This window comes from Castor canadensis, chromosome 9 (assembly GCF_047511655.1).
Source record: "Castor canadensis chromosome 9, mCasCan1.hap1v2, whole genome shotgun sequence".
NCBI classification, from domain to species: domain Eukaryota; kingdom Metazoa; phylum Chordata; class Mammalia; order Rodentia; family Castoridae; genus Castor; species Castor canadensis.
Window position 1 is genome coordinate 80363658 of NC_133394.1, and position 136259 is coordinate 80499916.

General features: G+C 39.5%; 1 protein-coding gene and 1 pseudogene across 2 annotated transcripts; one reads left to right on the top strand and one right to left on the bottom strand.

Annotated features, from left to right (window-relative positions):
* Positions 1-60353: 60353 nt before the first annotated feature.
* Herc6 (HECT and RLD domain containing E3 ubiquitin protein ligase family member 6) lies at positions 60354-115645 on the bottom strand. 2 transcript variants are annotated; one of them, XR_012435738.1, is made up of 24 exons: positions 115308-115645; positions 112900-113059; positions 109863-109939; positions 108612-108839; positions 106784-106878; positions 105407-105534; positions 104663-104799; positions 104138-104205; positions 101494-101615; positions 100792-100851; positions 95981-96074; positions 92445-92634; positions 88412-88566; positions 84192-84305; positions 75564-75668; positions 73613-73753; positions 70503-70646; positions 67822-67988; positions 66760-66823; positions 66104-66174; positions 63577-63760; positions 63388-63490; positions 61317-61620; positions 60354-60573 (listed from the first exon to the last, which is right to left on the bottom strand). XR_012435738.1 is itself a non-coding variant. In XM_020154239.2 (23 exons), exons 1-23 carry the CDS (start codon positions 115576-115578, stop codon positions 61397-61399), a joined length of 3102 nt encoding a protein of 1033 aa, XP_020009828.2. In that variant the 5' UTR covers positions 115579-115645; the 3' UTR covers positions 60354-61396. The 2 variants fall into 2 exon arrangements, 1 of the variants encoding a protein (XP_020009828.2); XM_020154239.2 differs by having other exon boundaries at positions 60354-61620.
* Positions 115646-119031: 3386 nt separating this feature from the next.
* Positions 119032-120685, top strand: LOC141410809 (zinc finger Y-chromosomal protein-like; annotated as a pseudogene).
* Positions 120686-136259: the final 15574 nt, after the last annotated feature.

The following is a 136259-nucleotide window of genomic DNA, read 5'->3' on the forward strand; positions in this document are numbered from 1 at the left end:
ATATATACGTGTCAATGTCACAATGAAACACTATAGATATCTTAAACAAACAAAAATGTCAGTGTTTTAGAAAAACAGAGAACAGGAAGGCAAAACAGGTCCTATCTTGGAAGCGGGTACCAGTGGAAGGAGAAAGGGTATAAGGATAGGAGGTAGCAGGGCAAATACGTTGGAAATATTCTATATACATGTATATAAGTGGAAAAATGAGATCTGTTGAAACTATTCCAGGAATGGAAGGAAGGAGGATAAAGGAGAATGATTGAGGGGGTGAATTCAGCTATGATATATTGTATTAAATTTTGTAAATGTCACAATGTGCCCCAGTACAATAATTTTAAAAAATAGGGTTGGGGACTTAGCTCAGTGGTAGAGCACTTGCCTGGAATGTGCAAAGCCGGAGGTTGTACCCAACACCACAAAATAAAACAAAACAAAAAAAGTTCAGGTTTTGCACCCTGGTGAAAGTTGGTCATTGGGTGTTGTCTGCAACAGAGGGGAAAATGCAGACCACCTGGTTGAGGATACTCCCAGGGGGCAAGGTAACTGTCTGAAGAAGGGGGCAGCTGGCATGCAGCTGTGCTGAGCACTATGGTCTGGTAAAGTGCAATGCACCAAAAAGATGGCATGCGATGCTCTGTGTATAAAATTAGCATTGATTTCCATCCACAATAAAAATAGATTAGGCAAATCAAAGAAGAAGTAACCGAACACAAAAATATGTGTCCACTGATTTCAATTAGGTATGGATATGTTTATGAATATATACATAAAATATGTCTTTCAGATAAGAGTTCCTGCCTTTTTATTAGGTTATCTTTCATGGAAAATAACTCATTGCCACACCAATCAAGTAGATTCTCCTGAAAGTCCTTGGCCACAGCCTCCCCTGACTGAGGATAAGACAGTCTTCAGGCATTCAGCTTGGCAACAAGGACCGCGCCTAAGGAGAAACCTGTTTCTCCTTCTGAATTAAACCCTCTTTTCCTAATGTATTTTCAGACCTGACTGAAAAACAATACTGCATTATTATGACTGGATTTATTTTAAAGAAACTCAAACACCTGATCTCACATCTGCATTTATTCAGTCCCAGAGCAATGTTAACAAGAGAATAGAGAATGAACACACACAGTAGCAGGTGCATTGCTCCTGCAATCCTTATTTAGAAGCAGTGTTTGCAGCCTTCCTTATGTGTTATATTGAGTAAAGCTGTGCACCTTGATAAGGAAGGTACCCAAACCCATCCAGGCTTGAGCCTAAACCACCCTGGGAAAAAGCGACAGCCTTGAAGGGAGTTAGAAAGGCCCAGGTTGATGTCCACATTTTTAGAGATCCCAAGCAACTTCGACCTGCTGGTGCAAAATTAATCAAGATGATCACAGTTTCAAACCATGCATAGCCTCTCTTCTACCTTTCCTAATAGTCAGCTGTTTTCACAAGTATTAGTCTCTTCACACAGTAACAGAAAGTGGGCTGCCTCTGACTGTTCCTGAGCCTGATAAAGGACTGTGGCTGTGAGGCCCAGTCTCCAGCAGCCTCCTCTTGGTCCAGTGGCATCTGGCCTCATGAAGAATCTGGTCTCCAGAGTCCACATTTTTGCCTGTGAATACGAAGCCTCACCATTTTAAAATTCCCTTTCCTTTTCTGAGCCAAGTAAGCCTAAGGCTGGTAACCTTTTCAGATATTATACAGCTACCTTCAATATTCTTTAATATTTTTTATTCTAGCCAAATAACATTTACATGTTTTTTCTAAACAAACAAAACCCAATCAACTAAAATCTTTAAAAATATAAAGTCAAAAAGAAAGACTTCTATTTTAATTCCAACACTTCAGAGAAAAATCATTGCTAATTTTCTATTATATATTTTCCTATGCTTTTTTCTTAATAAATCAGTATCTGTGTTATGGACACTAATACATTTAATGCTATTTGCGACCTAATTGGTTTTTTTGTGCTTTTCCTATATCAACCTTCAACAGCCTGAGTCTTAGTGACTTGCTGGCATCATTGTATGTATGTTCTATCATCTGTTTAACAGATGTCTGTGTGCGTGCTTCTCACTCATATATCCACCTTCTCCCTCCCTTTCCCTCCAGAGGTGGAGGATAAGAGGGAAGAGGGCAGAAGGTCCTGGGGGTCATGAGGGAAGCAGAAGTGGCTTCAGGTTGGCCTTGGTAATAAGATAGCAGTTTGCTTAGCTCAGTTGTTTACACTTCATACTATCCCTGCAGCATCTTTGGGACAATCTTTTTGCTGGGATGGAACCCAGCCCCTCAGCACAATGTTGATTGAATCAAAGAAATCTAAGCACTTTTTCAACCTTGACTAAATTAGAGTGCCTTTCCTTAATATTTAGTTCCTGTTACAAGGTCTAAATTTCAATTTTAAAAAAATAAATTTCATTTCAACTTCCATTTCTATTATTTTCCTTTGGAAAATATATTATATGTGGCCAGTGATATAAGAAGAATTATTGTTGGCTTCTCTTTTCTATATTAAGTCTGAAAGTAAGCGTGAAAACTACATTTTGTAACTCTGACATTTTCCTTTCCTGACTTTTGTTCTCATTAAGACCTGATCTTTTGCTATTTGCAGAATAAAGTTAGTTATCTTTGGTACAAAGTGAACTCAAGCTCAGAGTGTTAGGTTAACAATGGCTTGTCTACTTTCCTAAATATAAAACACAGAAACCAGGCTTACAATCAATATGGGAACATAGACAAATGTGTATCCCTTATCGTATGACCAAGGCAATTGATGGCATCCATGCCTAAAGCAACAAGTGAGGGAGTTTAAAACTAAAACAAGACTGATAAAAATATTATTAATTTTACCTATGGTAATTATTTCTTGCCAGCTCTAATTTGGAATTAGAAGCAGCACTACCCCTACTTATTCACAGACTAGACTTATTTTTGCTAAATAAATTCAAAAGTATGTACAAGGAAATTTTTCCTTTTTGTTTCTAACCCAAATGTTTATATAAAAAAAGAAAAAACCCTGTCTTTGGCCAGTCAACTTGAACAATTCACACTCCATGGAGAGAGAGCTCATCATTCCTCTGTCACTTTAAGCTTTCAAAGGGGTGGAGTCATGGATTCAAATCAACCTCTGGCTCTGAGCTTCCAATTTAATTTATGGATCACTTTAACCTTATTCTTTGTCATGTGAACCCTGATCTAAAAGTCAAAATTGTTTCCTTTTTACCACAAAACTCAGCTTGCATAAGACTTATGTGTTTAAATATTGTATTGAAGGCTTTGGTGAGAAAGGGAGGGTTCCAATTTAAAACTTCAAAGCCAGATATTAAATAACTTCTTTTTCTCCCAAATTGTTTTATTCTAAATGCTTTTTTGGCTTTAGTATGTTACCAAAAACTCAATTTCTTTCCTCAGCTTCTGAACTGCCTGCCAGTCTCCTAAGAGTGAGATTTTTGTTTACCTGCAGCCTCATCAATCCTGTGCACCATGAACTTTTGTACATTGTCCTTTATGGTCACCTTACATTAGTCCAGACCAGCACCTTACACACACTGAGAAATTCCTGAAATCTGGTATACACAGACACATGCTCATTGTATCTACTAAGACATTTATGATTGCAAATGAGAATAAATGTCACACTATAAAGGAATTTATTAGCACATTTTATTGGACAGTTTAGGAACAAGTGAGCTTCAGAGTTAGCTTGTACACTGACAGAGTATTCTTCAAGATCAGGCCCATTCTAAGGCTGGCTCCCCATAGCTGTAGGAAAGCTATTGACATTTCCCCACCCCAACAGTAAGAGACAATGTAACAGGAACAGACACCTAGATATGCTTACAGCTACAATTTTAGCTCAATAACTAATTTACTTTAAGTGACCAGCCTGCTTTCAGTTACACAAGTTTTAAAGAGACATTTATTTCTTTTCTTTTTCATTGTCCGTTGTCCCTCCCTCCATTCCCCCAAGGGACGAAACACAAGAATATCTTTACAGCTCCAGGGAAGGTCATCATGCTCCTCTCCTGACCTGACTAACCAGGGAATGAAAGAAGGTTCAGCACATCAGAAAATGAAGAAATATCCAATTCATGAAGGGATGCGGCCCCAGGCTCTTTAGCACAACAGGAACTAAGCAGACTCAAGGCACCATCCAGCCGAAAGTCCTGTCGCAGTATGTACGTCCAGAAACCCATGTTCCTGAACCCTGCTTAAAAAAACCATACCTCCTCCTTCCCCACCTCCACCCCAGAATGTGGCTATAGTTATTTTGTTTGAGATAGTAGCTCATAGAGTCCTCATTTTGCCTGGCAAAATTAATAATCCTTTACTCCAAAAACCCTGCTCTCATTATTTGTGAATTGGCATTGAGTTCAGGAAACCACATTTCCTGTATCAATAAGGCTTGATTTCTACAACAAGCAAACAGAATTGCTCAGCTAAGGGGATATCATTCAGTAACTGGCATAAATCACAGGAGCTGTGGCAAGCTTATCCCCACTGGCTTCTATCAAACCAGGGTAGACAGGAGATCAATCCCAACAGAACTACCTGGGTGCTATAAACTAGGGGAATGGTAATGATTACCGGGGAGAACTTCACCCTGTTCACTACAAGAGGAAGTTCTTACCTGCAAGACCAGCACACCCTATGAGGATTGTCTACTAAAGAGACTTGGAACTTTCAACGTGCCTATCATGTACTGCACAATCTCAACCATTTGCATCTATCCCCACCAGGTGATAAACATGACATAAAATGGTAAATCCACTGGTCCACTATAAGCTGTTTGTATTATTATTTATGCTTTCCCTTGCCTCTTGGACTTTACATATAGCTCCACTTCCTCATGACTCTGAAAAACACTCATTATGGTCTGGTTCTGCCAAGAAGAACTCCCCAGTCTCATGGCCTTCCACCTTTTGTTTCTTCTCATCTTTCTGGATTCTTACAGTCCTGAGAGGTGCTCTTTCCTCCATGGTGCCATGCAGTGTGATGTTGGACTCTTACAAATACACAGAAATCACACTTCTATGTAATAAACCTACATACAGCCAAATCTTCATCTTCCCATCCAGTGGAATGCTAGTCATTTATAAATGTACCATACTTCCATATAATGAATCTAATTATAGTGCAAATTGTTTTAACCAAGAATATGATTAATTTATTACTTGTTTCCATAATTATAGCTACCCTTGACTTGGCATAAGTTCTGTGACTGTCACTGTATTAAAGTTTTGGGTTTTGCCTTTGTTTTAGCAGTATTGAAGATTAAACCCAGAACTTCACCTATGCTAAGCACTGAACTACACCCTCAGCTATACCAGAAATGTTTTTAATCCTAAGAAATCCTCACAACAAAATCACATTTTTTAGCCAGTTTAAAGATTGGGAAATCAACGCTCAGGTGAAATAAATGTTTAAATCATATACTACAGTCACAGTGAATCCAGCCTATCCCATTCTTTATTTTATCCCTGGGGAAGATATACTTTAACACATAAAGGTGGAAAAGACTACAATGTACTTTATTATTTAGCTGAAGTTTTAGACCCAAAACCCATTTCAGAAGCCTAATCACAAAGATTCATCTTGAATCTTAAGTCTCCAATTAAATGAAAAACCACATCCCCCCTAAGGCAAGGGAATTTGGGGATGCAAACAAGTAGAAAGGGGTGCATTTCACTCCATATCCATATTAGAGTTGTCCCAGGCCACCGAGCTACATTTTTTCAGACTGATGTAGCAATAGACTTGATTGCATATGGAAAAAAGTGAATGTGAAACCTGGCTACCTTTAAGTCTAGACTCACAGAAGAAGAGAGAGTACATCAATGTAACCTACATAGCAAATACCAGCTGTAGAAAAAAAATATGCCCCCATAATATTCTAGCATTTGCACAACACTTCTCCTCTTGAGAAGTGGAATTTCTTGTCCTTGTTTGTCTCTAAAGTTCATAAGCAGGGTAAGGATATCAGTGTAGAAAGAATTTGAATTCTGTGTACATAACATCACAGGTGCTAATTAAAACTGGAAAAGCTTTATTGACAACTTTCGGTTTTTATTACTTGCAACAGAGCATAAGGTTATAAGAAAAATCCCTAGGCCTTGTAGCTGATATGGATTCCATGCAGATAAAATATGTCACTTCATACAAATATCAGTTGCCAGAATACCTCTTCAGTTAACTAGGCTGCTATTCCACCAACTGAAACAATATACTTGCCCACTCACTGGTCCTCTGCCAAAAGCCTTCCCAAAGTCCTCTGACACAGGATGTCCCCCAGACAATGCTGTCCTGTGTCACAATAAACGTCTGTCCATGGAGAAAGACAAAGAGCAGTTTGTGCAACACAAACTAAAGGCCTGACCCCAGGGAAAAGCAGTTTACTTTCAAAAGCTCCTGTCTGCTTGTTCATCTTACCAAGTTACTTCCATATGAAATCATAAAGAAACAGCATGGATTCAAGAAGATGAAGAGCCTAGAGAACCATGTGACTGCCTGCCAGGAGGAGTGAGTCAGGTGTATTTTCTTCCTGCTACATGCAAAGGATGAAGCCTTCTTTGGTCATTTCAGTCGATGGTCCTCAGTCCACTACAGGTTTTCCTGGCTTCTGTGACTCTTGAAATGTAAGATATCCTTTACTATTCTAGACACCTACTTCCTCCCTTTCACTTCTGCTTGGTAGAATTGGAAACTGGAGGCAAAGTTATTGATAGAGCCTGGGTTTTCCTAAAGCCCTATTTGCAATAGAGTTAAAACCTGCAGCTGCAGGACTCACTGCTCACATAACATACTTCCAAGTAGAGTTGTATCAGGTCTTAACTGACCAGATTAACTTATAATTATCAAGATCCAGTTTAAGTGTCTATTCTTGACCAATTAAAATGTGTTTCCCAGAAACAGGTTAATAAAACTGTATCTACATAGAACACAAATCCAAGTTTCAAATCAGCCTAAGTCAAATGATTGCAAGAAAAGAACTACTAAAACTGACTTTAGTGGGATTTTGCTGTATATTCTGACCTTCATAGAGATGAAAATAGAAATTAATTTTATTTTTATTTCTATTTTTTTCTACTCTTATAGTTACCACCAAGTATGATGACAACTTACAGCACACTAACACAATACATATCGTGATAGGAATGCTTTTTTGTCTTCCCTTCCCATCTCTCAGTTAAAGAAGTTTAAACCTGCCCAATGTATCCTTCAGAAAAGTTAAGAGAATAAAAGAGATATTTATCAAAGCACGTTACCTTAATCAAAGGAAGAAGGAGAGTGACATAAATACAAGAGTGTGTTTACTGGCTAGCAGAAAAATTTAGTCCTGTGCTATTCCAATATTAATTTTACTTCATCCCTTATACTATGGGCACTTCAGGGATAATATAATCTTCAATAAGATTTAAACAGAGCCATGTGCCTAAAATCAATGCCTCCTGACATGATGCCAAGATAGCATAAATCCCTAATTACTTAAAATCCATAAAGAATAACCACTACAAAGATAATCACCTTTATAAGGATTTATTTTAAATTTCACATTTATTTCCAATTCTCCCTTCACCCCATCTATTACTTGTCTGTCCTGCATATGTTAGTGATAGGTACTTAAACTATTTTAATAACCAATAACAGAAAAGTCAGTGTCCTTCATCTTGCATACATTGATACTTTCTTTTTCACTTCTTCTGTAGGGTCTGCAAATGAGAAAAACAGAAAAAAAGACAGTTTATAAGAGAACAAATCCTGTTATGTAAATGCAATTTACATAAAAATGGACATTCCTTTGTGGAAAGGGCTAAAAGCCTTTATTAAATTGGTTTTTTTCCACCAGAAATATAAATTGAAATGGAAAAAATGTTCTACAGTTTTCCTTCTTTCTTTACAATCTAAGAGTGTGTCAATATTAAAGATGAAATAGCAAGTGCTTTTCTTCTCATTGCAAGAAAAAGTGACAAGTTCTTGAACACAGAATTACAAGATAAGGGGCAACACACAGCTCCAGAGCCCTCCCCAAATCATGGTCCATATGGCAAGTTCCATTAAGTGCCATGTGGGAGAGAAAGAGAGAGAGAGAGAGAAGGAGGGATATCAATTTGGATTACCACCTATGATTAAAAATGCCTTTATAAGAGATAAGGAATTCAGATGAGAGATTAAACACCTGGAACACAGAAATAGAGAGGGTAGGAAGAAAATTACTAAGTCCACACAGCACAGTTCAAAAAGAGAAATCCTCTGTGAAGTGGAAGGAGAGTGAAGTAAGCACCTCACTTCACTATGGACACCAGTAAACCCCAGTGTCAGGACAATCTCCATAGATACAGGTTCCAGGCTCTCCTCACCATCAAGAGCCTCTGCAAGTCTAGGCTATAGGCCCACTCCAAACTCTAGGCCAGCCCTGGGGACCCAAGTTCCAGAACTGCCTCAATGTCAGGCATGGACCCAGGCAGATCCCAGCAATATGCCTGCCCCACAAACCCAGGCTCAGGCCATCCCAGCATATCAAGGACCCAGGAAGTTCCAATGGACATAAAATCCTGTCCTACCCTACCAGATCCAATCACTAGGCCCACTCCAGTAGTCCCCAGTGCCAGACCCATCTCTACAGGTTCAGGATCTAGTACAACACATCCTGGGATGAGATAGATGTTGGTCAAAGGTTGCAAAGTTTTAGTTATGCAGGATGACTAACTCCAGGATGATCCTGGAGATCCAATGCACAGCATGGTGACATAAGTTAGTAATACACTGTATTGTATACTTTAAATGTGCTAAAAGACTGTGTCTTAAATATTCTCACCACAGAAAACAAGAATGGTAACTCTGTGAGGAGATGGATATGTCAATTAGCTTAATACTGGTAATTCTTTCACAAGGTATATTTATATTAAACATCATATTGTACACCTTAAATATATATAATCTTTGTTTATCAATCATCCCCCAACAAAGCTAGGGGTAATGAAATAGCTATGTATTTATGGAATATAGCTTCCATTTCCCTCTCCTTACTCCCCTTCAGATACTCTAATGTTCTCATTTGGATTATCAATAGCTTTGTCATGGGAAGCTCACAAACTTTACTCTGTCTAACTGAGATCTTTACACACTACAATTACATTATTAAAAATTATCACACTGTGTGAATGTCACAGTTAGAGCTCCCTGGGGAATATATGTAGACCATTTATCAGGGAAAGCCCTTGGAATCAACAGTTGCAAAGGATAAAGGAATGAATGAATATAGTCACATAAAGGCCTCAGGTGATCCCACAGGAAACTCTGTGACTCTTCGAGTTAAGGGCTTTTCAAGTTAACCTCAAATTGTGCAAATGAATCAAGACTTTATATTCCCAGTTATGAGATTCAGGTTGGTTGGGAAGGTAGATAGGCTGTGACTTGGGGACAGACTACTCTTTTCTGCCAAGAGCAATTCTTGAAGAGGAACAGTTGAGAGCCTTCAGCTTCCATCTTTGTAACTGTGGAAATGAGCATTGAGGGATGGCTTATAGCCAGGGAAGTCTTTAATATCCAGTAATGACCCATCAGATAAAGCCACTGATGAATGCCAGCCCTTACTTAGGGCAATGTCTTTCCTGGACAGGGGACATGGGAACTGCCCATGAGCTTCTGTAAACTCTTAGAACAATTATTAAAGCAAATCTACAATAATAGACAGTCAAGTGACAAACTAAATGGTTGACAACAACCATTGAGTTGAAGATATTTCAAACTCAATAAAGATTAAGACATAAATGAGAAAACACTTCAGTATTATGTAATGCTCTTCTGAAACAACCAACTGAGAAGAAACAAGTAAAACAGTAATTACCTAAATGAAATCAGATGTCATTCCACAGTGAAGCTCTCCATTTTCCACTCTGTTTTAGCTATCCTTTCTGGAAAAAGAAATCAAACATGGAGAAATGTGTCCCCAAAAACCCAGGTCCACAGATTGTGATTTTCTACCCTCTGAGTTTCGTTGAGTTGGAAGAGTGAAGAGATATTTTGAACCAACTCTGGTTTATTTCTTTTGAGTTCTCCAATGGTGAAGTGTTTTGTTCTCTGTGCCATTAAGACTGAGTTTAGTTGATGGGCACAGTGGCTGCAGGGACCAAGAGGGTCCCCAATTTTAAACAATATTGTAAAGCAAGAAGATATAGATATTGAAAGGCTACTAGCTTTTAGTATAACTTATAATTTAGAAATCATACTGGATAAATTTTCCTGTTTTCAGAAAAACCTTTTTAAAGTAATATATATCAAGTAGCAAATATTAGAATACACATTTTAAGTATCCTATTCAGGTGTTTCAATTTTCAAAATAGACTTATTTCCAGTGACACAGAATTGGTTTTACATATGGTTTAGAAACTCAATGTAGGACATAATTCTAAAAATCTTTTTTTTTTTAAGGAATTTTTTTTTATTCATATGTGCATACAAGGCTTGGGTCATTTCTACCCCCTGCCCCCACCCCCTCCCTTACCACCCACTCCACCCCTTCCCTCTCCCCTCCCCTCAATACCCAGCAGAAACTATTTTGCCCTTATCTCTAATTTTGTTGAAGAGAGAGTATAAGCAATAATAGGAAGGAACAAGGGTTTTTGCTGGTTGAGATAAGGATAGCTATACAGGGAGTTGACTCACATTAATTTCCTGTTCATGTGTGTTACCTTCTAGGTTAATTCTTTTTGATCTCACCTTTTCTCTAGTGCAGTATCAAAGGAAGTGGGTGCTGGAAATCATTGTCTTCCAAAAAATGGTAGTTTGTTCTGAGGTTTGGTGTTTCCCAAACAAGCCTTTAGGCACATCTTAAGGGAAAAATATAGAACTTTTAAAATAACTATGGAATCTAGTCTTCTCTGAAGAACCATTAGAAGCCAGTATCATGGAACAATTGTAAAATGGATTATATCCAAGTCAAAATCTCCCCGCAATCTCTTCATTTCCATCTCTCATGCTCATGGATAATCAAAGCTGAGGAGCTAGAGAGCCACTGAATGCTTCTTCCATTGCTTTAGCCAGAACATGACTGGCATATTATAAACTGTGACTCACAAACTATTAGAAAATCAGAATAGGAATGGACAAGCAGGTGTTTGTGTTCTAATCAATGTGATCTTGAGCAAGTCACCTTATCTTTCTGAGATTCAGTTTCCTCTTCTATAAAATGAAGATAATGTGATATGTTGAAACACATAACAACCATGAGTAATGTTTGAAAGCTCTTTGACACATCTTAATCTCTCAACCAACAGCTGTTATTATCTCTGACCTTGTCCAGAGTCTGTGGTTTAGCCTCACATATCTTGCTGCTCAAGGAATCAAATACTGTCATCAAGCAGACATGAAACCTAGAAGGAATGCTGCACTTGGACTATAAAGAAATGCTGGGGGTGAACCTAGCATGGTGGCCATGATGTTGGGGGACAATGAGTGCTAAACTTCTTACCTTTATCAGAAAAAGCACACCAACTGAGCAGAAACCCTTTCTGTCTGTCTGACATCTTCCTCCTTCTAAAGGAAAAAAAAGGCAAATTAAGTACCCTTTCCTCCAACCTCAGACAGGTCTCCATTTCCAGGGCCAATTTTCCCATTGTCAGTGGGAAGCAAAGAAGGTCCAGATCCACATTCAGATAATATAGCCTTAAGAACAAATTATTTCTAGGCCCACTCTGAGTTGTAGCCACAGTTTTAGAGACTGGGCTTATCAAATGGTCATCATTCCCACATAACTGAAACCCCATCTAAGTTAACCCTTTAGACAACCTAATCTAAAGCAGCCATTCATTCATCACTTCATCTCAAAACCAAGCCCTGACATTGACTCTAATCCTCTGAAGGGACCCTACTATGTCAGCTACAGATGTGTGTCACTCACATCTCCCATCAGAAAAGAACTCACTAGAAATACAAAGAAAAATTAAATATCACAGTATACTACCAGAAAGATAAAAGCAATGCTAAACCTAAATGGAGTTCCATATCAACCTTTGACTCTGTCAATCTGTATAACATAATCAAAATCATGCATTTATAGATTATTAACTGATTGTTTTACCTTTTATTATTAGCATAATCAAACAATGCCATGCATGTCATTTTAAATTTTTTTCATTACATGGCCTGACTGTAATTTATTAAGCAATTTTCAATGGCTTATACAGAAGTTCTTTATAATTTTTCCAGTAAGAATTTTGTAGCACACCACCTTCTTTGCATATATACACATAAAGAAGAAGAAAAGAAAGAAATGACTGTGTTGCTCATTTACTGTGGAGTGCAATAAACTGACAGCCTCCAATGTCTTCAGGATCCATCTTCAGCTGGAGAGCCCCAAACCACAGTGCAAATCTGACCAAGTCCAGGTAATCCAGTGGGGAACTTCCAAGCAAAGGCTGCTCATTAGAGGAGACCAGTTGAGCAGAAATGGCTTTGCCTGGCAACTGCAGTGCTGATGGTGGCTCCTCGGGCAGAGTTTGGCCTTGGCTGACTCTGTCTCAATGCGTGATCTCCCAAGGAACCAAATGGTATAATATCAATTGCCATTTGTTTCCTCTAGCTAGGAACCCTAGTTACTGCCTCTCTCTGAGCACGGACTAGTGCTTATTCGTTGAGGATGGGGAAGCATGTCTGCTATACCGTGTCTTATCTACACATCAGCAATCCATCCACTGGTCAAGTTTTCTCATTCTAAAAGTCTGGACCCCAAGGATTCACATTTCTTTTTCCAAAATAAGACATATAAAAATAGTATCAGCAACAACGATACTTGTCTATATGCAAGTCATTAAAACTTTCAACATATTTTCATAAGCAATGGAATCAATGTATTTTTCACCTAAGCAAATTTAATTGCACATATTGTGAACAAAAAGTGAGAGAGAGACAGAAATTCCAAGATGGTGGCTAGAGGGAGGAAGCAGAAAGCGAGCCTCCTATAGTGAAATCTTGGAGAGACGCTGGAGACACACTTTGCAGGCATAATCACCGAGAAAAGGCATAACTTTGACTCCTCCACACCTCCAGCCGGCGCAGAGAATCTCCACTTCACGTTAAACGGAGAACCGAGGAGGCCCCCGGGGCCGCCAGGGGCCGGTGCCCATACGGCTTGGGAAGACGCGGACCAGGTGAGCTTCGCGGTACCGCGGTTCCCCACAGACAAGCCTGGGCCAGAGCAGCATAGCCCCCTGGACAGACTGACCTCCACCCGGGAAAAAAAGAGAAACTGAGTACTAAGCAATAAGAACAGTTAAGACACGCTGGAAAGAGGGTGGGGCGCCCTGAGCGCTGAAGATTGGGGGAAGGGAATCCTTCCCGGGACTGTAAATAAACGAGCCGGGCAGCCGGAGAGGCTCTGGCGGGAGCGGGGCGCGCGCCCAGCAACCAGGAGCAGGGACGCTTGTGAGAGGAGGGAAGACCCACTTCCCACGTGAACTGTAAATAAACATCCAGGCCTGACAACGCGGGGCAGTGGCACCTTTCCCAGTGCTTGGAAAGGGGAAAGCCTGTAGCAGAGGCCGCCGCACAGGAGAACTCTGAGCAAACAAAGCCTGTGGGACCAGGTGAGTGCTAGCTCACCCCAGAGATCTGCATAAATAACGCCGCCAGCTACAGGCTGAGAGCAGCAGGCAGGCAAGCCACAGTTGCAGATACCACTCTCAGAACTGCCTCCAGAAACTTTTTTTTCTTTTTCTCCCTACCTTTGATGAGAGAACAACCGAATTACACCTGCAAGCCGAAAAACTTACTGAAACTGTATTGCATTTGCACTGGGGACATTTGGTGGGACTTTTTTTTTTTTTTTTTTATCTTCTGTGTGTGTGTGAGTGTAGTTTTGTTCTACTTTATGCATCCCCTTTGATGAGACAACTACAGAACAACATCTGAGGCACCAACTCCTGGACTGGAGATTGAGACGGACATCCAAATTATTAAGACTGAAATTGCATTGCATATAAACTTGGAAGTTTTTTGGTTTTTTGTTTTTTTTTTGTTTTTTTTAATTTTCTATTTTCCATTTTATTTTAATTCATTTTTATAAATAGATATTACTTTCATATACTTATTTTTAATTTTTTTATCTTTGATTTTCAATCCTCTCTCTGTCACTCTATTGTCTGTTCAGTTTACTGTCGATTAGTACACTAACACTCCCTGTTTATACCTTTGAAACTCTCTTGTCTGATACCTTGTTCTGCTTTCTCCCTCTTGTCTGTATATTTGTTTTCCCCTTTTCTTTAACTTCTTGCTTTCCATCTCAGCTCACTTTTCCATTCTCAATGTTACCATTGTTATTATTACAAGCTAGAAAATACTTAATTACACACAGTACAGGGAGAGTAACAACACCAAGGACAATGACAGGAAGACAGAAAAAACAAGGAAACCAGTTTCCCCACAGCAAAAAATTAGTACAGGAACCAGAGGGGAATGAAGAGAACAGAAACTCAGAGCCAGACTCCAACAAAATGAAGATAAACTATGCCAAAGGACCCAATGAAGCCTACAAGAATAATTTAAAAGAAGACATACTACAAGTACTCAATGAGAATTTTATAGAGATGATACTGGATAGGGTCAACCAAAATGTACAGGAGACACTCAAGAAATTCCAAGACAATAAAAATAGAGAATTTGAAAAAGCAAAAGAAGAAATAAAGGAAACCATAGAAGCACTGTATAAACACCAAAGTGAAAGAGAGAACACAATGAATAAATGGATAAATGAACTCAGGACAAAAATAGACAACAATAAAGAAGAAAACAGCCAGGATACGGAAAACCTCAGAAAAAAGAACGAAACAGAACTGCAAAACAAAACGGAAGGCCAATCCAGCAGAATAGAACAAACAGAAGACAGAATCTCAGAACTTGAAGATGAAATGGTAATTAAAGGAAAAACTGAAGAACTACTAATTAAACAACTCAAGACCTGTGAAAAGAAAATGCAAGAACTCACTGACTCCATCAAAAGACCAAACTTAAGAATCATGGGCATCGAAGAAGGAGAAGAGGTGCAAGCAAAGGGAATGCGTAATATATTCAACAAAATAATAACGGAAAATTTCCCAAATCTAGAGAAAGATATTCCCATACAAATGCAAGAGGCCTCCAGGACACCAAACAGACCAGATCAAAATAGAACTACTCCACGACATATCATCATTAAAACAACAAGTTCAGAAACTAAGGAAAGAATATTGAAGGCTGCAAGAGAGAAAAAACAAGTAACATACAAAGGTAAACCCATCAAAATCACAGCAGACTTCTCAACAGAAACATTAAAAGCAAGAAGAGCGTGGGGTGAGATCTTCCGGGCACTGAATGAAAATAACTTCAACCCCAGGATACTCTACCCAGCAAAGCTATCATTCAAAATAGATGGAGCAATAAAAGTCTTCCATGATAAGCAGAAACTAAAACAATATGTGACCACAAAGCCACCATTACAAAAGATTCTGCAAGGGATCCTGCACACAGAAAGTGACACCCAACTTAACCATGAAAAGGCAAGCAGTACCAAACCACAGGATAAGAAAAAGCAAGACAGTAGAGAGTAACATCAAGTTAGGTACACACAATCAAACCTTCAAACAACTAAGATAACTAAATGGCAGGAATCACCACATACCTATCAGTACTAACGCTTAATGTTAATGGACTTAATTCACCCATCAAAAGACACCGTTTGACAAAATGGATTAAAAAAGAAGATCCAACAATTTGTTGCTTACAGGAGACTCATCTCACTGACAGAAATAAGCATATGCTTAGGATGAAAGGCTGGAAGAAGATTTACCAAGCCAATGGCCCCCGAAAACAAGCAGGAGTAGCAATACTTATCTCTGACAAAGTAGACTTCAAACCTACATTGATCAAACGAGATAAAGAAGGACATTCCATACTAATAAAAGGGGAAATAGACCAAAAGGAAATAATAATCATCAATCTGTACGCACCCAATGTCAATGCACCCAATTTCATCAAACATACCCTGAAAGACCTAAAAGCATATATAAACGCCAACACAGTGGTTGTGGGAGACTTTAACACTCCATTATCATCAATAGATAGGTCATCCAAACAAAAACTCAATAAAGAAATCCAAGATCTAAAATATGCAATAGATCAAGTGGACCTAGTAGATGTCTACAGAACATTTCATCCAACTTCTACACAATATACATTCTTCTCAGCAGCCCATGGAACCTTCTCCAAAATAGATCATATCCTAGGGCACAAAGCAAGCCTCAGCAAATATAAGAAAATAGAAATAATACCATGCATACTATCTGACCACAATGCAGTAAAAGTAGAACTCAACAACAAAAGTAAAGACAAAAAACATGCAAACAGCTGGAAACTAAATAACTCATTACTTAATGAAGAATGGATCATCGATGCAATAAAAGAGGAAATTAAAATGTTCCTGGAAGTCAATGAAAATGAAAACACAACCTACCGGAACCTATGGGACACAGCTAAGGCAGTCTTGAGAGGAAAGTTTATAGCCATGAGTGCATATATTAAAAAGATTGAAAGATCCCAAATCAATGACCTAATGATACATCTCAAACTCCTAGAAAAACAAGAACAAGCAAATCCCAAAACAAATAGAAGGAGAGAAATAATAAAAATAAGAGCTGAAATCAACGAAATAGAAACCAAAAAAACCATACAAAGAATTAATGAAACAAAAAGTTGGTTCTTTGAAAAAATAAACAAGATCGATAGACCCCTGGCAAACCTGACTAAAATGAGGAGAGAAAAAACCCAAATTAGTAGAATTAGGAATGCAAAAGGGGAGATAACAACAAACACCATGGAAGTCCAGGAAATCATCAGAGACTACTTTGAGAACCTATATTCAAATAAATTTGAAAATCTAAAAGAAATGGACAGATTTCTAGATACATATGATCATCCAAAACTGAACCAAGAGGAAATTAATCACCTGAATAGACCTATAACACAAAATGAAATTGAAGCAGCAATCAAGAGTCTCCCAAAAAAGAAAAGTCCAGGACCTGATGGATTCTCTGCTGAATTCTATCAGACCTTTAAAGAAGAACTCATACCAACCCTCCTTAAACTGTTCCATGAAATAGAAAGGGAAGGAAAACTGCCAAACACATTTTATGAAGCCAGTATTACACTTATCACAAAACCAGGCAAAGACACCTCCAAAAAGGAGAACTATAGGCCAATCTCCTTAATGAACATTGATGCAAAAATCCTCAACAAAATAATGGCAAATCGAATTCAGCAACACATCAAAAAGATTATTCACCACGACCAGGTAGGCTTCATCCCAGGGATGCAGGGGTGGTTCAACATACGAAAATCAATAAACGTAATAAACCACATTAACAGAAGCAAAGACAAAAACCACTTGATCATCTCAATAGATGCAGAAAAGCCTTTGATAAGATCCAACATCATTTCATGATAAAAACTCTAAGAAAACTAGGAATAGAAGGAAAGTTCCTCAACATTATAAAAGCTATATATGACAAACCTACAGCCAGCATTATACTTAACGGAGAAAAATTAAAACCGTTCCCTCTAAAATCAGGAACCAGACAAGGATGCCCACTATCTCCACTCCTATTCAACATAGTACTGGAATTCCTAGCCAGAGCAATTAGGCAAGAAGAAGGAATAAAAGGAATACAAATAGGTAAAGAAACTGTCAAAATATCCCTATTTGCAGACGACATGATCCTATACCTTAAAGACCCAAAAAACTCTACTCAGAAGCTTCTAGACATCATCAATAGCTATAGCAAAGTAGAAGGATATAAAATCAACATAGAAAAATCATTAGCATTTCTGTACACTAACAATGAGCAAACGGAAAAAGAATGTATGAAAACAATTCCATTTACAATAGCCTCAAAAAAAATCAAATACCTAGGTGTAAACCTAACAAAAGATGTGAAAGACCTCTACAAGGAAAACTATACACTTCTGAAGAAAGAGATTGAGGAAGACTATAGAAAGTGGAGAGATCTCCCATGCTCATGGATTGGTAGAATCAACATAGTAAAAATGTCTATACTCCCAAAAGTAATCTACATGTTTAATGCAATTCCCATCAAAATTCCAATGACATTCATCAAAGAGATTGAAAAATCTACTGTTAAATTTATATGGAAAAACAAGAGGCCACGAATAGCCAAGGCAATACTCAGTCAAAAGAACAATGCAGGAGGTATTACAATACCTGACTTCAAACTATATTACAAAGCAATAACAATAAAAACAGCATGGTACTGGCACAAAAACAGACATGAAGACCAGTGGAACAGAATAGAGGATCCAGATATGAAGCCACACAACTATGAGCAACTTATCTTTGACAAAGGAGCTAAAAATATACGATGGAGAAATAGCAGCCTCTTCAACAAAAACTGCTGGGAAAACTGGTTAGCAGTCTGCAAAAAACTGAAACTAGATCCATGTATATCACCCTATACCAAGATTAACTCAAAATGGATCAAGGATCTTAATATCAGACCCCAAACTCTTAAGTTGATACAAGAAAGAGTAGGAAATACTCTGGAGTTAGTAGGTATAGGTAAGAACTTTCTCAATGAAACCCCAGCAGCACAGCAACTAAGAGATAGCATAGATAAATGGGACCTCATAAAACTAAAAAGCTTCTGTTCATCAAAAGAAATGGTCTCTAAACTGAAGAGAACACCCACAGAGTGGGAGAAAATATTTGCCAATTATACATCAGACAAAGGACTGATAACCAGAATATACAGGGAACTTAAAAAAATAAATTCTCCCAAAACTAATGAACCAATAAAGAAATGGGCATGTGAACTAAACAGAACTTTCTCAAAAGAAGAAATTCAAATGGCCAGAAAACACATGAAAAAATGCTCACCATCTCTAGCAATAAAGGAAATGCAAATTAAAACCACACTAAGATTCCACCTCACCCCTGTTAGAATAGCCATCATCAGCAACACCACCAACAACAGGTGTTGGCGAGGATGCGGGGAAAAAGGAACCCTCTTACACTGTTGGTGGGAATGTAGACTAGTACAACCACTCTGGAAAAAAATCTGGAGGCTACTTAAAAAGCTGGACATCGATCTACCATTTGATCCAGCAATACCACTCTTGGGGATATACCCAAAAGACTGTTACTCCAGAGGCACCTGCACATCCATGTTTATTGCGGCACTATTCACAATAGCCAAGTTATGGAAACAGCCAAGATGCCCCAGCACTGACGAATGGATTAAGAAAATGTGGTATCTATACACAATGGAATTTTATGCAGCCATGAAGAAGAACGAAATGTTATCATTCGCTGGTAAATGGATGGAATTGGAGAACATCATTCTGAGTGAGGTTAGCCTGGCTCAAAAGACCAAAAATCGTATGTTCTCCCTCATATGTGGACATTAGATCAAGGGCAAACACAACAAGGGGATTGGACTATGAGCACATGATAAAAGCGAGAGCACACAAGGGAGGGGTGAGGATAGGTAAGACACCTAAAAAACTAGCTAGCATTTGTTGCCCTTAATGCAGAGAAACTAAAGCAGATACCTTAAAGCAACTGAGGCCAATAGGAAAAGGGGACCAGGTACTAGAGAAAAGGTTAGATCAAAAAGAATTAACCTAGAAGGTAACACCCACGCACAGGAAATCAATGTGAGTCAATGCCCTGTATAGCTATCTTTATCTCAACCAGCAAAACCCCTTGTTCCTTCCTATTATTGCTTATACTCTCTCTACAACAAAATTAGAGATAAGGGCAAAATAGTTTCTGCTGGGTATTGAGGGGGGGAGCGGGAGGGGGTGGAGTGGGTGGTAAGGGAGGGGGTGGGGGCAGGGGGGAGAAATAAACCAAGCCTTGTATGCACATATGAATAATAAAAGAAAAATGAAAAAAAAAAAACTACAGTATTTTACAATATATTCTGATGAATTTAATTGTATAATAATTACATGAAAATTTATATGTAACTTCAAAAAAAAAAAAAAGTGAGAGAGAACAACTGAAATAGCCTGCTACCATCCATGAGTATCTAAAACAACCAAGTTTGAAACAGTAATGACATGTTCCATGTCTATTGTCTTGACTTATGCTCACAGTAGGAAGTCTTTCTCCTATGCAAGATGAAAGGCTGCTGGGGTGTTGGGCCATGCCAGATGGTGCCTTGGTTTTATGGCTCCTACAAAAGGCAACCCAGTTCCATTTTGGTGAATTAATTCTCCAATCCAAAAAATAAATAAATAAATAAAAGAGTTATTATGGAATAATAACTGTTTTGTGAATCCCTCTTTAGGGGAAAAAAGTCCTATGTGTAAGGGAATATGCATAAGGAAAATCATTGCAACCTTGTTCATATAGGCAAAAGCTAAAAAACAAAAGAACACTCATCCATGAGAGAATGAATGAATAGATTATGGTTTATCCATGACATGAGAGGCTAAGCAGCATTTTAAAAGACTAAATCAAATCCACACCAGGTAATTTGAAGAATTTCCATAACACATTGTTTACTTTTAAAAAGCAATATGTAGCCAGGCACTGGTGACTCACTGCAATCCTGGCTACTCAGGAGGCAGAGATCAGGAAGATCCCAGTTCAAAGTCCAGACCCTGGCAAATAGTTCACCTGACGCTAACTTGAAAATACTCAACACCAAAAAGGCTTGGCAGAGTAGCTCAAGTAGTAGGCCACCAGCCTTGCAAGCATAAGGTCCTGAGTTCAAACACCAGTACCACTAGGAAAAAAGAAAAAGCAATATACAGAGATAAATAAACAATTCATTCCACTTTGAAGTAATTTAAAATGCCCCATAATGTGTGTTAAGGAAGGTATACAAACCTGGTTATTAATCATAGATAGATAAGGAGGAGGAAAGACATAAAAAAGATTCAAGATGTCATGTCAAAAAAAACCCAACATATATATATATATATATAATTTAAGTAAAATTTACAGTATGTGACATGGAGGCATAAAATGTTAATGCTAGTTATCTCAGGGAGGCAATTTAGATGACTAATTTTCTTCTTTATGCATTTAAATATTTTTAATTACAATATTATTAAATTTGTTAAAATTATAAAAAATTTACTATATTTTTAGAGATTTTTTTTACATTAAATCACCAGGCCACAAGTGATATTTGCCTAACTGACACTAAGTCCTGAATACTGGGGTGCTTTCTTTATTTCCCTCCCACAGGAAGATGAAAGCTAATGATTCTAATGATGATATGAACTTGATAACAGACACATCATTGCAGGATCATGCTACTTTCCACACACCCTATTCAAACTTCATCTTACTCTTTGTTTGGACTTAACTCCATTATAGAAGCCAATATATTCATTAGATTTTATGTAAATGTTATTCTACCAGAAGGTATCATGCATAGTGCAATTTTTTTGCTAGATTTTTCTGCCCCTAAGTCATAATTCTACCAAGAACAGGCAGTGTATCTATATTCTGCAGTCCTTACCTTGTACATAATAGGACCTTGTGCAAGCTATAGAACAAATGTAATGACGATTTCTTTTTTTTTTGCTCTATAGTTCCTTGTGACCTCCACTAGACATGCCCAGTCCAGAGAAGTCTGATTAACACTGCAGAGTAAGATGGAAGAAAAGTTCCATTTATTTTGTTTCTAAAGAGAATGTTAACCATAATGATAACAAAAGCTTTTTGTAACTATTAAAAGTGAATCTTAGTCTTTCAAAAAAAATTATATAGAGCAGAAATCAAGAGTTTAAAATTTCACTCACAAGTCCAGTAAGCCAAGTTAATTCCCGAGATGGTAGTTTCCAGGGATTTGTAATGACCCCACTAGAATGAATCCCTGTAGTCCCACTAAAAACAGGAAGGAGTTTATCAGTCAGACATGACCTTACCTCTTCCACAGGTGGCCAAGTGCAAACAGAATAAAAGTCACAGACCAAAGGACTTCCAAGGTGGTCCAATCCACAGTAGTTAATAAACTAAATGGAGTTGGCTTCTCTATAGTTTTCATAGCACTTCTACATACATTATCCTCCGACTTTAAAAGAATTTTTGAGTATTTAGCTATATTTTATGTTCAAAACTACCCCATTTTACGGATGAAGAATCTGAAGCAGACAGATTTTATTTTATTTTTTTTTATTCATATGTGCATGCAATGTTTGGGTCATTTCTCCCCCCTCCCCCTACCCCCTCCCTTACTGCCCACCCTGCCTTCTCCTTCTCCCCCCCACCCCCTCACTACCCACTCTGCCCCCTCCCTCTCCCCTTCACCCCCTCAATACCCGGCAGAAACTATTTTGCCCTTATCTCTAATTTTGTTGAAGAGAGAGTATAAGCAATAATAGGAAGGAACAAGGGTTTTTGCTGGTTGAGATAAGGATAGCTATACAGGGAGTTGACTCACATTAATTTCCTGTTCATGTGTGTTACCTTCTAGGTTAATTCTTTTTGATCTAACCTTTTCTCTAGTTCCTGGTCCCCTTCTCCTATTGGCCTCAGTTGCCTTTAAGGTATCTGCTTTAGTTTCTCTGCGTTGAGGGCAACAAATGCTAGCTAGTTTTTTAGGTGTCTTACCTATCCTCACCCCTCCCTTGTGTGCTCTCGCTTTTATCATGTGCTCATAGTCCAATCCCCTTGTTGTGTTTACCCTTGATCTAATGTCCACATGTGAGGGAGAACATACGATTTTTGGTCTTTTGGGCCAGGCTAACCTCACTCAGAATGATGTTCTCCAATGCCATCCATTTACCAGCGAATGATAACATTTAGTTCTTCTTCATGGCTGCATAAAATTCCATTGTGTATAGATACCACATTTGCTTGATCCATTCGTCAGTAGTGGGGCATCTTAGCTGTTTCCATAACTTGGCTATTGTGAATAGTGCTGCAATAAACATGGGTGTGCAGGTGCCTCTGGAGTAACCTGTGAAGCAGACAAATTTTAAAACTTACCTAGAATCACAGCTGATTGGTAACTTAGAACTTGTCTGTGTCACCTTTGCAGGACATCTAGAATGTAAGTTCCATGAAGTCAGGAATAATCTTGTTATATTTATCCTGTATCTCTAGTGCCTTGCAGGCACATGAAAATCATTCAGTAAATACCTATTGGCTGGATGAGTGACTCTGTGCACTAAAGAATTCCCTATTCTATTATTTCAAAATAAAAAAAAAGTTATCAGTACAGGATGTCCGAGCTTACAGAGGAAACAAAGTAGAGTAAACTAATTATTTTTATTCCAAATGCTTTAAATGCAACTATTTCCCACAGGTTAAAAAAAGCATTATAAAAAATGTAATTACACATTCATTATAATGAGTCCTTTTATCTGATCTTCTTGTGCACATATCTTTATAATAATTTTCATAATTGAAAACTGCAGGAAGTCCCATGGCAACAGGGTCTATGCTTTGACAAGAAGAGACACACAGTTTCCATTGTTTTGTGATTCAATTTTCCCAAGAAGCAGAAAAGAGGAACTGCAGAAAGAGATTTTTTAAAAGAAGAAGAAAAAGCAGGGAGACAAGTGAGATCATTATATCAGTGAATCATTCATATTTTCTATGTGGGTGAAGTTAATAAATTGGTAGGCAAGTCTGATGTATCTCCTAGTCTCCTGCTGCCTTCCCACATTTTCTTCACTGTCCTCCCTACTTTCTAACACAGCTAGACACTTAGCTTATCCCTGGCAACTCCCAGTACCAGTCACAAACAGTGCTCCACACAACATGTAACTGCATGCCCATGGTGTCTTTGGTTTCTTTATGAGCTCCCCTTTTTCCCTCCCTGCTTCTGAACACTGTTATCATACTCATCCTTCTCTGTGCCCTTTAAGTGTCATCATTGCCTAAGGTTCCATCACAAGTCTCTGCTTCTGGGTGCCCCAAGACTCACTCAGCAATCTTACTCTCTGCCAAAAACACTTCCTTCTTTGCCATGCTAAGTCTCTGGCCTCAACTCTGTAATGGCCAGAACATCTTTCAAAAGGTAATATAGGTAGGTCAGGCCTCTAATGTTGCAAAAGGGGAACAAGGGAAGAATGAAATAAGCTGTGTGACTTCATCTGTCCTTTTGGTGATGTGCAGAGAGCATTTTTCTGAAGTGCTGTGAGAAGCCATATTAGGAAGGTGTGTACGCTCCACACAGACAAAAAGAAAAAACTTGCTTAATTTCTAATCTTTCCATATTTTGACATTACCCTTTTTTATCTGGTCCTTTTTATTCCACTCCTCCTTAACACAGAATCTTAATCTCCTACTTTATCATCTCCCTGCTGTTGTTCCTATGAACCTATGTTCATCATTCTCTGAGACTCGGCCTAAGCTTTGTTCTTCCCACAGGCATCTCCTTTAATCCTTTGGAAATACTGGATCATACTGAATGGCTCCTCCTTAATTTACCGTAGTCTATTCCCTTGTTGTTGTGAACTGAACCTAATTCAATTTGGTCATATGCATTCTAAGAATAGTATAATTTTGCAGCTAATTCTCATCTGTAAAACTTTGATGTGAGTTAGCGTCCCTTCCACAACCTCTATACCAGACTCTCATAAAAGCCAAGTGCAGTCACTTAAATATATTCACTAAGCAATGTAAATTAGCAAACAGGCATACAAATGCTCACAGAATCTACTTGCAAGCTTCATGAGTTTCCAGTTTCCTGAGCTTTTAGCATTCCAATTACCACCATATACAAAATGTTTAATCAAGACAAGATAATAGTATTCCAGTGATGGGATTCTGTTTCCTTATGTTCGCATCAGGAAACAAGCATTTTCTGACCCAGTGGCTGGACCCAGAATAGATAAGGATTAAACCCTGGATGCCATCCATCCTACTGGCATTACAAGGGTAGAAGGGTATGGAGTATCTCTCCGGTTAACCCACCAACATGATTTGAATATCTTTAATTTCATTATCAATAGCCCATTTTCTGATATTTAGAGTGTTATTAAGCAAAGCATGCGATGTTGAATTGATTTTTTTGGTTTGGAAAACATATGTTTCACTTAGTATGTGGCAGACTCTGCTATACAAATATTAACTCATCAATCTTCATAACACTCTGTAAGGTAGGCATGAATAATGTCCCATTTCAGATCCCAATACTGATGTGAAATACATTTCTGATATGTTGTAACTAGTAAACAGCAGGACCAGGAATCAGACTGAGGCTGTCTGATCCACAGTCCATGGTCTCCACAAGTCTCCTACCCCTCAACTTCAGAGAAGCATTTGTAGAAATAGCCTGTAGGATATGGGCTTCCTGAATAAAAGGCTAATTAGATGGCCCATGGGAATTATACAAATATTTGGATTGTGGCATAATCTATTAATAGCAGTCATAATGTCCCATACTCCCTATTGAAGTATTTAAAGTAAGACACTAGTTAATTCTGTTCTTTATTAGTATGTCTGTGGAGAATGTTGTTTTTTATAAGAGCCTATTCACTAATTATTTAGGTCTGCAGATCTACTATTTGTCCTTTGAGCTGATAAGCATGTATGTAATTACAGTCTTGACTAAGGGACCTAGAGTCAACTATGCTAACTTCCCTTCTGATCATTTCAGTTTCCTACTACACTTTCACTGTGAGGTGAGTACAGAGCTTTTGCTTGAACAATAGCGATTCGGGGAACAACTGGGCTCCTGGAGCAGCCATCTTGTTAGACATTTGCAGCTGTCAGAAACTTCTTCCTTATAGTAAGGATTTTGTTTCTTAAAGCATGCTCTGAATTGATCATTAAAGAGCAGAGCTTATAGATATTCCCCCCACCAAAATGTAATAAACTCTTGGTGTTTTCCAGTGTTTACACTGCTCTCATCAAGAATAGGGTCACTGTAAGAGTTCATTGTGATGGGGGAGATACACAGCACACAGTTGCAGGAGTCAAAGGACAGGTTGATAAGGACTATTGTGGTCACGAAGGGCTTAGCAGAAGCAGCACCACAATGACCAAGTACATAGTCAGCAAATGATAAATTTCATTGATAGATGGATTGAACCAGTATTAGGCAACTTGCTATCTAAGCATGGTTCCATTTATCAGAATATGTGATCCCTGCTGCTGATTGAGCATGGCTCAAAGCCCAGCTGTGGAAATGCCCCAAAGGTGACTAATTGCTAATGGTTTTCTGTTTTGTTTTGTTTGCAATTTGGCATAGGGATACAGAATCAGCAAGCCTTGGGTGACTGTTTCTGATTTTGAATTGCAAGCTACTGATTGCTAAGTGGTCACACAGATCAAGGATGCTGTCACACAGATCAGGCAAGGTGTGGATAACAAATTGCAGATCATCCAAGTTAGAAATGCCATCTTCTCATTGATCATAAGAACAATAGAAATAATATTATTAATAGAATTTTTAGGCTGTTTCACAATTGTAAACATTCAGATGCAGACAGCATCCTTTATAAGCAGAAATTCACAGAAGTTGTGACATTCCAAAGCCCTTTAAGCTGTTAGGACCCGGAATCCTATTCCCCCGAGAGACAGAGAGCCAGGCGTGAATGCAATCAACAAAGCAGAGTTTATTGGGCTGGCTAGCCAGGGTCGAGCTCCCACACGGACACGCAAGACCGGTTAGGAAAACACGACCCTAAGCCTCTTTAGGGGAAATCTTATATAGACCGCGGTGACATGCATATTTTCGTTATCAACATTGGGCAAGCAGGCAGAGCACATCTTGCGCGTACCTCACATCTTGCACGTACTTCACATCTTGCATGTACCCCCCGCTCACATTCCCCACATTCTATATGCCCTAACTGAGCCCTGCCGCATTGCTTATCTTATCTACATGGGATGTTTGGTACTGGTTTCTCCAACAAGGGGGTTGGGGCCCGCTGAGACCTCCTATTCCTTTCATTCCCCCCTTTTCTTACGGCCTAAATTGAGGAATCATTCTCAAGGGGGATGAAGAGCCTGATATTGTTGGCGGAGGACCAGAAGTTGGATAGTATTAATTCGACTTTTGACAAAAGTCATAAGTCGGTTTAGAATCCAGGGTCCTATGGTAACAAGTAATAGGATGATTATTATTGGCCCTGCCAATGCAGATAAAAGGGTAGCCAACCATGGGGACTGGTTAAACCAAGACTCGAACCAGCTTTCCCCGGCCTCTCTTTCTCGTTTTCTTTGTTCCAGGCTCTTTCGAAGTTTAGACATGGAGTCACGAACAACTCCAGTATGGTCAGCGTAAAAACAACATTCTTCCCCTAGAGCAACACATAGTCCCCCCTTTTGGAGGAACAACAAGTCCAGACCTCGTCGGTTTTGAAGTACTACCTCAGACAGGGAAGTGAGGGATTTTTCTAGGTGGCTAATGGAGGTTTCTATTCTCTCTATATCTTCGTCTATGGCTGCACGCAGCGAAGACATCCCTTTCTGCTGGGTGGCCAAAGAAGCTATGCCAGTTCCTGCTCCCGCTAACCCTAGGCTGAGTAGGGTAGCAATAGTTACTGTGGAAATAGGTTCTCTCTTTTTCCTTTTTTCAACCATTTTTGTATTCCAGTATGAATATAGACTCTCTTCCGAATGATAGAGGATGCGGGGCAGCACAGTCACTATAACACAGAATTCTTTAGAGCTGTTAAACACCTTAGTTGATAGGCACAGGGTGAGTCCAGACCGCGAGCATAGCCACCACCCATTGTCCTTTGGAATTACCCATTTAATAGCATTTTCCCAGGTAGAACTGGCGTTAATAACAGTACATAAGTCCCGTCTGTTCTTTGGCACTTTTCCTAAGCAGGTTCCTTGTCCGCTTACCTGCTGTATGGTCAGACCTCTCTTACGGTCTCCCCAGGAACATTGAGTAGGGTTTTCCTCAGATGAGGTATCGTGAGTGGTGTTTAGCCCTATTGCCTCATAGAATGGGGGCCTCACATCATAACATAACCAACAGGAGTTAGTCATGTTAGGGTTGGTGTGGTTTAACGTCAGGAAGGCAGCACCCACTAGCTCCCAGAGGGGGTCTTTAGATGCGGTCATGAGACTGGGCCTCACCAGGGGAGGGCTGGTTTCTGATGGTCTTGGAGTTGTAACATTAGCCCGGGCTATGGTTGAGGGAAGGTGATGAGCTGTGGGAGGTTGGGGAGGTGGCTTTACATAGGGTGGCCTAAGTACCTTATTAGGGCCTATTGTTAGAGTAGAGACTGGTTGTTGCACACGCCGCAAAGTAAAAAGGGCTCCTGGATGATTTGTTTTGTAGAGTCTGACTCCCCAGGATTTACCCAATTCCCAATTCGTTGCCTTTTTTCCTAAATCAGTGAAATTTATCATAATGGGATTACAATTGGGGGGAGTTGCGCATCCCTTATTTATAGGTCTAGGTTGGTGGTATGTAATGCCAGATTGAGAGACTCTACTTAATTGAATAAGGTCCCCCTGTTCGGGGGGTGGCCACCATATATCCCCTGAGCTCTCACAACCCCATGACTTACAATAATAGTCTGCGATTCCTCCACATTTTTTTCTGTGGTTGGGTTGGGGAGCGGGGCAGACATAGAAGTAACTTTGGCACAAATCCCATTGTCCCCTGCCAGTGAATAAGGCCCTTAAGTCAAAGTATAATTCTGGGAACCAGGTGCTGGGAGGGGTCACCTTGGAGGTCTGGTTAAGAATGTCTCCTGTGGACACATCTACAATCATCCAGGTCAGGTTAAAAGGTTGATGTGGATTTGTATGCCCCCAGCAAGTGGTGGACAGGGTTAGAAAAAGGAATAAAGTTACCGAGGTCCAGTATGAAGTTTGAGTTTGAAAAAATTTTCCTTGTGGTGGGACACCCTTCTTGTTGGCAGGAAGCCTTTCTTCATAGCTACCGGATCTGCCGGTCTGATGTGGGTGTAGTGGACCCAGGTGATAATCCCATTCTAGGAGGGCTGCGGAGCATCTGGAGTGTTCTCGTTTTTCGGAGCATCCCGTATCAGCCGGAGCTTGAGTGGGTTTGTTGGATGCTTCCGTGCGGACCAATTTTCCTGTTTTTTCTCCGGAGGGTGAGCCCGTCTTACATGGGAATGGTGTACCCATGCTGCAATCCCGTCGACCTTGAGGGCGGTAGGGGTAGTAAACAGTACAACATAAGGTCCTTTCCATCTAGGCTCTAGGGTTTTGGACTGATGCCTTTTAACCCATACCATGTCACCCGGGACTATGCCATGTTCCGGAGCCGGGTCCCTCTTAACAGCGTGGTATGCTTGAATTAAGGGCCAAATCCGTTGTTGCACTTTAGCTAAAGCCTGCAACATGGTCAGGTAATTTGGGGCCAGATCACCTAGTTCTGGGCTTAAGGTCCTCTGAATGATGGGGGGTGGAGCCCCATACAGGATCTCAAAGGGAGTTAGCCCATGGACATAGGGGGAGTTCCGGACTCGGAAGATGGCCAAGGGAAGGAGCGTCACCCAATCACCGCCAGTCTCCAGGGCCAATTTGGCTAAAGTCTCCTTTAGTGTCCTATTCATCCTTTCTACTTGCCCTGAGCTCTGGGGGTTATATTCACAATGTAGCTTCCAATTGGCCCCCATAGTCTGGGCTAGTCCCTGCAGGACTTTACTAACAAAAGCCGGACCGTTATCTGACCCAATTGCCTCGGGCACCCCATATCTGTGTATGATTTCCTCTAGCAAAGCCTTTGCCACTACCTGACTCGTCTCCTTCTTTGTAGGAAAAGCCTCCACCCAGCCTGAAAAGGTATCTATGAATACCAGCAAATATTTGTACCCAAACTTTCCCGGTTTTACCTCAGTAAAATCCACTTCCCAACTTCTTCCCGGAGCCCTCCCCCGTTCCCGAGTACCTGTATGGTGCCCCTCCCTTCGTCCTGGTTTCATGATTGTGCAGCTGGCACAATCTTCCACAATTTGGCGGACTGCTATGGTCTGGTTTGGAAATCAGAGCTGCGCAGATGTCAACAAGTCTAGTAATTTTCTCCGCCCCAAATGGGTGGACTTATGTAAGTTAGCCAACAGGAATCGTCCGAGTTTTTCAGGCAGAATTAACTTGCCTTCCAAGTCGCTTTTCCATCCGTCTTCCCCTTCTCTAAAGGGGGAGTGGGCTCTCATCCAAGTGAAATCCTCTGTGGAGTATTCTGGTCGGGGGGGTAGCGGAGGGAGCTCTGGGACCGGCATGTCTATCGCCGCAACCGTGGAAGGTTGCCCTGTCTCCATGGGAGGACTCACCATTGCTACTCTCTTTGCTTCTTGATCTGCTCTGTTGTTACCGACAGCTTCCGGCGTCTTGGCAGACTGGTGGCCTGGGACATACATCACTGCCACTGCCTTCGGTTTTTCCACTGCCATTAATAGACGCTGGACTTTGGCTAGGTTCTTTAGATGTTTTCCTTCTGCTGTGCGGAATCCTCTTTCGCGATAGATGGCCCCGTGGACATGGATGGTACCGAAAGCATAGCGGCTATCGGTGTAGATATTGACTCGCTTTCCTTTTGCCCTCTCCAGGGCCTCTGCCAAGGCAATTAATTCCGCTTTTTGGGCTGATGTTCCGGGTGGGAGGGCGCTGCTCCATACCGTATTTCCTTCTTGGTCGACTACAGCTGCCCCTGCCCTTCGGGCTCCATCTTGGAAAAAACTGCTTCCATCCGTGTACCAGTTTAATTTGCAGCCGGACAGGGGGGTATCCTTTAGGTCAGCCCGTACCTGTGTAACTTCGGAGAGGAATTCTTTGCAGTTATGGACAGGTGTCTGCAGTTCCGGGTTAGGCAACAAGGTGGCAGGGTTCAGGATTACGGGATCTGTGAATGTGATCCGAGGGGAATCCAACAAGAGCCCCTGGTAGTGGGTGAGCCTGGCATTCGTCATCCATTTCCCAGGGGGTTGTTTAAGGATTCCCTCCACCGGGTGAGGGGCCGTTACCCAGAGGGCCTGTCCAAAGGTTAGTTTATCGGCTTCTCTCACCAGCACGGCAATGGCCGCTATGATGCGGAGGCAGGGAGGCCATCCTGCCGCTACTGCGTCTAATTTCTTGGAAAAGTATGCCACTGGTCTCTTCCAGGGACCTAGCTGTTGGGTCAAGACTCCTTTGGCTACCCCCTTTTTCTCATCTACAAACAGAGTGAATGGTCTTGTAGGATCTGGCAAGGCTAAGGCAGGGGCCTGCAAAAGAGCGTCTTTTAGCTGATCAAAGGCCTGTTGTTCTCTCTCTCCCCAACTCCAATCTGGAGCTTCTTTGGTGGCCTCATATAGGGGTCTGGCTATTTCCGCAAATCCTGGAATCCAGAGTCTACAGAACCCCGCGGAGCCCAGGAATTCTCTCACCCCCCTAGTGGATGTCGGGGATGGGATAGCCAGAATAGTCTGTTTCATGGCATCAGTCAGCCATCTTGCCCCATCTGCAATCCGATAACCCAAATATGTCACTGACCTTTTACAGATGTGAGTTTTCTTGGCACTTGCCCGATACCCCAGCTCACCTAATTCCGTTAGCAGGTGTTCAGTAGCCTTGATGCACTCCTCTCGGGTTTCTGCCGCTAACAGTAAGTCATCAACATACTGTAATAGAGTGACTCGTGGGTGGCTCCAACGAAAAGGTTCCAGGTCCTGGCTCAGGGCCTCATTAAACAGGGTGGGAGAGTTTTTAAATCCTTGCGGCAGTCTGGTCCAAGTGAGCTGTCCGGATTGGCCCCCATCTTCTTGCCATTCGAAAGCAAATAGCGGCTGACTAATTTCTGACAATGGAATGCTGAAGAAAGCATCTTTCAAATGAAGGGTTGTATACCATACTTGCGAGGGGGGTAGGTGGCTGAGCAAGGTATAGGGATTCAGAACGGTGGGATGAATGTCCTCCGTCCACTCGTTTACCTTTCGTAGGTCTTGCACAGGCCTATAGTCCCCGCTTCCCGGCTTTCGGACGGGGAGCAGAGGAGTATTCCAGGCAGACTGACAAGGTCGCAGTACTCCTTCCTTTATTAGCCTGTGGATATGAGGGGCTATGCCTCTTCGGGCCTCCTCAGGCATAGGATACTGTTTCACCCGAATGGGGAGAGCAGAAGCCTTCAATTGTATAACTACGGGCGGGAGGTGTTTGGCGAGGCCGGTTCCCGCAGTCTCCGCCCAGGCCGTGGGAAATCTTTTTACCCAATGAGTCATGTCCCCTCCTGGTTCCTGTTGACTCTCAAACAGACGATGCTCGTCAGCCAATGATAGGGACAAGACATGAATCGGGCTCCCTTCTCGATCAGTCACAATTATTCCATCTGGTTCAAAATGGATATGGGCCCCTATTTTGGTGAGTAGGTCCCGTCCTAGCAGGGGAGCGGGGCTCTCAGGGACAACCAAGAAGGAGTGTGTGACCTGGTGTTTTCCTAAGTTCACCTTTCTTTTGGTAGTCCATGTACATAACTGCGTACCGGTGGCCCCCTGAACAACACTTGTTCGTGCCTTGTTCAAAGGTCCATGTGCCTTGTTTAAAACCGAATATTGGGCGCCGGTATCCACCATGAACCCCATCGGCTTCCCCTCCACATGCATTGTTACCCAGGACTCGGGGAGGGGGTCTGAGCCCCGTCTCCTTCAGTCCTCTTCTCCGGCTAGGAGGACTCTGGCCTGCTCTACTGCTCGTTCCCTTTCCCTGTTTTCCCCCGGTCTCCTTCCAAACCCTCTTCTTCCCTTTAACTTAGGACATTCTCTCTTCCAATGTCCCGTTTCCTTACAGTAAAAACAGTGTTCCTTATCCGGGGTCCTGGCGTGGCCCCCTCCCCTGGGTTGGTCCCGGACACCCGCTAGGAAAATACGAGCCATTTCTCTCTGTTGCTTTCGGTTTTCCTTAGCCTGGAACTCCCGGTCCTCCTTTCTCAATTTCTCCTGGGCCTCCCTGTCTTCCTTTCTCTGTCTTTCCTCCCTTTCTTCTGGAGTTTCCCTAGCGGTAAAGACCTTTTCCGCTACCTGCAGCATTTCCCTTATAGTCATCTCCCCTAAGTTTTCCTGTTTATTGAGTTTTCTCCTAATGTCTGGAGCTGCCTGATTAATGAATGAGAGTACCACAGCAGACCGGTGGAGGTCCGCCTCAGGGTCAATAGGGGTGTACTGACGGTATGCCTCATAGAGGCGCTCTAAGAAACCGGCTGGGCTTTCGTTTTCCCTTTGAACGACTGCTTTCACTTTTGCAAAATTGGTGGGCCTTCTGGCGGCCACTCAGAGACCGGCCATAAGAGTCTGGCGGTAGATCCGAAGACGCTCCCTACCTTCTGCGGTCCCGAAATCCCAATTAGGGCGGCGTAGGGGAAAAGCCTCGTCTATGGCCGGTTGGAGAGTTGTGGGTCTCCCATTATCCCCCAAGACGTTCTTCCTCGCTTCGTTGAGGATGCGCTCTCGTTCCTCCGTCGTAAAAAGAGTATTGAGCAGCTGATGACAGTCATCCCAAGTGGGACGGTGTGTATGCATGATGGACTCCAGGAGATCTATGAGACACTTGGGGTCTTCAGAAAAGGGCGGGTTCTGCGTCCTCCAGTTATATAGATCACTGGAGGAGAAGGGCCAGTACTGAAACTGTTGCCCTCCTCCCGGTCCCCCTTGGCCCACCATCCGGACTGGAAGTGTAGGGACAGTTTCCTCCCCCTGTGTTGATGAGGGGGGCCCGTCTTCCCCCTCCCTTTCCCGGATCCCTCGGGGGTGAAGTCTTCGACCCATTCCTCCTCCTGCTGCCAGTCCTGTTGAGGAGGATGAGGAAATTTCCTCCTCCGGGGCACTGGCTTGGCCAGGGGGAGTCATGTATGGAGGCGGCCAATCTTCCTCTGCCCCTGCGAGGGATGGGTAAAGGGGGGAACTCTCTGGTAAGACCGGAGATGGTGAAGGAGATGCCCTAATTTGAGGACCGGTCAAGGTGGGAAGAGGAAGTTTTTCCTCCTCCTTTATGACCAAGGCGGGCGTGACTGGGGTTTTAGCCCCGGGGGCCGAACTGGAGGGGTGGGTCAGAAAAACTGTTAACCAAGGGGGAGGGTTCCTCACCAGATCCTCCCAAACCAAAATGTAAGGAACTTGGTCTGGATGGCCTCGATTGTCTGGCTGAAAAATGACTGCTTTAACCTTAGTGATCAGGTCTAGGGAGAGGGAACCTTGAATGGGCCACCCGACTCCAAAGGTGGGCCACTCTGCAGAACAAAAGGTGTCGAACTTACCTTTCTTGATGACCAGACCCGCATTTAAGGCCCTTTCTTTAACTTCTGGAAAGTGAGAAAGGATCAGAGACTTTGGGGTTGTTTGTCCCTGTCCCATTGTGGAAGGAGACTCAAACACCAAGAGAGATAGAACAAAAAGGGTAAAGGCAACAATAATTCCACACACACACAACACTCTCCAGCACTCGCTCGGACCGGTCCTTCTCTCACACTGGTGCGCACCCCATTCAACCTCCTCACCGTCCAACTGGGATATCAGGCCGAAAGGCGTCCACTTGACGGGTGGTCGGTCGACTAGCTCAATTAGTTCTTCACCTGGCGCCAGGGTTCCTAAAATGCTCGAGCCCAAATGAGAGGAAAGCCTCTCCCAATAGGACCCTGTGGTCCTCCTTGCGAGATTCCCAGAATGAATCTCCCTGGGGATTGGCCGAATCCCCGCCACGGCCCAAATGGAACACTCAAGTTCCTCCAAATGAGGGTCTGGGATCCCCTCCCAACGCCTAGGACTTGGGATCGCCCCTGCTTTCTCGCAGGCAGGTTCTGTCTCTCGAGAAAATGAAATCTCGGTGGAACCTCCAAATGTTAGGACCCGGAATCCTATTCCCCCGAGAGACAGAGAGCCAGGCGTGAATGCAATCAACAAAGCAGAGTTTATTGGGCTGGCTAGCCAGGGTCGAGCTCCCACACGGACACGCAGGACCGGTTAGGAAAACACGACCCTAAGCCTCTTTAGGGGAAATCTTATATAGACCGCGGTGACATGCATATTTTCGTTATCAACATTGGGCAAGCAGGCAGAGCACATCTTGCGCGTACCTCACATCTTGCACGTACTTCACATCTTGCATGTACCCCCCGCTCACATTCCCCACATTCTATATGCCCTAACTGAGCCCTGCCGCATTGCTTATCTTATCTACATGGGATGTTTGGTACTGGTTTCTCCAACAAGGGGGTTGGGGCCCGCTGAGACCTCCTATTCCTTTCAAAGCAAATTTAATTTTTTTCAAGTTACTCAAGTTTTTAAACATTAAATATTACAAATAATAATACATTTGTCTTGCAGAATTGTTACCACAGGGTACCAATGGTAAAAATAAAAAAATAAATTTAATGGTAGTAAGGAAATGTCTGAAATTTGAGAAACAGTGTATGCTATAGCAAACTGCCTCCCCACAGGTAATAATTAACAACCTGATCAGCAGCTTAAACTAGGCTCTGAAATGTTAACAATACATTTCAGCCACATCCCTTTGGATCTCAATACTGAGGAAGGCCACTTTGAGGACACAGACCTGTCATGCCTACTGACAGAGGTCCAGCTCCAGGCCAGAAAGCACCCCCATTCCTCTATAGACTGTGTTCCAGTCTTGTTTGCTCACAGTCCTGCCTCTGGCCCAGCTGCTATGGCAATAGCAGGAGCCATGCCTGTCCACAGGCCCAGCAGCAGCCTCAAGTTTGTGGACTCACTAATAAACACAGTGCAAATTTGTGGCCCAGCTTTGGCCAGGCTCAACCACAGTCCCAAAACTGGTTTGCAAAGACTCCAAGAAGTGACTGCTCCTTCAAATGCACAAGCACGAATGCAAGGTGTTTCACATAGAATCAGGCATACACGAGTCTGTCAAAAGAAGCCAAAACTCTATGAATGGCTGGACAATTGATTCAAAATAATAATCTTAAAGAAGTTCAATGAGATGTGTTTGGCTTTATCCAACCACCCTCCTCATACCTTGCAAGTGCACTGCCCCCTTTTCCAATGGTTGGCTTTATCCAACTTACCCACCTCATGCTTTGAGGTATACTAATACTTCACTAATAAATAACCATTTTACTATCTTTCTAAAAGAAGAAAAAGGAACTTAATGAGCCACAGGACAAGAACAATGTTAACCACCTAAAATCTGGAGATGGATGGATGGATGGATGGATGGATGGATGGATGATGGAACCAGAAAATGTATTAAAAAGAAAGGAGGAGGTAATAAAATATAAGTACCTGCTGCAAAAAAAAAAAAGACATTTAGAACAAAAGAATGAAATTCCAGCAGCTAAGAGGGGGCAGGAGAGAGCCACCTTCAGGGTTCTGAGAGTCAGTAAGAGAACAAGTGTTTGGGCAACACGATGGTAGTCTATATTAGAAACTTCATAGCGGAATTTGCTTTGGGATCTAAAGATGCTGAGATCATACCATAGTCAAGAATTAGCACAGAAGTGGAGGCATATCGAGGTTCCCTATGACCTATAGATTAAAGCCATGCTCTTTAGTGAGATAGACAATATCCTCAATATCAGGTCCTCGCCCACAATTTGAGCATCAGCTCCTACCTATTCCCACTCTGATATGAGGAATTTGCGCTCTTAGTGCCTCACATCATGATGCTGTGTCACCATTCTGCAAATGTGCCCCCACTGATCTTATAATATCCTATGCACACTTGTTCATCTGTCTAGCCTGCCCTTCAGAAATCAGCTCGGATATTATTTCCTTTCAGAAGTCTTCTTGGCCCTTTTTTATTTTTTTTGTCTAAGAACCTCTCTGTACTCCCACTGCTCAGTATCAGTGCTACCTGCTGCCCTGTGACCCGTGTCAGGAAACCCCCACTATGGGTCCCAAGCTTTCTAGGTTGTGGTCCTTTTCCCTACAAAGGAATACTCAGGGGCCTATCTATCCCTTCCTGATTATGTTCCAGCAAAATCAGAAGTCCCTGTTCAAATGGCCAAGAGCATACTTCCAAGCTGTGCACCTGAAAGCTGAAGGGAGGCTAGTGCCAGCTCTGTGGTGCATCTGTACATTTGGGCTGAGGCACTCAGGCACATATAAAGGGAAGGAGTCAGGCTGTGAGGCGGGCTGGCTTTCCCTTCACTACCCTGCTTCTGTGTGGAATTCCAAGGGGTCCCCATATCTCCAAACACAAATCTGGCCAAACAGGCATATCTGTCAAAGTTGGAGGATAGAACGCATCTCATGTAGCAATGGTCTGTTAGTCTCATGTATGAAAGTTAGATGTCTAAACATATGGCATATAGACTCCATTCTTGCCCTAAGCCCTGAAAATGTTAGGGGTGGGCCTGCTGTGCTTATGTCTATCAGAGTTTCAACCAACATTTACTAAAATGTTCTTACTTACTAGAACCCCCACCACACACACGCACACACACACACACACACTTAAATGTGAACACTAAACGGACAAAGGTCATTTTTCTGTCCCCAGGAGTCATCCCTGTGCATAATGAATAGTAGAAACCTGACAAATATTTGTTTATCAAAACAGAACTGAGAGGATGAAAGCTAATGACTAATCAGAGCCACTGAGTCATCTTTAGGAGAGAGAAGAAAGACAAAAAGTACTAGGCACAACTAAAGCTGGGTTCCCTGTGCCTAGAATTCTTTCAGTAATATTTGCCTCTCAATAACAATGGGTTAATAAGGGTTAAGAAGAAACAAGTCCTAAAGGTTGGCAGAGGACAGAAATGTGTCCAAACATGTGGTTTCCCACAGGCAGTTATAAATGGGGAATTTAAACCTAACTAAGAGGTCAGGAGTAGAAAGAGATTTGGTATGACTGGAGATTGACTAGAACATCAGATCTGGGCCCATGCTGCTGTCCTGATCTTGTAAAGTCCTTGCATACTATTCTACATGAACCTGAGCAGAATTCAGCCACTGAACAGTACACAAGAAGAAGCAGGTCAGTTGGTGGAACACTGGTGGCCATCAAGATTCATTCATAGTTGTTCCAGAGACAGAGAGCAAGTTAAAATGTGTCATTCTCTCTCCCCAACCACTGCAGCAAAAAGTGAGGGGAAATGTGAGAGGTTAATCTCTGGGAAAACAGATCAACAGTTGCCTCTAGAGAGCACTGGTAGGAAGAAAGGCGAGGATTCATTTAACCAGAAACTGGGAATAGTAAGGAATAGTAAGGATGGAGCTGGTATAGATTTTTAGTAAACGGGGTTTTCATTCTCTTGAGGTAATTTTTCAGTTTGAATAAGTTGTATTTTTCCAACTTTTCCTTCTGTGTTAGTTAGCTTTCTTATCACTGTGACAGAATGCTTAACAAAACAACTTAAAAGAAGGAAAGATTTATTTAGCTCTTTTTATTTAGTTTCAGAGATTTCAGCCCCCCTATGGTGGGGAGTACCTAGCAGGGCAGCTCACATCATGGTGGACAGGAAGCAGAGCAAGAGGAAAGAACCAGGAGCTGAGTATAACCTTCAAAGGCACACCCCCAGTGACCTACTTTCTTCAGGTAGGCCCCCATCTCCAAAAGCTTCCACCACTTCCCAAAACAGTGCCACCTTCAGGAGACACAGCATTCAACACATGAGTCTCTGGGAGACATTTCATATTCAAACCATGACATCTTCCCTTGAGAACGTTAAAAAAAAAATCTTTTATTACAAAAAAAAGACTATTAACACTTTTTAGTAAAAGGTTTTAGACAAAAATAAATCAATTTTATAGTGGCACCATATAGAATACAAGTACCTATATTCCATATGGTAGAATATAGTCTACATGGTAATAGATACATAAAAATGAATTACCCCTTTCTATATGCATCTAAGAAGATAATAGTTAGCCATGATTTTGCCTTCCAAAGAACCAGTGTCAAGAATGTTCACATTCCTTTCTAGTTTTCTGATTAAATGACTCATTAAGACTGGTTCCAATTACATTTTATAGCCAAAGTTCAAATAAAAAAAATACAGGACTTAAAATGTTCTTTTCCAGGTGAGATCAAAAAGAATTAACCTAGAAGGTAACACACAAGCACAGGAAATCAATGTGAGTCAACTCCCTGTATAGCTATCCTTATCTCAACCAGCAAAAGCCCTTGTTCCTTCCTATTATGGCTTATGCTCTCTCTACAACAAAATTAGAAATAAGGGCAAAATAGTTTCTGCTGGGTATTGAGGGGGGGGAGAGGGAGGGGGCGGAGTGGGTGGTAAGGGAGGGGGTGGGGGCAGGGGGGAGAAATGAACCAAGCCTTGTATGCACATATGAATTATAAAATTTTAAAAAAATGTTCTTTTCCAATGCTTAATTAAAATGCAGATATTGAAACCCTACCCCAGCAGGCTCTGATTCCTTCAATCCAGGACAAGGTCTGGAATTTTTATCCACATTTTTAACAAGTTCTCTAGATAATTCTAATGAAGCTGATTTTCCTTTGGAACATACTTTGAGAAACATCAGTTTTGACTCATGAAATTGAAGTTTTGGGGGACCTATAAAGATATTTGCTTGGTTTTGCAAATTGTTAAACCAAAGTCCAGATTTATTGCTGTGAATTGATTGATTATTATTAAGAACAATCTCCTAGATATCTTCAAGAGCCACAGACCTCCTGAGCTTCTGAACCAGGGACCCTGCTGAGATGCTGGACACGTGCTTGCCTGAGTTAAAGCACCAGAGAGAACCAAAGTACAGCACTCTAAACCATTAGCTCATGGAAAGCTTCTCCATGCCACAATCTAATAAAAGAACAACCAGCCTGCCAAGTCCCAGCCCTGTAGTCCTGCAGAGCCTCTGCTCCGCTCCACTGGGCTCTCTGCCCCTCGGGCTGCACAGGACTGGATCCACACACCACTGGGATCCCCGCCCCTCAACTGAGCCAGACCCCAGCTCCAAAAGGGACCCACGCCCCTCTGGCCCTACTGGGTCCCAGCTCCATGTAGGATGACCAGATCCACACACTGCCTGGATCCCCATCTCCTGGGCTGCGCCAGATCCACGCACCACTGGGATCCCCACCCCTCAGCTGCTCTGGATCCCAGCCCTGAGCCAGAAACTACACCCAGCCAGGATCCCCGCCCCTCAGGACACGGCCCAGCTCTGTGCTGGATCCACACTCTGCCGGGATCCCCACCCCTCGGGCTCCCCACCCTCAAGCCCTGCCGGGCCTCAGCTCCGTGTGGGAGGACAAGAGCCACTTCCCGCTGGAATCCCTGCCCCTAGGGGCCAGGCACCAGCTCATCTGAGACAGCCTCATCACCCAGCCCACCGAGATCCTGGCCCCTGTGGTGGAGCCAGGCCCCAGTTCTACAGGCTTTCCAGATAACTACTCCATCAGGCTCCCACTCAAGCCACCACTAGAGGCCTCCAAACGTGCCTAAGAGACACACACAGACAAGACTGGATGCTAAAGGAGTAACAGAACAACTAAGACTGCCTGCAAGTCTACAGTTCCAGAACTGGTGATTTTTTTTCTTTTTTTTTTTTTCCTCCCTTCTTTAAGAGTTTGGCTGTCTGGTTTGTTGTTTGATCACCCATCATCTCTCCCATTTTTTTTCTCTTTTTTTCCTCTATTCTCCCTTCTTTAAAAGTTTGGCTGCCTGGTTTGCTGTTTCATCACCTACCACCTCTTACATTTTTTTTGTTTTTCCTCTTTTCTCTCTTCCTTTTATCTTTCCTTCTCTTTCTCTTTTTTATCTTCCTCTCATGATTTTGTTAGTATTAATGTTGTAACCCAGCTAATACCAAATTACACATAGTCCAGGGACAGAAATAGTACCTAGTGGAAATATGGGAAGAAGAAAAAGGGATGGAAGCCATTCTCCCCCAAAAAATAAAGTAGTACAGGAGTTAGGGCAAAATGAAGAAAATGAATACCCAGATCCAGACTCCAACAAAACAAAAATAAACTATACCAAGGAACCCAAAGAAGCCCACAAGAACACTCTGAAAGAAGAAATCCTACAAGTAATTAATGAGAATTTCATAGAGATGTTACTAGACATGGTCAACCAAAATGTACAGGAGGCACTCAAGAAATTCCAAGACAACAAAAAAAAAGAATATGAGAAAACATAGAAACAAATAAAAGGAAATCATAGAAGCCCTAAATAAACACCAAACTGAAACTGAGATCACCATGGTAAGAGAGATAAATGAATTAAGGACAAAAATTGGCAATATTAAAGAGGAAGTAACCCATGATATGGAAAACCTCAGAAAAAAGAATGAAACAGAAATACAAAAGAAAACAGAATCTCAGAACTTGAAGATGAAATGGCAATTAAATGAAAAACTGAAGAACTATTAGTCAAACAACTCAAGACCTATGAAAATAAAATGCAAGAACTCACTGACTCCATCAAAAGACTAAACCTGAGAATCATTGGCATTGAAGAAGGAGAAGAGGTGCAAGCAAAAGCAATGCATAATATAGTCAATAAAATAATAACAGAAAATTTCCCAAATCTAGAGGAAACTATGCCCATTCAGGTACAAGAAGCCTCCAGAACACTGAAAATACCTGACCAAAATAGAACTACCCCATGACATATTATCATTAAACAACAAGTACAGAGACTAGAAAAGGAATATTGAAGGCTGTAAGAGAGAAAAAAACAAATAACATGCAAAGGTAAACCCATCAAAATCACAGCAGACTTCTCAACAGAAACATTAAGAGCAAGAAGAGCATGGAGTGAGGTCTTCCAAGCACTGAATGAAAATAACTTCAATCCTAGGATACTCTACCTACCAAAACTATCATTCAAAATAGATGGAAAAATAAGTCTTTCATGATAAACAGAAACTAAAACCAGGTATGACCACCAAGCCACCACTACAAAAGATTCTCCAAGAAATTCTGCACACAGAAAATGAAAGCAAACAAAACCATGAAAGGGCAAGCAATACCAAACACAGAAGAAAAGGAATAAAGAGTAACACTGATTCAGCTACACACAGTCAAACCCTTAATCAACAAAGACAGCTACATGACAGGATCACCATGTATTTACCAATATTAACACTGAATGTTAATGGACTAAATTCCCCCATTGAAAGACACTGATTGACAAATTGGATTAAAAATTAAGATCCAACAATCTGCTGCCTACAGGAGACCCACCTCATTGACAGAAACAAGCACTGGCTGAAAGTGAAAGGCTGGAAGAAAATATAACAAGCCAGTGGTCCCCAAACACAGGCAGGGGTAAAAATACTTATCTCTGACAAAGTAAATTTCAAACCTACATTGATCAAATGAGATAAAGAAGGACACTCCATACTAATAAAACAGGAAATACACCAAAAGGAAATAACAATTATCAACCTATATGCACCTAACATCAATGCACCCAATTTCATCAAACATACTCTGAAGGACCTAAAAACATATATAAACTCCAACATAGTGATAGTGGGAGACCTTAATACTCCCCTATCACCAATATATAGGTCATCCAAACAAAAAATCAACAAAGAAATCCTAGAACTAAATCACACCATAGATCAAATGGACCTAGCTGATGTCCATAGAATATTTCATCTGACTTCTGCACAATGCACATTCTTCTCAGCAGCCCATGGAACCTTCTCCAAAATTGATCATATCTTAGGGCACAAAGCAAGCCTCAGCAAATATAAGAAAAGAAATACCCAAGCATTCCATCTGACCACAATACATTAAAACTAAAAATCAACAACAAAAACAACAGTAAAAAACATGCAAATAATTGGAAGCTGAGCAACACATTGCTCAATGATGAATGGGTCATTGATGAAATAAAAGAGGAAACTAAAAGGTTCCTGGAAGTCAATGAAAATGAAAACACAACCTACAGGAACCTATGGGACACAGCACAGGCAGTCTTAAGAGGAACGTTTATAGCCATGAGTGCATATATTAAAAGGATAGAAAGATCTCAAATCAATGACCTAACACTACAGCTCAAACTCCTAGAAAAACAAGAAAAAGCAAAACCCAAAACAAGCATAAGGAAAGAAATAATTAAAATAAGGGATTAAATTAATGAAATAGAAACCAAAAAAAAAAAAATACAAAAAACCAATGAAACAAAAAGCTGGTTCTTTGAAAAAATAAATAAGATTGACAGACCCCTGCAAACTTGACTAAAATGAAGAGAGAAAAAACCCAAATCAGTAAAATCAGAAATACAAAAGGGGAGGTAAAACAAACATCATGGAAATCCAGGAAATCATCAGAGACTACTTCAAGAGTCTATACTGTAACAAATTTGAAAATATTGAAGAAATGGACAGATTTCTAGAAACTTACAACCACCCAAAACTAAACCAAGAAGATATTAATCACCTGAATAGATCTATAACACAAAAAGAAATTGAAGAAGCAATAGTCTCCCAAAAAAAGAAAAGTCCAGGACCTGATGAATTCACTGCTGAATTCTATCAGACATTTAAAGAATTAATACCAACTCTCCTTAAACTGTTCCACGATATAGAAAGGGAAGGAATAATGCCTAACTCATTTTATGAAGCCAATATAACTCTCATCCCAAAACCAGACAAAGACACCTCCAAAAAGGAGAACTACAGACCAATTTCCTTAATGAATATCAATGCAAAAATCTTAATAAAATAATGGCAAACCGAATCCAACAGCACATCAGAAAGATCATACACCATGGCCAAGTTGGCTTCACCCCAGGGATGCAGGGGTGGTTCAATATATGCAAATCTATAAATGTAATACAGTACATCAATAGAAGCAAAGACAAAAACCACTTGATCATCTCAATAGATGCAGAAAAACATCTGACAAGATCCAACACCACTTCATAATAAAGTTCTAAGAAAACTGGGAATAGAGGAATGTACCTCAACATTGGAAAGGCTATATATAAAAAACCTACAGTCTACATCATACTTAATGGTGAAAAACTGAAACAATTTCCTCTGAAATCAAGAATGAGACAAAGGTGCCCACTATCCTCACTCTTATTCAGCATAGTACTGGAATTTCTAGCCAGAGCAATTAGGCAAGAAGAAGAAATAAAAGGAATACAAATAGGTAAAGAAACTGTCAAAATGTCCTTATTTGCAAATGATATGATCCTATACCTTAAAGACCCAAAAAACTCTACCCAAAAACTCCTAGACACCATAAACAGCTTTTAAGGTGGCAGGATACAAAATCAACTTACAAAAATCATTAGCTTTCCTATATTCCAACAATGAACAAACTGAGAAGGAATATATGGAAATAATTCCATTCACAATAGCCCCTAAAAGTATCAAATACCTAGGAGTAAATTTAACAGAGGATGTGAATGACCTCTTCAAAGAGAATTACAAACCCCTGAAGAAAGAGATCAAGGAAGACTACAGAAGATGGAAAGATCTCCCGTGCTCATGGATCAGTAGAATCAATATAGTAAAAATGGCTATCCTACTGAAAGCAATCTACATGTTTAATGCAATTCCCATCAAAATCCCAATGACATGCATTACAGAAATTGAAAAATCTACCCTAAAGTTTATTTGGAAACACAAGAGACCACAAATAGCCAAGGCAATACTCAGCAAAAAGAGCAATGGTGGAGGGATCACAATACCTGACTTCAAACTATATTACAAAGCAATAGCTATAAAAACAGCATGGTACTGGCACAAAAACAGACATGAAGACCAGTGGAACAGAATAGAGGACCTGGATGTGAATCCACACAACTATACCCACCTCATTTTTGGCAAAGGTGCCAAAAACATACAATGGAGAAAAGACAGCCTCTCCAACAAATGTTGCTGGAAATAGTGGTTACCCACCTGTAAGAAACTGAATCTAGATCCCTATCTATCACCCTGTACTAGTATCAACTCAAAATTGATCAAGGATCTAAATATCAAACATGAAACTCTGAAGTTACTACAGGAAGGAGCAGGAAACACTCTGGAACTAATAGGTATAGGCAAGGACTTCCTCAATAGAATCCCAGCAGCCCAGCAACTAAGAGAAAGGATGGACAAATGGGACTACATAAAATTAAAAAGCTTCTGCACAACAAAAGAAATGGTCTCTAAAATGAAGAGATCACCCACAGACTGGGAGAAAATATTTGCCAGCTATTCCTCAAAGGACTGATAACCAGAATATACAGGGAACTTAAGAAACTAAACTCTTCTAAAATCAATGAACCAATTAAAAAATGGGCAACAGAACTGAACAGAACTTTCTCAAAAGAAGAAATTTAAATGGCAGAAAAGCACATGAAAAAATGCTCACCATCTCTAACCGTAAAGGAAATGTAAATCAAAGCCACACTAAGATTCCACCTCAGCCCTGTTAGAGTAACCATCATCAAAAACACCAATTAAAAACATGTGTTGGTGAGGATGTGGTGAAAAAGGAACCCTCGTACACTGCTGGTGGAAATGCAAACTGGTGCAACAACTCTGGAAAAAAATTTGGAGACTTCTTAAAAATCAAAACATAGACCTGCCATATGATCCAGTAATCCCACTCCTGGGGATATACCCAAAGGAATGTGACTCAGGTTACTCCAGAGGCACCTGCACACCCATGTTTATTGCAGTGCTATTCACAATAGCCAAGATATGAAACAACCAAGATGCACCATTTCTGACGAATGGATCAAGAAAGTGTGGTATTTATACACAATGGAGTTTTACTCAGCCATGAAGAAGAATGAAATCTTATCATTTGCAGGTAAATGGATGGAACTGGAGAACACCATCTTGAGTGAGGTTAGCCTGGCTCAGAAAACCAAAAATCATATGTTCTCCCTCATATGCAGACTTTAGATCTAGGGCAAATGCAGCAATATGGTTGGACTTGGATCACATGACAAGGGGAGAGCACATACGGGAGGTATAGGAATAGGTAGAAAACCCAAAATGTGAAAGTGTTTGATGCCCCCACTCCAGAGGAACTAATGCAGAAACCTTAAAGAGACAGAGGTTATCATGAGAAGGGGATCAGGAACCAGTGTAAAGATGAGTTAGAGATGATTCAACATGGGTCATAACACGTGTACACAAAAGCAATGCTAGGAATATTTCTGTATAGCTATCCTCAACTCAACTAGCAAAAACGCTTTGTCTTCCTTATTAGGCTTGTGTCTTTTCTTCAACAAAATTAGTGATAAAGGCAGAACAGGACCTGCCTGGAACTGAGGGAAGGGGACGGGAGGAGAGGATGGGAGTGGTGCAGGGGGGAGAAATGACCCAAGCAATGTATGCACATGTGAATAAATGAATAATTAAAAAAATACACTACCCAAAAAAAAAAAAAAAAAAGACAAATATCTCCTAACTCCAAGGCCAGAGTTCCTGCGTGGGGCTCCTTCCTACCCAAAGCCTGGACCAAGGTGTAAAAATGAAATTACAGTTGAAGTTTAATCAATATAGCCTTCTCAGTCTGCAGGGTAGTGTAAATATTGCCTGAGAATTTCATCACTACCTACAGATAGGCAAAAACATTAACCTAGCCCATGGTGATAGATCCAGTCTTTTAAAATATAATAAGAATAAACCCTAACCCCTTATACAGAAGTCTGTATTTCACAAATGACTCTCACATATTGTCTTATCTGAGTGTCCCAAAAACTCCATGAGAAACATAAAGACTATTTCTTCCATTATATAAACAAACAAATTCAAACTCAGATAAATTGAGTATGGTAAAATTTGGAAATACAGCATAGGTATATTTAATATACTAAAGTTCAACAAGTATACTTTAGACAAATAAGAAAAAGAGTACCCTCCTGAAGTAGAATAGTCTATAAGCTAACCAACACAATGCATGAGGATGTGCACTAGAATGAGCAGGAAAGGGGATATGACACCCTCCCCTCCCACGGGCTCAGGCCCTGCACCCGTCTCCCAGAAGAGGGAATGAACAACTCCTCTGACTCTACATGAAGCTAAGCTTAAACATATGTATCTTTGTCACATTTTAATTTCTTTGTGGTTATGGCAATTGTGAATGAAGTTTATGCTAAGGATTAGGCAGGGTGACTCCACAAAAGTACAGCCAGGTGCTTTCCTTTGTGGATTCAGAAAAGTCAGGAGTTTGTGGGGTTTGTTTTGGTGGTTTTGGGATTTGAATTCAGAGCCTTGCACTTTGTAGGCAGGTACTCCACCACTCAAGATACACCCTGGCCCTTGAGTTTTCAATTGGGCATATTGAATTTACTAATAATCTTTTGGAGGGTGGAGTTACTGAGGATTGAACTCAGGGCTTCACATTTGCTAGGCAAGAGTTCTACCAGTTGAGCTACATCCCCAATCCTTTTGGTTCTAGTTTATTTTTCAGATAGAATGGTATGATTCTCCTATCTCTGCCTCCTGAGTAGCTTGGACCAGAGTTGTGCTTGTTTTGGGGAGGGGGGTTCCCTAATTTTTGCCTAGACTAGGCTCAAACTGTGATCTTTACATCTCCAACTACCAGTAGCTGGAATTTCAGATGTGCACCACCATGTACAGCTATGGTTTACTAATATACTTAACCATTTTTCAGCTTTGACTGGCAGGTTGCTCCAAATACTAACAGCACTGATTACTTAAATGTGTAGTAGTAAAAACCAACATTTAATTTTGATATCTCCTAGGAAGGAACTCTACAAATGGAAATTTTTTCTTTCATATTCAAATTGCTTCTCATCTTGGGCAAATGTTGATCCCTTTCAAACAAGTAAAAAGGTCATGTTTTTTTCTTCCTTACCTCTGCATTCCTACTTCACCTGGTCCTTATCGCTACAAATTCTTTTCTTGCTAACCAGTTCATTGATGTACTTGAAAAGTTGCTTTTAAGTTATTTCCCCTAATGTTTTTAATTATTTTCAGTGGAATAGATAACCAGGATATTCAGTCTGATGAAACTGAAAGTCAAGGAAATATTTTACTTTATAGTAGAATTCAATTGTGTATGTCATTAGGATAATTCCATTCTGGATTTACTCAAATCAACCATCCCACACATTCAATGAGTGTAATTTGCCCAGTGGAAAACCAGTGGACTTGAATCTTTTAATTCCATTGTTGAAGACTCCTGTTTAAAAAACAAAATAGTTTAAATTAATTTTGAAATGTAAGGACAAAACATAAAATCCCTTAGAAGCCCTGTCTTCTTCATATTTTATATTCCCAGTCCTGAGTGAATAGTCTATGTGCTAGGATGTGAAAATCACTCTAACAAAATGTAGAAGCAAAAGAAAGTACAGTTTTTGCTTGCTTTTGACATTTAGAATGTGGCATGCATCAAGTAACTAAAGCTTAGTTAAAATGGAAATGTCTTCAACTGAGGGATAAAGTTTAAAATTCCGTAGAAATGTCCTTATATGAATCACCACACTTCAGTTTTGTGACTATTCGTCTAAGTCACTGAAGTAAAGCAGAGGCCTATAAATAGCAATGCCAAGAAGATGGGTACTTTTACTGGAACTGAACAACTTTCTATTCCTAGAATTGCTTGAAAAAAAATAATAGATACTGCCTTAAAGCAAAGGCAAGGAAATGAATGCCATCAGAAAAAGAATAAAGAGTAAGAGCTTATGTGTATGCAAACCAACATCAGAACTGGAGAAAGTCAGACAGAACTTTTTGCTTGAAAGTGGCTTTTCAAAATCTAACAATGGTAGGTAGAAATTGCCATACCCAAGTTCACAAAAACCTGTTTGTCTTAAGTCTATTTGTCGATTACTCATTGTTATTCGACAAATATTTATTTCCATTAATATGATTGGGGCAGAGAGGATCAAGTGGTAGAGCACCTGCCTAATAAACATATATATATATATATATATATATATATATATATATATATATATATATATATAGTTAGCACTTACTATTTGTCAGACACCTTGTAAGGCTCTGAGCATATCAGAAACCTCACAGATAAATAAGGCAGACAGATACATAAAATATATGTAATGCAAAATAAGGCATTCTTTCTTCCCATCTCCTAATTAAACTATTAACTTGTATTCCATTAAATACTGCTTAATTACAAACTGTTCATAAACATGGATTTTACCTCTCAGCTGGCATCTAACACTTAATTCAAAGTTGTCTACTATGAAAAAAACTGAAAATTTGGATCTGGAGTGTTCCTGCCTTCATAGGGGGATGGTTAATTTATAAAGTGCTACACATTGCTGCTGGTCACTTACTTCTGATGTAAAAAGAACATTACATACTCCATCGTACTACTGATCTGAGGCCTCAGGAGCAAAGACAGAGAGAGAAATTAAAGTAGGCATTGAAAGTTAGTAAGTCTGGGAAGTTGAAACATCGAGTTCCATTTCCAGAAGCTAATGGCCCTCATCAAACAGAAAAAAATAAATGTAAAGTCAAATTTCAGTGAACTTGGAAATTCCTGCCTCAAAAACATAATATTATTAAAGAAGTAGAAGTGTTCTAGCTTGAATCTGGAGTGACCTCCAAAGACCCAGGTGTTGAAGGCTTGGTCACTAGCCTGTGGTGCTATTGGTAGATGGTGGAACCTTTAGGAGGTGGGCAGAAGTCATATCACTGGGGGTGTGCCCTTGAATGGGAGTTTGCAGTCCCCAACATGTTCCTCTTTCTCTTTGTTCCTGCACTGTCATGAGGTGAGCAGCTTTGCTCTACCACATATCCCCCACCGTGATATTCTGCCTTGCCACTGGCCCCAAAACAACAAAGCCAATCAATCATGGACTGAAATTTCTGAAACTGTGAGTCAAAATAAACCTTTCCTCATTTTTTTTTACTTTTTTTTTTAATTCTTTTATTCACATGTGCATACATTGTTTGGGTCATTTCTCCCCCCTGCCCACCTCCCCTACCTCCCCCTTTTCCCCCTCAATTCAAACCTTTCCTCATTTTAAGTTGATTTTTCTCAGACATTTTGTCACAGTGATAGAAATCTGACTAACACCGAATAAAATAGGGACAAGAAAAAGAATGAGGACAGATGTATGTGTTTAGACTACAAGTAATTCTAATGTCATCTTACGTCCTTTGCAGAATGATTGCTCATCCTTGGTATTGCAAAATAAATGCATTGTTACAAGTAACCAATGGATCAGTAGAACAATTCGCTGTTGGAATGTGGTTTGTCTGAGTCTGAGGAGAAGGAAGAAATGGCTGGAGTGCTCTTGCTTCTGCACCAAACTGACAATAAGATGGAAGGAGACACAGTGCAATGATAGGGAGATGCCCATAGAAAGCCAGATAAAGTACAACTGAATTGGCATGCAAACCAAAGGCCCAGTGGAGAAAGGGAGCTTGAAGCTTTGGGTCCTGGGAGCACTTCCAATTAAAAACTTACAATCTTGCTAACTTCTTGAAGAGAGACTAGAATTTACCTTTGGAGCATAGACTCTTTTAGTGTGAAGAACTGTCACAGAAGGCTCTTTTGATGATGCCAATATAAATTGAATAACTATACATTGTTCTAGGGGATAACTGATCTGACAGAATTTCCAGGATGGATGTTTTTGGTAGGTGAAGTTGTAAAGTGACATATTCAGTGACTTGTTTGCATATGTTAATTGACAAAGGGTCTGAGAAATGGGGAGACATAGAAAAAAGAAAGAGAAGATATTACAAGAGGCTAAAGGACTTATTTTTAAAATTTATTTTTACTTGGAACTCTAGTTTTACAGGTGTTTTCTTTCAGTATTATGAAGATGATGCTCCACTTTCACCTTGACTGTATTATTTGCAATGAGAATAACTTTGCCCAATATGTCTCTTGTTCTATTTGATTCAGGGTCAAATCCAGGACATAAAGAAAATGTAAGGAATCTCACATTATCAGAAGAACCCAAAAAAGAATTGTTAAAGTCTGCCCTAAACTGTTTCCCAGTAAGGTTAGTTCCATAAAATACTGAATTGGTACCATATCAATGTTCACAGTCTTTTATCTGGGATTCCTAAGGATGCCTTTATTATAAATGTATATTTGTTTCATTGCCCTTTAAAAAGCTATTCAAGCATCATTCCTTGATAATATGCCTGTTTGGACATATAACCAAGCATGTGTTTTAAGTCATTAAACAACAGAATGAGGCCAAAGTGAAGAAACAAGAATGTTAGAGAGTCTCAGTGAATTCATTAGTGAGCATCCAGGGGGTCACTAAAGTGGGTATCAAAAAAGAAAACATACAATTGATGCTTTCAGGAATGAAATAGGAATCCTTCAAGATATTCAAAAATAAACTCAGTGAACTTCTAATACTAAACACATCCTAAATCTTTTCAATACAGATTAAAGTACAACTTAATGGAAAAAATTTGCATGGCTATATATGCAAATATTAAAACATAGATTTTGGCCAGATATTTCTTTTCTATGAAACTAAACCAGCCCATTTAGATTTCTTTTTCAAGTGGACAATCAAGTGGATAATCCTAATGCAAAGAAGAACCATTGTAATGACCTTGGTCTTTGCCAGTATGTCTTTGACTAAATTAAATTTTAGTAATGTTGTCATTTCTCTTGTTTTGTTTCATTTCTCACCAAAGAAATAAATTTTATTGTGAAAAGGTTAATGTTAACTTGCTTTATTCTAAATATAATTGACTGCTAACATTTCCATTCTGTGAAAGTTGCTATGTCATATTGTCCCAGGGAAATTAGGTGGAGGAGATTGGAAAGTATATTTTTGATCTGAAAGTCTATTTCACAAACTCACCTTAATGCCTTATTCCTTTTTCCCTAGGTGCACTGGTCCTTGAAATCCTTTGATGAAAAAAATTTCAGCACAGTTCACAAAGTACAAAGGGGTGATGATTTTATTAGTTAGCAAATACAGAGCAAGCAAGAGATAATGGGAAATGCACACCAAGAACTTGGCACATGGGATAGACACAGCTCGTGGTTCTCCCCTCAAGATTTTTTATACCAGCTGAGGTAAGCTTGGAAGAGTTTGACTTTACCGCACCTCCAGATGAGCATGTTGTTTAGGCTCAGCACCTGCTGCCACCCAATCATTCTACTGCTGTAAAATTCTGCCATCATCCAAGCACAGAGACAGTGAGTATGAGGTGATCTTGATAATTAAAGGGATTTTATGACATGGTTGCCTGTTTCTTGTGACTCTTGTTGACACTCTTTTGATTAAATGTTAAGCACCTTTAAGTTTCGGGTCTATCACTCATCTGGAGTAAGGTCAGTATAACTATGTCTATCATATATTCCACCTAATTGGGCAAATGGGGAGTATTCATGAAAGAAAGACATTGTGCTCTCTTTATTTACAATTTTTAATTTTGCACTCTTAACAATCCTCCTCTAATTGTACCTTACATTTGAGAATCTGCCAGGTATTTTCTTCTAGAAGATGTTAATTTGGGCCCCCATAATTGGAAGATATTTATTCTCCTTTAACCAGGTCTTCTTTTATTCTAAGGATGAGTTTTACCATATGTTTTTCTTGAGCTATATACCCAGGATGTACTTATCTAGAGTAAATCATTACTCAAGATTAAAAGTATGGTTAGACTTCTAGTTATCTACTAGTATAGTGCTTATTCATAGCTTCTGGCTCTTTGCTCACTTTGGATTTTTTCCATGCCCTAGATTTTAACTTGCTTTTCTTCTCGTGCCATAAATCATCATGCTATACTGCCTCAGTTTTCCCTAAAAAATTTTGTTTACTTTTAATCTTAAAAGGGGTTGAGAGAGTCAATGGTTCATGCTTCAGGCTGAGCTAGCTAGGGACCAGAAGTCACATCCTATCTGGTTGAGTGGTGACATGGAGGATTCAGTCATTGGACTGTCAAGATCGGGTGATATAGGAGCATAGTATTTTTCTAGAATAGAAATGATGTTATGTGAGAAATTAGAGAAGAAAACTAACCACATAAGCAATATAACAGGACAACATGACAGAATTCTCCACATATAAAAATTACTAGACTCTTGCACAACTTTTTCCACCAGGAAGTTCAAGAGAATTATGAGGCAAGAAGATCATTTAGGATGTGTGTGGGCTCAGACATAGCTCTGATCTGGTTGTGGAGATTCTGAGGAAGCATTGCCTAAGTAATCTGAAATATAAACATAGCATTCAGTTTTTATGATGGCCAGGTGCCTCCTTGTACTGCTGTGAGAATATCTAGAGCCATTCTATTTTATAAAATGGTTTTTCTCATCGTTACTTCTTAATTTAATAGAGAAATCCCCTGAGCTATGTCACTTAAGCAACTTAGAACATAATTGGAAAGAGACTCCATGTGCCACACGATGTGAGCTGATAAAAGAAATTAAAACAGCAGCTAAATAATCAGACCAGTGAAAACCAAACACATCCATCTATGTTAGAAGGCAGGAAAATCGATGGGGTTTGTTAGGCGTGTATGCCTGTCCCTATATTCAGGGAAAGCCTAGAGTGAATCATCCTATCCAGCCTAACCATGGCCAGAGGTTTGTTCTACAGAGCCATTTTATATTGTTTGGAGTTATCCAGCATATATTTCATCATAAAGACTAGTTGGTGGTAAACCCGTTCAGTGGTTTGACATGCTATTATGGTCTCACATCTAGCAGCAGGAGTCCCGCCTAACCTCCTGGTGGCATTTTCCCATTTGTCATAGGTATGACTGCATTGTTCACCTGTATTACTACATTGGCTCCACTGTCTGATCCTGGTAGTGCACCAGAGATAATCATCCCAAATTTGATAATACCCATCCTGATACCAATGGTTATTGGCTCTAACAATGGTCCTGCATTTCTGACAATTTGTTGGATGTATAATCCCATGCTTGATAATTAATATCCTCAAGAGGAAAAGAGGGAGAATAATGGAGGGGATGAACCAAACTAGGGTGTATTGCATGCAGATATAGGAATGTCACAACAAAAACTCCTGTATAAACCCCTATAGTACTATTATATACTAATAAAAATGTTGAAAAGTAAATAAAAATTTTACTGAAGCTTAAAAAAGGGTAAATTATCAGTAATGTCCTAGTTAATGGACTTTAATAAGCCATTCTGAATTTGATACTTAATTACATCCCTCATATTGCTCACATCAAATCTGGTATGATTCATTAGGTTTTGGAGAGTCCCCCCAATCAGTTCCTTGAAGTGGATACACACCAAGGGAGCCCTAAAATTATAGAAATGGACATTGTCCCACCAACAAAGCAATCATTGTTATTAACTCCTTTCACATAATATTATACCCCATCAAGAAATGTAAGTTGCCATTTTAGCAAGAGTTAGAGATTAATAAGAATAAAAACAGAAATCTTTACATTATAAGCTACAGGTGAGGACTTAATTCAATAACAATTTTCATCACTAAGATCTGCCTATAATTGAGTAAACTAAAACGAGTAAATATATATGAGAAAACCATAACTCAACAAAAGATTTTATGAACACTTGGAAGAAAGTGAATAAATCAGGGTTTCCATCAAATCATTAGGGCATCTTTATTGAGTCTTCATTTTCATGAAAAGTAATCTTAAATCTGCAAGGGTTTCATAGGTATAGGAGTCTATGATCCTTCAATCCTAGGTGAATTTGAACACTGAGGGTTGAATTCTAGAGACATGAATCCAAGAAGAAATTCCAGACAATTTGACAGCTGTGGGAGTGCTGCAAAGAACTACATAAGGTTTCCTTCCATCTAGGAAGGAGCTGCACTGAGGAGAGTACTTTCTCTAAGTTTTCAGCATAACCTGTTCTTCAGGCTTTATTTTCGGGAGAAGGAGTTAATACTATCTGGAGTAGAGAAGATGGGATTTCCATACTTCTGTGAGGTCTGTTGTATTTGTCCTAAGTTAACTATATATTTAAAAAGGTTTTATACCTTTGTATCTAGTAGGAAATCAGAAGTTAAGAAAGGAAATCAGAAAGTAAAATGAAGGAGACTTAACTGAAGAGGCTTTTTAGCTCCTGTTCTAATTCTTAATAAGGCAATAGGTAATAGTTTTACCCAAGATTCAGATGTCTCCTGGCATAGCTTAACTAATGTTGTTTTGAGTTATGAATTTGCCATTTCAACTTTGCCAGAGGACTGTAGAAGCCAAGTATGTAAGTGATAAGTAATTTCCAAAGCCTTAAATATTCTTTGAATTATCTGTGAAACAAAAGATGGACTATTGTCACTCTGTAAAGACATTGGCAATCCAAACCTGAGAATTATCTCTTTAATAATGTTTTAATTACTTCTTGGTCCTTTTCTGTACATAATGGAAAGGTTTCTATCTATCCTGAAAAATTATCTATATTCACACTAGTAAATATAGACATGCAAGACCAAAAAATGCATATTTGGCATCAGTTAGATATTAAGCTACTTGTCTTTCCTTAATTGTAGTACTCAAGTCAAAGCAATTAAGCCAGTTTTTTGTGCTGAGGTGTTAGAAGGGAATGAATCAGCCTGTATTATCATCCACTGATTGACTATTGCATAACCTGCCACTCTTTTTCTTTTCTTAATAAAACTGCTTCCATTTGTAAACTATTCCTCATCAGGATTATTTAAAGACTGGTCTTTTAGACCTTGTTTGTTAGAATAGATCTGATCAATAGTTTCTGTACAAGAATGTGTTAATTCTTTATCTGAGACAGGTAAAAGAGTAGCAAGGTTTAAATTATTACAAGTCTTCAGGATAGCCTCAGGAGTTTCTCTTAGGAGGGCCTGGTGTTTAGCAAATCTCCCTCCTGTTAACTATTGGTGTCCTTTAAATTTTAATACACTTTGTGTTTGATGTGGAGTTTGCACTTTTGAGGGCCTCCCTAGAGTTCATTTGGTTGCTTCTTCCATCAAAAGCATGGTGGCTATGATTGCTTGCAGGCATCTGGACCGTCCACATGAAATGGTAGCCAGTTGTTTGGCAAAGTAAGCAAAAGGATGAGATACATCATACAGTTTCTGGGTTAGCCACTTATACTGTGAAAGGTTTATCTAAATCTGGTATTCCCAAACCAGGGGCAGAAGTTAAGAGTTCCTTCAATTTATCAAGAGCTTTCTGTTGCTGTCCAGTCCATATTGGACTCAGAGTCTGTCCCCTGGGTTGCCTTATATATCCATATTCCACAGAAACCTGTCACCCAAAAAATCCTGAGTTGTTTTTGGGTAGGTCAATCTGCAATATGGCGGTCTTTCTTTCTGGAATTAAGATTTATTCTCTAGAAGTTAATATATGTCCCAAATACTTAACCTATTGTTTTGAAACTTGAACCTTTTGTAGTCCCTAGAAAATTAAGCATTAGAATAATATTTCATCTGAGTCCAGTTTTATCAGATTGCAAATCAAATAATAAACTACATGTTATATTAAGGATCCCCAGTGAAATGTTAAAGTTCATAAATCCTTGGCTAGGGCATTCTCAAATAGGTATAGACTGTCTCTAAATCCTTGAGGCAATACAGTCCAGCCGTACTGAATTGTATCCAAAGTGTCTGGATTTATCATTCAAAAGCAAACAGAAATTGAGATTTTTTTAGATCCAAAGGCATGTAAAGGAAAGTGTCCTTTAGATCAAGAACAGAAAACCAAGAGGTGTTTGCAAGTATCTGCCAAAATATTACAAGGATTAGGAACTATGGGACAGATCAAAGTCAAGTCTTCACTTATTTCTCTAAGTCTTGTACAAGTCTATATTCTCCTTTTGGTTTTAAAACAAGGAGAACAGCTAAGTTATAAGGGGATTCTCATGACACCAATAACCCAAACATAACAAATTTAGTGATGAAGACTTGCCATCCCACCTAGCTTCAGGCTTGCAAGGAAAGTGAGAGCAAATCTTTAAGTGTGTAACAACAGGTTAGCATTTACTGCTTTGCCAGACCTGAGGATTTGCTTTTAGTAAGATCTCTTTAGGAGCACTTGATGACTTTCTTTTGCTGGTGGACTTATCAAGGCTCCCAGAAATGGCATATGGCTGCCAATATCAAGATGTACTGTAGCCCCTAAAGTAGTCAAAATATCTCTGTCCAGTAATGGGGATGGACCTTCTGGTATCATAAGAAATCTCTGAGAGAAAATAAAATTTTTATACCTGCAGGCCAGAGGAAGAGTGTATATCTTGTTCCTTGAAGTCCCATCAATACCAGTTATTATATAACTCCTTTTAGAAAGAGGTCTAACAGGAAATCAATGTGAGTCAATGCCCTGTATAACTATCCTTATCTCAACCAGCAAAAACCCTTGTTCCTTCCTATTATTGCTTATACTCTCTCTACAACAAAATTAGAAATAAGGGCAAAATAGTTTCTGCTGGGTATTGAGGGTGGGGGAGAGGGAGGGGGCAGAGTGGGTGGTAAGGGAGGGGGTGGGGGCAGGGGGGAGAAATGAACCAAGCCTTGTATGCACATATGAATAATAAAATTAAAAAAAAAAAGAATTAAAAAAAAAAAAAAGAAAGAGGTCTAGAGAATTCATTTGAGACAGACTGCTAAGCCCCAGTATCCAAAAGGAAGTTTATCATAGTTCTGCCACTTTCAGTGGTACCTGAAGTCCCTCACGAGATACCAAAAGTTGACCAGTTGGGGCTCACTGGGAGAAAGGCCTCAGGCACTGTCTTGGAGGGCTGTCATTTCAAAGGCAAATGCCTCCGTCCTCTCTAGGAAGAAGGACGGCCCTTCCTCCTGAGTGTTCCCTCAAGACAGAGGGTACGTATCACTGTTTGCATGCTCCCTCCTTGGGACAGTTAGATTTTCAGAGCCCTGGCTCTCCACATTCTCCACATTCATGATATTTCCTCTTTGGATTGCTGGAATCAAACTGTGCTCTGGAGTCTCCCTGGGGTCTTCCTTGAAGGGGCTTTCCTCTCAAGGGAAATTTTCCTTTCATAACATTAACCAAAACTTGGTCCTGTTTCTCTGCAAATAATTGGGCTTGCTTTTCTGCCTATAACTGACCTCTCCTAACCTGTCTCTATTCTGCCATTATATCCTGGTTTTTGAAAACCCCAAAGGCTAAATAAACTAGAGTTTGAAGACCATCTCCTTATTGTGTAATTTTTGAGAGATGTTTGGTGTTGACTGATTGATAAAACCATTACAAAAAGTACCTGTCCTCTTGGTGAATCAGAGTGGATATTGGTATGTTTCTTTATGGGCTTTGTTAACTATGTGAGAAACAAAGGAGGATTTTCCCACTTCTTCTTGTGTAACTTCTTTTAATTTTTCATGGTTAACAGTCTTGTATGTTGACTGTTTAATTCCTTCAATCAAACAAGTGATCACATAACTTTCTTAAGTTCATGTGATCACTCCCAATCTGATAATTACAATTTGGGTCAATTATTATTATGGTCTCTGACAGAAATGTCATTGATGTAAGTCTGGGCTGTTGTCCAAATTCTAACTGAGAATAAATAGAATGTGTAAGTCTTCCCAGGTTAGTTCAAAAGTAATAACTATAGTTTTAAATTCATCTATAAATCTTTCAGGGTCCTTGCTGAACATCTGAGCCTGGCTCCATATTGAGATGCATCTGTCATGGAAAAGAGAACATGTACATACATTGATCCTCCATCTATCCCTGCTACTTTTCTTAGAGGCACATTTTAGCTATCTTTGAATGATACGAGGCTCTACTGCAGATTGTTCCAGCAGGACTTAATAGTTAGGGAAAGATAGAGAAACTGAAGCTGATATGACAGAGATGGGGGAGAGGGGGAGTGATATGGGAGACATATGGGAAAGAACTGGACTCTCCACATGAACTGGCTGATGACCCCATGGAAATGGGTGTAGCCAGATGAGAGGGACTGACTACTGCTTTATTTTCCTCCCCAGTCTCTACAATAGCAGGGGAAGCCTGGGGGATAGTTCCTTTTGGGGTTCCACAAAATTCCCCTTCTAAGAGGTTTTCCATTATGGTTTCAGGAGCATAACAGATGAGCATTTTTATTTAGTACCAGAAAAAGTTGTATGTAAGTAATTTCAGGTCATTTTCCCTGTTTTTTACAAAATAAATCTAATTTTAGTATAAATCTTGGGCTCTCATTTACAGGTCAGATCTCTCCATTGTCTAATTTGTACTGAGGCCATACTGAATTGCAATAAATTAACTTTTTTCTTAATCCCTTCTCTTTAAGATCTTTATTTTTTAGGATACATCCTAAGAGAGAATTGTCAGGAATGGTTGTTAGCATCTTGTTTCATGTCATCTTGTGCCTGGCAAAAAAAAAGAGAAAAAGGGGAAAAGATGAACACAGCTTCTCTAATTCTCTGGGGCTCTTCCTTAAAGAATCCCCTGGATATCCCTCTTAACCTGGGAGTTCCCCTAACTTCTTTCTCCTATAAGAGTGATGTCCCTATTCCTTCAGAGAGGAGTTAATAACCCCAATTCAGATCACAGTTGGAGGCAAAAAGTTAACAAGACTGCATCTCAACCAATAAACCCCACACAGCAGAAGGCATAGGTAGGAGAGTGGCAGTCCTGAAAAATTACTAAAGCCAAAAGGGCTAGAGGATGGTTCAAATGACAGAGCACCTGCCTAACAAACTCCAGGCCCTGAGTTCAAACCCCAGTCCTGGGGATCCTTCCATTTTCTCTCTACATCTGTCCTTCCATCCTCAAGAGCTCTCCCAGGTGGGCAGGAGCAGATGAAGTAGTTTGCAAGTTGCTCAGGCAATGGATATAAAGCAAGTGTAAGACGGGACAGCTGTGTCTCATCCAGCCTAGAGAGGGGTGTATGTTATCTGATGGAGTTTAATCTGTCTTCGGAGCTCTCATATATTCTGAAAGGCATATTCTTCAAGAAAGAACAGAGAGAGAAACAAAAAGGAAAAGAGGAAAAAAAATAAATTAGTTTAGCAGGAACAGTGCCCAGCTTCCTGCCTGAGATCTGGCTGATGGGGACACAGTGCCCTCTCCTGGCCTGTCCCAGAGAAATTAGGCAAAGGATTGGAAAGTGTGTTTTAGATCTGAAAGTCTATTTCAGATCCTTGAGTTATCAGCTTTGTCCTCCTTTTTTCTGGAAGAGTGGTCCTTGAAATATTTCCACAAAGAGTATTGCAAGGTGGTTCACAAAGTAGGAAGGGGTAATGATTTTTATTAGTTAACAAATACAGAGCAAGCAAGAATTAGTGGGAAATGCACACCAAGAAGTTTGTGCACATGTGTTAAGACACAACTTGTGATTCTCCCCTTTGGGCTTTTTATACCAGTTGAAGTGGGCTCAGAAGAGTTTGACTTTACCTTTCTTCCAAATAAGCATGTTCTTTATGCTCAGCACCCAAATCATTCTACTGTCGTAAAATTCTGACATCATCCAAGCACAGAGACAGTGAATCTCAGATGATCTTGCTAATTAAAGGGTCTTTATGCTATGAGTGCCTGTTCCTTGTGGCTGTTGTTGGCACTCTTTTGAGTAAATGTTAAGCATATTTACGTTTTGGGTCTATCACTCATCTGGGACTAAATCACTGTAACTATGTCTATCATATATTCCACCCAACTGGGCAAATGAAAGACAGACATTGTGCATGCTACATACAATGTTTAATTTTGCATTTTTAACAACACTCCTCTAATTGTATCTTACATGTGAGAATATGCCAGGTACTTTCTTTTAGAAGATGTTAATTTGAGCCACCATCATTGAGAGAGACTTATTCTCCTTTAACAAGATCTCCTTTTATTCCAAGGATGAGGTTTACCATGTGTTTTTCTGGAGCTCTATTCTCAGGATGTACTTATCTAGGACAAATAATTACCGCAAGATTAAAAGTATGGTTAGACTTCTAGTTATCTACTAGTGTAGTGCTTATTCATAGCTTCTGCTCTTAGGTCACTGTGGATTTTTTTTCCCATGCCCTAGATTTTAACTTGCTTTTCTTCTCATGCCATCCAAACCTATGCTATCCTGCCTCAGAATGTTTCCTAGAACACAGTATTGAGTATAAGTAATTATGGATTATTTAGATTTTTCAAACAAAGTATTCAATAATTTGCCTAAATAAAAATACTGAAGACATTCCTCAATATAAAATATACAACTATATGGCTCAAAAACATGTTGAAGTTAGTTTTTTTTTTTTAGCAGTTGACTTTTCCTTTATTAATTCTGGTTAAAATTTGGGAATTTCCATCAGAAAATTCTTCTACCATGGCCAATTTCCATAGTTTTTTTCTTTATTTTTTAAAACTTGAGTATGTCTTTGAGCCTCACAGTTTACTAGAGGTACAATAATATTTTTAAATATACTTAAATTTTATATTTTTAAAATAGTTTAGAGTATTATATTTTAAAAAGATAATTATTGTGCAAGAAATAATTCACTTAAAGTAAGCATTCTAATAGCAAGGTTATGGATACAGGAAATGTTTTATATAATTTTGTTCCATTAAAATATTATTTATCCTTGATTCATAATCTTATTTATTACTCACAAAATTTTACAACTAATCCTAACTAAAATCCTTCAGTCTCTTGTACTAACATGATGTAAGAAGGCACAGAAGAATCCAAAGGTGAGAGACCCAAGCTGCTGAAGTCCCCTGAAACCCTAGGAGGTGACTGTTACGGTGTGACCCCGGGTGACTTGAAGCCTCTATAGTTGTTGATGATGACTCGAAGCGCTTCCTTCATCCTTTTCATTGTAGAATATTTTGGCAGGTCTAGAATATTATGACATGTCACTGATCTTGGGTGATCTTTTTCACTTAAATCCTCAGGACAGCGAAATACTATTCCTTTGTTGTGTAGGCCTTTTATAGGCAGTCTGTCACATCCTGTAAGAAACACTAGGGAGAAATAAAATTCGGTTAAGATATTTCAGAGAAAAACTCAAAACGAAAAGGAAGAAATTAATGATTGTACTCAATATTTGTTGAGTGCCATTGAGCAGACAGAACTGCACAGAGATGGGTAAAGTCTAGAATACCATGACATTTGTTTTTTGTCCTCCAGGAATTCATGATATGCTTGCAGGGAAATTATATACATGAACAGACAGTAGCAAGATATAAGAAAATTTCATTTACTCAATAAGAAGCTGAGGCAAACCCTACTAGAGGGACTGACTCAGGGCAAGGTCAGAGATGGGGTGGTCAGGAAACCCTCATACAAAGGTCATACTGATTATAGTCTAGGAGAGGAGTCAGGCAAGCTTTCAAGAGTGAAGGAAAACCAAAATAGAGTAGCATTGGTTCTGAGCACTTAAATTGGAGTAGGGAGGCCACTGTTAATCAGATCACACACACATATATCCAGAGCTGAACCTTGAACTGGGCTGCAGACACACCCACCCCTGAAGTTGACCTTTTGAGTTAACCTTTGCTGACCTTCTGTACAATGTACCCCTTCCTCCAAAACTATGCAGAGACTGAGACTGCTTTTTTTTATAAGACTGCTTAACTTTCACCAACACCAATCATAACTCCTGACTAACAAGAGATGTAATTTCCAAACTACCTGCAGCTTAAAGCTAGAAACAGCTACCATTTGGTAAAATCTTGGAGTACACTATTAATATTTCTCAAATCTGCATTTTCCCAGATTGAAATCCTAATTAGCCCTAAGTATATGTAATTTTCTTTGTCTTGACTAGGTTGGTCTTATTCTAGGTTGACAGAAGGCAGGTGGGAAGATGTACGTGCATTCATTGAATGTATAGTGAATCGAAACACTGGGCTGAAACAAAAGATTCCCAATAAGAGAAAATATAAGAAAGGTAGTTTGGGCTTATTGGAGAAATGGGTTGGGTTTATAAAAAAACGTCAGAACTATCCTCCAACATACTCAGTAGCAACAAAAATAGCAAGAAGACCTGAAAAACAGGATGAGAAGGTAAAAGAATTAGTTATTAAATATGTCCCAGAGAAACCGTTGGGTTTTCACTGAGAGATGCCATGAGGCACAGAGTTTAATAGTCAAGAGCTAGGCTTGGACTCAGTCTATTGGTTTCAAATTCTGGTTATCACACTTACCAACTGTCTGAACATGGGCAAGCAACTAAATGCCCCAACTGTCTTTTTATCATAGGTCTGAAATGGGAAAAAATATTATCTACCTCACATGGCTGCTATTAAGATAAAGGGAAGTAATAACATAGAGTGATCAGTAGACTGCCTTAGCACAGGTAAGCAGACAATAAATCCTGCTGCTGCTGTTATAATCACCATTGGCTGCCATTACTAGTATTATTATTCTATCTACAGTATATATTAAAATAAAAGACAGTTTACATAAGTAAATGAAAATAGGAATGTGAGATAAAGGCTTAAGAACCAACTGGAATAAGAAAAGAGGACACAGTCTTAAAAACTGGAGGTGGGACTAGTCAGAGAATAGTAGCAAAACAGCAATATTTCTGATAGGTTTTTTTCAATGGGAAACAGGCTTGTATAAAAGAAAGAATGCTGATCTAGAATGCAGCAAACCTGGTTTCTACTGCTTGCTCTGCTATTAATTCATGTGACCTACCATTAACAATGACTTCATCACAAACAAGATATTTATCTTTTTTAAAGATACATAATTGTAGACCCATCTACTACTGCAATACTTACGGAGGAATTTTTTCTTTTCATCCAAAGTTAACTTGTAGAAAGCCTTCCAGAACATCAGTATAGTAGGATGAGATTTGTGGTATTCTCCACAATACACTGAATTCTTGAGAGAGAAGAAAATGGGTTTTTTAAGAGGAAATATATAGGAGTTGTTTGGAAAAAACTGGGAACATGTTTGGTATCACCTACGTTTTCAAATTGTTTCCAGTCGTAATCGGTATTTCCAATTATTGCTTTCATTAGTTCTTCAGGCTGAAAAAGTCTAATTATATTCCAATTACATACTTTGTAAAATCCTCTATGAAATTCCTCATAAGTTTCCTTTACAGAGACGTTGAAAATGTAATCAACATACTTAGAAATATAGTCTTTCCTAGAGGGAATTTTAAAAAAAAAGTCAATGACATACTTTACCAATGACTAAAATATTCTCTATTTTACTCTTTTTTTATCATTTCTATTGAGAAAGAAAGTAAATTTCATCTGCATTGCACACAAGCCTGTACAACATAGGGACATAAAAACCTGGTCCACAAGAACAGAAGACTTAGAGAATAGAAAAAGAAAGATTAAGTCTTTATTTTATGCTCATTTTCCTCACTGCAGTCAGGAGGATTTTTTTTTAACCATTAATCTGAATAGAGATGCTCCAAGAAATCCATTGTAAATTGAAACTGTTGTTAGTTGAACATGTATTTAATATATCTAACAACATACTGAATACCACAGCTTAGCAACACAGTTCATTGTATGGTATTAGTTATTCTCCCTCTTGATCATGTGCCTGACCAGCCAGCAGCTGCCCAGCAACCAAATACTGCTGTACTCCACTCACCAGGGAAAGATCAAAATCCAAAATTTGAAGTGTGGTTTCTACTAGCTGCATATTGCTTTCATGTGATTGTAAAGTTGAACCATCATAAGTCATTCTCCTGCTTATAACCGTTCAAAGGCTTCACATACACTCTTAGGGCAGATTTCAAACTTCCCTCCCTGAGCTGACCCTTGCCTGACTCAGCAGCGTCTTGGTCCTCCAGGCTCATCTCTCATGTCATGGCCTTACTAGAGGCAGCTCTGCAATACAGCTGTCCTCTCCAGCATGTTTCCTCTTTACCTGGCAACTTTTGTGAGTTATTAGACTCTGCTATCAATGTGGTATTTTCAGGATTGGTTCTCCTATTCCCCTCTTGCTCACCCCTCTCCCCGCACATGGCACTTTGTGGAAATCACTTCTGCGTGAACTGACTTGCACTACAGGATAGAGTTTCCACCATATAATGAAGTTCCTGGTGGCAAGTACTATGGTTTGGATATGGTTTGAGTGTGTTCCCCAAGACCGCATGTGTTGAAATCTATTCCCCACTGTAAGGAATTAAGAGGGTAGGATCACATTAGGTTACTACAGTAGAGTCCCCATGATTGAACATTGGTGGCCTTCTTATAGGGGAGAGAGACCAGAGAGAGACACACATGTGCTCCTTGTCTCTTTTCATGTGATGCCTGTGTCACTTCAGGACACTGTCAGCAAGAAGGCTTCACCAGATGTGGCCCCTTGAACTTCCAGAACTGTGAGCTAAATAAACCTTTTCTTTATAAAGTTACCCAGTGTCAAACATTTCACTATGAAAACAAACTACTGCAGCAGAGCTGCTTCTGGAGACATTTTCACCAAAGGACTGATTGCCCCCCACACACTGCACCCTTTAGGTGAACTAGTCTATCTACATCAACTCGCTACTTCCTGGTAACCAATGGTGCTGACAAATATTTAACAGCCAGTGTTCTGAAAGGAGGGGGAAAGAGAGGGTGGGAGATGGAAGAAGGGAGGGAAGAAGGCAGAGGACAGGGACAGGACATGGATAGAGTGAGGAAGAGAGAGAGGGACAGAGAGAATGAAGGGAGAAAGAGAGAAAAAGGAAGGGGAGGGACAGAAGAGGGAAAGAAAGAAAGAAAGAAAAGAAAGAAAGAAAGAGAGAGAGAGAGAGAAAGAAAGAAAGAGAGAGAAAGAAAGAGAAGGAGCAAGTGAGAGGAAGAAAGAGGAAATGAGGGAGAGAGGAAGAAGGACAGGGACAGAAAAGAGGGAGACTGAGAAGGAGGAAGGAAGAGAGAAAGAGAGAAAAAGAAGAAGAAAGAAGGGAGACAAGAAGGTGGAAGGGAGGAAAGGAGAGTATGTGCAGGTATTTCTGCATTTGTCAGTTTCTGTGGTATAAATATTCCCACCATGACTGACTTCCAGCTACCAATGCTTTAGTAATAAACTGTCAACCATTTGAAACTTCAGCAATCAACTAATCAGCTCTCAAAACTGGTACCAGCTGGCTCCAGCACATCATTATTTTTAGGTTCTTAGTCCCTTAGTTGGTTTTAATTTTCTTCAGACCGCTCATCTTTATCTTACATTATATTACATAATAATTTATTGATGTATAGGCTTTCTGCTCCTCTAGAATTTAAGATTCAGATTTTGTATTTTTCAGTTGTATTCAATTTCTAGAATATGGTCTGGTATAGAATAGGGGCTCAAAGGTATTTGCTAAATGATGGAAATATTTATCCCTGAATCCTTTCTCCCCTTCTCTTACCCTATGGCCTTTTTATCCTTCTAAAAGAAGAGGAGCTAAAATCATGATCTGAGAAGCTAAATGCATTTTTAAGGTATTGTGATACAAACATTTTATACATATTCAAAGCATATGTTCCAGGTCTCGAAACTTACTTGTTGCTTTGGTTCACAGGTTTAGAGATCCCGTCTGGAATTAAATCAACCTCATTTTGATCCCAGTTTATCTATAACCAAAATGTATTCAGATATGAGACATGAAAGTAAGTCTAAAAATCAATGACCAATAACGTGATTATTACCACTACATATTTCCTACAGAATTTAAAATAACTGGGAAAAATTAAGTATTTATGGGTTTAGCCTTTTAAATACATAAAAAATTTAAAACCTACCCTAATATATGTCATACATAGATCTCAAACATACATTGCTCTGTTTAGTTGTTTATGTCATTTACATTAATTGAAAAATTGCTGGCTGGTGGAGTAGCTTAAGTAGCAGAATGCCTACCTAGCAAACATGAGGCCCTACGTTCAAACCCCAGCACTGCCAAAAAGAAAAATTGCTGTATCTTATTTGAGTTAATAAGGGGAAATTTTTGCAGTACAGAAGTAAAATAGCTTTCAAAAATAGGAATATTCCATATTTAAGATTCTATAATAAAAATAAAAAATAAACATATTAGGGTTCGGAGTATAGCTCAGTGATACAGCCCTTGCCTGATATGCACAGGACCCTGAGTTCAATCCCCAGTGCCCCACCCAAACAGATTAAAGTTAAACTCTAACCTATCTTTCATTACTACTCACAGAAAAATATATGGAAAGCTCTTCAATGTCACCATCTTCATAATTTAGAAGTTCTTGCAAATTCCTAGTGAAAAAATTGGTTTAAAAGTTGTGGATCATATAAACTTTCAAAAGTAATAAATGTTCAAAAGAAAAAATTTGACCAATGTAGAAATGTATCAAGTACAATGTACATTTCAACTCTTCCATCTTCACTCCTATTCCTTGAGTAGCTCCTATTTACGGTTTGATTTGGTGAATTACCGCTACTCCATAGACACTGCTGTACATTGTGGCCATTGCACAAAAAGCTCCTCCTGCTAGACCAAGGATGATTGTGCCTCCCAAGGGACATTTCACAAAGTCTGGAGACATCTTTGGTTGTCACAATTAAGGGGTTGATCACTATTAGCATCTAGTCCATGGTTAGCAACCAACAAAGCTTTCTACAATACCCAGAACAGCCTTTAACAACAAAGAATTAAACAGCCAGGGGTTAGGGGTGGCTCAAATAAGTAGCCCAAAATGTCAATGTTACCAAGGTTAAAAAATCCTGCTCTAGTAGAAATCAAGTCAATTTATTCTCCCACTTGACAGTACATGAAAATAGCATCCTTTTCCTCGAATCATTCCCAATGCTCTAAAAAAATCCTTGTTAACGACATTTCATTTTCATTCCCTCAGTTACAAGTGAAGTTGAGCATACTTTCATTTTTTTGATTGCCTCTGTCTTATACATAACTTATATTCCCACATATATTTACAGTGTGTGTGTGATGACCCATGTGTATACCATGTACTGTGCAAAGTAACGGTTTCCACCTTATAAGGCCAAGAGATCAGGCCAGAGCTCAGTTTATTGGACTAGTTAATAATTAGAGGAGCATTTGGCACCTTTTCATAAAAGTTTCATGAAGAAACTTTTTTCCAGGAGGTTTATTCTAAGTCATGCTAAAATTCAAATTCATTTAGGCATACAATACTAAAATTGAAGCCTTTGTCCATGTGTCTTTCAGTATGTAACATTATTTATACCTAAACAACTGAGTTTATAGTCTTAAAAAAGCAAACATATTCACTTACCTCCCCAAAAGAGGACTGAGTTCTTTTAAATCTTCCAAAGAAGGCTTTTGTTCTAGAAGTTTCTTATACAGTACCAGTGGGAAGGAAAGATTGGCAAGATTGAAATTGAATAGGGAAAGTCCACATAGCAGCCCAAAGAGGAAATAACTCTTCTTCTCAAATTTAGGCTGGAATAGAAGGAAAAATCCCTAAGACTATAAATAGAAGGTTGTTTGTACAAATGAATAATTAAACTAGTAAAGAAAACAATACAGTTCCCTTTTCTAAAATCACAAATTGGAAACAAAATAGACTTAAGGAGAATAAATTTTGAGGTTCTTTCACAGATTATAATACAATTTAAATTTTCTCCATAATTTTCAATACAAACTACCAGTATGGTACATTAAATAAATGAATTTACTCTTTGTTACTAATGGCATGTCTGAAATGTAAAAACACATGCTCAGACGGAGTTATAAACTAAGGCTTTCACAATTGAATTTTATAGCTATTGCTTTCTAACCCTTTCCTGTTAGTGTCAGATATGACAAATAAGTGTCCCCATGGATGGTGTGCTTGTGGTAGCACAGTCCATAGCTTGGTGTGCTAATGGGGCCAAGCTTGGGAAAGAGAAGGTCACCAACACTGCAGACCATGAAGAAGGTGGACAAAACGAGCAGAAGGAAAGATTCCTGGTTAAGTTGGTTATATAATTGGATGTGGTTTGAGTATGTTCTCCAAGTGCTCATGTTGGAAGCCTGGTCCTCTGCGTGTGTTATTAACAGAACTAGTAGGGTGTCATAAGGTCACTGGGTCATAGGACCCTAGTCTCTCCGGCTTCCTGTCCCCCATGCAATCTCTTCACCTGCATAAGCTCCTGCCATGATGCCATCGCCCATGAGGTCCTCACCAGAGCTGAGTGCTGAGCTGATGTCAGTCCTATGCCCTAGAACCTCCAGAACTGTGAACGAAATAAGCTTCTTTTCTTTGCACAGTACTCAGCCCAGATGATTGGTTATAGTAACAACAACAACAACAAAAATGAACTAATACAGTTGACTTCACTTCTTTGTACCTTCTAGTCCTGGATGAGAAGAAAAAAACCCTTGTTCCCTCTGTCTAAGTAATAACTGCAGCCCAACGGAGGAGAGATCACTAGCCTGAAAATTCTAAGACTTCAAAATGTGCCAGTGCCAGCCGTGCTGTCGGCAGGTACATGACCTTGGACACTCACCGTATTCAACATCATCAATCTACTTGCCCTCTTTACTTCTCAGCATACATGTGAGGATAAGTGATGAAAATGTATTTTAATTTTGAGAAGTAATTAATAATACAATACAAGCCAACTCAAAAATGTGGCCTCTTCTACCCTAATCAGTTTTCTTTACCATAACTTGTAAAATATACCCTGGTTTGACTTGATTTTATCACTTTTCTACCTATACCCAAATTTTAAAAAATTATTTTGGTCTCTGTTTTCTCTCCATCTAGATGACATAACGCTTGAGATCATGGGGGCTTTTCTGTGTATTGTGGCCCACACCTATCATCCCTACACTTGGGAGCCTGAGGCCGGAGGCTCGAGAGTTCAAGGCCAGCCTGAACCATAAAAAGAAACTGTCTCAAAAATAAATAAATAAATAAATAAATAAATAAATAAATAAGGGCTTTGGGGGACAGCCAGCCCTGAATTCATATTCTGGCTTTGTCACTTGCTGGTTGTATGTCCTTGGGAAATTTACTAAATCTCTGTGTACCTCAGTTTCTTCACCTGTAAGATGAGGATAAACCACCCTCTTCCCAGGTTGGATGCAAAGTATCCGATCCTCACCTGTACTCACATCTTTCTAGCCCATTTGTCCTACCCTTTACCATCAACCCCAGGTCTCAACTTCGCCGTGATATTATCGTCAACTCTTCCATCTTTTCTTGATTTATTTTCTGTTCTAACAAAGAATCCCCTAAATTTGTGTATTTCCTAAAGTTGTCATGTCACTCTCACTTACTTTATTGTGTTTTATCTTTACAATAGTGTTAAAACAAACAAGCAAACAAACCAACAACAAAACCCCCACGAATCTCTGGCCCTCCCCCAGACCTACAGACTTGGAACATGTATCGTATAAGATCCCCAAGTGGAATTATAATATAGTCTTTAGTCTTTTTTCATTCAGCACAATTATTCTGATACTCATCCATGTGTGGCTTGTATCCATAGTTCACTTTTTTATTGCAGTCATATTGCATTGTATGCATTATGTGCAACACATATATGCATTGTTTAAGTAATGTCTGAAGGAGGGATAGTTGGGATGTGTCCTGAGTTTTAGGAAGTTGCAATTTAAAGTATTCCAAGTTTGGAGAGAAATTATTGATAAAATTCTAGTGATGGATGTTTTGAGACAGGGTCTCACTTTGTAGCCCAGGCTAACCTTGAACTCTGAATCATCCTGCCTCAGCCTCCAAAGCATAGAGATTACAGGCCTATACCACCATGCGTGGCTGAGATTCCATCTTTCTAAATGATCCAAGGTGATGTGGTAGCTGCTGCTCTGGGGACCATACCAGTACTACTCAAAATATGAGTCACGAGGTTTTATATGACCCAATTTTACATTATTATCTGTAGCTTTTGTATTACAGTACATGATGAACTTTTTTCTGTTCTAAAAAACAGAAAGAAATGAAAGACTTACATTGGCAGGAAACCACATGTAGGAACCCTCCTCAGGATACATGAACATTCCATACTCGGGGTTGGTCAGCTTTTCAAACATACAGTGGAAGAACTCTGAAGTGACTCCTCCACTCTCAGGACGAATTTCTTTAATAAATTCAACCTAAGGAAAAAGAACATATTCCCATGCTCTGATTTCAAGTATAGTGCTTTAAACTGGGCATAATGACACACTCCTGTAATCCCAGCACTCAGAACGCTGAGGCAGAAGGTCAAGTCTGGCCTGAGCTACAAGACAATCTCAAAAAAATCAAAACAGTGGACTGGAAATATGGCTCAAGCATAGAACACCTGCTTTGCAAGCACAAAGCCCTGATTTCAAACCCCAGGCCCACCAAAATAAATAAGTTAATTAATTAAAATAAAATGCAGTGCTTTGATCCTTATGGAAAAGTGCTAATCTACTAATGATCATTCCTATGGCCCCTAGAATTAGCAGAACCACACACCCCTTACCTCCTCACAGTCTGTTCTCCTACAATTTGTGCTGAGAAGTGAAGGCTATGAGCCTGTTTGTTCTCAGGTTGTTACATAGAACATGCATGAATCCTGTAGACTGCCACATGTTCCAAGGAAAAAAGAGTCTTGCAAGCCTGCATCCACCCATTATGTTGACCAGTAGTTTTTTATTTTATTTTCTTATTTTGGTACTGGGGGTTTAATTTAGAGCCTTGCCTGCTAGGCCAGTCCTCTAAACTCAAAAACCTCCTGCCTTGGCTTCCTAAGTAGCTGGGATTACAGGCATATCCCACTGTGCCCAGCTGTTGTCCAGTCTCTTGAAACAAATTCTGAAGTTCTTCAAACCTTTGGGCCACTAACTTCCACAATGATTCTATTTTGTTATCTGTCTTCATCGTATCATTCACACTGCATAACCTGGACTCCAAACAGCTACTTGGTTTCTCCTGTCTATCCTCATTAGGTGGTCCACTAGACCACCCTCCTAGTCAGCCTGGCAGGAGACCTTGCAGGAATGAGAAGACCTGATTGCCCACAACTGCCTGTGAGAAATACATATTAAGCAGCCCCTCTTTTTGAAAGCTCTCTCTGCCTTTGGACTTTGTGAATGAGTAGTAATAACTTAGTTTCCCCCCTACCTCTCTAACTACTCCTTTTCTACTTCCTTTTCTGGCTAATATCCTTTTATATGTTTCCCCCACAGTGCTTGAGATCAAACCCAGGAACTCATGCTAGGTAAGCACTTTGCCACTGAGCTGCACTCCCAGCCCATATCTGTTTTTTAGCCTATATTAGTGTGCAAAAGAGTTTCACTGTGATATTTCCATACATGTATATATTGTACTCTGACCATATTCACCTCTCTTACCCGCCTTTTTAAACTGTAATGTTTCATTATGCTAGTTTCATACATTATATATGTATAATTGATATCTAATTAATTTTATATAATTGATATACATTATACATGTATAATCAATATATGTATAGGTATATAGATAAACTTTGATCATATTCACCCCTCTATCCTCTCTCTTACTTGGTCCCCCTCCCCTGGACAGTTTGCCTTTACATTCATGCATATATTTTTTAGGTGTAATTCCTCCATATGAAAGAAAACATGATATTTGTCTTTGTGAGTCTGGCATATCTTTTTAATGTAAGCATCCCTAAGCTTTGTTTCTTGGATATTTGTTCTTTCTCTACTCTCTTTGCTTGGGACATCTTATCTACTGATCTTTGACCAAACTCCTTAGTCACAGACATCATTTTCAAGGGCTTTCTCACTTTTCCATCTGGATAACCCAATAACAAATTCAAATTACTTCTGATTTTCTTATATCTGCTCATTCACTAGTAAGTTTGCCTATCCCACAGTCAGGAATTTCAAAATGGACCCTATAAACCTTGCTAGACTCTGAGTCTGTATTTTGAATGCATCTGTCTGGAAATTTACTTTCTTACATTTTTTTGTCATCTCCTGTATGAGAAATAATTTTCTACTGATTTCCTCACAGTCAAGATATAAATAAAAACAGTACAAAGGGAGTCATACAACTAGAAAGTCTGGTTTATAAAAATAGCATTGGCTTCCCATGCTAGGACACATGCCTCCCCTATCTGAGTCCCACCCTCCAGTTTCTGGATTCTTCTGTGAAGCCTAATTCTTTTCCTCTTAGCTGATATCAGGACAAGCCACTCCTTTCTAGATAAGACTCCAGCTCTTACCCATACAGTTAGTCACTATTCTATTCTATATTTAAAAGGCCAAATGATCTGATGTACCACACAGTAAACACCCTATGGGTACCCACAAAGGATTAAATGAAGGGCAGTTCAAAAAGTCGAAGGTCTTGACCTAAAACTAGAGCCAAAATATAGGGCAAGCGTCTGTCCCACTTGCTGCTCATTGATGGTAGTCCTAATTCTTCACCCCTCCTTGATCAAAGTCTCCTGCATGTGATTTTGTAGTTCTTCCCATTGAAGAAGCTGAGTATATTTTCCCAGCCCTTGACTTAGGCTCATCTATGAGACTTCTTTCACTCAAAAGCAATATTTTGGAATGACAGCTATCTTATACCTTCAGCACTCTTGTGAGAAGAACATGTTGCTGGTCCCAGGAGGAGGACAAAGGACATACAAAGTAAAGCCAAACTGCACCAGCCAGGTTTAACACAGATCAGCCAATCCCTATCCTACTCCCAAAAATGTAAACAAACTCAGAAAAAATCTGTGAGGCTGAGGGTGTAGGTTAGCAGTAGAGCACTTGCCTAGCATGCACAGGCCCTGGGTTCTGTCCCCAGCACTGCAACAACAACTAAAAAAAAAAAAAAATCTTCCCCACCTCCCAGATGAATTGAACCTAAATCAGGTGATCTATAAACTAAGTTATTATTTTAAGCCTTTAAACACTGGGATGGCTTATTGTAAGCATTTTTATAGCCATCGATAACTCAGTTAGCTCACAACTTAATGTGTAAGTCAACATCCATTGACATACTCTGAAGGGGAAAGCTGTAAATGGAGGATTTTTAAAGACAGACTTCATAACATTATAAAACTATTCCCTCCCAGAACAGTAAAGATATTCAATGAGACTTTTTACTGTACCACTAATACTTTCGAAAGGTCAATGTCTTCAACTTGGCTTAACTGTCTCAGGGCATCTGCAACCAGGGATCCTCGTCCAACTCTCAGTGTAAGCGTGTTTGATTGATTATCTCCTGGCAGAATTGTTTGGTCTTTTGAATACTGCAAAAAGAAAAATTTTAGTTGGTTTCTTCTTTTGACCTCTAGGAATCCCAGGGATTGTTTAATACTTCTAGTAAAACATTTTGTGCAGCATACACTAAATCCTGCTTCCACTGCTATGGATACTCTCATTGTAATTACTTAAGAAAAGGACATCAAACTTCACTATGGAAGTTAAAGCACTATGTTCCATAGTATGGATCAGAAAATTTATGGTACCTAGAAATTGTATGCAAAAAAATAGTAATCAAAGATGAACAGCTATGCAATTCAAGCATCTCAAATCACTTATTATAGTAAACATGATCGTTAAAGGCAATACTGACATCAAACATACTAAGACAACCATCAGTCTTAAGAAGTGCTGTGTTGGCCAGACTTGGTGATGCATTACTAAAAAATCTCAACTTCTTGGAGGTCAAAGCAGCAGGACTGTGGTGAGAACAGCCTGCACAAAGTTAGTATAAGACCCTACCTGAAAAATAAACAAAAGCAAAAAGGGCATGGGACATGACTAAAGTGGTACAATGCCTGCCTCGCAAGCACTGAGACCCTGAGTTCAAATCCCAGTACCACCAAGAAGAAAATAAACAAGTGCTGTGTTAGCACAATGAAGCTCAGAAACATAGGAGTGATTTCATTAGGAGCTTGGGGATTAGCTATACGAAGTTAGCTACAGGAAGAAGATGAGAAGGAAGTTAGCTCAGAGAAGTCTACTATCCTCTTTCAAATAGTTATGATCCATCCACACACTCTGCAATGTGCCTTAGATCACTCTGGAAGCATGCTGCAGGCAGCCTGACTTTGTATCTAGCCTAGCTCCCAGTTCTTTAAACAGAACTCTCTCTAGGTTTCCCTCACCACTTTAGTCTCTGATCTTATTTCAGCTAAACTCCTCTGGATTAGAAATTTAATTATGGACTTATTATCCTTGCTTTGACCTTCAACATTTCTCTTAAGGCTTCTGGTATATCACAAGGACAATAAAGGAATATTTAGCTTTCTTGGGGCCTGTCCTACAATAGTGACAGCAAGGCCCATGGATAACAGTGATACTCTTCCAGGATTCTAGACTGGAAGACCTTGAGCACATTGGCTTTCTACAGACACCTTGAAAAAGTGTACACGTGGTTCTGGGCTTTGGAAACCCCTGCTCCAGATCTCTGCCACCTCTATATACTGAAAAATGTACATGGGATTTCCTCTACTTTCACCTAAAGTACAGAAAGGTGAAAAGAAATGGTGCCTGGGATTTACCTTAAAGCAGTTCAGAAAAAAAAAAACACAAACAGTATAGCAAAATGTTAGTAGCTGCCAAATCTTGGTAATGGGATTCACTATAGCATCATTTCCATTTTATGCATCTTTGAGTTTTTACATAACAAAAAATTAGGCCATGTGCTGTGGCTTGTATATGATTTCAGTGTATCCCCCAAAGGCTCTTGTGAGGCTTGGTCCCAGTGTGGTGATATTAAGAGGTGGTAAAACATTTAATATGATGGGCCTAGTGCAAGTTACGTAGTGATCCCTCAGGAAGGATTCATGCCAGTTTCAGAGAGTAAATGAGTCCTGTAAAAGCAGGTTGTTTGAAAGCTATGTCACCCAACATAACTGGCCCCTTCAGCACATAGCCTTGCTGATTCTCTGTCATATTGTAATACATCAGGAAAATGGGGGGGTTAGCCACCAAGACACCCACATCATGCTGTTCAACCTCCAGAACTATGAGTTAAATAAACTTCTTTTATTAAGTAACCAGCCTCAGGTGTTTTTCATAGTAACAAAAAAAGATGAAATACAGCATACGTACCCACATTTTCGCACGTGAATATGCTTGCAATAATTTAATTTTGGATAGCAAATTAAAGATAAACGGAAAATCACTGAAAATAACACTGGCAGTTTCTTCAGGTACCTAAAAAATAAACATACCACAATGGTTTTGATAATTAAAAGAAAACAAATTCATTTAGTTTATCACCTTAAATTCACTGATATGCTTTTTGAAATATGTTTTTAAGAATACCAATTAATCACCTAGAAACAAATTTCTAAGAAAATGCATGTGAGTGAAAGTTGTTTAAGTTTTCAATGATCAACTTAGAGAACATTAAGGAGATGACAGCAAGATGCTGGAGGACTTGATGCTTCCTGCATCATCACGTGTGAACAAATGGTTGAATAACAAAGAAGAGACTACATGCAGAAGAGCCAAAGTGAGAAAAGCATGGGAGAAATGTAAAAGAGTAAATGGGTTATCTTACAAATAACCCACACCAAAAAGCAACACAAATGTTTTGCAGTACCTGCCCATCCCTGCTCCCCCGTGGGGAGGGGAAGACTACTGGAGGTGAGGGATAGATAGTGGAAAATACAGGCAGATAGGAAAAGATGGCGGACTCCACGTGACTAGGCCAGGGCTTTGTCTTCCCAACGTGCCCTGGAACATGGAGGACCCCTGCAGTCCCTGCAGGTGAGAGAGCCACTCAGGGACAGGGAAAAGACTGTGTGGACAGAGGGTGATGAAAGCCTGGGCAAACTGAAGTGGAAGGCATATCCCACCCCCACTGTGGGAGGGGAGAGAAAGGATCTTAAAAGTAAAATCCCGAAGGATGTCAACAGCTACTGAGTTCCGGGTCACCTCCTCTTTGAAGGAGTTCCCATTTTTACTTTCAGAAACTTTTCTGTTTCTCCAATAAAAATCCTTTCACTTTCTCTTCCTCAGTAAACTTTGCTAAACTCTCACTTTTCCTGGCTCATAGTTCTTTATCCAGTGGAGAAAAAGAACCTGTACCCCTAGACAGTAAGGGAAGTCAAGCAATGGCCCTGGCAGAACAGGAAAACTAGTTCTGGAACAATAGTTACTCCAACCACAAATTCTAGCCCCAGAGCAGGAATATCACGAGACAGGAATTTCTCCCTGCACTTGCCTGCTGTACAAAACAGGACAGCTCTGCATTTCTCAGACCTCTGAGAGCTGTGCAAAGGCACCATCTTTAGAGTGCCAAAGGACCCCACATTTGACTTGAACTTGCAATGAGCTGAGAATTTAAAAGGTACTGGGATAGGAAATTGGGGACTCCACCTAACTGACTGAGGGAAAACAGACAAAGCAAAACAGCTAGCCTTCTCTGGCACAGAGCACAGAAATCTGAAGCTCTATGCAGACAGGCCAGTTTGGTGACTGAAGACTGGAGTGATATAGAAAATCACAGACTGTAGGTTTCTGGAGATCACAGCTACATTGTCTGGGTGGAAACCTTCCACCCAGAGCACCCCAGCAGAAAACATGTAGAGGTTTGCCACCCCACCCAAACTTGCCACAAAAGCCACGTTGACCAAGGTCAATTTAAAAAACAAAGCACCCAGCCCCCACTGACTGAGAGGGCCAGTTAGTGCAGCTGTAAACTGTAAACTGTAAACAACAACAGGCAATAAGGAGCTAACTGAGCAAGGCTGGGATTTAAACCTCTCCCCAGGGAGATTCCACATCCCCAAACCATCAGAGGCAGACTTGACAGGGCAAGATTTGGAGTGGGTCCAAGTGGGAGGCAGCATGTAGACCTGCCCTTTCAAGCCACCAGCCCCCACCTCATAGGAGTGCCCCCTCCCAGCTCCAAGTTCTCCACATTTCAACATGAAGTCTCAACCCCCCACCCCCAATCTAGGAGGCCACACCAACCCAAAACAACCCAGGGCAAAGCTCTTAGAACAAATTGACTGCCTCAGCAGCCCCTCCCTGAGGCTCCAGCTACAACTCAATTCCTCCCTCTCATACTACTGCCCTACACCTCTCTCCTTCCCGTCATCGCCCTACCCTTCCCACTCCCAACCCTAACAGTACTCAATTTCCAATTCTTACCAACCAGTATTAAGCTCCCAGATCATCCTCTTACAAATAAGAATTATGCTCCCATACAACCTTACTGGACAGATTCAGGCATCAATTGTTTCTTACTCACTCAAATACTTGATTTATTGCTCAACTGTTTACCCCAATTCTGCCTTAGGTTCTCCATGCACCCAAGGAACTAAAAGGAATATAGACCAACAGATGCACAAAACTCAGTGTAGAAATTTAAACATGAAAAACTAAGGCAATGTCTCACCTCCAAACTCCCACCACCACAACTCAACATCTAAATCCAAAAATAAGGAATTGGCTGAAATGTTGGAGAGAAAATTCAGAAGCCTACTATTAAAAATGATTGGAGACTTTGAAGAGGACTCAAATAAATGGATAAATGAAGTTAGGAAATCAATCTAGAATCTATATAAGAAAGCACTACAGAAGAGGAATTCGGCAAGGAAATGGAAATTATGGGAAAAAAAATCAAGTTAATATGTTAGAAATGAAAACTTCTATAAATCAAATACAAACCACAATGGGTAGTATTATCAGCAGACAAGATCAAACAGAAGAAAGAATATCAGAGATGGAGGACAAGATTGGGGAGCTATTGCATGCAAGCAATCATAAAGAAAAAAAATTAATATACAAAAACTCTGGGATATGATCAAAAGACCAAAGCTAAGAATTCATGGGGTAGAAGAAGGAGCTGAAATACAAACCAAAAGCAAGGAAAATCTATTAAATGAAATCATAGCAGAAATTTTTCCAAATTTATGTAACAATATACTCATGTACGGGATATAGTTCAAACTCCACTTAGACATGGTCAGAAAAGAAGATCAGAACACATCATGATTAAATGCCAAATCTAGAAAACAAAGAATGGATACTGAAAGCATCGAGAGAAAAATGCCAGCTCACATAGAAAGGTAAACACATTAGAATCACCTCAGACCTCTCAGCACAAACCCTAAAATCAGCAAAGCATGGAGCAATGTAATTCAAGCTCTAAGAGAGCATAACTTCAAACTAAGAATACTTTATCCAACAAAGCTGTCCTTCAACCTCGAGGGAGAAATAAACACCTTCCGAGACAAGGACGAGCTAACTGTTCATGTCTACCAAGCCTGCATTGCTCAGAATACTCAAAGGAAAAATATGCATGGAACAGAATGAAAAACAATCACAAATACTAGGGGCTAGTAAAGAATAAAACTCAATGTGAATTGATGAACCTACAAGAGCTAGGAAAACAGCAAGTGTGATCAACTCAGAAAACCAGCAAAACCAGAAGCTGAACAAAGCCAAAAGTAAAAAACAATTAACACGAGATTTAATCTGTAAAAAAAAAACAATAGAAATGAGGCAGATTAAAATTAGGGAAAGTTCGGGACTCAAAGAAAAATATTACATCTTAGGCTAGCCATTCTCTGGCTCAGGAACTGCCCTAACTCATTGATTATTGGATGGGAATCACCTGGGTCCTCCCTTCCCAAAGATTAGCATAAATTTTAAAAGTACCTGGAGAAGAGAAGCATGCTCTCTCTGCCAGCAGATTCCACCTAGGCCCCACTATGCTCCCTTTTGTATTTCCCTTCTCTAATTTTTAATAAATTCCATTTATACCTAGGAGTCCTGGGATGGATTTTTCCCTGCCAAACACAAAGAATTTAGAAGTCTTCTGATCACAGATACTCCAGCCACCAGCAACAATGTGACAAAGTCAGCCAACAGAAACATTGAGCCCCCAGACTCTATTTCTATTCTCTTCTCTTTCCTCTGTTTCTCTAAAACCATAGCCAAGGGAATGGGCTGAGCCCTGCACTCAAGAAAAGCAGCTGGGAAATGCCAGGTCCATTGGATCCAGAAATGTCAGAACCAAGAACAGGATACACTCCGAAGTCCACTGGTGACATGCCAGATGCGTGGGGGTCTCACCCCACACCTGGGTCCCAGATCACCCCAAGGCATGTGGTTCATGTTGCCAGGTCCTGCTCCAGGGATACATGCCCCAGGGAACAGACCACATTAAACCAAGATGCCCCTTTCCCTTCTTCCTCTTCCCTCCCATCCTGCACCATGCATGCACTCCAGGTCTCCCGCAGCCTCTCAGTGCAGGCACTCAATGTCGGGGCCAACGGCCTCCACCCTGTAGCATATGGGCTCACTTTCCCAAAAAGGTGTTGTGTGGAAAGTGCGCACCAGGGTCCCTAACCACCTGAGTCAGGCAGCTGTGTGGTCTGGGGAGGATGATGAGGACCACCCCAGAGCCCTGGGCAATGGCCAACCATGGCAGGTGCCAGCCATGGCAACTGTAGCCCCAGGCACTCAGGCTGGAACTCTCCATCCGTCCTCCACCTTCCTTACCTGTCCCATGCTATGGGAAATCTTCTGATCACAGACACTCTGCCCACCAGCAACAGAAACACAGGAATCAGTAAACACCTCTCAATCATAACGCTAAATGTAAATGGACTTAACTCTTCCATCAAAAGACACCGATTTTCATATTGGATCAAAAAGCAAGATCCAACAATCTGTTGTCTACAAGAAAACACCTCACAACCTAGGATACACAGCAATCCATGTAACTTTCTCCAAAACAGATCACATCATAGGTTATAAAGCAAACTTCAACAAGTACAAAAAAACTGAAATAAGCCACTGTATCCTAACAGACCATAATGGAATAAAGTTGGAAATCAATAGCAAGGAAAACCACAAAAACCATTCAAACTCATGGAGATTGAACAATACACTTTTGAACAAGCAATGGATCATTGAAGATATTAGGAAAGAACTTAAAAAAATTCCTAGAATCAAATGAAAATGAGGACAACAGAACCTGTGGAATTTAGCAACAGCAGTCTTAAGGGGAAGTTTATAGCCATGAGTACCCACATCAGAAAAGTAGAGAGATCTCAGATAAATAATCTGATGACAGATCTCAAACTCCTAGAAAAACAAGAGCAAGACAATCCAAAAAGTAAGAGACAGAAAGAGATTATAAAAATCAAGGCAGAAATCAATGAATTGGAGACCCCAAAAACAGTAAGTCAAACCAAAGAAACAAAAAGCTGGTTCTTTGAAAAAATAAACAAGATCAACAAACCTCTAGCCAAATTAACTAAAAGATGAAAGGAGAAGACTAGAATTAATAAAATCAGAGCTGAAAAAGGGGATATTACAAAAAATACCAATGAAATTCAGATGATCACATGGGAATACTTTAAAAACCCATGTTCCTGTAAACTGATAAATAAAAAAGAAATAGATAAATTTCTTGATACACATGACTCACCAAAATTGAACCAACAGGTTGTAAAAATTTAAGCAGATCTATGACAAGTAATGAGAATTTCTATATACATACAACAAACATTTTGAAAAAGAAATTAGGAAAACAATACCATTTACAATAGCATCAAACAAATTAAAATACCTAGGAATAAATTCAACAAAGCAGGTGACTGACCAATACAATGAAAAGTACAAGTCACTAAAGAAAGAAATCAATGAACACATCAGAAGATGGAAGGACATTGCATGCTCATAGATCAGCAGAACCAAAATTGTGAAAATGTCTATAATGCCAAAAGCAACCTATCTATTCAATGCAATCCCTATCAAAATTCCAACAGCATTTTTCACCAACATAGAAAAATCAATCTTAAATTTCATATGGACCACAAAAGAACTTGAATAGCCAAAGCAATACAAAGCCAAAAGAGCAATGCTGGAGGCATCACAGACATGAAAACCCTGACACAAACCCATGAAACTATAGCCATCTAATTTTTGACAAAGGTACCCAAAATAAGCTCTGGAGAAAAGACAGCCTCTTCAACCAATGGTGCTGGGAAAACTGGATTTCCACATGCAGAAGATTGAAACAAGATCCCAGTCTCTCACCTCGAGTAAGCATCAATTCAAAATGGATTAAAAATCTTAATGTAAGATCTAAAACTGTGAAATTAATCCAGGAAAATATAGGGAACACACTGGACCACATAGGCACAGGTGATAACTTTATGAATGGAACTCCAATAGCTCAACAGGTAAGAGAAAGTATTGACAAATAGACTACATGAAACTAAAAAGCTTCTGCATAGCAAAGGAAACAGTCACCAGACTGAAGGGACAGACTACAAAATGGGAGAAATCTTTGCCAGCTATACATCTGACAAGGGATTAATAACCAGAATATACAGAGAGCTCAGAAAACTAACCACTCAAAGAATCAAAAACCCACAGAAAAAATGGGCAAATGAACTGAACAAACAACTCCCAAAAGAAGTACAAATGGCCAATAAACCTATGAAGAAATGCTCAACATCTGAAGTCATAAAAGAAATGAGAATTAAAACTACATTGAGATTTTGCCTCACCCCAGTGAGAATGGCTATCACCAATAACACAAACAACAAATGCTGGCAAGAATGTGGGGGGAAAGGAACACTTCTACACTGTTGGTAGAAATGTAAATTAGGGCAACCACTATGGAAAGAAATATGGAGGTGACTCAAAAAACTAAAACTAGAACTACCATATGATACAGTGATATCATACAATATCACCATATGATACTCCTAGGTATATATTTGAAAGAATGTACTCCAGGATATGACAGATCCACTTGTACACCCATGCTTATTGCAACACTATTTATAATTGCCAAGGTCTGGAAGCATCATCAGATGCTCCACAACTGATGAATGGATTAAGACAGTGAGATATATATATATATGTGTATATATATATATATATATATATATATATATATATATACACACACACACATACACACACAGTGGAGTTTTATTCAGCTATAAAGAAGAATGAAATTACATTGTTTATAGGTAAGATGGAACTGGAGAACTTCATGTTAATTAAGCCAAACTCAAAATATCTATTAAAGGTCACATGCTTTCTCTCATATGTGGAAGATAGACCTATAAGTTAAATGTATATAGAGAATATAGAGAAACACATGATTTTTTATATATATATATATATATATATATATATATATATATAGAGAGAGAGAGAGAGAGAGAGAGAGAGAGAGAGAGAGAGAGGGAGAGAGAGAAAACAAAACTGCATTACTGAGACTATCTGAAAGGGCTATGGGAGGTGGTAGAGAAAGAAAATTTTAAAGAATGAAAAATATTGAAACAACCCATCCATATCTGAATATAATATAATGCACCATACAGTAAGCTGATGAATATTAGGGGAACATGATGATAAAGAACAGAAGGGAGGGGATTAATTTGATAAAAGTACAATATATATAAACCTGAAGTAGCAAGACAAAACCCCCTTGAACTATCAGTATACACTTACTTTTAAAAAATGAATAGCAGGAGAGAAAAATAAATCTTATCTGGGGGTTACCAGTGGGAGAAGGGTAGGCACAAGGAAAGAGGGAATGAGGGTGTATATAGTGGATGTATTTTTTTATCCATATATGAAAATAGAAGAATGAAACTTATTGAAATCATTCTAAGAAGGGGAAAAGGGGAGGGAGAATGATGGAGGGGGTAAATCCAACTAAGATATATTGTAAGCACACATTATATGCTAATAAAGTCATTTTAAAAGTTTTCATCACAATAGCCAAGCTTTAGAAACAACTCAGGTGCCCTACAACAGATGAATGGATCAAGAAATTATGGTATATATACACAATGGAGTATTATTCAGCCACAAGGAATAATAACATGGAGTTTGAAGGTAAATAGATGCAACAGGACATCATGTTAAGTGAAAGTAAACCAGGATCAGAAACACAAAAGACACATCTTCTCACATATGTGGAAGACAGATCCAAAGATAAACATGTGCACAAAAACAAGCATGATTGTATACAAACTCAGATGTAGAACATGTTTGTAACAGTGGAACTACTCTATGGAACTCAGGGAAAGAGGGAAAGGAAAAGAAAATGACAGCATCAGTAATATTGTATAACATAAGATGTGAAGGTACAGGATATAAGGATGTATACTGAAATCTATAGAAAAACAGGAGGTGGGAGGTAAAAGGGTAAGGGAGAGTATTTGAAGGGATTGAACAGATCAAAGTAAAGCACAACCACAGTGGACATACATTGAGACACTCTTTTTAATATCAATTTAAATATTAATAAAGAAAACCAGGACTGTAAAATACATACAGTGGGGAGGGGGAGATACTAGTGGGAGGCAGAGAGTAAAGGAAGGAGATTAAGGTGACAGTATATGGCAGATGGACTTCATATACCTGTATGAAACAGAACGAAGAAACCTCTCACAATTGCTTTAAGTGGGGTGGGGAGGAGGTTGAGGGGGAGAGATATGGAGGCAATGTAAATAATGTACAATATAAGCCTAATCAGAATTGTCACTATGAATCCCTTCCTGTATAATGAGTATATCCTAATAAAAATTCATTTAAAAAAGTATTCAATGATCATGCAATTTAGCAAATTCAGCATTGTAATGAGGAAATTTTAAATCTTGCCTTATCAAAGGGATACTTACACAGCTACTGGTGTGTCCCACTTTGAATCAGGAACATCATAAGTGAACATGTCATTCTTACCATATTTTTATCCCGCAAGGCCAGTCTCTGTCCCTCTGCAAAGAAGTCAAAGTTGCAGGAGAGTTCCTTTATGTAGAAAGTGCTCTCTGGTAGTAGAGAGTTTATTTTGTTTACCTTAAAGAAAATATGACCTGGAGTTTCATTTTCTATTAATAAATGACATCATCTATGATCTATAGATATACACACATATACCAAATACATTTGTCAATGATAAAGGAGAGTTCTGTAAAATTTCCATTTTTAACCTGAAATTTCTCCAATTTTCATAAAGAATTATTACTAAAGATACAAGACACTGTCAGTGAGATGAGTACCCAATTCCTAGGACTCAAGTGTACTGAAAATTGTTTCTAGATCTTGGAAATAAATGCACCATAAAAATCCAAGATTATTTTGGCAAATTTAGCATTTCTTTGCTCATTAATGAATATTAATTTGACCTACACTATTTTCCTAAGTATTGGATGAGCCAAGATAAAAGTCATCAAGGAGGGGGAATCCACAAAAGAGAGATATTCTGAGCTGGGCTTAAAAGCCAGAAACTTCTAGACACGGTGACATGTGCCTAAAATCCCAGCACTCAGGAGGCTGAGGCAAGGAGGATAGCGAGTTTGAGGCAAGCCTTGGTTACATCATAAAAAAAAGAAAACAAAACACAAAAAAGCCAGAGACTGCAAAAGGTATTTTAGCAAGACTGAGATTGGAGGAATGCCTTCCCTCACTGTTAGTATGTTTCACTGGAAAATCAGATTCCATTACTCAAGAATTCTCTCAAGTCTTACTATTTAACCACACACATTGATTTATCAGTGTGCAACCATTTCTTACCTACTATGGTGCCTATAATTAAAAGAACAAGGAAACAAGTATTGAAAAGAAAAAAATTGTCAGTTTCATACTTTGTTTATAGAATGCAGAATGGTACCGGTGTTTTAGAAAAAACCTAGCAGTTCCTCATAAGATAAACATAGGATCGTCACATGACTGAGCTATCCCACTGTTAGTACATGTCCAAGAAACACAAGAACATACACGTAAACAAAAACTTGTGCACAAATATAAATAGAAGCACTATTCCTAATAGCCCAGATGTAGAAAAACCCAAATATTCACCAGCTGCTGAAAGGATGAAAATGTGGCATCACCATAGAATGAATTATTATTTATCAATATAAAAGAATGAGGTGTTGATACATGCTACAACATGGGTGAACACTGAAAACATTGTGTTATGCGAAAGAGGCCAATCACAAAAGATCACATGTTGTATGATACCATTTACATGAAATTTCCAGTTTAGGCAAATTCGTAGAGACAGAGAAAGGATTAGTGTTTACATATAGCTGGGGTAGGGAGGGTATGGGAGTTTGGTGGCACTTATGACTGCTAATGAGTACAAGACTTCTGAGAGTGAGGAAAATGTTCTAAAGTTGACTGTGGCAGATGCTGTAAAACTGTGAATACACTAGAAATTACTACATTGTATACTTTAAATGGGTGAATTGTATGATATGTGAATTACATCTTCATAAAGCTATTTTAAAATATAGACAATAAATAAAAATCAGGTACTTATAAATTAATCTAATAAGAGACTGCAAGACTTCTGTACAGAAAACTATAAAATACTATTGTAAACAATTAAAGAAATCTTAACAAATGGAGAGATGTAACATGATCAAACCTAGAAGTCAATATTATAAAATCATCTATTCTCTCTCTAATTATTCTATAGCTTCAGGTCAATACCAGGACAAAAACACAGCCAAAAGCCCAACTGACCAGGCATGGTGGTGAGTATCTATAATCCCAGCATTCAAGAGGCTGAAGCATGAGAATCACAAGTCCCAGGTCAGGCTACATACAGAGATACTTTCTCAAAAAAAAAAAAAAAAAGCATAAAAGATGTGATTTTTGTAGAATAACAAAGTGATTTTAAAGTTTATATTTAAGTGTAACAATAATAAAGAAGAAAAAATGTTCAAAGACTGATTCTACCACAGGCCAATATCTATTAATTTATTAAAGAGGCAATAATAGGACAGTATTATATTGGTACAGGAGACATGAACAAATGAAAATAAATGGGTACTTTATTTTCAACACAGGGAATACTTGAAAGTACCAAGGAAAGAGAAATACTTTATTAAGAAGTAAAATTAATCTACAAGGAAAACAAAGTTGTATTAAGAAATAGTACCCTCATATCATGCTCTGTTTGTAGTAGGAGGGAATGAAACCCTAAAAGCAAGAAGCATAAAGACACAGACAGGTCTGATGGCAACATTTTTGGATCCCTGGATACAAGCCTAAACTTAACATGACCTCATATTATGCTTTCTCTATTACAACAATAGTAGAACAAATATAGTCTTCCATTTGTCCATAAAAATGAAAGAAACTATCCCAAGAACTCAGACCGATGATCATTTTGATTATAGTTTAATATAATAAATTATAAAAAATGGCCTTAATTACTAATTACTATTAATTAGTTTAATAACTTTTCTTCCTAGCATGAGAACACCAAAGCATAAATCACTACCCACATGGAGAGAGATGAGTACAAAAAAATAGTAAGCTCTGCTACTCAAAGGTGGTCCTTGAATTATAATCACGAAATCACTAAAAACTTCTAAGAATCTCAGGCCCCACTCAAGGCCTATGAGATCAACATTTGCATTATAACAAGATCCCAGGTAAATGAAAGTGCACATTAAAGTTTAAGCAGTGCTGCTTTCAGTGCTTTTGACATTAGCACCTGTCAGCATATAACTAAACTCGGTTTACTCCTGGTCTGCATCTCTGAGATTTAAGAGCTCTTTTGGGACTCATTGATCATTGTGGGAACCACCCTTTCATCTCTAATATTCTTATGTCCCTACCACTGGGCAAGAATACAATCTAATTCCTAGTTACTGGGACCACACTCTAAGCAGAATGAGGATGTCATAGCCATGCCCTGTGACTTCTGGACACCAATGGCTCCCTGTAGTCCTATTTTAATAGATCCTGTGCTCTGGGTGGCCCTAATGTTGACAAGGCCATAGAGTATGTGACCATCAATCCTAATGGCATTGCTTGATTTTCCTGCAGTAAAATTCAACAAATAATCTGAAAAGGACAGTTAGAATCAAGTGGTGCAGCAGTATCCACTGGTCCTTTCTTTGTTCTGGCTATAGTCCTCTATAAACTTTTCCTTCTGTCTTTTTATTTTTATTTAAAACTATAACATATATTCAGTAAGTATGTAAATCTTAAATGTACAGCCTGATGAGTTTTTATGCATATACACTTAGGTGATATCACACAGATGAAGATGTTGAACATTTTCAGTAGCCCAGGGGTCCCCCACGCTCCTTCCTAGTCAGTTGGCCTCCCTACCAAGAATCAGAATAGTATCATTCTGATTTCTATCATCATAGATAAACTTGGGCTGTTTTAAAAATTCAAGTGAAAGAAGTCACAGAGCATGAAATTTGTGTGTAAATCTTTTGCTTACTACTGTGTTGATGAGATTGTTTCACGTTGTCATGTGTAGCAATACCACAGTGTACTCTTTGTTGTTGTTTTGTTTGTTATTGTTTATTTTTTGAGACAGGGTCTCGCTATGACCCCAGACTGGTCTTGAATACATGAGCCTCAAGTACTTTGGTTACTCAGAGTTCTTTTTCTTAATGAAAGAAGTTCCAGTTGTTAAACATCATAAGTTCTAAGTAATAAATTTAGAGAACCATCCTAAGTTCTCACATGTTCCTCACTTTTTAAACTTGCAAATTTTTTTTGCTGAGCATTTCTCTTTTAGACGTTACAGACAGCTCTCCATATCCATGGCTTCTGCCTCTCTCACAGATTCAGCCAACCCTGGATCAAAAATATTTGAAAAAATTTCATCTGTACTAAAGATGAACAGGCTTTGTTTTGTCATCATTCTCTAAATAATACAGCATAACAATTACTTACAGAGTACATGGTATTAGTATTATAAGTAATCTAGAGATAATTTTAAATATACAGGAGGGTGTGTCCTATGAAAATACTCCTTCTATATAAAAGATTTTAGCATCTATGGGTTTTGGTCCTAGAACCAAAAGGATGGCTGCATTTAAAAAACATGACTCCTCGTGATTCTTATATGACTTCCCAAGACTTCAACTGACTGAGAAGAGAGCATATACATTGGCATATACATTCCTTTAGATGAACCCTTACCTTACCTCATGCACTTCTCTCATCGTTTCTAGAAGAGCTTTAAATTTACGGTGACGCTCTAAGGGTGAAGCTGAAAAATGCTGCTCACAGATGAAGGCTGTTTTAAGCATCTGGACCAGTGTGCTCAGGGAAGATGCTTCCAAAGACGCCCAGCACTTTTCTGAGGGGTGCCAAAAAACAACCGTGATAAATATGGTTCTCTTCCCAGACAAAACCTCAGTTTCTACTGGGTCCTTTCATGTACAAAATGTTGTCCATTTCCAGTGGCATAGCCCATAAAATATCTTTTTTAAGAATACCATCCTGAATAATACTTATTACAGATGTGGGGGAGAAAGTTTTTTCCCTAGTTAAGTATCATTGGAATTAAAATTTCAAACTGAGGATTTCAAGAAATCATTAATGGTCATATTTATGCTTAATTGATTGACTTCATGATTTTCAGACTGACCATTTTGTAGAGTATCTATAAAATCTGAAAATATACATATGCAGGTACATATACAATGTTACTAAATACATTTTTAATCCATAAAATATTATCTAACATTATCTATGTTTGCATATTTTACAAACAACTGTTACATATGGATATATACATATTTAAAATAGAGATATGTTAATAGGACTGAGATTGCAATCTGGATTGTTACCTTTAAAGGAGACTTCTCAGAAAATGGCCCTATCAAATGTTAAGATAAATTACCAAACTAATAGAATTTAAACAGTATTACCAGATACGTGGAAAGCAAGTCAATACATAAGGCAGAAATTTCATAAATGGATTCAAGAACACATGGGATTTTAGTATCTGATAAATGTGGCATTGCATATTTGAGAGAATAAAACAGATCATGTAATAAGTATGTGAGGAGAATTGGAAACTCATCTAGAAAAATAAATTTAACCTAGATAAGCTCTATATAGGTCAAAGATTTAAATATAAAAATAAAATAACAAAATTATATTCGGAAAAGAATGAAATTCTGTTGTTTGCAACAACATAGATAGAACTGGAGGACATTATGGTAAGTGAAATAAGCCAGGCACAGAAAGACAGACACAGCATGTTCTCACTTATATGTAGAAGCTAAAAAGTTGGTCATACAGTAGTAGAGAAAAAAACAGTGGTTACCAGAGCCAGGCAAGTAGGGGTGGGGAGGCCAGGATGGAGACAGCATGGTTAACTCAGATAGACGGGCAGTCAGATAGCAAGAATAACTAACTTCTAATGTTCCAAAACATGGCAGAATAACTATGGTTGATTGACAAGAATTACTTAAATATTTCAAAGTAGCTAGTAGAGAGGATTCTGAACATTCCAACACAAAGAAATGATAAATGTCTAAGGTGATAAATATGTCAATTATTCGATCTGATTATTACACATATACTGCAATGCCATGCTTTTTATTTATTTACTTATTTTTTGCACTGCTGGGGATTGACCCAGGACCTTGCTCATGCTAGGCAAGTGTTATACCATTGAGCTACATCCCCAGCCCTGAAATGTCATATTGTGTCCTATAAATATGTATAAGTACTATGTGTCAATTAAAATAAAAATACATTTTAAAAGTGAAAAAATTATAGGAGGAGCATGGGAATTTTTTAAATTTCAGAGAGAGGTAGACTTTTTGAAGTATGATCCCTAAATCCAGAAACATAAAAGAAAATATACTATAGAGGCTACATAAAAAAATTTATATAACTATACATGGCAAAAATACCACAAAGCAAAAGGAAAATTAAACAACCTGAGGAAAAACTATTTTTAATTCATATTATTGATAAAAGATTAATTGCCTTAATAGTTTAAAAGGTCCTAAAATAAAACAAAATATAATCAACCACTGGGGAAAAGGCTAAGAGGGAACATCCACTAGTTTACAGAATGTGATGGACAAATGAGCCTGGGATAGAAGAAAACATACACATGCTCACTCATAATAAGAAAAATTCAAGGGCTGAGGCTATAGCTCAGTGGAAAAGCATTTGCCTAGCATCTGCAAGGCCCAGGGTTTGATCCCCAGTACCACAAGGAAAAAGAACAAAAAACTACTGTCAAAGAAAAACTCAAATATCAATTAACAGCTTTTTTTTTTTTTCCTGAACGGCAAAGATCAAAATTTGGTGATAGTTGCTGATGAAGTTCAAATTGGTATATCCTCTGTCAGGCCTATTCTATTGCCCAGCTTTGAGGCTGCAAGTTACATAGGCAATAATGTGAATAGTGGCCACTTAAAGTTGGGTGACACAGTGGCCCTAACATCTGTAAAGCATCATTTGGCAAAATTTCTCAAAATAAAAATGCAGCTACAATTTGATCCTGTAATTTTGCTTCCTGGAATTTTTCCTCCAGGTGTAAATTTATATATGTATAAAAATTCATGTTAGCACAGTTATCGTTGCAAAAGTAGAAACAACAATCCATGGTACATCCTCCTGCAGAATTCTCTTCAGCCTGTCATAGTTCGGATATGGTTTGCCCTACAAGGACCCATGTTTTGGAAGCTTGGTCCCCGCTGTGGTAATATAAAGTGGTAGGACCTTTAAGATGTGGGGCCTTCTGATAGGTCAATGGGGGGGTCCCAGCCTCAGAGGGAAATGAGGCAGTTCTCATAGCTCGTCTGGCAGTTCTTGTGTTCTCTGGCTTCCTTGTCAAGATGTGATCATTTGCTCCCATACATGATAGTTTTATTGCCATCCACCATGAATTGACACATCCAAGAAGCCTTCACCATAATTAAGTAAATGCAAGCAACATATCCTTAAACCTTGAAAACTGTGATGTATATAAGCCTCTTCTTCCTAAGTCTCCCATTTGAGGTATTTTGTTATGGTGATGAAAAGTTGACTGATACAGCCAGTAAACAGAATGAGGCAGTTCTATACAAGCCTGCAATGAAATGATCTCCATAAAGTACAGTTAAGTAGAAAACAGTAAGTTGCCAAAGAAGAATGTGAATAGTTTCCTACTATGAAAAGAATAAAGAAAGAATATTTTGTATGTGTTTGTATACATAGAATATCTAGTTTACCCAAGAAACCAGAGTCCATAACCACCTTCTAGAGGGGAACTGAGTAGCTTATGTTTCACTCTACAAGTCCTTTGTGCCTTTTAAGCTTTAGATTTTCAGCATTAGCTTAATCCCCTAATATTGAATAAAATAAACAATAATACAAAGTTTAACATTTTTTCATCACCTCTGGTCAAATGTAATCTCTTGGGAGATACTGTGTTTGGAAATGGAGTTGTAAAACCACCTCTGAACAGTGTACTGTCTGGACTTGTTTGATGGGTTGAGGGAGGTGGGAAGGAAGAGACTACAAAAAAGTATTTTGTTAGTGTGTGTTAGAGAATTTCAGAATATCCATTACCCTATATGTTGTGTACTTCATTTAACTCGGCTGTACTGTATATATTGTGTATATACTGGACAAATGAGTCCTAATTTTATAATATCTAGTCTCTAGATATTAAAGAGGTTGCCAATGTATGACAAAAATAAATAAATAAATAAATAAAAATAAAACAACATGAGCAACCCAGTGCAGTAGCTCCTGCCTATAATCCTAGCTACTTAGAAGGCTAAAATCAGGAGGATTTTGGCTCAAGGCCAGCCCAGGCAAATAGTTTCTGAGATGCCCATCTACAAAATAACCAGAGTAAAATGGACTAGAGATGTGACTCAAGCAGTAGAGTGCCTGCTTTGCAAATGTTAAGAAACCCTAAATTCAAACTCCAGTCCAACAAAAAATAAAAGAGCAAAAAGTTGTCAAGTATGGATTTGTCTTCACTGAATACTCTATGATTAATGAAGTCAGATGTCAAAGACACATCCAAGTCTAACAACTATATTTGCTTTAAGAAAAGTAATGTTTATAATAGGCTTTAGGTTAATCTTTACAAAAACTCACATTCCAGGTACTTAAAGATGTGTGGGTTATGAAATCTTTTATCCAACATGTGCTATGACTTCTACTTCAGATAATGGCTCTCTATTGGAGATGCAGATAAAGAACCATAAAACTTACTCAGAACTCGTAAAGATTGTTTACTCATTTTACAAACAGCCTCTGCAAACAGAACGGCCAGGTCTCTCCATTTCCTAGCATGGTGCATCACAAGACACTCTGGGAGCAGGAGGAAAACTGACAAAGCTTCCTGGTGTGGAGAACGGCACGGCAGAGCTCTGAACAGGCTGTCCTGGAGACATGCAGCTATCTGTGATCAAAACAGGATCAGGGATAAGGCCGAGGTGATGTGAGATACAAAGTATTGTGAGAATCAAGTTATGGGACCTGAGGTTTCATTCCACCATGTTCCAACATGAATAATTCCTTTAGCCTCTCTGAAACTTGCTGCTGAAACTCCATCACTCCTCAGGTCACAGGACTTGTGAGAGCCATCCTCTCCCACTTGACATTAGGGTACATGGAAGACACAGACTGAAATCACATACACATGGACAAAGAGTGAATTGCGGATTCAAAACTAATGCAAAGCCCTCCAAAGATAATGTGAGCTGGGCGTGGTGTCAGTGCCCGTAGTCCCAGTACCGAGGAAGCTGACAGGAGAATCAGTTGATCTGCAGTCTGAGATCAGCCCTGGCAACAATAATGAGACACATCTCAAAAAGCAAAAGCCATGCTGTATACGAGTTTCCTCCGATGAGAAGGAAAAGCAGTTGTACTGTCCCTCACATACACAAAAACTATTTCTTCCTTTCTTTTTGATTTTTTATTATATCCAAAGCAAAAATAACTGAATACTTACATTGTTTATTCATCCAGAGGTAAACTTTCTAAGTAGAACATATGAGAACATATTTGTGGGAACAATCTGTATAGTATTCTCTGTATTTGTTTAACCATTCGTTGAGTACTCACCATGTGTCACTGTCATCTGCAAATTATTTGTTTTGTTTTTGAGACAGGGTCTCACTATGTAGCCAGGCTGGTTGACCTCACCTAAGACAAGCAAATCATTTTATTTAATCCTATTAATAATCTTTAAAATAGTTTTTGCTTTGTTTGAGTTTACTTTGTTTTTTACAGATGAGGAAGGAGAGACTCAGTTAAAAGAAGTTAGAGGAAGTCACCCAATAAGTGACAGATCAGGGATCTACCCTAGATCTGTCTGACGTCAAATCTAGCATGGCAGAGAAAATGCTCTGTATCCACTTCACCAACCTATTTCACTTTCCTTTTGGGTTGGCAGGAAGATCGCATTTCCTACACTCCCCAGTAGCTGTGTGAGGTCATGAGACTTAGCCCTAGCTAAGGAATATGAAGCACATTCAGGTATGGTCCCTAAAACTCCTCATGGGACCATCCATACTCTTTCCTCATCAGCCAAACCCAAGAGATCCATGAGAGCATTTTACAGCCTGAGGGTCTCCAGACTCTGGAAAGAAGGAGCCTAAGTCAAGAAAGAACCCATGCAGAGGTGCCTTCTGCTCCACATTGCATTACAACAGGAGAAAAAAATTTTGTTGTTGTTTTGCTTACTTTTTTAAGACAGGGTCTTGCTATGGAGCCCAGGCTAGCCTGGAACTAGTTATGTAGCCTGGGCTGGCCTCAAACTCAAGAACTCGTGCCTCTCCTCCCCAAGTACTAGGATTATGGCATATACCACCACCCACACCTGACAAGAAAGAAATGTTTATTGTGTTGCCAAATGGAGTATGGTGGCTCATATCTAAAATCCCAGCTACACAAGAGGCATAAAAAGGAGGATGGAAGTTTCACACCAGCCCTAGGCAAAAATATGAGACCCTATCCAAAAAATAATTACAACAAAATGGGTTGGCAGCTCAAGTGGTAGAGCACCTGCCTAGCAAGCTCTAGGAGCTGAGTTCAACCTTCTGTACTGCCAAAAAAACAAACAAGTATCTATTACACAGTAAGGAACACTCCTCTCTCTTCTCTTCCAAATTCAGAGATCCATTTGGATCCACCAAAATGGTATAAAGATTAACTTTAGTGTGTGTTGCACTAGGAGTCAAACCCATAACCTCACAAATGCCAGACAAGTGCCCTACCCTCATCTCTGATGACTACTTGAAACAGGAAATTTGAGACACAGCTGCAATAGAAAGAAGCCATTTTCTAGCTTCCTTTATCTGACTAAAGCAGAGGCTTTGGAGTGAAGCTGCCATAAACCCCTCTCTTTCCTGCCAGGAAGGAGATCAGTCCCTCAGACCACCCACACCTGGATGAGAAAACTGCATAAATGCACATTATCAGAGACTGTCATACCTTCCACCTGTCCCCTTAAAAACTCATTTCTTCCTCCCACAGAAGCCCTTTCTCCCCTCTTCCTCTTAAGTTGGTACAAAAACCCCTCCCCGAGTTTTCAGGAGCCTCTTCCTCTGACTTCCTGGATGTGAGTGAATACAGCTCTCTTCCTTTCTCTGAGGGTATAGACTGAATGTGTCTCCCTCAAATTCATATGTTGAAATCCTGCCCCCAATGTGATGTTATTAAGAAGTACAGTCTTCTGCAGGTGATCAGGTCATAAGGGCAGAGCCCTCATGAATGGGATTAGTCCCCTTATAAGTGGCACCCAAGAGTCAAGTTGCTGCCACTCATACCTGCCATACCAGCTACACAGGAGGCAGAGATAGGGGGACTGCAGTTTGAAACTAGCTTGGACAAAAAGTTAGTGAGACACTATATAAAAAAATAACTAAAGCAACAAGAGCTGTGTGCATGATTTAAGTGGTAGAGTGCCTGCCTATCAAGTAGGAGGTCCTGAGTTCAAATTCCAGCACTGCCAAAACAAATAAATAAGACTCAAGGAGCCTCTTCTGTCATATGAGGACACAACAAAAATACATCATCTAAGAATCAGAAAGTTGGCCCTTATCAGCCACTAAATCTACTCATATCTCACAGCTTCCAGAACTGTGAGAAGTAAATTCCCATTGTTTATAAGCCACCCCAGACTGTGGTACACTGTCATACCAGTCCCAAAATACTAACACATCCTGACTATCTGCCTATTTCTAATTCACAGCCCCAACACAAACACACACAAAAACCTAACATGGTAGTATAAAAATTTTCCTTCCTACCCAACTCAGAACCATAAAATATTGGACTTTAAACATGAACTGAACTCTTGGGTAAAAAAAAATGTGACCCAAAGAGAAGAAGGGATGAATCAACAGGCAGAGATTCACCTCAAGTAGATTTGAGACTGATCTCAAAATAGAGAGTGGGTTTTCAGTTTCCCATCCCAGGTCAAGGTTACCCTGCTTCCCAAACTAATGCACTATTCATGTGTTGTGCTGCACACTCCCTCTCATGCTCTTCTTTTCTCATACTGAAAATACAAATACTCTACGGCTTGCACATTTAGTGATTTAAGAAGAAAATAAATGCCATCACCTAATACAGTATCTGGAATTTAATAACTTTGTTAGGAACACTAGCCCCCTATTCCTAACCCAATCATAGTCCCCTGTCACCTACCTCCCCACAAAACTAACCTGCAATTATATTTGTTCCTGTAAAGAAATTTTTTGTTCTATTTATCAGTAAGTCAAGTACATATTGGCTGTTACCATGGAAGAAATCCATTCCTTTTGCAGTAACTTCTTGAAGGTATCACTTGCCATTTGTAAGTCCACATCAATGGGAATTGTTTCTCCAGTTTCTCTGTGAATACGAGAAATGTAAAAAGGAAACCACGTAAACAGTTGGAAAAGGATATTTCTAAATTTCATATTTCCCTGTTGTTTTATATTATTGCATATAAGATAAAAACTTTTGTCTTAAAGCTTTCTTCTTTTCAAAATAATCAATTTACTTGACACAAAAATGTATAAGCTTTATATTCTCCCTGTTAAAAGACAGTGGATAACTCTATAGTAAGTAGTTACATTGAGTTTGGGCTGATTAGCCCAAAAGCTTAGCAAGATTTTGTGTGTGTGTGTGTGTGTGTGTGTGTGTGTGGTGCTCGGGATTGACCCAGGGTCTTGCACATACAAGTAAGAGCTCTACCATTGTGCCACACCAAGGACCTGGAAGATTTTGTATATTGAGTCTGAGAACAGAACCATCTTCCCTGACTCTCAGCTTGGACACTGAGAACTGAAACAACCTACTTCCCAACTACACTACCATTTATATTTACATCACTCTGTAATCCTACTGTTTCACTTAGCAGTAGACAAATTAAATAATAGTGGACTTTACTATTCTGGGAGACTCTTGCCCAGGCACAGGACTGAACTGTTCATTGAAGAAACTTCCTGAAAGACCCATTAACTCTTCAATGGAAAGCATCAACAGACCATTTGGGCACTAGGATTCTTTGAATTACTTACCTCAAAATCCTTGCCTTACTATTCTGGATCCTTCTACATACGCCCTCAGCCCTCCCCTCCCACACTAAAAGCCTGTGCAGGTGCAGTGTTTTCTTTCTTAAAAAATATTTTTATTAGTATATGATAGTTATACAGGAGGTTTCTTTGTGACATTTCTATATGTACATAAATTGTACCCCAGTTTGGTTCATCCCCCCTTCTTCTACTCCCCTTCTTGAGATGACTTTGACTATTTTGAGATCAGTCTCAAATCTATTTTAGATAAATCTCTGCTGCTAAGTCATTCCTTCTCCTCTTTGGGTCACATTTTCTTCACCCAAGAGTTCAGATCATCTTTAAAATCCCCAAAGAAATTACCAAAGTGTGATATGTTATGCTTAGACAAAAAACAATGAATTTGTGAAAGGATAAAGGACAAATGGCTCTATGGTCTAAGGTAATGAATTCTAAGGTTGTCATGAAGGCACATATGTGAGAAGGACGTTCTCTCAATGATCCATATTCCTACATGTATAGAAACTACATCAACCATATCCACCCTCCTTTACCCTCATCATTTACCCACCCTCTCCTAATATTACCCTCCCCTTAACATGACCTGTTTTACATTCCTGTCCTTCGTTGTTTTAGTGTCTGTTTATTGCTCAGTAGGGTTTTCCCTTAGTGTTTTACCTGTAAATATATTGTACCTTAATCAGTCTAACCCCATCTATTACTCTTCCTTACCCTTTCCTCCTACCCTGTATTGTTCAATAGTTTTCAGTGTGTTTCATTGTGACTTGTTCCTACACAGATGCTATTTATTTCAATATTATTCACTCCCTATCCTTCTTTTCTTCTTTTCCTCCTGCCTTAAGTTTCTAACAGTCTCACTTCTGGAAACAAGTTCTATGAATATATATATATATATATATATATATATATATATATATATATATATATATATATATATAGATGATAATGCCTGTATTTGGATTTGGATCTATTTTCCACACATGAGAGAAAACATATGACCTCTGACTTTCTGAATCTGGCTAACTTCACTTAAGATGATGTTTTCCAGTTCCATCCATTTACCTGCGAATGACAAAATCTCATTTTTCTTTATGACTGAATAATTAGTATAGCCACTATGAAAAGCAGTTTGGAGGCTCCTCAAAAAATTAAAAATAGACGTGCCATATGATTTAGCCATACCACTCCTAGGAATATATTCAAAAGAATGTAAGTCATAATATAATAAAGACACTTGCACACCCATTTTTATTACAGCATTATTCACAAAGCCAAGCTATGGAAATAGTTCAGATGCCCTACAATTGATGAACGAATTAAGACAATGTGATCATAGATATAGATATAGATAGATAGATAGATAGACAGATAGATATAATGGAATATTATGCAGTGTCTTCGAAACAGGTTGATTTGGTGATAGATAAGGAACCAATAGTCAACAAATCTAACAGGGTTTTTTTTAATAATGCATTATCAAGAAATATTTTATGCTTTCTGGATAAACTGATCAATAATAATATTAGGGCTAGGATATTTATTCAAGTTCTAATTACAAATTTCTACTTTCTTATTTGCATCCTTTGGCGTCTTAAGAGTTCATCACTCTCAGAAGACAGACATGAATATTTTTCTTCTTTAGAAAGATAATAATGTTGGGGAGGAAGAGATTCCCTCCCCCACTTCCATCCCAGTTCTTACGTGAGCTCTTTGGCTGGATCTAGTAATTAAATTAACACAAGGAAAGGCATAGAAGGTTTACTAAAATTACATGTACATGGGATCTTCACAAGAGAGTGAGTCCAAAGAAATTACCAAAGTGTGATATGTTATACTTAGACAAAGAACAATGAATTTGTGAAAGGATGAAAGACAAATGGATCTCTGGGCTAAGGTAGGAAATTCTAAGGATACCATGGAGACACATATGTGAGAGGAAGCTAAAGGAAGAAAAGGGCTACTCCATCCTGTTTATTTATTCAGCCTCACTGCAGCTCCAATTACCAAGTATAGGGATAGAGGCTGTAGTATCACCTTGTAATGAGAGGATACCTTTCCCCCAATATACATAGGGGAAAAAAAAACAGGCAAAATGACCTTTTCAGAAGTTACAGTTCCTCAGCTGATTTCAGCCTAAAATTATCAATTTGCCAACTTGGCATATTTTAGGCTAGCACATAAAACACTCTTAGTATGAAAGATTCTCATACATGCAGTAAACACTAGCATGAGTATAGAGTGCAAAAGAAAAAGGACACCTTGTCTAGAAGAGCCCCAGCCTTCCAGTCTGGAAGGAGCAAATGGAAGAGAAAAGCAGCAAGGGGAGAGAGGGAAGCCAGGACTTATTTCTCTTCTGCCTTTGGCTGGGATAAGAACAGATGAACAGTGATGATTTTTGGATAACAGAAAATCATGAGCTGCCAACTGGAAGCCATGACATCAGCTTTCCTGGGCTTTCTAGCTCCCAGAGAATGTTGTTGGGAACCAACAGCTCCCAGTCCTGCCAGGCTGACTTAGAACACAGCTGGGTTAAGAATCAATAGGACTTCTGGATAAAGAAGAATGAAGTTATGCATTTGCAGGAAAATGGACAGAACTGAAAATTATCATGTTACAAAAAATAAGCCAGACTGAGAAAGGCAAATATTGCATGCTCTCTCTCACATGCAGAATATAGACTTAAAAAAAAAAAAAAGAACGATCCAGGCACCAGTGGCTCAGGCCTCTAATCTTAGTTACTTAGGAGGCAAAGATCAGAAGGATTGTGGTTCAAAGCCAGCATGGGCAAATAGTTCAAGAGACCCTACCTCAAAAATACCTAACACAAAAAGAGCTGGTGTTGTAGCTTAGTGTGGAGGCCCTGAGTTCAAGCCCTAATACTGTAAAAAAATGGGGAACTCTTTGGAGGTGGGGCCCAGTGGGAGGGAGGAGTGTGAAAGGAGAGGGTGAAGATGGGGTGAATTTGATCAAGGTACTTCAGATGCTTGTCTGAAAACAGATTAATGAAACCCATTAAATTACTCGTTAAAGGTGGGGTAAGAAAGATGAATTTGATCAAAGTATGCAAATATGCAGTATAATAAAACCCCTTTGTACAATTAATGCATGCCAATAAAAAATGTATTTAAGAAAAAGAATCAATGGTACTGCAGGGGGTGGCATAGAAACAGAGAGTAGGGATTAAGTCTGTAATGTGTGGCAGCAAAGCCAGGATATGACATGAGTTCCACCATCTTTTGACGCAGAGAGTCAACGTGAAGCAAAGTTAGCAAAGGAGGCACAGGACCTGGCCATGGGAAAGGAAGGAGAATGAGTTACAGTGGCTACAGACAGATCAGCAGGGCATCAGCCTCCAGAAGAGTCAAAGCCTGAATCCTCTTTACGTTCCCAGTCCTCCGGCCCCTCCCTCATACGTCCAGGTGCCACACAGGAGAGACGGAAGGAAGGAGAGAAACAGAAATATTAAAGGAAATGTTTAATCTACTGAAATCAGACCAAGTAGTAAACCAAATAGGAGAGAAATTGTGTTCTATAGCAATGAGTTAAAAGCAAAATAAATATGATCTCTTTTCCTTATTGATTCCACACAGTAAGAACTGTAAAGTGAATTCCTCATTTATAAGTGCTAGAGCAAAGTTACATACAAAGATCCTCAATAAACATTCAGATAACAGAGGAAAGCAGTGTTTAATTAGCAAGAGACAATGTTTATTAGGAATTACAATGTGTAGTAATCTGGTAGATTACTTGATAAAATGGAAGAATTATGTATCTTCCTAGAGTACTCTATGCATTCATGACAAAATTCACACACTAAACTGAGTCCAACTTTTTAGCTCTAAATATTCCCCAGTGTTTTATTTATTTATTTAATTTAGATTTTTGAGGCAGGGTCTCACCACATAGCCCTGACTGGCCTCAAACTCACAGTCCTCCTGCCTCAGCCTCCTACATGCTGGAATTACAGGCATGCACCACCATTTCCAGCTTCCCAGTGTTTTAAATGAAGGTAAATCTCATAGAAGTATTACCTTTTCTTCAAAAAGCTCTTAGTCAGACAAGCAGGAGATGAAAATATCACTGTAATTTCACTGCAAAAGTAATAACAAGGTTTACTTCACAATGTACTGTAAAGCATGCTTCCAAATCTTATATGTGAATAAATAACCAATGTCATGGAATCATTACTAATACCAAAATTCTGAGTATAGTATTTGGTGCATATCATTGTCAAATCTCACCAAAACTCTCTATAGTTGATTTGTTTGAATCTTCTAGATTAAAATAAAATCCATGATTCTGAAAACCAAAACTCCAGATCTCCAGAGTAAACTCTGAACACGCAAAAGCGCCCTAAGTAATTGGAGGCTTTGTGAGCTCCTTTGATCCATTCTGTATCTCCCTCACCCAACAGAATACCTGGGATCTCTTATTTATATTAAAAAGAAGATGAATGCTTCATTCAACAATGACTATTCTTTTTCGGTTTGCTTTTTGTTTTCTCAGACAGAGCTGGCCTTGAACTTTGGATCCTCCTGCCTCTCCTCAGTCTCCAGAATGTTCACATTACAGAGGTGGCCACAACACCTGGCTCACATCAATGAGTGAAAACCAAGAAGTGGTAGAGGAGCACCGTGGTCAAAACACAAACTCCTTCACAGCAAGGCCAGACGTTCTTTCACACAACAAGCACATCAGAAACAGAGAAAAGCGGTCTCTAATTTGTCAGTTACCTTTTAGCCTTCTCATGTTCTTTGCTTTTTATGTTCACCGCTATCCATTTTTCTGCCAGGGACTGGTTAATTTGGCTTATTTCTGGCAGGGTTTTCTTGAAAGCACTTGTAGAACTGGTATCCTTCAAGGAATGAAACAAGAATGATCAGGAAACACACATGCATATGATGAACAGCAATCAACAAAGCACCTGGCATAGGTGGTAGATAGGCCCCACCCTTTCAGACAGGTGTTTGAGTTTTACCATAAAGCTAGCCTGGCTAGTCTACTTCAAAGCCTGGGTCACTCTGCTTGGTCTGAAACTTAAATTCCTCATTTTTTTTGAAAAATGAGATAACATGAAAAAATTGAAAATAGAGACTCAAGCAGATACTTATAAATCAATAGTCATTTCAATATTGTTCACAATAACCACAAGATGGAATTAGCCCAAGCGTACATCAACACATGAATGGATTTTAAAAATGTGGAGAAGACATGCAATGTAATATTTTTAAGCAGCAAAAGGGAATGATAGTCTAATGCATGCTATAACATGGACTTTGAAAATATGCTGAGTGAAATAAAACAGATAAAAATGACAAATATTGGACGACTCCACTTACAAAAAGTGTTGCAATAGGCAAATTTATAGAAATTTATAGAAGGTAGACATCTCTTAGGGATGAGGGGAAAGGAGAAGTGAGGGGTTATTATTCAATAGTTAGGCAGTTTCTCTTTAGGGTAGTGAAAAAGTTTTGGAGATACTGATGATAATTATATAACATCATGAATGTGATTAATGCCACTGAATCATATATATACAAATGGCCAAAATGTAATTTTAAGGTTATATATATATATATATATAATATGTATATATGTATGTATAAATGTATGCATATATATTTCAGGCAGGGTCTCACTTTGTAGCCTGAATGGCCTCGAATTTGGGATCTTGTGCTTCAGCCTCCCAAGTCCTGGGATGACATGCATGCACCACCATTTTTTCCCCTGTGGTAAAATATTTATAAAATATCAAGCATAGTGGCACACAGTTGAGGCAGAGGACCTTGAGTTCAATGCCAGCCTGGGCTACATAGGGAGACTGTGTCTCAAAAACAAACAAACAAAAAGAACATTACTTCTCCGCTAGAAATTATACCTCACCCTCACTGAATTTGTTGAGTTATGAAATTCTATATTGCTTTTGTTTAATACTCAGTTAAGGATCTCTTTTTTTTTTTTTGGTAGTATACTAGGATTTCGACTCAGGGCCTCATGCTCTCTAGGCAGGTCCTTTTTTGCTTTAGTTATTTCTCATACAGTCTCACTGTTTTCCCATGCCAGCCTAGAACTCTGATCCTCCTACCTATGCCTCCCGAGTAGCTGAGATTATAGGCATGTGTGTTGGAATGGGGTCTCACTAACTTACTCCTGCTAATCTCTGCCTTCTTAATACTTGGGATTATAGCTGTGAGCTACCACACCTGGAAAAATCTCTTGAAAAAGAAACATAACCACAACTCTCCAAATTCCCTTTTTACTTTCTGGTGCTAGGGATCAAACCCAGAGCCTTGCACATGCCAAGCACAGGTTCCACCAATGAGTACACCTCCAGCCCCTCCCTTCAGCCTCTTGATGTGAGTCCTGGGTGACCCTCATAGTTCGATCAGGGTGAAGATTTCTTTCTCCCACATATCAGATCTGGGACACCAGGTCCAGTGAGAGAAGGTTCTTGGTGTCATTGGAGAAAGAATTCAAGGATGGAAACTGAGGAGACTTAGTGGGAGCAGGTTTATTAATGCAAAGCAAAGAAAAATACACTCTCCAGATGGGAGAATGGGCAAGCTTAAGAAGGAGCAGTTGCACTGGGGGTCCCAAGACCTCCAGCTATTATGGGATCAGTGGACATGGAGCACTCGTTCCTGAAAACTGGGTTCTATTTCTTTAACTCCTGGAGACTGTGTTATGCATCATTAACTTCTCCCACCTGTCGGGTGGGGGAGTTTTGGCCTTGGATGGTCAGACCAGGACTGTCATTTTTTCACAGACTGTGGGGGCTGGGGGTCACCAAGACCCTGTTGTATGTCATGAGTCATTTCCTTCACACCAGCAGGTCAGGATGTGATTGTTTTTTAACATCCAAGCCATCATTCCCAGCCATCAGGTTTGGTAACTCCCTGCTTAACACCTATGTATTGCTATGCTCTGCCTCACTGGCTTTCTGTCCATCATACATACCACACTTATGCTTATCCAGAGCTTTTCTATGTGCAACTCCCTCCATCTTCAATGCTTTTGTCTTTGTCTTAAAAAGAACTGATTTGAGCATTAAACACGTTGATCCATTTAGAGGACTTTGATTAGTAGCTGATACATGATAAATGCAATTAATATCAGTCATTACTGGTATTCTCACTAATACTATTATTCATTAATAAAAAGTTAGTATAAAGACAATAAATTTGAGTTTGGGATCACATCTTCTAGGAAGTTTGGCAAATGAGGACATGAAAAGTACATAATGCTATTTCAAAAGCAATCTACTAGAGGACCTCATTGTTGTAGTAAAAACAAAAATAAATAAAATGTCTCAAATTCTTCTCTGAAATCTAGAGGAAAAATGTAATTTTTAAAAGGAATATAAAATATACCAGATACCTGATGAGCTGTCACAAAGTTGGCATGTGTTCCAGCAAAAATATGTTTGACTTGAACATTCACAAGGTCTAAAAGAAAGTTAGAAATTCATGCCAAGTATTTTTAGAAGTAAAAAATAAATCTGAGGTATAACAAAGCCAAATTTATTCATTTATTGGCAATTTATAGTCTCCTAAATTTTGAATACAAATAGCCAAAAATTAATTTTGATCAGATTAAATGTCATGTACTCAATTAAAATTTTAGTTTTCCAGGGATTGTTCTTTAGAAGAGGTTTGATTAAATATATAAAAGTGATACTTAAGTAACTAATTTGGGAATCCTCTTTTGTATTACTTTTTCTTTACAAATGATTACCAATTACTCCACGAATCACAGCATTGAAAAATGCAAAAGTTTATATTTAAATTTAAAGTACTAGAAGAAACATAGTCCTATGGGCTCCTTTGAAAGGAAGCTGAATAATATTTTTCCTTCAAAAGCATCGGTTAACATAAAATCATAACCTAGAAAGACCATTCATACCAGCAGCAGAAATCAGGCAGGTAATGTCAAAGTTCTCTGTTGGAGCCTCTGGCTGAGTTGGGTTGCTTGGGCAACTTGGTCCACAACCAAAAGATACCACCTGGCCAGTGGTGTAGACATATGCAAGGGTGTGATAACTACAGAAGAGAATACACTGTAATGAAGACCCAAGTACCATGGTTTCAAGAAAGACAAAGTGACAGATCTTACCTTTACTAAGTAGACAGCTCTTTTATCACAATGTCAGTGTTAGAGAACACCAGATGACAAGGTTAAACAGATGGTCAGTGAGAATAAACTTATTAGTAATATTATTGAGGAGTCTTTACTGTCGTTTCTATCATGTGTTTTAAATGCAAACACTTTTATTTTTCAATTTTTTAATGCATTGGGTTATAAGGGCCTCAAAAGGCCCTTATAATTAAGTTATGCAAAATTCTGAATATATATGCAAATTACATCATATTCTACATGGATGAGACTAATTTTGTCTTATCAATGCAAGCAGGCAAGCATCACTTCCTGTAGCCCTAGTAAGGTGGTCCCCGGAGATCTCTAATAATTTCTTATTAAATAAATTAAATGTCTAGAATAAAGGTAAAAAAAATAGTCTATTTCAAAGAAGTAAACTTTCAAGAAAAAAAATATTTTAGGATTTTTAGGTTTGAAAAGATTGCAGATGAGTAGTTTCTAAGTAATAAAATACAACAATTTCTACCCAGGCTTTTAAAAGAAGCCTGTTACCTTCCACAATCTATCTGGGAAACAAGGCCATCGATTCTTTCTACAAGTTGTGGTCCTCTTGTCTCAGCAGTGGAGTTATATCCCAGCTGTCCAAAGCTATTGTCTCCAAATGTGAACACCTGCCCATCCTGTTTAAAAAACAAGGAACCAGATTAATTTTATGTTTAAAATATAAAAAGAAACTAGAGGCTGGGGATGTGGGGATGTAGCCGAGTGCTAGAGTTCTTGCCTAGCTTCTGCCAGGTTCTGGGTTTGATCCCTGGCACTGAAAAAAAAGTAGCTAAAAGCTTATAAATTAAATATTATGATATTTAACTTATGAGAATTGTATGAAAGCAATACATGAAATATCAGCTCTATATAAATAAATGGAATCCTTTATTATTTCATTTAGTGAATGAAGGTTAACATATGAAAACATACAAAATCATTATCATCTCCTTAAAAGCCAGGCACTTTAGAGATGTATCATACAACATGATGACTGCAGCTAATTAATGTCTTACGGCCTGGAAAATTGCTAAGAGAGTAGGTATTAATGATTCTCACTACACACAAAAAGACTTATCTTAGGTAAGACATGTTCATTACCTTGATGTGGTAATCATTTCACAGAATATATATGTATCAAAATATCATGCTTTACCCAAAACATATATTAAACTCTTACTTGTCAATGATATCCCAATCAAGGTGGGAAAAAAGAACAAGGCACTTAATAAGTGTTCATTGAATGAATTAATAGACAAATTAACTAGTTCATTTGTATCTGCAGAACTACATTGTCAATGAATAACTGCCAAAAAGATTATATCCTGCATTAGTTTTTATTGTATGCTCTTAAAAATTTCATGATTTACATTTAGCTCCTTTCTCCACTTTAGATAGTTGTACATTAAATAGCTATACATAGATATTGTTATACATCTTATGTGATAGCCTGAATATTTGAGGCCCTGTAAAATTTATACGTTAAAATCCTAATCCCCAATGAGACATATCAATAGGTAGTGCCTTTGACACACGATTAAATCATGGAGGAAGATCCCTCATGAGTGGGATTAGTGCCCTTTTAAAAGACGGCCCAAGACAGACTTACACCTCTTCCACCATGTGAGCACACAGCAAAAGTGTGGTCATCAGTGAGCCAGGAAATTGGCCCTCATAAGCCAGAAATCTGCTGGCATCTTGATATTGGACTTCCCAACTTCCAGAATTGTGAGAAAAAATTTCTATTATTTATAAATCATCTAATCCATGGTATTCTGTTATAGCAGTGTGAATGGGCTATGACATCTTGCTGTCCACAATAATCAGCACCTGTACCTTGTTAACATTTCCTGGTATTAAAAAAAATAGCAACACATTTTTGATTACCTGGGTAAGCACCGCAGTGTGTTTATAACCACAGCTGATGTAAATCACACCTAGATTCTTCAGCGCACCAACTGAAAGAGGCTTGTAGCTTTGTACTGTTGAAAGAAAGCAGAATTTCTAGAGTATAAGAGACAGACTCAGAGCAGGAGAATCATGAGTCCCAGGCCAGCCTAGAGACTCTCAAAGAAAAAAAAAAAAAACAGACTCAGAATTTCATGAGCTTTTATGTTTGTTTACTTCTATCTTACAATTAATTAACAATTTAAAAAGTGACCAGAAGTATAAAGCAAAAGAAAACCTCTGCTTTGGAAAAAAGAAAACGTTTTCCTTTGTCACTGATTTCTGGAAACCCTTTAACCTTACAGAATACCTTGGGCCATTGACCAAGAAAACAAAGCCTCGGCTAGGTGCTGATGGCTCACACCTGTAATCCTAGCTACTCAGGAGGCAGAGAACAGAAGGATGGCAGTTCAAAACCAGCCTGGGCAAATAGTTCATGAGACCCAATCTCAAGAAACCCTTCACAAAAAAAAAAAAGAACTGGTAGAGTGGCTCAAGGTGCAGGCCCTAAGTTCAAGCCCCAGTAAGGCAAAAAAGAAAACAAAGCCTCAAGACTGTCAGTCCCAATAATATTGCCATCGTGTTGCATTAATTTCTGTCACATTGTAGGTGCTCTGCAAATATGTAACAATGAGAAAATAAGGAACCTACCTAGTGTTAAGAGGGATAAATAAAATGAGATGTAACCATTCAGCATGGTGCAGGCAAATGATAGGTGCTCAATTTATATTAGCTAAATGTAAAGAATTGAACAAGGGAGTACAGGGTCTTGGAGAAGACTTGTTGGTGAGTTTTACTTTTACAGGAATTGTTTTCTTTGTCTAGAGGGATTGGTTCCCCTGACACTAGCAAGCTTCTAATCTAGCTGTTTCCAAATTTTACACACATTAAATCACCTAGGGCATCTTTAACAATTACTGGAGCCTGGCTTTCCCTCCCAGACATTCTGATTTAATTGGTATTAGGTTCAACCTGGACATTAAGATTTTTTTTTTTTTATGATGGGATCTCACTGTGTAGCCAAGGTGGGCCTTGAATTTGAGATCTTCCTGCGTCAGCCTCCCGAGTGCTGGAATTACACTTGTATACCACCATGACTGGCTGACACCGATAGTTTTGAAAGGTTTCTATGGTACGCAGAATAATGGTCTCCTACAGAATAATGGTCTCCCAATTCCCAGTCCCAGTCTATGAATGAATATATTAGGTTGCATGGCAAAGGGGAGAGGAAGAAGCAGATAAAATTAAAATTCCTAATAAATTGACCTTTAAATAGGGAGATTAGCCTAGATTATGCAAGCAGGCCCAATGTAATCATTAAGGGATTAATAGAAGAGGGGGGGTAGAGAATTAATGTCAAGATAATGTGACTTGAGAAAGACTTGATCAGCTATTGCTAGTTTTAAAGAAAGAGGGCTGAGTCAATGTAGCATCCTTTAGAAGCTGGAAAGGAATAGATGATTCTCCTCAGAGCCTTCAGAAAGGAAGGCAGCCCTGCTGATACCTTGACTTTAGCCCAGTGAGATTCATGTCAGACTTCTGACCTCTAAACGTAAGATAGTAGATGTGTTGTCTTAAGTCACTAAGTCTGTAGTAGTTAGTTACAGTAACAATAGGAAACTAATACAGCTTCCTGGCTTCCCACGTGATGCTGATGGGTCACAAAGTTTAGGAATCACTTTTAACTCCTGAGACTGTGCTTCACCAGGTTGGTCTTCCAGCCAGAAATAAATAACAATTTACTGTAAGAACAAGGCAGTCTCCTTACCTCGTACATTATTCCCGATAAGGGCCAGCTGTCCTGCCTCGTTGCTTCCCCAGCCAAATGATGTCCCAGAGAATGACAGGGCAAAGCTGTGAGCCCCTCCTGCAGCCACCTGAGCCAGAGGGATCCCCTCCAGAGACCTCACGCACTGTGGCTCGGCTTGGGAGGCAATCCCCTTCCCCAGGCCCAGCTGACCGTCACTGTTCTTTCCCCATGAAAACACTTGGCCACCTACCAAAATAAAGAGAAATTCAGAATTGCACACATACAGGAATAGCAAATCCTAGTAGAAACTGCTACCTTAATTCTAATTTTTTAGGTTGACTTCGGTATAATTGGCAAATGAAAATTAAAAATATTTGTGTTAAAGTAATATTTTAATATACACATACTCTGTGAAATGAATGCCATGACTAGTTGATTATGTATTTATAAATTACCTCATTTTTTGTGTGTAGTAAGAACACTTAAGATCTATTCTTAGGCCTGGGGTGTACCTCACTGGTAGAGCATGTGTTCAGCATATGTGAGGCCCTAGGTTCAATGCCCAGAACCAAAAAAACAAAACAAAAACACCCAAAAAAAAAAAAAAAACTACTCTTAGGCAATTTCAAGTATACAATGCAGTATTATTAACTATAATCCCATGGCTGTTTTCAGAATTTATTCATTGCATAACTGAAAGTTTGTACCCTTTGACTAACATTTTCCCACTTCCCCCAACCCCAACCCCTGGCAACCACCATTCTACTCTCTGTTTCTATGAGGTCAATCTTAGACTCCATATGTAAATGAGATTTACATGTGCAATATTTGTCTTTGTGCCTGCCTTATTTTACTTCACATAAACCCATCTAAGTTCACCGATGATTTTTGACCTCTTAACTTTTCTTTCCATTAATCTAAGTACAGACAACCCTTTGGCTATTGTGGATGAAGCACTCAGCATAAAGCGCTGAAATAAAAATCACTACTAGGTTCTGAGGGAGTCACCATTCACATCATAAGAACAGGAATGGTCCTTTATGGTAAGATGTGAATTAGGCACCATTTACAGTATAAGAACAAAGAAAAAAAAAAACAAGGAAATTTGAAAAGATATGCACAATATCACATCTGAGGAAAGTCAGAGAATTAAAATTTCTAAATATACTAAAATGAACCCCAATGCATTTGAAATCAAATTATCATTCATATTCAAAAAGTTAACATCCTAATGACACCCAGAGACCCAAAAAAGCATTTTTTTTTTACCTTCTGATAATGCCAGGGAGTGGAAGTCTCCACAAGAAACTTGTATTATTCTTATACCAGACAGAGCTTTTATCTTCCTATAATAAAAATGATTTTGAAAATGTTAATCTTTAGACAAGTTGCTAGATAAAAGTCTCCCAGGCAATACATTGGACCTGTGAAATTTTATTCTCTTATATTTCCATAGTAAACATTTCATTTCATATTTCCTTTCTTTCCTTTTTTTCTTTTTGATGTTGGGGATGGAACCCGGTGCCTTATATATGTTAGGAAAGTGCTCTACCACTGAGCTATCTCCCCACTCCTTAGCAGAGAGAGACAAGATCTCACAATGTAGCCCAGGTAGGCCTTGAACTTAAAATTCTCCTGTCTTCACAGTGCTGGGATTACAAGCATGCACCACTGTATTCCTAGCTACTCAGAAGGTGGAGATTGGGAGGATCATGGTTCAAGGCCAGCCCAGGCAAAAAGTTCACAAGATCCCATCTCAACCAATGGCTAGGCATGGTGGTGCATACCTGTTATCCCAGGTATGTGGAGAAACACAAATAGAAGGATTATAGTCTAGGCTGACCCAGGCATAAAGTAAGACCCTATATCAAAATAATAAATAACCAATGCAAAAATCACCTGTCTCTCAAGTCCAAGGCTTTGGGTTCAACCCCCAGTACGGAAGAAGAAGGAGAAGAAGAAGAAGGAGAAGGAGAAGAAGGAGAAGGAGAAGAAGGAGGAGAAGGAGAAGAAGGAGGAAGAGGAGGAGGAGGACAAGAAAAGAGAAAAGAAAAGAATAGTTTCACTAGTAGCCTTCAAGACCAATAAAACCTCCCTGTCTCCTCATGATGATGGGGAGCACCGGGGTTCTCTCACTCATTCTGTATGTCTCATGTCTTTTCACCATGCAGAACAGACACAAGTTTGATGGGGTCTTCTTTCCCCACTGACTCGGCCACACTCACTCTGTTGGCTGTGGTTTCACTAGCTAGTGGAGAGAGACAGTGGGATCTCATTCATCCAATCATGAGCATCACTAATTAGGTGAAGAGGCACCTGGCTACCTTAAAAGAGTCCATGTCATTGCCATTGCTTAGTCTTGCTTCACTGAATTCCTTCATTTTGATATTCATTGCACTGGGCAGAAATCACATTGCATCAAACTGTTGTTTGTTTTTGTTTGCTTTGATATGGTTTGGTTTGGTTTCTTGAGACAGGGTCTGGCTATGTGGCCCAGGTTGACCTCAAACTCAAAATTCCCCTGCCTCAGCCTCCTGAGTGAAGAAATTACAAATGTGTACCATGATGCCTGGCTCAAAATGTTTTTAATGTAACATCAACATGTACAAAACTATGATATAGAATCCAAAAGTATATAATGCAAAGGTGATTTTTATTAGACTTTGACACGTTATATAATGTAATAATTTGTATTCTTATTGGCTTAAAAGAAAAAGAAATTCCTTTATGCACATATGGCATAGGCTTTAGAATTTATAGGTCACCAATAACTTCATCAGTGAGATAAAGAAATCATTAGGTTGAATCAAACAAAACTGCTACTTTTTGCCAAAAGAGATAGCTATCAGCAATTTCATTCTGTTAAACCCAACAGAATTCAAAGAGATGAAATAGTTATCAAGTTACAGAACCTTGACTCAAACCTTGCCCTTTTCCTTCTGTTAAGTTTGGTTTAAAGTTGCCTCCATACATACTCTGAGTTAGTGTTAAAGGTTTTGCTGTGCATAATGAACTGTAACAGTTCATAACAGATTGTATCAGACTCATCTAACGAGTAGCCTAGTCTCAGGCACAAGTAACTAGCTGTTCAAACTATGTTCAAATAAGAAAAAGTCAAGCTGTAACCAATCAGGCTATCTTTACCTCACTTCTGGTCACCTTCAATATAACTAGCCCATGCAGTGAGGCAGAGTATTCTGAACCATTCTGGGTCCAGACTCTCACCTAATTCTAGAATCACACACCAAAAAAGCTAAGAGCTGCAAAACTAGATTTGTGGTAATTCTCTTTTAACAGTTCCAAGTTCATCGCTCATTCCTTCAAGCCACATCAGTCTCTCATACAATTTTATTACCAAAATAGGTAATGAGATAACTTTCTTGAATTAAAATATATGCATTTGAAAATTCTCTAAGAGTGTGTATTCAGGAACACACAATTTAAAGCTAACTTATTGTCATGTTATTTATCCTGGGAAGCTGTTTATGAAGAAAATATGATCCTTCCCCATTTTACTAAGTAGAATAATAGAAAGCCGTGACTTATGTCAAACCCAAAGGTTGTGTAGGGTGGAAAACTTTTCCTTTTCCAACTTGGGTCCAATGTTTGGGGCTTGCAAATTAACTGAAAATATATATCAGGAGAAAGAAAGTTTATCTACATGTGTGTTTACTATTGCAGAATAGCCCAAAGTAAAGGTTTATATGCTTGAGGGCTTTAGTGGGAGAGTATGGATGGCTCCATTGGCCTTTCTGATGGCAGTGGTAATGGAAAGCCTACCTACATAGCACCTGAACTTGCAGGACACAATCACAGCGGATGGTTAATGGCAGCTATAATTTTGGGAGGTTCTACTTACTTTATTCAGATAAAGGACATCCTTTTTATCTGAATCTTCTACAGCTCAACTGTTTTTACTTTAAAGTAATCTTTATACTCACTCTGGGTGTCCAAGTGGGTCCCCACAGTTACATTCTGATAGATAAGATTAAGATGAAAGGGTCACATTTCATTTCACTCTACCCTTTTTCCTTCCTGGGACTCTGTAAATAATTGGTGCGTACATTTTTACTGCCTTCTTCTCTCCCTACACTGTGATCCTCAAGGTTAGGGACTGTGTTCCTCATAGTCATCTTTGTCCTGACATCTTGGATGGTGTCTAGTACATGGTACTCAGAAATATTGAACAGGGCTAGTGGAGTGACTCAAGTGGTAGAGCGCCTGCCTAGCAAGCCTGAGGTCCTGAGTTCAAACCCAAGTACTAGAAAAAAAATAGAACAAACAAGGAGTCAATTGAAATACTTACTTAGGTGTAAAATTTCTTTCTTTAAATTCTCCAATTCCAAGTTGCCCCTCAGAACCAGCTCCCCAAGCGAAGACCCTTCCTTTGTGGCAGACAGCCAGGGAGTGCTCCTTCCCACAGCTCACAAGGTCAACATGTAATGTTTCCAATGTCTGAATTTGTTCTTCGGGAACAAAAACAAAAAACAAAACTCCCAAAGATTATCAGTTGAACAACATGTTTAAGATAGTACTTTTCTTCAAAAAGAAGGGTCACCCAAATTCCTTGTTTCCTCCAACGATCTTTTTAATTAAAGTCTAAATTCCTTGCTAAGCATCAGAGGGAAGATCAATGTGTGTCATGCTATTTTTATGGGAAATATGTTAAAATAATTAATTGGGACACCATTTGGCTGAAATGGCTCCAGCAACTTGGGTTCCTAATAATCCAACAAACCCAGCTCAGAGTGACAGTCATAGAATATGAAAATGAAACTTAAGCTGAACCAGTCAGAAATGATGAGTCAACCTCTACCTAGAGACTTCACCAATTAAAAACAGCCAAGTAAACTCTAACTAGGAACTTTCCACTTTGATCAATCTAATATTTTCTTTGTCCTGCTTCTTCAAAAACCTTAAACATTTCTTCCTGGAATTCCCTAACAGCTCCTTAGTCAAGCCCAACCATTTGAGGTCTAGCACTGCCTTATTCATGGATTACTGAATGCTCAAAAAAATCTCCTGAAAATTTTAAGATACTCAGGCTGCTAAAAGGTTGGGCATCATGGGACAGGGGCCTTTTGGGCCTACGGCACTTGACCAGATGTTTTTTTCTATGATGGTGATAGCAAGCCTAGCAAAATAAAGAAATTTGAAAGAAGGCTCACTCTACTATTCTACTTTCCCAATCCTGAACGGTGACAGCAGTCAGGCCCTAGCCCAGGCAAGGAGCCTATAGCTTGGGTATGAGAGATGGATACTAGATCCTCTTAGAATGAAGAATGAAGTAAAGCCCTCCTATGAAGCCCTAAATATGCCCACAAATGAAAACCTGATCACATTTCCCTACAAGTCAGTCTAAACTGTTTCCCCAAAGTGTCAGCCTAAATTATTACAGGTTTGGAGTTGAAAAGACCATTCATTACCAATAAAGTTTTTGGAACTAAAATTTTTCAGTTTTTTTCTTTGTGATAGTGAGGCAGGATCCATCAGGGAAAAATGAGGCAGGGGAACAACACCCAGGGACCCAGAGATAAGCACTGTATTAATGAATGGCTTGATTAAAAACACACAGGCACTATTGTCTTTGCTTAAAGTCTTACATGCCCTCAACAAGCTGCAACATTTTCTAAATGTACTTGTCTTTGTGTACTGGCTATTTCACTTAATGAAATAATTAAGTGAATGAATGATTGCCACTTCCATCCATGTTGTCTCAATTATTCCCTCATATAGTTCCTAGTCATTTTCCCAAAATTTATCATCCTTTGAATTTTCATCCCCTCTTTTCCTTGTCAAATATGGTCCTGAGTTTAAGCATCTCTTTTGGTTTCATTTCTTTTCTGTAATTCCTTTGCACACGAATTATCCTCCACGTACAAGATTAATAAAATTGAATGCTTTTCTCTCTCAGTCTGTTTTTGTCAGTTAAGTTTGCAGGATCCAGGCACTGAATCTAAGCAACAGGAAAGTTATTCGTTCTCCACACACCTCTTTAAATTAATTATTCTAAGACAGAAATCAGAAATAAGGTCAAATATTTACTCCCAAGATGTCAATCAGTATAATTCGTAAAAGTTCCTAATAGAAAAGGTATGATTTTCCACAAAATTAAGTAGTCATTGCACCTGGACTGTTATGCAGCTATTCAAAACATCTTTTCAAAAAATACATAATCCAGAGTAGTATGCTTATGACACTATTATGTTCAGTAAAAACGCAATTACAGAGTTGTATATATACTCCATATACAAATCTGTATATTGACAGGAGTCTCATGAAGATTAAATATATACATAGAAAAAAGACAAGTAGGGAACACATCACATTGTGAGGGACCGTCTTTGGGTTGGATTACAGGTGACTTCTTTCCCATGTTTCTACAATAATCAGTAATGGTAAAATGCTGCTCTATGTTTTTACATTTTCAGACAAGAAGCGGCACAGGGTATCTCTGGGCTAGTGACAGGTGTGCGACCCCACGGCCCATTTGGAAGGCAGCGGAGTCCTGTGATTGGTCCAGAGTTGTTCAGCGCACTCTGGTGAGTTTCCGCTCAGTTTCGCGGCAGCAGAAGTGGAAACCGAAACCAACCCGAGGCGCGCGGGAAAATGAAACTGATGGCGCGGTGCGGCTTCCCGCTCTCCTGTGGTCCAGGGGATCCGGGCCCCCGCGTCCCCCGCGCCCCCCGCGCTCCCCGCATCCCCCGGGCTCACCTGGCTGTTCCCCGCTGCGCACGCCCCTCCGGCCCAGCTGGCCCCAGCTGTTGTCCCCGCACGAGAGGACAGTACTGTCGCTCAACAGCAGAAGCGAGTGGCGCTCTCCGCTGGCCGCCTGCCGCAGCTCGGCGCCCGCCGTCCAGCGGCTCTGCGGCTCCCGGGAGCCCGCACGCCAGCACCAGTGCATTACGCGTCTGCCGCCCGAAGTCTGTCCTCGCCGCCCTGTGGTCCCGAAGACGGCTCGGCGAGCGCTGTGCCCTGCCATCATGTCCCGGACACGCACGAGCTGTGTGGTCCAGCGCCCTCTGCACTCTCCCTGCTTCCAACTCGCCTCGCCCAGTAGCAGCCCTGCCCCTACATCATCTTGAAACTGGCTGTCTGTGTCCCAACAGCTAAAAGCATTTACACCCTTAACCAAGCCACCTGTGAGCCGGGCCACCCTGGGCGAATTAGCTGTCCATTCTGTGCCTCAGCTACCACATGTATGAAATAGGGTCAGTAATATAGCGAATCCTAAACGATAATATATAAAGTGTTAGAATGACGCCTTGGAGTGCTCTATAAAATCATCTTTTGCAGACGTAGTTTTGGCACTGGAAATACAATAGGGAGAGACAATGTGTACATTTTCCTGAGAGAATGAGAACACGAGCCGATAAATATGTAATATAATATGAAGTGGCAAGTTAAAAATAAAGCAGCAGATAGAAAATGAAGGCAGAAGGAAGTAGTATTTTTGAGAAGGTACCAGGCAAAACCTCTGGTGAAGACAGCTGAGGAGATGTGAGAAAGAGATAAGGAGTCATGATCATATCTAAAGGATCTGTTTTAAAAGACTCATTCTGGCTGCTTTGTAGAAAATCATAGGACAAAAATGAAAGCAGAAAGCTAGTTAGCAGAGACTGGCATAGAAGTCAAGATGAGCACTATGCTTGGACTTAGGTGATAGTTTAGGGTAGGAGAGAGGGGAGAGCAGAGGGGAGATTATCAGATTGAATGGGGTATTATAAAAGTAGAAATTCAGTTTGAGTGATGGATTGCACGTGGGAGGAAAGAAGGACAGGCCTTAGGGATTACTCCAAGGTTGGCCTAAGCAACTAGGTGAACAGTCCTGTGGGAGGTACAGTTTGGGTGCTGTGAATCAGGAACACAGATGGGCAATGGCAACAGTGAGATGCTTGCTATATATGGAGGCAATAAGATAAATCACTCTGAAGTTGTGGGGAGATGCTGGGGTGAAGTCAGAAAATTGAGGTCCAGCAGCTGAGATAATGCTTAAAGCCAGATGGCCCAATGAGATTCCACAGGGGTTGTGTGGCTACAGTGTAACAGAGTCTAGAGGACTGACCACAAAAGGAAAATCATGAGTGATGAACATCAAGCAAGTAAAGATAAGCAAAGGATCAATTTGATCAAGAACGGTAAGGATTACATGTTGATGGTTAGGTTTGGCAAGGTGGAAGACATTGGTGACTTTGACCATGTTAGCCATTATCAGCACTTTTGTTTTAAATTCTATTATCATAGAATCTATTCATACAGTCTCAGCTCACCTCTCTTTATGACTATAAGTTTTCTAAAAATAAGAGCAAATGTTACTTGTTTTTCCAACTCAAGACTATTTGGCATTCGGTAGATGCCAAGAAAAAAACAATTGATGACTATGAGTGAATGAATAGAATTCATATTTCCAGTTCCATTTTGCTGTATACCATATACAACCTTTTTCTGAATAGTAATTTCTAAATGTTTATTACTTCCCCATAGATAAACTTATTTTAGAATTTGGTATTATCAGTATAAGACTGAGTGATCATATTATTTCTTTAAACAAATCTATTAGAGAACTAAAATATAAATGCAGTATACTCATACATCCCCAGCACCTAGCACATCACATGTCAAATTTAAAAATTCAATAAATGTTAGTGGGAGAAGTGAATAAAGGGTACATTAAAAAAAACTAAACATGCTTTGATTGAGAAATATATTTCTCAATTAATCTGTGTTTATGAACTTGGAAATAGTATCTCCCATTTATTGAATACTTATTCTGTATTGATTGTTCTGCTTAAAATTTCTAATTTATTCTTCCATCAGCTTCTCTAAGTTAAGATTCTTTTGGTTGCTGGTGACAGAAAATACAACCCAAGCTCACTTAATCCTTCCTTTCTTTCTTCCTTCCTTTTCTTCTTTCCTTCTTTCTCCCCTAAGAGTGACTTATAAAGACAGTAGAATGAGGTGAGAAAGAAAATAAAATTTCCTGGGGAGAGGGTTTTTTTTTTTTGTCTTTTTTTTTTTTTTTTTTGGTGCTGGGATCCAACCCACTGTACCACCGAGCTACATCCCAGCCCATAAAATTTCTTAACTGCCTACCAAATGGCAGTTTCTCTCACAATACACTTCTGCTTTTAAGCAAGCACCCTGTATGGTACATATTGTGTACCACCTTATACATATGAATAGTTTGGACCTCAGAAAACCCAAGCAATTTATTTAAGATAAATAGTAAGATATGTGGGGGATCCTGGATTCAAACCCTGTTTCCAGTAAATAGCTCTGAGTCAATGTGAGGTGAAGAAGATGCTAGAAAAGGGGCGAGACAGAGCATGAGCTCATGAAAGGCCATCAGAAGTGGATGGGATTAGAGAATAAACAAACCAATTAGGAAGGCAGAAAAGCCATCTTAGGCAAATCTTTGAAACTCAGCTACAAAAACATCCCAAAAGAGACTCTGCCACTTTTCATGGCTTTTGAACAAGTCTAGGTCAGACAGATTTGAGCAACCCAATTCTTCCTGGGGTACTGGAACAGGCGTTAAGCAGTGTTAGTGCACTGTTAAATACTATAAAACACAGTTGATCTTAATATTAGCTTTTCTTAAGCGCCCCATTTAAAGTTTATTTTTCCTCTAAATATGCTGAGAAGCTGGGGGTTGGGGCTTTTGACTCCCTAATTCACAGCTCTTAGACCCTTCCTTGGGGCCCTATCTGCCTTGAGTGAAGAACTGGCAGCCAGGCAGCCATTAGACTGTCCTCATGCCCCTACCAGTTGTTTTGAGCACTCCACAGACACCTTGGGGAAGCTATATAACAACCATAATTTTTTGCCAAAGCACAACTCCAGCTCATGAAGATGCTGCCCCAGCAAATAGTTTGTACCAGGATTCTTGCTATCACAAACCTTGGTGAACTCTAGAAGACCTGTAGCCATTTCTAGCAATATGAAAGGCTGTCATGATTGGTACAAACACAGTCCTTCATTTGCAGGAAGGGACTGCTATGATTGGTTCAGATGCCCTGCAAGGGCCCCTTTCTGGCTATATAAGCAGGCTGTTCAGCTACCTTTGTGAGATAGCCAGGAGACACAATCCAGAGTTGTCCCCTGGTTTTGCAATATTAGGCCCAATCTTTATTGAGAGGTCTTTCTTCTCTAACTTTGATTTTTATCATTAGTAGAGTGGCTGAACTAGTAACACAAAGAGAAGTGTTGGTAGAGGCAGCAGCAGTTAGTGGAGCCAGCACTGGGTGGCCATGATCACAGAGCTGAGCTATAAGTGAGGTACTCCTGTCACCGCAGGGCAATAGCAGCAGTGGTAGCACAGACACTGGCCAGGATAAAAGCAATGGGGAACAGAGGTGGCAAAGACAATAAGGAATGGTGGAAGTAGAGAGAAAGCTTGAGATTGAAGAGAGTCAGAAGTGTGTAAAAAGCCAGAAAGATGAGAAACTATGGGCTCTGGTTGCTGGAAAACTGTAACCTTTGTAGAGCTGAGAATCATGGCACCCACTGCCTTGCACAAGACTGCAACGTAAGAAAGTACCACAGCTGCCACAGCGGCTGTCTGCTGCTGCTGCTTCCTGAGGATTACAAAACCTGCCAAGGGCCTGCAGCAACCGGAAGAGCTGCTCCTACCCAAAGACCCCAAGCAGCTGACTGGTAACACGGGGACTGTCAGCCCAAGACATGGCACCCTAATATGCTAATTATTTTCAATAAAAGGAATCTAGCAGTAAATTATGACATAGGCTACCCTGGTTATGGCCTTGTGTGCTTTCAGTATGACCCCAAGGAGGAAAACAGTTAACTGTGATTTCTATCATGAGTTTTCATTAACTAAATGCAACCTTGCAGAAAGGTCCCCATGGCAGCAAAGACAGTAGTTATGGATCCCAGAAAGAAAAGCTGAGTCACAGGGCATCACAGAATAGATAGAAAGGTGGGGATGCTGTGTGGAAAACTCCATATCCTCCCTCACCACAGCTCTCCCCTCCACCCCAACACCCCAAATCTCCATGCATCATTTCCCCACCACATAACACAGGCATTGAGTGAGGGAGTGGCCATTGTGCTAGAAATTCTGCTGGGCACATGCAGCACAATTTTTTCCTAAGAAAAAGCTTGCATGTTCCGTGTTCTTTAGTGTGAGGCCTATAGGAACATAGAAAGATTCATGAGCTAGTTGATTGTCAAGAACATATGAAGTTATTTATTTCAGCTAATCAGATCTTGCTAATCAGCAAGATCTGTAATAAACCTTTTAAGAGACTTGATCAAGAGACTTGCCAACAAAATAATACATAATGAAGATAAACCTTACAAATGCAAGCTTTGTAGAAGGGGATTTATCTACAGAAATGTCCCACAAGACCCAGGCTGGACAGAGACTTTCCAATGTGATGAATGTAAAGCTTGCTTCCAGACCCCATTTTCTTTGCAGAGACACCTGATAACACACAACAGCAAGAGGACTTTCAAGGGTCATCACTATAACACTATCTTTAAAAAGAAGGACACATTAAATGTTCATGTCCTGGAGGTCCATGAAAGACACAAGAAATACAGATGTGAGTTAGGTAACAAGACATTTCTTATGCTGTCACTGCCTAGAAGTCTTAAGAAAACATACAGGAGAAAAGGAGAAAGTCTGCCCATATTGTGGCCAGAAACTTGCCAATAATGAATTCATATCTGGATCCACACAGGTAAGCATCCCTATTGATGTCCTTACTGAAAAAGGGTTCAGTAAAAATGACATCTGAAAATGCACCTTCATACTCACACCAGGATGAAGCCATTCAGGGCTCAGAGCACAGCAAGGCCATCAGTCAGAATCGGGGCCTTGGTGAGCATAAGTGCATGCACACTGCAGAAGAGCCTTCTCACTGTGATGTCTGTGACTTGGCCATTAGCCTGAAGAAAATGCTGAGCTAACATACACAAGATGATGTATAACCCTAACCATGCACTGGCACAATGCCAGTTTTGCCAAAAGAAGGAATGACTACCTCATGGTACATATGGACAGTATCCCAGAGCCAAACACTAATGGCAGCTGTAAAGGAATCCAGCATTCAGATGGGCCACTGATATGAATCACAGATTTATCTAGCTGATCAGCATAACAAAAATAACCAAAGCAACTCATTGATCTCACAGTTGTTATGTGCCTGCCTTTGGACTTTGTAGATGCATATGCAAGAAAAATATCATACTTTTATCAAGAAATGGTACAAATGGATAAAAAAAAAACCCTGTAGCCTCTCACAATACTACTTGTGCTCTGTCTTATAAAAATGGAGAAAGGGAAATAAAATACTGCAGGAAGAGTGAAGTCTATCAGCACACCTGGGGAGACCTGTGATGTGCCAGTAGTATCTATTTCAGTTCCATAGAGAGTCATTTACAAACCACTCTCCATTCTGCAGGTCAAACAGGCTTTGTCCCGGTTCATTATATGTTCACCAAGCCCATCAAAGTTCCCTAAAAACACTTACTGTTCCCCTCAAATATGCCTAAATTTCCCATTTTTCCCTTTATAGAAATGGTGTTGTTAGGAAAAACGCCGCTCTCAAAGAAAGCTCATGAGAAAACTCACGTCCATAGAGCAAAGTTTAATGGCAGGCCCAAACTGCCAGGCTGGCCACGGAAAAGATGGCGCAGCCCGGAGCCTGGGCGAGCAGTGGCTTTTATAGAAGGGGGAGGGTAAGGAAGTTAGCACAGGTGCAGTAGTCTCTGGTAGGTGTGGGGCTGTCTTAGAGCACGGGAATTTGTTTAAGGGCGGGGCTGCCATTTTGGCTGATTCACAAAGTGGCGACATTATTGTTCTATCATTCTCCCATTTTTTCTTTAATAATGATGAGGGTAGGGGCTGAGGATCAGGAATTGGGGCAAAGCATTGGCCTCTTTAGCTGCTTCCTGCAGGCAGGGTCATTGTATGGGGCAGGATCCTCAGGCTCCTGTGGTGTCCTGGATGGGGCCTTCACAGTAGTTTTCAGGGCGGTTTTGGAGAGGTTGATATCCCTGGAGGTACAACTGGTTAAACTTTTGATTAGCAATAACAGAAATGTAGTATGATACAAGGGAGGAAGCTTAAGAATAGGAGAGCAAGATCGTAGGCATTAGGATGGGCATTGGCCAGGAGAACCACTGTGAAATGTTGTCCTCTAGACAATTTCAAGAGTCCTCCAACTACAGAGAGAGAAATGGGTGGCCATACATTATCTAAGACCCAAATAGGAATATTAGGAGGAGCAAAAAAAGGTGTCTGTTCAGGGACTACATACCTAGGGATCTAAATTCTGCAAAATCCTATAACTGTCAGGAAAGCTGTAAACTGTCTTATGGTATGGGGGTTGGGAAACAGAAGATTGGGTTAATGCATTTATGACTCAGGGAGTGAGTCTGTCCCTTTAAGGCCACACCTAGGTAGGTGACCTGTGGGAGGCAGGGGCTGTCAGGATTTAAATGTAACACTCTTGGATAAAAGAGAGCTTTTGCTCATTATTTTATATAAATTGACACTTTTAACTTTTTAAATGTTTGTACCATATTTAGATAAAGTATAACATAACACTGTTACAAGGTGGTCATTTAAGACACATAAGCAAATATGTAAATGAACTCTGATTTAGTACTTAAAAGCTTGACAAGATCAGCAGAAAACACAAATAATTTCTTTGATAAAATCTTTCTCTGTAATGGTTTTTTATAGATGTTACTCAGAGCAGAACAATATTAGGATAACCTTGTTATTTTATAGACATAGAGGATTTGATTTTAGTTTGACATGACCCTAAAAATCTTTTAGGCAACTCTTAGATTATATTCAACTTTAACTTTATCACACACTGAAGTTTCTTATTGTGAACTTTTAAAACTTACTTAGATCTTTATATAACATACAGAACCCTTTGATGGCTTGTTTTTATTCCTTCTATTTGAAACAATCTTTAGGATAAACCCTTTTTTTAAAAATCCCTTCTAATCCAAAAGAAACATTCCTTTTTCCTTTAATGTCTCAAAAAATACATTTATTACCTATCTATATCCTTTCCAATTGTTTACTTTGTAACTTGTATTTTAAAATTAACTTTTATAAAAATTTTAAATTTATTATAGGGGCTGGAGCAACTAATTAGTAGCCCTTATCATTTTTAGGAATTGGCATAAGGCCTCATCATACCTCAGGCTTGAGGGGATAGTGTTTTGGGTGTGGACACTGTGAGGGATTTTTGAGTTTTATTTGAATAGGGAGGGCTGTCCTGGCTTACCCTACACTCATCTTATCAGTCCACACTGTGGAATCTCTTTGTTCCTGAAGGAGGGGGCAGCAGAGATAGCTGCCTGGGGGGAGGAGAATTTGAGCCTTTAATTGAGATAGTAAATCCCATCCCAGCAGGGACATTGGTACTATGGGGGAAAAGTGACAGAAGAGGAGGTCTCCCCAAGAGCAGGCCAGAGGCCAGGTAAACTAGCATTCTAGGGGCTGGCCAGATTTGCCCTGAACGATAACTTTTGTCATTGGACCAGGGACCAGGAGAAAAAGGTAAAACAGAGAATCGGGCTCGACTGTCTAGGAGGAAAATGGCCTTTTGTTTTTCTGCCATTATGGCTCCTCAACATTGATGCCAAGAAGTGGAGTGTGGCCAGGAGGCTTGGACCCATCAATCCATAGGAGGAGGCACCTCGCCTTCCATCTGGTGACAGGGGCACTTAGACCTCCAGTGGTTACCCTTGCAGAGGGCAGGGTCCTGGTTGGGGGTGGGGCTGTCTCCCGGGCTGTCCCCCCTTAAGCATTCTCTGCAGAAGTGCCCCTCCTGTCCACCACGGTAGCAAGTTCAGGATACAGGCCCCAGTAGGGTGGGGCCCTCTCTGAGAGCAGCAATGAGGCCACGGTGTCTCTTATCTTTTTCTCTCCTGTTAGTAAGGTCCCAGATATACAGACATGGCTGGCTGTATTACTTGGTTCAATGACTTTTTCCCTTCAGCCACAGTCTGAGTTTTTACGAATATCTGGGACTGACTGTTAGAAATTTATCTTTCAGGAGAACCTCTCTCACCTGTGACTCTGAGTCCACTGTGGTGTGCTTTCTGATAGCCTCCTTAAGATGCTGTAGAAAGGTAAGAAGATTTTTTCTTTTTAAGTTGTTGCTATAAAGTTATTTTACATTGACACCTGACACTCTGGAGAGCAGGTCTCTGAACTGTTCTGGGCCTCAGTTTCCTCACTTGAAGAATGAGGGATCTGGTCTAGGTTAAACTACATTTTTCTACTATGAGATGGCTGAAGTGACATTAATGCCACTTATCTCCTTTACCATTTTTTTATTTTTTTATTTTTTTAGTAATGCTGGGGAATTGAACCCAGGGCTTTGCACATGCTGGGCAGACATTCTTTCATTGAGCTACTTCCACAGCCCCAAATATTATTATTATTATTATTATTATTATTATTATTATTATTACTTTGGCTGTACTGGGCTTGAACTCAGGAGTTTCTGCTTGTAAAGTGGCACTCTACTGCTTGAGCCATATAATCATTTCCAACCTGAGTGGCCTGGGACTGAACCCATTGCTTTTCTAATGAGATAAGAGTCTGGTCTAGTCACAGAGATAAAGGCTTGAATGTATTTGGGCATCAGTACAGCTGTTTAGATATTTTTAAATTTCCCTTAGATCTGATAACTGGAAGGGGACATATGATTTGCCCCCTTCCTACCATTGCCTGTTGAAGAAGGAAGCACTCATTAAGAGGTTCTGAGTATTGGAGTGACCTAGAAGGTAGAAATTTGTATAGGGGACCTCAGTTTACTTTTTTTTCTTTTATAGAAAAGGTCTAATTGGAGTATGGTATTTTAATTTAAGGAACCCTGTGAAAGCCACTTCTCTTGGTCACCCAGGGCATACCGAGGCCAGGCCTCAGTACAAAGCTTCCAACATCTACCAGCCAGAAGACTGGAAGGTGCAGGTCCCATCTAGAAAGAACAAAATGTTAGGATCCTGTCTTTTAGCTACAGCAGGCAGCCTCTTTAATAAAGGCTACCTTTTTAACAAAGAAATCATTTGTAAAGTTGGAGAAGGGCATTCAGAGGGCATTTCAGGCCAATAACAGTGCCATACAGGACAACTAGTGTTAATATCTGGAGGGGAAAATTTATGCTGAGGCCAAAGGTATAGAAAATTCTAAATGAGAAGTTTAGAGACCACAGTAATGTCTCTTTTGTTATTTCTGGAACTATAACCTTGAGCTAATAATTGGTTTACAAGGCCTGGGTCTGATGCCCTGAGATGTGAGGTGGGGCTAGGAGCAGGACTTGTGCAAGGTGCCACTCCCTCCACACACACCCGGAACAAATGACCCTGACTGCCTAGGCCTGATCCTCCGGCCTGTCGCCCCTCCCCCCTTCCTGTGTACTCTGCGCGCGTTTATTCGTTTATTCTAGGGGAAGTGGTGGCGGGCCACAGCCATCGCCATGTGTGGCTGGCAGCCCAGGATTTGCTGGGTCCTCTCTATGGATTTTCTTAGCTATGGCAGGTGTTTTTGCTGTGTCCAGGAGTGGGCATCCTGTGCACAGGTGCACCTGTTTGCTTTCCCTCCTCCCCTTGTGGGGGCGGAGTTAGAGCATAAGCGTGGCAGCCGCAGTTTTTTGTAAGCACTTTTGTAAAGCAGCTGATTTAAAGTTACTTTAGACCGAGAGGCCTGGCAAACTAGTTGGAATAACTTAAGTCATAAGGTACCATGCTACAGGTTTTTCATGGGAGGCAGGGTCCCACTAAGCCCAGGGAGGGGAAGGCAGACAGAGACAAAGGACACTTGGTGAGACCATGGAGGAGGCAGAAAAGTGAGCTGACATCTTAGGTATGGGAGGGGAAGGCAGAGCCTGGAGGCATGACACACGCCTGAGGGATTAGCCATCACCTGTGCCTCTAGGTTGCTCCCATTGATCGGTACTGGCAGGCTTTCAGCAAAATGAAACCTCCACTCTCCGGGCTCCAAATAAATCCAGGGCTTTGTCTCAGCAAACAGGAAGGGAGCATGAGCTCTTCCAGAGCTGGAACCACCTTGAGGCCAGAATTGGCAAGGAGTGTCTTACTTAACTCCATGACGGGGGAAGTTTTTCAGGAAGATAGGAGGAGATAGGCTTGGTAAGCAGTTCAAGAAGTCTGCTTACATGGGGAAGGAGGAGGTTTGGGAGAGGAATTGGCTGATTTAGAAACTGGTTTACGGGCTAATGGAATCTGCACAGGGGAACAGAAAGTACAGAGGGAGGGTTTGATGCAGAGATAGGGAAAGGATTGGACATAGAAAAGTTCCTTCCATTTACCAGCACACTCACAGAGATTGTATAAATCCCTTAAAATATTGGGATTGAAATTGCCATTAAGTGGTCATTTGGAGGCATTGTCCAATGGATATTGGGGCCAGGCCTGATTACAGAGAAAAATGAGCCTTCGTGGCTTAAGATCAGGCATTAGGCGGAGGGGCCCAAGGTTGGCCAGGAGACATCCCATTGGGGAGTCTGAAGGAATTTGGGATAGTCCAACACCCATGGTGAAGGCCTGACCTGAGGAGAGATATGGTGGGTGTCCCCAAAATATCAGGTCCTCAGGAGAGAGAGAGAGAAATGTGGAAAACAACCCCCAGAAGGAACATCTTCAGTACCAGGGTGTCCACAGTTCCAAATGGGGAACCCAGTTCCCGGGACGAGAACGAGCTGCGACCTAGCACTAGGGTTTTCAAGGAAATGAGAAAGACCACAGCTTAGCGTGAGAGGAGGACTCACTGAGGGAGAGCAGACCTTAAGGGAAGATTGGCCGGTGGTGGACAGTGGTTGGAGGCACGCTGGAGAGAGGAACTTCCCTGTGAGCTAGTGAGAGAGGGGCACTTTCTAGGATCGGGGGTCCTGGTAAAGCAGCTCAGATCCCGGAGGAAAGCCAGGACAGCAAGGTCAGTGCCAGGAACTCAACCCGATCCCGGGTTTCAGCACCAAATGTTAGGAAAAACGCCACCCTCAAAGAAAGCTCACGAGAAAACTCACATCCATAGAGTAAAGTTTAATGGCAGGCCCAAACTGCCAGGCTGGCCACGGAAAAGATGGCGCAGCCCCGAGCCTGGGCGAGCAGTGGCTTTTATAGAAGGGGGAGGGTAAGGAAGTTAGTACAGGTGCAGTAGTCTCTGGTAGGGGTGGGGCTGTCTTAGAGCATGGGAATTTGTTTAAGGGCGGGGCTGCCATTTTGGCTGATTCACAAAATGGCGACATTATTGTTCTATCAGGTGTCAAATAAGTCCATTGGGGGAAGGTACTAATTGGAGGGAGGAGAATAAAGGAGGGTGAATATGGCTGATGTACTTTATATACTTGTACTAAAATAGTACAAGGAAACCTGTTGAAATCATTTTAAGTAGGAGGGAAGGCTGTGAGGGAGAATGACAGTGGGGGTGAACCTAACCAAAATACATTGTAAGCACATATGAAAATGTCACAGTGAAACCTCCCCCCATACAACTAATATATGCTAACAAAATGTTAAATACAAATGGGGTGTGGAAGATGAATAATTTTGAGGTTTTGGTATTCACTCTCTGTGAGCACCTACCATGCTGTGATTTTCCTCTTTATATCAGTGCACGTGTTTGCCTTTTCTCCTACTTAATCTTTTTTCATTTATTCTGGCACACCATCAGTGGGTGGAGGGAAAATTTCCCTTTGCCCTTACACTTTCCTCTTCTCTCCTCTTCCTGTACCCTCTTCTGTGTTAGGCCCCATTGTCCTGAGTTCAAACCCACATTCTGTGACCCCAGCCCTCAGAACAAATAGGAACTAGAACACACTCCATGGATTGGCCTGGATTTTTCATTACATTCTGCCTACCATCCCAGTTATCTCCAGTAGATCCTTGGAAATTTTATTTAGTATTTCTTCACAAATGGACAAAACAATGAGGATGATCCAGAAAATTTATGTGGGGAAAACAACTTCAAACCTAAACTTTTGTTCTCCTTCTAGACAAGAAGTGGTAGTTTTGAGTTTTAACTGTAGATGGCAGTAGTAGTCAACTTATTCTCTTTAATCTTAGGCACTAACCTATTTTTCACCCTTGGTAGACTAACAGTTGACATTTCTTTTCTGTAAGACAGTGTTGTAATTATCCATGTGGATTTTTATACATTCTTCCCTAGGTATGTTGCAATATTTTGGTATTTAAATTACTTAGAGAAAATATAAACCATTACATTCATGTATCATTACTATACCATTGTCATTCTAGTAACACTGCATTGTCTAAAGGCCACTAGCAACCTCAGGCTCCAGTTCACAGTTCTGAACTGGGAAGGAGGAAGAAAAAGGCCTCTGAATGCTAGAAATGATCGTCACTCAACCTGGGGGCCCTTCTAACATGTTGCTCATGACAAACTGAGGACTGCAAGAGTTGTATTTAAAATATTGTATAGCCGGGGACATCCCTCAAGCAGTAGAGCATTAACCCTGAGTTCAAACCCCAATACTGCAAAATACATTTTATATATATAACATACGTATCTCATATATGTCATAGACATTTGCGTGTGTTTAACTTGTTGACCTGTGTGATCTAGTGTAGGCTTCCATGCAAGTTAAGGTTAGGTTTATCTACAGAGAATAAAACTGCGAATAATAATGATTTAACAAATACAAGTGTATTTCTTTCACACACAAAAATTTCAGTTAAGCAGCCAAGGGCTCATTTGGAATTTCACGATTTTTTTTTTTTTTTGCTGTATTTTTGAAATAGGGTCTCGATATGTACGCCAGGCTGGTCTTGAACTCATGATCTTCCTGCCTCAGCCTCCTGAGTGCTGGGATTGCAGGTGTGCCTACCACACCCACCCTGAACTCCATGATTTTTGAGGGATCAAAAATCTATCTATCTTCCTTCTTCATTCAAGAACCTAGCTTTCACTCACCAGGTTACTTCACATGCTAAGTTTAGTTACTAAAATCTTTTACCTGGCATGCTGAGATTCTGGCTGTAATTTTAGCTATCACTATCCATTCAAAGCAGCCCTAAAGGAAGACTGTGTCTACTGAGGAGACCACATTCTCAGTCTCACAGGAGCAGCCATGGGAGTGCAGCCTTGAGAAGTGCAGCCTTGAGCCATCAGGCCTCTACCGGATGCCCTTATGTGCAGTATGTTATGATGAGCCCAAGCTGCTTTGTAACTGGCTTTGGGCCACTTTTCTTTTTCTCCTTTAAGAGACAGGGACGGCTGGTTCTGCCTGTCTCTCTCCTTCCCATCCGCACTCTCCAGTAGTGTTGCTTGCAATAAAGCCACCTATATGCAATTACCCCTGGCTCTGCATGCCTTCTTTCAATTTTCCATGGAAACCTTTGGCCAAATGGTGGGCATGACAGCTACAGTCCCAGAAATCCCACAGTACACATCTGCATACATCTTATTAGCCAAAACACATTCACATAGCTGAAGCTGCAGAAGACACTGAAAAATGTAATTTTTTTTTTTACAGATCTGGGGTTTGAACTCAGGGCTTCGTGCTTGCAGAGCAGGCACTCTACCACTTGAGCCTCACCTCTAGTCCATTTTTACTTGATTATTTTGGAGATGGCCTCAAACTTTTGGCCCAGACTGGCCTCAAACCATGGTTCTTCTGACCTCAGCCTCCCAAGTAGCTAGGATTACAGGTGTGAATCACTGGCATCAAGACAAAAGTGTAGTTTTTTAGCTATGCATAGTAACCATGAATAAAATTGAATTTATTACAAGCAATATATGAAGATATATTGGGGGAAAACAAGCAGTCACTCCACAATCTACCAGCAAGAAGTTTGAGATATTAGCTCCAAACATAGGTGGCAGCTGTGTCAACCTCATGGGCATGTGACCCGTGCAATCTGTAGTGCACACATTATTCTTAGAACGACTCCCAAGCTTAGTTTAATGGTATGCTAGCACTGTCTTGAAATTCTTAATAATTTTTTCTTTGAACTTGTGTTTATTGCATGAAATCTGATAGAATAATGGAGACCACATGCAAGCAGAGAAGTACACACAATGTCTGCTTTCTTCCTGCCCCACTGGCACAGGAAGACACCTAATGAGCACAGAAACCTCATTGTGTGAGGAGCTCAGTGACACTCCAAGCCAGTGTGAGGTAAGCAGGTTACATCCATTCTTGGAACACAAAACATACTCATTTTCTCAGGAAAGCATATGTTTATGATGACTAAATATATGGAACTAATTCCCACTAGTGAATTTCCTTAAGTGCAATGAAATCTTGAACCCTTGCGGAGGAATTCAATGGATGTGAAATCATATCATAAGAAGAGTCACATACTGAAATAAAGCCTCAGTTTAAGTTTATGAGGACTACCGTGAGAATGGAGATCTCAGAATATACTTATGTCATTGTATGTCTGGGGAGCTTTGGGTTTCGGGAGGGTCTAACAGGGACTGTGCTCCTTAAGAAGCTAGAATAACCCTGAAATGATAGAGATGAGCATTGGATTTGCCTAGAACTGCAGAGTCTTTACAGTTTTGTAAAAATACTTTTTTCTTTTTTTGTCTTTTGCAGTGCAAGAAATCAAACCCAGAACCTCAAGCACACTCTGGGCACATAGAGCTGCACTCCAGCCCCACATTCTTTTTGCTTGAAACTTCCATTACAAAAAAATAAAACAACGCCCAAGAGATAAAACTAGAGTAAGAATGGAAATTTGCCCCCATGTTCAAGAACCAATCAGTCTTTCAAAGCACTGTTAGCTGTGGGGACTTTGTGGAGATCCACTCAGGACTCCAGAGTTGGTATAAAGCCTATGTTAAGCTGAAGATATTTAAGATTCAACAAATGCAGAAAGAAGCCTTCTTGGAGCTTCCATTACTGATTAAATGTACAAATTCCCTCTTCAGGGCAGCATCTACTTCTGAGAAAGAGACTGCAAGTAACCCTACCACAAATGGCCCTGAAAAAAAAACAATGACCGCTCGTGATTGTATAAGTAAACATTACCACAAACTTTCTTATCTATTTGTTCTTCTGAACAGCACAGTTTCAAAGAAACAAACTTCTTTGCAATTCCAATGGAAACCTTTCTCCTAGAGAGATAAGCTTCTGACTTTAATCAGTTTGTGAGCCTACCACTATTTTGTTATTTGCTGTGTACCTACAATAAACATCATTTTTTCTCCTGCTAATCTGGCTTTTGTCAATTTAAATTACAGGCCTCAGTAGGTATATATATACATATATATAACATACATACAAGTTGTATAAGATGACACCTACAACATAAAACTGTATAAAATATTTTTAGTCAAATATTCTACTTTCAAAAAATTGGATGTTGATAACAGACAAAAGCTGCAATCGATATTAAGATAACAAGACTACTCCCAATGACTTCATTTTTTCTGTTCACTCCTGGCAAGTGACCTAATTGGACAAATTCTAACACTGACTCTCCTGACCTCTGTAGATAAGTCAAAGATTAGTCACAAACCCCAAATTTAGGCCAAACACATTTTTCCACTCTGGGATTTCTAAATTTGGGAGGAGAGCCTGGTCATTTTTCCTAGGTTATAAGATTAGGAGGATTCACCTCAGGCTGTCAGAACCTGCTTTATGCGCCTGCTTAGAAAGCTGCCATACCTGGATTATACTCTAGGACAGAGGGACGCAGAGGCGGAAAACTTAGCTTGATGAGGAATTGCCTAGACCTTTCCATCCAATAGAGGAGCCTCCACCCATGTGCAGCTACTGAGCACACATGAAATAAATAAAAATGAAATAAATAAAAATTATAGGGACCATTGTTTTAGACTGGGCCCAAAAAAACTAGACAGAAAGTCAAAATGGAGTCATCCATTCGAGTTTGTATATCAGCAAACTGAAAGTGAGTTGCTACTTGGCCTTATCAGAAATCAGAATGACCAAGCCAAAATTCCCAAACAGGCCAATTGCCATGATAGTAAAGTTCTTTCAGCCCTTCTTCCTTACACAAAAAGTAACCTGAAACAATCTGAAGTTAACCAGTGACTTTTCTATTGTTCTGTCTCCCCAGTCCCTACTTATAAGGAAGGTAACTTTGAAATAATCAATCACAGTTTATTTTTGGTTTCTGCTGTTTTTCAGTCCTTCTCTGACTATGAAACCCACCTCTTTTATTTAGCCATCACAATACTTATTCTGTTTAATCGGATTAAGTGTTCCCTATTCTGGTGTTGTGGAAATATTGTCAGACAAGAACTAAAGTGACACTCAGAGAAGTAGAGAACTCAGATGTTATTTTACACCAGCGGTCCCAGATGAGCTCACACTAAAAATTCTGGGCCCCCAGCAATGAATTCATGGGATTCTTAAAGGGCGGTGCAGCGCATCAGGTTACAAGGAATATGTTAAGGTTAATAGGTGAGCCAGTGCTGGGTTAGAGACCCTGGGTTGTTTGGATAGGACCAGCAAGGGAGGTCTGATTTGGAAAGTTTGTTTATAGAAGGAGACAAAGGAAGGCAGGAATGGGTAGTTATCTCTACTTGGGGCCTTTTTGCCTTGGCCTTGGACTCATTTTATGGTTTAACTAGCAATTTCTCATGTCCCATGGCCTGCTTGAGACAATCTTCTTGTTCACTAGGATTGAAAATAAAGTCAATTAAGACCTTTAAACTAAATCATTGTAATTTGCACCTTTGACAGTTATAAGCATAACATACACAGTTATTTCAAGGAATCAGTATGAACAAAAGAATATACAGTATCTCATTAACAATTTTTACATTGACTTGTAAAAAAATTGTCTTAAATAAAACATTATTAAAATTAATTTCACCTCCTTCTTGATGTGTTTGTTGTTGGTTTTTTGTTTTGTTTGCTTCCCAGGTTGGTCTTGAACTCCTGCACTCAAGTAATCCCCCCACTTCAACCTCCCAAAAAGGGAGGGATTACAGATACATACCATAGCATCCAGCTTCACCTCCTTTTTATTTGTTTGTTTGGTTAGTTTAGCAATGCTGGGAATTAAACTCAGAGTCTTATACGTGCCGGGCTTTACCCCTGAACTATACCCCCAGTCCTACTTCCATTTTAAATGTGGATAATTTCAGAATAGTATATGATATTTGATATCTGTATTTAAAAAATAAACAAAATTTTAAAGGTCACTTTAAAACCATTTTAAAATATGATGTATGATGCTTGTATTATATTTCTATTAGACAGTATTAACCTGCAATGTATCCAGAATTTATTGTGGAAATAAGTCAAAGTTACAATTCACAGGATTTTGCTCAAAATCTCTCCCAGGTTGGCCACCTTCCCTTCACAGTTCCTCTTTCTTTCTCTACATAGTTTTTCCTGGGAATATCTCCTAGCAAGTCACTTTCATATGCTTGTGAGAAACTGCTTCCAGGAGACCTCCACAGAGGCAGTCTCTGTCCTAGAAAAGACAGAAATAAACGAGGTGTCCAGGAAAATCACTTTGTAATCCACTTTGTGATCAGAGCTCAACCTACTTAAAAGATTTTTCTCCACACCTTTGCCCTCAGAAGCAGACTATGTTGTTCCAGATTATTACATCAGAAGCTGGGGTCATTTCTTCTAACACCCACTTGTTTGAAACAGGGCCTTATTGTTGTTTTAAAGGAGCTAACAAAGATTTATTAGTAAAGAGGAAAAAAACAGGGAAAGATAAAAGAGAAAGCATCCTCCAGCATTTGGAGAGTGGAAGTTAAAAGGCTCCATGGCCTTGTTACTACACATCAATTTCTTCTACTAGAGAGTAACATAAAAGAAGTAAAATTCTCCTGTGGTCTGGTGAGCTGACAATACAATAGTGTAACTTTGCTTTCTTATACAAGGAGGCTCTCAATTTCTCAGCTACCAGGTAGAGTTTTAAAATATTTCCTTCCAAATATCAGGCTCCATCAAAAAAAAATTGTTACATAGTTAATAGAAACAGTAAATCACTCTAGGCCTATTTGACCTATCCAACCCAATCACAAAGTGGATTAGAATGATTTTCCTGTCTCTGTTTAGGTGGGTGATGCTCACTCACCTGCCCACCCCATGCCTCAAGGTGTATTTTCACTTTCATAATAAGTCATTCTTTACCATCTTCAAAAAAATTAGAAAATACATCACCCTCCAGTTACAAAGATTCACTGTAAGTAGTAAAGGAAACAGGTCACCCCCAAATATGCATCTTTGACATAAATATTTTTTAACTAAAGAAAAGTAGTTACAGCAGTACTAGGATTTGAACTCAGGGCCTTGTACTAGGCAGGAGCTCTACCACTTGAGCCACACCTCCAATCCTTAAATTATGAAACAGCAAATGGAGGAAGAGCTCTATCTAGTATCCTTTTCTACCTAAAGACAGGAAATAGATTTTCCTTTACTAGAGATAACTCATTAGCTCAGAGAAACACCAGAGTGAGGCAGGCTAAGATAGGAAAAACATATGTGACTTAACATTGTATTTTAGGTTGAACATTCTTCTCTTTTCTCTGAGCTTTCTTTTCCTTTGCAAATGTGTGTCAGTTATTCACACCCTGGCCCCAGGACAACTCAAGCCACCCACCTGGCCAGGAACCACTCATGTCCCTCCCCCACTCATTGATTATTGGTGGTTGGGAATCACCAGGTTCTTCCCTTCCCCCTAGGTTAGTATAGGTTTTCAAGGTACCTGGAAAGAGGAAGATGCCCTCTGCTTCCGGCTTCCATCAGGCCCCATCATGGTCTTTTTTAACTCCTTTCCTTAATCTTAAATAAACTCCATTACCTCCCTTACACTCATGTGTCCTGCCTGGATGCTTTCACGTGGGACACCAAGAATTTGGAGTTCTTCTGATCAGAGACTGCACGAGCGTACCACAAGAGGACTCTGTAAACAAAATTTACTCTGTCAGTTTCTTCCCATATGTGTACCTTCCCAAGGTCTCTCACTATTAGAAGCATAAGCTATTTCCTTGTGTGCAAAAATTTTCTGTTCTTTGCTGATGGTGCTGCATAAACCAGAGTTCTAAGCCACTGCCTTGAGTACCCTTCACTGGAGTTTGTCCCAGGCTATATCACTGCATGAGTAAGAAACTCTCTTGGTTTTCTCTTGTTAATCAGTATTTTCTTACAGGGGTCTGTCCCAATTCTGAACTCGTAATAGCAGAGGAAAAATTTTATTTTCTTCCAGAACAGTATTTTTTAGGACAGCATAAACTTATCTTCCTAAAGAGGGAAGGAAATTACTTACATTGTTTTCTGGGGTTCATTTTTTCATTCATCAGTTTAGCTTCCATTTATTGAGTACTCCACTAATACAAGGCATCACCAGAGAGTCATTATGCAACTTCTGCCTTGAGATGAAATTATATATACTAACAATTGTAAAGGTTTCATGTGAAGAGTATCATTGTTGGGGAGCAAACAAAAGATTATAGACACACAGAGACAGAAGGTATTATTTTTACCTAATGAAGCATCAGAGAGGAAATATTCTTAGATTCTGCTTCTCAGAGTCCTGAAAATTAAACTAGCAAAAGACAGGAGGAAAAGCATGCAAATTTTATAGATAGTTATGTGCAGGGAGTTAACGGCAAATTCATGAAATGCAAAGTGATTAGACTTGGGTGCTTATGTACCCAATGAAACAGAGTTTAGGCCTTAAGGGACAATAATTGTAAGGAAGTGAGTCAGAAATAAATGAGGGGAAATAATAGAAGAAGGTAAGAGCTGTTTTCATAAGGTCTGTTTACACACACTCATCTTGGTGTCCACTCCCTATATTTTGATGAGCTCTTTAATAAGAGTGGTAAGAATCACTCTTCTCTCCATGATTCAAGCAGGCCACCTTCCTCAAAATGAAATTCATGCCCTGCTTTTAGAAAGCTCAGGGAAGGGAAGAAAACTCTTCCTATATCTCTTGATTCTCAGCTGTCTTCAGCTCAAAATAATCCTCATGCCAAAGTGGCATATTTTGGGGTACCATATCCTGATTTCCTTCAGGGATAAGGGTAAATTTACATTGCAAACTGACTCAGAGAATATGGAGGGTTTCAACTGACAGAAATAACTGCAAAGCAATCCAAAATAGAAAATGGCATGAAAAAGAAACACAGAAAATGTTAAAAATGCAGTGAGTTGTTAAATAATGTTCAAGTTTTAAAACCCAAGAGCCAGAGGTCTTCAAAAGCTTTTATCAGTACATTTTGACTGAGGTCAGTTTGCCCGGGGCCTGGAATGAGTATAGAAGTGCAGGTGGTCAGCTGAAAACATAAGAAGGCCATACGATGGGACATTATGCAGTTGATATGGCATGTTTTGGTGGTCTGGCTCTCAACATGTACTTTAACAAGCAATGGAGAACTAATGGAAGGAGGTGAACACAGGAGAACTGTGATTCCAGCAAATGTGGGACCTAATAATATATTTAAATCAAGAGAAATTCCTCTAATGCCAATTTAACTGGGCACCTGCCACTAACACCAGGTATTAGTTTAGATGTCCTGGAGCTACATATTTTAAGTACTTTCCCTTGTGACTTTCTACCTTAAACATAATTGGATAAATCATAATTTGAATTAAAGTGAGTTAGGGATTTAAAAAAGCCATTCAACTTAAAGAGATATATAGAGATTGGGAGATGGAAGTGGAGGAAGAGGAAGAAAATGATACTTGTGAG

Coding starts and splice junctions, on each gene's coding strand:
- Herc6 (XM_020154239.2), bottom strand. CDS start 115,578: ATGATGGCAGGGCACAGCGCTCGCCGAGCCGTCTTCGGGACCACAGGG. Junction 101,616..104,137: donor ACTTTGTGACAGCTCATCAG/GTATCTGGTATA, acceptor CATTCCTTGAAG/GATACCAGTTCTACAAGTGC. Junction 66,824..67,821: donor CTCAGTCCTCTTTTGGGGAG/GTAAGTGAATAT, acceptor TTTTTTCACTAG/GAATTTGCAAGAACTTCTAA.